Source organism: Stylophora pistillata, chromosome 3 (genome assembly GCF_964205215.1).
Source record: "Stylophora pistillata chromosome 3, jaStyPist1.2, whole genome shotgun sequence".
Lineage (NCBI taxonomy): Eukaryota > Metazoa > Cnidaria > Anthozoa > Scleractinia > Pocilloporidae > Stylophora > Stylophora pistillata.
The window spans coordinates 21,980,113-22,102,907 of record NC_142521.1 but is presented as its reverse complement, the minus strand read 5'-3'; the positions used below and the strand labels follow the sequence as shown (position 1 = coordinate 22,102,907).

The 122,795-nt window shown below is 37.6% G+C and overlaps 7 protein-coding genes and 1 long non-coding RNA gene across 16 annotated transcripts in view; 3 read left to right on the top strand and 5 right to left on the bottom strand.

Annotated features, from left to right (window-relative positions):
* Positions 1-2,500: 2,500 nt before the first annotated feature.
* Positions 2,501-19,092, bottom strand: LOC111340827 (uncharacterized). Of its 4 annotated transcripts, XM_088751594.1 has the most exons (4): positions 12,978-15,861; positions 12,348-12,548; positions 4,843-4,928; positions 2,501-2,975 (listed from the first exon to the last, which is right to left on the bottom strand). In XM_088751594.1, the coding sequence occupies exons 2-4, from the start codon at positions 12,515-12,517 to the stop codon at positions 2,878-2,880; spliced, it is 354 nt and encodes a 117-aa protein (XP_088607720.1). In that variant the 5' UTR covers positions 12,518-12,548; positions 12,978-15,861; the 3' UTR covers positions 2,501-2,877. The 4 variants fall into 4 exon arrangements, 1 of the variants encoding a protein (XP_088607720.1); XR_015998267.1 differs by lacking the exon at positions 12,348-12,548; XR_015998269.1 differs by lacking the exons at positions 4,843-4,928; positions 12,348-12,548; positions 12,978-15,861 and adding an exon at positions 15,868-19,092.
* On the top strand, positions 4,159-42,535 carry LOC111340825 (C-Maf-inducing protein). 2 transcript variants are annotated; one of them, XM_022947739.2, is made up of 23 exons: positions 4,159-4,251; positions 19,088-19,354; positions 27,862-27,990; positions 28,592-28,642; positions 29,156-29,227; positions 29,885-29,974; positions 30,182-30,226; positions 30,877-30,939; positions 31,376-31,456; positions 33,195-33,295; positions 33,794-33,898; positions 34,298-34,363; positions 35,179-35,244; positions 35,401-35,427; positions 35,959-36,007; positions 36,479-36,586; positions 37,002-37,118; positions 37,337-37,455; positions 37,908-37,929; positions 38,047-38,091; positions 38,273-38,419; positions 38,907-39,083; positions 39,886-42,535. In XM_022947739.2, the coding sequence occupies exons 1-23, from the start codon at positions 4,174-4,176 to the stop codon at positions 39,931-39,933; spliced, it is 2,073 nt and encodes a 690-aa protein (XP_022803474.2). In that variant the 5' UTR covers positions 4,159-4,173; the 3' UTR covers positions 39,934-42,535. The 2 variants fall into 2 exon arrangements, with proteins under 2 accessions (XP_022803474.2, XP_088607717.1); XM_088751591.1 differs by having other exon boundaries at positions 38,044-38,091.
* Positions 42,536-44,512: 1,977 nt separating this feature from the next.
* On the top strand, positions 44,513-49,305 carry LOC111340828 (cytochrome b5). 2 transcript variants are annotated; one of them, XM_022947742.2, is made up of 7 exons: positions 44,513-44,678; positions 45,658-45,694; positions 47,222-47,313; positions 47,872-47,892; positions 48,275-48,321; positions 48,682-48,726; positions 48,917-49,305. In XM_022947742.2, exons 1-6 carry the CDS (start codon positions 44,553-44,555, stop codon positions 48,692-48,694), a joined length of 336 nt encoding a protein of 111 aa, XP_022803477.1. In that variant the 5' UTR covers positions 44,513-44,552; the 3' UTR covers positions 48,695-48,726; positions 48,917-49,305. The 2 variants fall into 2 exon arrangements, with proteins under 2 accessions (XP_022803477.1, XP_022803476.1); XM_022947741.2 differs by lacking the exon at positions 48,682-48,726 and having other exon boundaries at positions 44,514-44,678.
* A 3,909-nt stretch (positions 49,306-53,214) lies between these two features.
* On the top strand, positions 53,215-65,865 carry LOC111340817 (tyrosine aminotransferase). Of its 3 annotated transcripts, XM_022947729.2 has the most exons (14): positions 53,215-53,360; positions 56,726-56,866; positions 57,136-57,240; positions 57,475-57,542; positions 57,734-57,892; positions 58,107-58,245; positions 58,387-58,439; positions 61,165-61,247; positions 61,503-61,572; positions 62,039-62,167; positions 62,583-62,666; positions 63,649-63,747; positions 64,104-64,266; positions 65,005-65,865. In XM_022947729.2, the coding sequence occupies exons 1-13, from the start codon at positions 53,255-53,257 to the stop codon at positions 64,236-64,238; spliced, it is 1,371 nt and encodes a 456-aa protein (XP_022803464.2). In that variant the 5' UTR covers positions 53,215-53,254; the 3' UTR covers positions 64,239-64,266; positions 65,005-65,865. The 3 variants fall into 3 exon arrangements, with proteins under 3 accessions (XP_022803464.2, XP_088607718.1, XP_088607719.1); XM_088751592.1 differs by having other exon boundaries at positions 64,104-65,865; XM_088751593.1 differs by lacking the exon at positions 53,215-53,360 and adding an exon at positions 55,294-55,447 and having other exon boundaries at positions 64,104-65,865.
* On the bottom strand, positions 57,989-68,117 carry LOC148735059 (uncharacterized). The gene is made up of 5 exons (XR_015998270.1): positions 67,823-68,117; positions 61,497-67,361; positions 60,372-60,630; positions 59,755-59,937; positions 57,989-58,238 (listed from the first exon to the last, which is right to left on the bottom strand). It is a non-coding gene; the product is annotated as an uncharacterized LOC148735059 (long non-coding RNA).
* A 6,178-nt stretch (positions 68,118-74,295) lies between these two features.
* On the bottom strand, positions 74,296-95,015 carry LOC111340811 (twisted gastrulation protein homolog 1-A-like). 2 transcript variants are annotated; one of them, XM_022947721.2, is made up of 4 exons: positions 94,903-95,015; positions 85,229-85,303; positions 77,168-77,603; positions 74,296-74,896 (listed from the first exon to the last, which is right to left on the bottom strand). In XM_022947721.2, the coding sequence occupies exons 3-4, from the start codon at positions 77,592-77,594 to the stop codon at positions 74,706-74,708; spliced, it is 618 nt and encodes a 205-aa protein (XP_022803456.2). In that variant the 5' UTR covers positions 77,595-77,603; positions 85,229-85,303; positions 94,903-95,015; the 3' UTR covers positions 74,296-74,705. The 2 variants fall into 2 exon arrangements, with proteins under 2 accessions (XP_022803456.2, XP_088610612.1); XM_088754486.1 differs by lacking the exons at positions 85,229-85,303; positions 94,903-95,015 and adding an exon at positions 84,144-84,295.
* A 3,565-nt stretch (positions 95,016-98,580) lies between these two features.
* Positions 98,581-107,905, bottom strand: LOC111340815 (XK-related protein 8-like). Its single transcript, XM_088754485.1, has one exon. It carries the CDS (start codon positions 105,543-105,545, stop codon positions 104,490-104,492), a length of 1,056 nt encoding a protein of 351 aa, XP_088610611.1. The 5' UTR covers positions 105,546-107,905; the 3' UTR covers positions 98,581-104,489.
* A 959-nt stretch (positions 107,906-108,864) lies between these two features.
* LOC111340813 (maestro heat-like repeat-containing protein family member 1) overlaps positions 108,865-122,795 on the bottom strand; it is a 28,810-nt gene continuing 14,879 nt past the window's right edge. Inside the window, exons 22-42 of the mRNA XM_022947724.2 lie at positions 122,091-122,157; positions 121,770-121,895; positions 121,544-121,623; positions 120,930-121,062; positions 120,479-120,589; positions 120,248-120,364; positions 119,792-119,927; positions 119,441-119,553; positions 118,780-118,932; positions 118,022-118,176; positions 117,307-117,472; positions 116,948-117,132; positions 115,911-116,048; positions 115,054-115,168; positions 114,329-114,475; positions 113,608-113,796; positions 113,002-113,154; positions 111,225-111,359; positions 110,637-110,739; positions 110,117-110,182; positions 108,865-109,799 (exon numbers count right to left, since the gene is read on the bottom strand). Coding sequence (XP_022803459.2) covers positions 109,717-109,799; positions 110,117-110,182; positions 110,637-110,739; positions 111,225-111,359; positions 113,002-113,154; positions 113,608-113,796; positions 114,329-114,475; positions 115,054-115,168; positions 115,911-116,048; positions 116,948-117,132; positions 117,307-117,472; positions 118,022-118,176; positions 118,780-118,932; positions 119,441-119,553; positions 119,792-119,927; positions 120,248-120,364; positions 120,479-120,589; positions 120,930-121,062; positions 121,544-121,623; positions 121,770-121,895; positions 122,091-122,157 — 2,671 coding nt within the window. The 3' untranslated portion in view covers positions 108,865-109,716. The remainder of the gene's footprint in view (positions 109,800-110,116; positions 110,183-110,636; positions 110,740-111,224; positions 111,360-113,001; positions 113,155-113,607; positions 113,797-114,328; positions 114,476-115,053; positions 115,169-115,910; positions 116,049-116,947; positions 117,133-117,306; positions 117,473-118,021; positions 118,177-118,779; positions 118,933-119,440; positions 119,554-119,791; positions 119,928-120,247; positions 120,365-120,478; positions 120,590-120,929; positions 121,063-121,543; positions 121,624-121,769; positions 121,896-122,090; positions 122,158-122,795) is intronic.

Genomic DNA, 122,795 nt, shown 5'->3' with positions numbered 1-122,795 from the left:
ATCCTTAATACCCTCCGTTTATAGAAGCCAATAGGTTCCTAACAGATCTGGACAATTCATCATTGAAGTAAAAGTCCGCAAAAACACGTTGGTCGGCTGTCTTGTGTTTATGGGCAGGACTGCCGGTTCCACTTTCACTTATTTCCCTCTGCCGAAGTGTATAGCTGGTTGCCTGAGAAACAACGAGGGAGGGGAGGTACCTTAACGCTTGATAAAAGACACCAGGATAAATTGTCTCGCCTTGACGTCGACTGCTGTTGATTGCGTTCAAACCCATCGATTTCAGATTTTTTGCTGTCAACGATGAACTCGTGTGAACTTTGCACCAACTGTAATATATTCGTTAGTTTCTTGAGAGGCTTATCGTTGCAGGATGCCAACGGTTAGAAATATAAACGGCAATTAGTTTTAGATATCCTCAACGAGATTAAGGAAGACGCTCTTTATCCATTTTTGTTTTTAAATTTTGGAATTGACCTTTCACTCGGATCACACCGATAAAGTCATAAAAATCATCGGTACATGTTATACGGTTTCAAAATGAACGCAGTTCCAGAATTTAGTTGACTATCTTTTCACTATTTTGATGAAAGGATCTTATGGAACTAACGCTGGAACGGGAAAATAAATTTATATAAAAAAGGTTTTCCCTAAGAATACCAGCCATTTAGCTGACTATTTGAATTCGATCAGAGTCTTTCAAATTCCCATTAATAACTAAGCCTTGCACTGTCAAGATATTGCGGGTGTTTTCATATAAAATGAAAAAAAAAATGCCCGAAGCTGAAAAATGAAAATGAAGACAGTGCACGTGCGAGAAGCATCTGAATAGAATACTAGTTGTCTCTGCAAGACTACCGTCATTCAGTCAGTGCCGCAGGAACGATAATCTTGTTTGTGTTATCGGCAGTCTACACTTGTCAAGATTCTCTCTTGACAGCGGACTGTTTGTGGTAATCATTTTTTGAGTAGCGTAGGAGACGTTTCGGTCTTCTTTCAACCATAAGGGTTTTGCGCCGCGTTAAAGGGCGAACACGTTGCTGAAAGGGAGGGAAGGCTTCCTTTTCTGCACGGCTGAGAGGAAAAACTAAGGGAACACTTGATTGCTTCACAGTGTCATAATGTCTATATATTCCTCTTCGTAAAGGATCTAATTTTTGTGCCAAAATGAATGTATTTTGAATGATTTAATTTATAAGCGAAAAGGAAATGTTAAAGTGTTCTTTTCGCAGCAGCACAGCCGCGAGCATTACAAGACTTTGATGATTAATCTAGCGAACAAAGTTTTATAAATGCCGCGTCTGATAAATAATGAGCATAAAGTAAAAGAAATGTATGTAATACAAATGCGTTTACAGAGGTGGGCTGAGAAGCTGGAACAGGGATGTTTGGCAAAGAAGTTTATTTCTGCGTTTATTTCTGCGTTTATTTCTGCATCCATGGCTCGAATGTCCTGCACAAATATGGTCAGAATGCCAGTTGACACCACAGGTTTACCATCTTAAATATCTGTGGTTTCGGGTTTCTATGATTTTGGGTTCCTGTGGCAATTACATAGCCGTTATCAATGTAGTTCAAATATATTGCCTCTAGAATCTGTCCCTAGTGGTCAGTCTTCAAAAAACATCAGGTCCGAATAAAGATTAATAGTTCATTACTTGTTTGGAAGTGTTTTTTCTGCCAGAAAGCCTCAAAATCGCTCGTTTGGGGCTCTCAAAGTTCGGCGGTTAATTCGGCTGGCTCTCGCTAGTGAAGAAATGCGACCTTGTCGAATTAACCGCCGAACTTTGAAAGCCCCAAACGAGCGATTTTGAGGCTTTCTGGCAGAAAAAACACTTCCAAACAAGTAATGAACTATTAATCTTTATTCGGACCTGATTTTTTTTTGAAGACTGACTACTAGGGACAGATTCTAGAGGTAATATATTTGAACTACACTGATAACGGCTATGTAAATGCCAAAGGAACCCAAAACCATAGAAACCCGAAACCACAGATATTTAAGATGGTAAGCCTGTGTTGACACTAGACGTCCGATGAATTCTGGTGTAAGCAGCGTAGTATTTCAGGGTCTCGGGGTAAACGATTAAACTTGACTGGTTCCCCGTTTGCGTCGCGCATTCGAAAGCTATTTGCACAGAAGGCTAAGCAGACTAACCACTTGATCATGGTGATCATGGCTTTTCAATGCTACTTTGTTTACATGACCGCCATGTTTGTTCCCTTCAAGGCGTGAGCTAGAACCCAGACCTCCCGGCAATGTCCCTTCTTCTCTCACCTTAATTCAGATTTTAAACGAAGACTTGTCGTATTGGAAATAATGTTAAAAAAAATGGGGAATATCACCTGGGTTAAATCCTCGGATATTTCCCAGTTTTAGCTGGGGCATGTTTGGTCACGTGATGCGTTTAGACCGATCGCACTTTAGCACAAGTGTTCGATGGATTATAAGAGACAATTTACGGTTTTTAACTAACCAAGAATTACTTTGGTCGTCAAACTTTGGGATACTTTTGCTTCCCACGTCTTTTTGTGGCATTTAATTGTATCGCCTTATTTAAAGATAGTTTGCTGGCATAATTTTTCCACTGTCCACATCGCCGCGTTTATTTCGATTGACCACTGCAAAAAGTTCATCTTGAAGACAAAAGAGATTTAGGTCTTGTTTAAGAGGAAGAGAACGTGAGCCTCCCAGTCCATTGTTAGTTGACAGCAAACCTCGGTTGCCTTTCATCTTGATATTTGAAATCTCCAGGATAAGTGACTTCATCTGCGCGCAGTCCATTGGTTTTCGTTATCAAGTCGGATTGCAAGTTAACATGTTAAAAAAATCTCTGTAGAGTATCTATAAATATGGGTACTATTCTCCAACTAACTTCAGTTTATTTTTAAAAAATCTGGTAACCCTTTCCTTTTTATTTTAATAAAGTTCCCTCGTGGCTTGAAAAGTGAGTTGAATCTCCGCCCTGTGCAAACTGAAAAATAACAATACCGCAATTACATGTATTACAATGGCAACAAAACAACGGATTTACGTAATGATTCATTGTCTGATAGCATTTGGATTTTGGAAGAAACGTGATCAATTCTCTTTCCGTTTGTACATATCCAGATCCTCGATTTGTTTTTGGCCAGATTCAGGGAAAATCAGTTAAACAGTGTCCAATTTTTTTATTCAAGTTTTTCTCTGCGATGGCAATTAAAAAAACTTGTATTCTCGAGGGGAATGTTTAGCCTTTTTGTTGAAGTTACCAAACCAGAAATGTTATAAAAACTGATTTTCTACCATTCTCGAGCATCTTAAAATCATCTGAAAATTTCTCAGACTACTGACAAGGATGGACACTTTTACATGTATGTTCTAAGGCAAGTTTTGGTAATAGATCGCTCGATTGCTTTTTCAAGTATGCTGCTGCAATCTTTTTATGTACATCATGATTTTTGAGCATTTATAGATACGTATATCCAGCTGCATCTGGAGTCTACATTTTGTTCCCAGCCTGCAAAGACAAGGCTTTTCTACATTTCTGAATCACGACTGCGCCATTTTTTCTTTTAAAACTTTCAGTAACAGCGGCAGTGCCGCGTATCATCTCCATCAGAGGAGAATCAAAATGCTAAGTAACGAGTCAAGCTATCTAAATTTTATCATATCACTTTTCTCAACTCGGGTTGCTCGAATGTGCAAGTCTCACAACATCACATCAAAAAAATTTGCTCACACTCGCCTTTTCAAATGAAGTCACTCTATCATATCACAGACTTCTTCGACACTAAAATGAGAAACTAGGAGATTTTGAGACCCAAGATTGCTTTTTCTTTAATTCATTTGGGAAATTTATTACCTAGCATTTCTTTATTTCGTTTCTTTTTTTTTTTCCGGTTATATTGAGGTGACTGAATTTCTTTGTAGCAGAAGGGAAATCATTCTATCGAATGAACCCTTCATATGCCCGGAGTTATTTTACTAATTGTCTCCGTCTTACGTAAACTGCTTTTGTTTACCTTACACTTTTTATTGGCCAGGCATTTGAAAGGTCTGTTGTGACGACAGTGGAGAGTAACCAGAACGTAAAAGACATTTACCTCCACTTTGCCGGCGGTGCGAAAAAGCACAGCTTTCTCTGTATGCTGAAACATCGACGTTTCATTTATAATAACTTTATTGTCAAGATGAAGTTCAAACGTTTAAAATCCTTTTTCTCGCGACCCCTTTGTTTTGGCAGGCGACACAAGAAAGAGCAGATTGAGGTAGGTGGAAACTTTTCCACTCACCGAGTTTTGAATTGCAAGCTGTTCTTTTTCTTCGATACGGAGCGATCGTGTTATAGCGTTCGTTATCGAAACGAAATTGACCAACAATATCACATAATCCACTCTGATACTGCGTCCAAAGGTTTGAAATAGTAACGATGAACATAAGCTTATCTGAACAACTCTGTTTGAACAGTCATCGATTAAGAATATCAACAATGTCTCTCTCATCCTAACCGCGGCTAGCACTCCGTCTACAATATGTCTTATAGCATTAACTCATCCATCGGTTGCTAATTGACAGTCCCAAGCAGATTTTAATTCAACTATTAGGCTCTCGGGTCGTTGAATATTTCATTCTCACCGAGGTCTAAATTTTTCACGAACATGACAATCTCTTCAGTGCATTTAACCTGGTAATATTTCAATATTGTTTTTGTTTTTTTTTTTTCGATTCTATTTCGCGAATAAATATATGGACGTTCTGTGTTTCAAATCCGATAGACAAATCAAGAGTTTATTTTCAATTCAAAAGGTGCATTAATTGTTAGATATTTGTGAACATCAAATTGAGAGTTACTCCCTGACTTTTAGTCGCATCTTTTGTGCTTGATACGCTTTTCCTACGGGCCGTGTAGCCAATAACTCTGACATCGACAAGAAATGCAGCAAACCTGGAAACGAAAGAAACAACAGCTGTTTTAAAAATTGTTTTTACATATCGTACCGAAAGGAAATTTCGACTAAGGCACACGGACTGTGTGTGGCGTTTACCGTGCAGGAATGATCGAAACACGTTTAAATCTGGCATCACACGAAATACATAACATGAGCCAGTTGTGCCATTGGATGCGAGTAAATTATATTATTTGCTAACGTTGCCACTCTTACCGTAACTGCAAACTCGGGCGAAAAAAACCTCATCAAATTTCTTCTTTTGTGCATGCAGTTTCGCCTTTGTTTTAGAAGCACTTTTCGTTCAGAGTGCAAATGTGCGACATGGTCCTTCAATATAGTTTTCATTTATAATGATTCTTCCTTTAAAATTCTCAGGTGTGTTCTCCTAATTTTGGGGCGAGAAATTTTCTAAAAGTTGCCATAGAGTAGAAAATGAGGAAAGTATTTCGACGAGTTGGTTATTGTAACTTCAAATAAAAAGATCGCTCATCCGGCTTGAAAACTTGAAGAGAAAATTGTAATGCGAAAAGAAAATATATCTTTCGTCCTATTTTATTTCCACTAGACGGCTGTCATCCAATTTCCTCAACAACGAATGTATGTTGTTCATCGCAAACTCTCAACAATAAAGCAATAAACGGGAAAAGACTTGTTTTAAACCAACCAGATTGCAAGCAATTGTTTCTACTGAAGGAAGTTTTCCAGCCTCCAAAGTTTAATTTACGTTTTGAATGCCGAACAAAGAGAGTTCCTGTTAAAATTTCAGTAACATCCTAAAAGTATGTTTCTAATGGTACCTTCAGCACAGCATGCAGATATATCAGCGAAGGAAAGGAATTGTTAGCTAAATGTTTCAGTTCCGCACGTTTGAGTTAATTCTGTTCATGCCAAAGGGCAACGAAAGGCTGTACTCGTGTAAAACCACTTACACATCGGCAAGAAACAGGTTACCATACTGTCATATTGTGATTTAACGATTTATAAAAAGGAACATACACTTTTTTTTTTTTTTTGTAAAAACGATTAATTTTGACGCTGAGGTTAAACGTTCTCATTTTTTTCGCGATTTGAGCCTGAAAACGTTCTTAACATTATCTTAGTCTACAGTTTTGTAGTATCAATTTGGACGTGACCAGATAAGTTCGACTACAAACTGAGTTTTTCTTCAGTGTTTTGAGCAATAACCGCAATTTTAATATCAAAAAGTGTCCTCAAGTATTTGAGTTAATTTTCCTGTTAGACCACAGTTTTATATTTCTCTTACTTTATTTATACTTCTAGCTGAAAAAAAAAAATGAGCCGTTCTTAAACGGCTGTCAGCGTTGGTATGTTCTTGGTATACTCATTAAATTAAGGATAATCTCAACGTTAGCCTGAACGTTCGCATGAAAAAGATTTTTTGAAATAAAAAAGGGTAATAAATAGATTTAGCCAAGCCTAAAAGCGGAGCTCCCAAGTTCGTAATATTAATGATAACATAAAAGATGTGCATTTGCCAAGACTCGCCTGAGACAGTGCTTCCTTCGTTTTGATAGTCCCCCCTACCCTACCCGTGCAATCTCAAGGCACGTGCGTACGTACGCTCGGTCAGTCACGTGACAACCAAACGAAAAGATGATATTCCATGGGTATGCGGCAGAGCTATAAACAAAGAATGATCAATGGAAGAAATTGCATCGCCAAATTTCCTAAAATTGGTTTGGACACGCCGTGTTATTAATAGAGTTCACTCACCTTTTTACTGTACGTTTCGCGCTCTGTTATCGAATTAGCTGTCGGTTACTAGGTAACCAAACTTTTGAAGGAATAAAGGCTGATAGTTTCTAAAGAAACTGTTTGGCGCTGCGTCGGTGGGGGTAACGAAATAATTTGAATATGTCAACAAAGTTGAAATGGTAAATTGGCCACCGTTATGGTTATAAAAGCTGATGTTTCGAGCGTTAGCCCTTCGTCGGAGCGAATAGAGGAATTGTGGGTTGTGTGTGCTTTTAAAGGCAGAAAATGGAGCTACGTGATTGGTGGGAACATGGCAACGAGAAAAACACGAATAAATTAGTGGAATGAAAAGCGTTCGTTGATACCTGTGGGATTTAGACTGCCGGTTTTTGAAGGAATAGGTTAATCTGTCAGAGAAAGTTCCTGCTATTTAAGATGAACAAAGGCTCTGACTTTTTAAACAAGGTAACCAGGCCTTGAATCGATGAATCTGTACACAGCTAATCAACTTGTGTGTGGCGCGCAGCCACTGCATTCTCGAACAGGCCTCTCACCTCCCCCTCCCCCTCCCCTACCCCAGCCTCGCTTACATAGTACAGACTTGGAGATTACTTTAAAGTATTCCAAAAACACTGGAGTAAAAATAACACGCAAATGAAAACAATAAGAAAGTGGCAAAGATTTGTAATTGACGTCATCTTGCAGAAGAGCTATTGTGATATTTGATTACCATTGACTTGTTGAGCCATCATTTTTCATGTTTCTTGATGAATTTCTGGAAGTTTTCATTTCATGACCTTATTCTGTAACTAATATCATTATCATAATTATTACTATTATCATCAGTCTATATTACACACGTTACAATATTTTTATCAGCAATTTCAATTTCAATACATTATGCGTGGAGTAAATTTGCATGAACGCCAGTGCATTTTGTGATTCATTGGTATGAGTGCTGTTGAAAATGTTTTTAACTGCGCAAGCCGTTTCCGAATGCAAATCGAAAACCCTTCACGAGTAATCATAACTTACAAATTAACAAGTATTTCACGCCATTTTCTTTTTCTAAAATTCTCAAATAAATCACGTTTAACGCGACTTTGTACATCCTCGGTCTTATTACTCGAAACAATGATTGGAAAAATATCCCTACGTACTGTCTTTACAAAGTAACTGAGATATATACTGGGAGCTTCCTGATTGGTCAAAAACCTATTGTTTACTGCACTGTATTTTTAATTGGGTGGGGAAGGTAATTCGGGATAGCGCTCGATCTGTGATTGGTCCAGAAACATACGCCTAAATCAGATACAATGAATATATGAAGTTCATATATTTTGAACTGCGGTTGTAGATAGGTATGATGCACGATCCTCGCAGTAGAGAGCGCTATTTATGCAATAGCGAAAATCAGACCTGAAAAAAATCAGGCCTGTATGGGATTCCAACCACTGACCTCTACGATACTAATGCAGCGCTCTACCAATAGAGCTAACAAGCCACCTGGGAGCAGGCCGACAAGTTGATTCGTAATAAACCAGTGATGATAAATCAGATACAATGAATATATGAAGTTCATATATTTTGAACTGCGGTTGTAGATACGTATGATGCACGATCCTCGCAGTAGAGAGCGCTATTTATGCAATACCAGTTGGCTTGTTAGCTCAATTGGCAGAGTGCTGCACTAGTATCGCAGAGGTCAGTGGTTCGAATCCCGTACAGGCCTGATTTTTTTCAGGTCTGATTTTCGCTATTGCATAAATAGCGCTCTCTACTGCTAGGATCGTGCATCATACGTATACGCCTTTTTCTCATGCAACCGATCAGATGCAAAACTAAAAACGACTTGGTTTTCCGCGTCAAGTTCCTGCGCTTTAGGCAGTTTGGTTGTTTTTACTTTGAGCTGTCGATGGATCTTGAAGGTAATTTCTTTTCTTTTTACTGGCCATTGTGTTCATTTTGGTTTTTGTTTAACCGCACTCAAATGAAAGGCAAGATAATTTGGTTTTATCAACCGAGTTATTAATGTAAATTAGCCGCCGTAAAGGGTTTCTGAGCGTTAGCCCTTCGTTAATCGCTCTGTCTAATGGTTAACGCTCGAAACAAAACTGATCTGATAACGGTAGCCAGTTTATAATACCAACTCAGTTCATATGCATGTACGAAAGTTCAAATGACAAGATTGCGTGATTTCAGGTCGTCAGGGCCACGATGTCCTACAAGACGTAAAAACAACTACACAGGTCACAAACTTTTGAAGCCTTTGGACGTTTTCGATAAAAATTAAAAAAAAGAAAAGATACAACGGCGATCAACGGGATACCCGAAATCTAATAAATTTCCTGTTCGAGAAGTCTCAAGTTTTCCTTTTCTCTCCTTCGGCCAAATTTGATCTCCTTGGACATCTCTGACGTTTTTACTGCTGTCGTCCCATTAGCGCCCGTCCCGCTCCGGTATTCTTTTCTCCTCTTTCGCCCCATGCCCTCGCGCAACTCCCTCGTGGCTCACACTTCACTTGTTTGGTTAAAAGGTAGGCTCTCTGGGTGGTAGCTCAGAGATCGGAAGTGACCGCCAAACGACTACAAAACAGGTCTTAAAATAGAGGCACTCGGTATATGAATCGATTTGCCATTCTGACATGATAGCTTCCGTGATACAATATTACGTATTTTCGTTTTCCAACGGCCTTACTTTCACTACATTAAAAGCGCACTTCGTGTAACATATTATTAGTATAATTTGCTGATTTCGTCATGCAATACCTTATGACAAAATTAATAGCATTAAATTCAGATCTACGCACGCTGGGTAAGTGAAAAGTCACCACGAGATTATATTTGAATGACCTGGCTGCACGCAAAATATAGAACAGCACTCATCCGTAAATATGCTTTTTATTGAGGTTGCTTTAAGACTTTAAAAATTAAATTTGATCTGCTGAAATCCTTAGCCTTCCTCAAGGAGCGTTTTCGTAGTTTTTTTTTTCCAATTTCTTCACGAAACGCACACTGGGAATTTCATATATCTTCAAGAATTAAGTTGTATGCGGTGGCCATTTCTCAACGGAAGAGCTAATGTGACGTCAAGAATAACTTGATGATCATGATGGCCAAAGCAAAACAAGGAAGTTGCTATCATGTCACGCGCATGTCTACAGATGTTCGTTTTTCGAGTAGAAAATTCTGAAAGGAGTGTGGCCGGTGGTAAATTTATTGATGTAAAATATGTCTCTCCACTGGTTCATTCTACGGTATAAGTGAGCTAAATATCGAAGTGACTGCGAAGTAAAAGTGGTGAGTCATGGTCTAGTTCTAGGTGTATTTAGTTAGAAAACCATCCACAATCACGTCGCTCGAACGAAAACTTGCAAAAGGGTTCGACAATTTTTCTCAGTCGACATGTTCGTTACATTCATGTCCAGAACTGATTCAAGAAAAGCAAAACCTCGTTTCGTGCGAGCGCCTGAAAAGCTTTAGTGGTTTACCATTATCCAAACAGGCTTTTGTTCTTCTTACGCAATCTTACATAAAAGTAGATCGAGCAACAACGGCTAGGAAATAAATTAAATCAACCGAAGCACATCGAGCTAAAAATTTACACGGGGTCATCTCGAATTGATATTCATATCGATGAGGAAGATTGTAGTTCAGTATTACCTTAACCAAGCGAGGACGATTTGGTAAATGCTCAAATAATGCGTTTTGTTCGAATGATTTCACTCATCTTCTCCAGCGGTCTTATTTCCGAACATCCTGCACGACGATTATGTCTAATTTAATTCTACTTTGAATGAAAACTGTTATCTCCTGAGTACACCACAACCGTTATTTTGTATGATGAATGTCACTATTGAAAGCAATTCTTTATTTGTCTGGTTTTTCTAAGCGTTGCTGCTGATAATTATAAAAAAGGTTATAGTCAATGTTTAGAAATATTATGCAAGATTCAAAGATTGCCTAAATTGTCGTCCTCAGTTCAGACGATGTGACGCAAAAATTTTTCCTGTCTGGCTGACGATGCACCTGGGTTTGCCTCGGTAGGTTGATAGTTTTCAGTTTCTGTCGGATAATTTGTTAGTGTATCTTACTCTGCCAATTCAGATCAATCGCTAAATTGATGGTTATATGAATTTACAATAGCTTACGGTTTTTAGAACTGACTGTCGTGAAACTGACGATTCGCTATCCAGGAATGATTATGTTGTCGAGTTTGCTGGGTACCGGTGTTTCCGCCTCTCAGTGTTATGATTGTCAGCCTAGAGGGTTATTTGAGCGCTCTTTTAATATTGTTTAAACAACTTGAGTGGTGCGTGGTCTAGGTTAGATCGAGTACTCGTTACATATTGATTTGCCAAGGTTAAAATAGGAGTCCTGTGGCAAAATCCAATGACATTTCTTTTCGTGTTTGAGCGTAGTTATGTTTTTTTTTTTTTCAGCTGCAATTTATACTTTCGTAATGTGTGCTTTATAAGTTTCTTTTTCGAGAACGTCGGGAATCCTCTATCATGGAGCCAACATCGTTTCTGGCTCGCTGATCTTGAAAGGGTATCGTCGCGGTCGACAAACCAGGAATACGAGCTTTTTTCCTTTTGTAAAATATTGCCACAATCAAGTATCTATGGTTAATAATAAGTACACAAATTGCTTTTGTAGCCCAAGAGGTTTACATTCTTAAACAAATGCAACTAGGAGAGCACGTCGATGTACGTGACTTTTTGGGTCTTTTCAAATGAAACAGAAACTCGATCATTCTCGTGTTCCTGGTTTTCTATTTTTGACCCGCAGTCAGGGTAAATAATTTTTGCTTACTTGGTCATCAAACTACGCATTTCCTGTTTATCGAAGTAAAAAATAACGTAAGTTTACACCCACCTACCACTCCATTCCTTCATTCCCTTTTCCAAAATTCCCTTTTCCAATATTTTTCCATTGTACTAATTCCAATTCAAGCTTAAAATTATCGTTAAAAGACGACCTCATCAATCATCTCTAATGGATCCTCCGTATAATTATCAATAAACTGCAATCATGCTTGCTTGAATAAATTCCGGCGAGGCATGATTTAAAAAAAATCAGGCTCTTTCACCGCAAAAGACCGGAAGAGGTCAAGAAACATTGGAGTGAAGCCAAACGAATACGTGAATTCTTGCCTAAATAAGAACTCCCAGTGCGCGGCGTGATCGGAATTGTCAGTCTTCTTTTAGATCATTAAACACAACTTGTACAGTGCCTGAAACAAAGACGGCTTTCTGAACAAAACTCGCTGAAAGTATTACAGAAACTTGAGCAACATTGTTATGTAAAGATTTTAAAACTGCAGCGGTGATTCGTCTCCAAGCAAGTGGTAAGCTACTTGATTAGTTTAAAGGTTCTTTCTCTTTTACGGCATGTGGCACTAGTTTGTAATAACTTCAGAGATTCTTGGAAGTTGTTTTCTATCGCCGAGACACAGTTATTGTCTATGGGAGTGCAGGCCATGATGATTGCGCAATGCCACATGTTTCGGTCAATTGAAGTTAAGTCAAGTAATCTTCAAACCAATTAAGCATTTTTGTGTTGGAAAGTTTAGCTTTATCGTCAGCTATTAGCTTTCATAAGATATTTTCCAGGTCAATGAAGGCCATTTGGCTTTGGAGTTGAATTGCTCAAGCTTGTTACGGAATAGTGCTAAAGGTACTCTCAATTTTCACTTACTTCTTCTCCATTTTAACTTTGCTTTGTGTTTGATAAACTGAACATACTTTCCGGCGATTTTTTTTCCCGAAGAATTTGCGAGTGCAGTTCTTTATGGGAGAAATTCTAATGCCAATGGTCCGATGTTCTGTGAACTTAACTACAGCGAACTCGTGAGCGAGCTTAGCCATCCCGGTACTGGGTTCATCTACGACCAGCGACCTGCAAAAATGCTCCAATCACTAATGTCAAAAGCGCTAACTTGGAAGATAAATTAGCGCAGGCTAACTCTCGACGTCTGACGTCGGCGACTTGAGAATCAAGGCTACTCAACTATCACTTGGCCTTTCAAAATTGTAAATTCCGTAACCTACGCACTACTGAGTACCATGGTTTATTCTGCAAAGCCTTACGCTCACTCGAAGACTGGGAATACAATCTTTTTCTTTCTCCTCGATGATAAATTTACGATATTTACGCTACAGCGGAAATCAGGCTTATGCGCGTTTCTTACTTTACACCACTGGGTGTAAGCGTGGCCTATGAATACTCTGCCAGCTTTATTTTTTGCCGGTTTTTTCGTCAATGCTGACGAATAATTCTGATAATTCAGTTTTTAGATGGGTGGCTAATTACACTGAGTTTTCTTACCTGCCTCGAAAGGCCGAGCACTTGCCTGAAGTAGACACGGTACTCTCTTGCTTGTACAATACTCGGAGAAAGTGACTCTTACTTACTAGCACGTTTTTTGAGCCAAGAGGAAGTGTCTTCTTTAATTACCAAATATTCACTTCATAACAAACACGGACGGAGCCAAATATGGTAATTGTAAACTAATACAGTAGTGTGAGCCTCGTCGTTGTAGTTAATCAAGAAAGATAACGTGCAGTTAACTGAAGGGATAGATCCTGGACCTTTCAGCAGACGATCGCTGACTCGCTGAAATATTTCGAAAGTTTAACTTCCTTGGATCGTTTATCTGATTGAAAGGACAATTGTTTTTCGTTTAAATTTCGGGACCGGCGAGGGCTTCAAGTGAGAAGAGATTGGAACGAGACTAGTTTTTATCGCATCCGCAGCCTCGACACTGCCCCTTCAATTCTCGCTCCAACGTTTCACACTCTCCTACTCTCTCGTCACTACAAATTGTCATCCAAAAGTAAACAAAACTCCGGTGATGAATCACGGCTGAAAGTGGTCGATCTTCATGAAACTACTACATATTCGTTCCTTGTTTAAATTTGAAGTGTAACTGATCAAATGTAGGCTTTCTATAAAACCAAGAGAGTTCAACCTTTTAAGTAATTTAAGTTTGGCAATACCTAATAAAATATGCCCACATCTGATTGGATCCCAGAACGCAATTGACAGGATTATAATCAGACAGCTGGAAAAGAATTGGCGGGTTTCCTTAAAAGAGATGAAGCTAAAAGCACCATGTGGGATCTTCATTGAAAGACGATATAAAAGATGGTGCACAAATATATGTCAAAAGTTCTCGATATACTCTACAAAAAAACACACTCTACAAAAGAAAAAAAACAAAACAAAACAAAAACACAACGAAACAAAACAAAAAAAGATAAAAACAAGAACAAATTTCCAACGTTCTTTTACTGATCATAAAATTTTGTGTAACATACACGCGAACTGAATGAAAGGATGATGATTGAAATGTAAATAGTTTATTTGATGTCATTAAGGTGACAAGAATTTTAGACTAAGGGCCATTCTAACAATTTAGGTTTTGGTTTTAGTGGGCCACATGACTCGTGTTTGACAAGTCAAGTGATTTTTGATATATTTTATTTAAAAGTGCTCCCGCATTTCCAATATTTTCATTCTCGGATTTTAATAATAAGACGTGACTAAAAATTGATCTCTTAAACATATTGGCTTTTAAATGGAATACCGCACCTCCTTTGGACAAAAAGCGCGACAGAACGCAAGAATGAAATTTCCAGAGTACCTTGTAGGATAAGAATATCCATGAAGTTTTATTAAGCGGATGGTGGATCTTTTGTGTATGCGGGATTAAATTCTTGTTCTTCAAGATGACCAAAAGTTTCCTCGAGAATAAATTTTTGCGATTTTTTGATCACACAGAAAACATAAGGAAAAGAAGGTAATTTTTGGAACCATTAATAGCTAATGAACTCCGATAAACTATCTATATCACAGAAATTCCACCGAAATTTACGAAGACAGTACCGTAGTTCTCAAAAGGATTGACACGTCAACGAAATCAGATTGAAAGCATTTACTTCCCCTGCCCACTCCATTGGTGTCTGCGGCTTTCTTTTGTTTTGTGGTTATAACTGGTTTTTTTTTTTTTTTTTTAATCTATTTCTCTTTCTTTCTCGTGGGAATCTTTTTCTGTAGGAACTTATAATGGCTTAGCAAGGACTTTATGCAAGGTGCGAAAAATTTGATACCCATAAATTAAGTTCTAATACAATGCAGTAGTTACACTGAACTCCACCATGGAATGCTTTTCTTGCAGAACTAATTGAAATACAGTTGTGTCTTAAGAAGCCACTCATTGGGAATAAAGATAACGTGAGTTAGAACGCCGTCTAGACGAGTGGAGGAATAAAGAAAAGTAATAAGGTTGAGTTCAAAGCTAATTGTTGGCAGAGAGGCAGTAATTTTGACCAATGAGAACTTACCCAAGACAAGTGTCTTTTCATTTATTTTAGTACTTTGCTAATTCGCCGTTTCAGCCTCCCGAATTATTGCCGATAATAGCATTATTAGCACTGTTATATTTCTCTCATACAGTGTTCGTCCCCTGAAATTCAGCTTTTTTTTCTATAGTACCCATCGATAAGAACTCTTCATTTTGTTGGGCTTAAGAAGCCCTATTTGATCGCCTGCTATGCTTTTGATAATTGCCATTGAATTAATTCGATCCTCTTTTGGTCACTTATGTGCGATCATTAATTTTTTCTCATCGGTAAGTACATCATTAATCGACACATGATTCAATTTTTTGAACCACTCAATTTACCTAAGATGATGAGTGGTGATACATTTTGACCACTCACCGGCCTGTATGTTGCCCACCGGCCTGTATGTTGCCCACCGGCCTGTATGCTGCCCACCGGCCTGTATGTTGCCCACCGGCCTGTATGTTGCCCACCGGCCTGTATGTTGCCCACCGGCCTGTGTGTTGCCCACCGGCCTGTGTGCTGCCCACCGGCCTGTGTGTTGCCCACCGGCCTGTCTGCTGCCCACCGGCCTGTATGTTGCCCACCGGCCTGTGTGTTGCCCACCGGCCTGTGTGTTGCCCACCGGCCTGTGTGTTGCCCACCGGCCTGTGTGTTGCCCACCGGCCTGTGTGCTGCCCACCGGCCTGTGTGTTGCCCACCGGCCTGTCTGCTGCCCACCGGCCTGTATGTTGCCCACCGGCCTGTATGTTGCCCACCGGCCTGTGTGTTGCCCACCGGCCTGTGTGTTGCCCGCCGGCCTGTGTGTTGCCCACCGGCCTGTGTGTTGCCCACCGGCCTGTGTGTTGCCCGCCGGCCTGTCTGCTGCCCACCGGCCTGTATGTTGCCCACCGGCCTGTATGTTGCCCACCGGCCTGTATGTTGCCCACCGGCCTGTATGTTGCCCACCGGCCTGTATGTTGCCCACCGGCCTGTATGTTGCCCACCGGCCTGTATGTTGCCCACCGGCAAATTTATCGAAATTTACTAATAAGTTACTACCACTGCCTGTGAAATTGACAGTTTCTGTCCGCCGTAGACTTTTCAGTAATGAAAACGTTCTGGATTATTTGCCAGCAAGAGATGGTGAAGAGAGATTCTTAGGGAAGTCCATCTTTAACCTTTAATCTCGAAGGTTTAGTCTTCAGAGCTAAGAATGTCGTGTTGAATCGATTAAATTCCGCAGATGGAGGTTAATCATGACAGACGCCATCTTCGAAAAGAGGCCACACCGAACCAGGAGAATGCGTCGTGTATTCGCGGAATGTATATCCTGGCACTGACCAGAAAAACATCGATTTCAAATCTGCGAAATGATTCCAGCATCTTGTCTTTATCTAAAGTAAAATCCTAAAAGAATTTAACACTGATGCACGCTTTTATAGAAGATAAACAAGAGGAAAATCGAAGTACCATGTCATTATAACTTTCTAAACTCTGAATTAAGGCAAAACTTGTTTCAAACAAATGGCCTCTGATATTTTGAATTGGTATCCGACTTATGGGCCTTAATTTTGCTTCACAGAATCGTTACAAAAAGCATTGTACAACCTGAATTGACCCACAGCTAACCACGTCGATATGTCGGTTGACTTGCGCATCTGTTCATAGCACTGTGAAGGCCAGCGCTTTCAAAACACCGTCTGTTCCTCTCTTAGTCGAATTTACTGTCAGCTTGATGCCTATGAATGGTATCCCAGGTAGCACCGCAGGTTCTTGCGTTGAAGTACGAGCAATTAAATTTCTAGCGCTCACTTCAAACGGCGTGAAAAAAAATTATTTTTCGTAGTTTTGAATAACAGGGAAAATAAGTTACGAGTTTAGTTGATTTGTAATGACAATGCTTTTTAACTATCTCTCCCTTCAAAGATGAGTCACGGCGAGCTGGAAAAAACTCAAATTTTTAAGATAGGGATCCGCCGCAAACAGCAACTTACATAAACTACGTTTGTGAAAAACTGTTGCGTGACAAAAGTCGTGTTCAAATTCATTTGTTAAACTTTGCTTCTTGGATCGTTAATCAGTCGCTGAAGTATTGGCATATAACCTGAGTTTGAGAATAGGCGACATCTTGTCGTGGGCGTTTAAAGAATGATCATACCTCGAGGGCATGTTCTTTTTCATTTTCACGATGTTAATTTCAGAATTAACCTCACAGGCTCACAAGTGCGATAATTAAAAACACCACGTTTAGGCGCTTTTGTGTGCCAAAACCAAGTATGCCTTAAAATATCAAGATAACTGTTTAGTCTAAATCTTTGAATGCTACTCTACTGAAGTTAATTTACTTCCTGGAATTTTTCTTCGAAAGCGTTTTGATCGTTACGATTTGTATCCTCCAGACAGCCCGCAAGCTAGAGCACGACTATAATTTCCCCGTCTGAAGCCAAAAAGTTAATCTATATACAAAGCTTTTGGGTGTTTGTTTTTCAAAGAGACAACGTTAGGTCTCCACGGTTAGATATATCTTTAAAATGAAAGATATCCTGACTGTAAGTCCTGGCTGGAATTGTACTTCATTAGATTGAAAATTGCGTATTCGGCATGCGTGCTGGGCAATATTAGACCAATGTTTTCTCCGAGGCGGATGCCTGATTAAGAAAGTTTCGGTTTGATCCAAAGTCGTCGTTCAAGTTGATCACAGGCCAGTTCGATGTAGTCGATCGAACTGAAATTTATCAGTTTAAAAGGATCAAAATGAAATGTGTATTGTTTTTAACGCGACTGCAGATTTTTATATGTTCTGTCACCTCGCAACTGGAACATGAAGCTGAATCGCACATTCTCTCAAATAACGTTGCATGACATCAACCTTGCGTTTCCTGATCTCAACAACAATAGCTTTCAAATTTGATCGCAAATGCAAAGAAACTGAAAGGGAAACAATATTATGTATTTAATATATTCAACTATAGCGTAATAATTTATCGGAAAACAAAATCAAAAGGTGACATCTGTTCTGCGAGGAACTTATATGCAAATTATAAAAGATAGAAAGGCATTTTAATGAGAGCTGCTTCTTGGCAGCTGTTTGTACTCCTCGTCAGATTCCTCTCTCACTTTCCTATGATTTCGATAGTATTGGTTCAGAAGGGTTTTATTTCTTGTTTGGTAACAACTCGCGTAAGCTGCAGTTAAAGGCTTGCGATTTCTTTAGAAACTTTTTTTATTCTATGTAACGCTTAACAGTTCCAGTTATCATTGTTTGTGCAAAGAAAGCTTGAAACGTTGTCTTGTGAAGAGAAAGTCGAAACGTTTTTCACAAATTCAGTAGTTCCAATTTTTTTTTATTTTATTTTCATGGCTTTTCTCATTTGGTACTTGACTTTTCCCCACTTTCTCGCATCGAGATAAGAAAGAAGAAAAGGCAGTTGAGTTTTAGTGCTGATACATCGGAGGTTACTTGAAGTCCCCATCACCGTAAGCTATTGACTGTTTTCTTCGCAACGTTTCCCCTAAACTCATCTCGTTTTATCGATTTTCTACTGTCGAATCGCAAAATAACAGACTAATAACACACATGTTCACTGCTTCTGTTTGTGTCATTTCGCTGCAAGACAAAAGCAATTTAAATTCACTTTTATTGCTATGAAAAGCCCGCGCAGCTCGTCTGCCAAATTCGTATGATCCGGCTTTGTCTTTCAATTGTCAAAGGAAACAAAATATTCAAATGAGTAAGTAGGCTTCGATGCGATCACACTTTTTCCTTTTTCCTTCCGAATGTTCAGGGAATATAAGAATAGCTTTTGTACTACCCTCTTGTTGCACGAAATCCCTGCAAAATTATTGCGTAGCTTTTCAGCTTACTCATGGTCTGGTTTTAACGAGAATTTTAGTCCAAGCTGGTTAGAAGAGTTCGGCTTAGAGATAATAAGTCGCCACAACTGCAAATTTCTTATTCGACGTCAATCATTCGTTGTGTGTGACGTCATTCGGGCTAAAAGGCCAGTTTCTTCGACTGCTTGCAAATTGGACTAGATATGTTTACACTCGATCCATGGACTAACAACTGTTCCTTTAGGTGAAATATTTTGGTGTTTTTATATCTTCCAGTCTGTGAGTTTACTGTCGGACGCCTTGGCAATCCACACAGCCATGGCTGTGGCGATAGCGAATGGAGGACAACAGCGACCGCAACGTCCTCAAAGATGTAGTACGGGAGCAGGACCAAAATTCAAACTGATCCACGAAGGAGACATTCAAGTTTGTCGCTTAAACCATAGCCGAACTTTAATCAGCAAAGTGTTAAGTTCCAAATTTCTAAGAAGATGGGAAGCACATCATGTTTATTTGGGAGACTTCCAAATGTATTCCGCCACGGTGAGTGAAATATAGCGGTAGGAGTTAGAAAGTTTTAAGCGAATGAAATATTTAATCCTAAGCAGCGGTTTGCGAGGTTGTCTAATCACTTGTCCGCCATTTTCTTATCTCAATATCGTTTCGAACGGTCAGAAGTGATCATCAAATGGTTTGCTATGCTAAGGATTATCGCAGAAGCGCTAGCAAATTGAACAAGAATGCTAGATATTGAAATGTTCTCTTCGCCTAGAACGTTACCGAGCTGGCGAACGTGAGCTTGAACTAAGAAGAAAGCTGTCGCTTTTAAGTCTCAAGAGAAAGCGAAGATTTTCTTCTCGGCTTTAGTGTCACTGTCGCCGTAATAACCTGGTAATTTTTACAGCAAATTGCACAAGGATATGAAGAACAAGGAAATAGAGCTTCTTCTTAGTGTTGACTTTTTCCGTTCAGCTCAGTAATTGTCGTCTTGATTCGCCTTGCGAAATACAGAACAGTTGGTACTTACTCTCAATGAATCAGAAAACTGTATTAGTTTCTTTTTTTTCTTCTAATGGAAAGATGTTAGACTGCCATTGAGGGTCACTTCTCGATCTAAATCATCACGAATATAGATTTCTAGTTAATTTCGCTTTTCCCTGACAAGCAGATATAGCATGTACAAAAGCACTGTGACCTCACCAGTACACAGATGTCTGTGGCTACAATGTGCTTCAAGTGGGCACCTTACCATTTTTATTTTATAAGTCTAGATCTTTTTTGTTAAGTGTTATGTCATGGGAATCATTGTTTCTGAATCACGGTGTACCTTGAGTGAACATTTTGTCTTCGCAAAGACAATCCTAAGTAATCAGTAAGGGCTTCAGCGATTCCTGTGTTTCTTGATGCCAAAAGTTTGTTTGGATTAATTCATTTCCTTTTAAATGAGCCTCACTGCACTCTATGTTCTTTCGTTTATTTCTGAACTAATGTTATGCGGAATTTAAGTCGTAAAATTTGGCTTTTCTTTGGAGTTAATGGTGATGTCTTGAAACTGGACAAATTGGTTCTATGATTTTCATGATTAAGTTATTGGCATGTCACTGACAGGAGAGGGAAAAAACTTATCAAATGTTGCATGTTGCAAGTTAAAGAGGTCTTCAGGAAATCCCTTTTCAGAATTGGAGAATTACTTCGGTTTTCAATTTCAAAAACATACACAAATACAATGGATTTGGTAAACAAATTAGATTTATTTTTCTTAGTAGTAATTTTACACCCCTCTTCCACTCAGCTTAAAAGAAATCTATAAACCAGAGACATGGAAAATGAACTCTTTTGTTGTACTAGAAACAGCAAATTTTGACTCACTGTGCCTGATGTGACTCAGGTCCTTTTTTCAAATATGTGTTGCCATTATTTTCAACAAAAATTTGATAGAAGTTTGTTTTAAGTAGCTTTCTCATCATTTTGAGTGTTCTAATCTGGAATTTATTGGTTAGGCTGGCAGCTTTAATTATTCTTTGGGCTCATCTTTGTCTGGAGTAGTGTATTGTGAATGAATAAAACCAAAATGTGCTGGCACCTGTCTCAGGGTTTTGTTTTGAAACAAGTTTTTCACTATTCAGTTTTCTTCAGATTTCAGCTTTAGATTTCTGTGAGAAACCTTAAACTTTGAAATTTTGCAATTAGGTGATAATCCTAAACTTTTACAGTTGACGTAAATATTAAATGGTGCCTTTGTTATCTCATTTCTTGGTCCACTGATTCTTTTTTAATTGTGACTTAATGTCATGATTTACTGTTTTTACCTCTGAACATTGGGCATTGTTGTGAGTTTCTTTGAGCAGGCTTACATCCAGATTGCATTTTATTTCACCCACAAAGTTGAGATGAAGAACATCTTATTATCTTTAAGAATTTTAAAAACTAATAGTATTTACATTTGATGGCAGAATAGGTTTGCAGTGTTCCTTTGTCAAACAACTTTACTATGAAACTAAGTTAAGTCTGTTTTCCTGAAATTTATTAATGTAGGCTAAAAGAAATTGAATTGCATTGGACTATGCGTGCTTATAATTTCCCTTTCATACTAAAAACTCCCAAACCAGTGTTGATATAGTGTCTGCATGAATTGTATTGACTTACAGCTGTGTGCGTACTAAAATTTGGACCTATTTGACAAGTTTGTTCAATAGGGAAGTTGAGAAATTAATGTGATTAAGATGTGGATGTCATTGAAAACTTTTAATTCTCCACACTTTCAGTTGCAATTTCTTTAGATCATGGACCAAAAATGTAAAAAATGTTCAAGGTACATGCATGTTGGGCATATTGGAGAAGTGTTTTTGATATCATCACTTTTGTGGTCTGTATCAAAAGCTTGGTAAGTCTTGTTTCTTTATGGGTAGCATAGCAACCACAACAAGCAGCCATTGATATTGGATATATTGGTGAAGAAAATCACTGCTCATTAAACACTGATGGCAATTAATGTTGCTTGACATTAATCATTGCATCCACAGAATGCTTCAGTTTCTCTTTGATTTTTTTCAAAAATTATCAATTTAGGTTGTTATGTAGAAGTATGCTGTTTAACATTTAGCTGTGGGAAATATTCTGCATTGAAATGCAGAAGGATGGGGTGGGTGGGGGTGTGTCAAGGTTCTCCTTTTCATTTGGTAATCTGCAGAATTTACTAACTTGAATACCTCTTATTACCACCTAAAATCACTTGGAATTCTCCAGAATTCACCAGGTAAAAGGATTGATATACTAATTTGAAATATCCTTGACCTGTTTAATGCTTAAGATACAAATGTAATGGGGGAACACTGAGAGTGTTACCTACTCTCTGTATTGTGCACAGTGAATCAGTGTGTTCCAGCGCAGTGGAGAATAATATCTACAGTGGGAATGTTATGATGGATAAAGTGAAGTGTATTATTCAAACCCATATCTGAAATGCATTGGCCCAAGGCCTTGTGTTAGCAGGTATTGTCAGGTTTCTAAGCTCAGCTTTCAACAAAGTTGCCCTTTGGCAACCTTAAATCGTAAAATGGTTGCCAGGAGTAAAATGTCACCAGGGAAAAAAGGGATTGGAAAAAGGCATTTTGTGTGATCTTGCTTGATTTACTTTATCCCTGACTACAGTATTTGACTTTGGAATAAGCAATGTCTCTAGCATTTAGCTCTGGGGGTTCTCACTTGCAAGTATGGTTGTTGCTAAATGCTAGCTGTTGGCAAAATTCACAAGTTGAAAAAGTGGTAATTGCAAGCTGTCTTTTTTTTTAACCGGCGATCACATGAAAAAGCGCTACTGGTAGTTCTGAGGTAATACACATTAATTTTACGATTGTCTGCCATTTTGCTTCACTTGACGTTTCAGCTGGCAGCCTAATTTCTTAGCTACAACTGGTCCTATGATATCAAGAGTTTATACTTGGGCAAGTAAGGAAAAATGGCAATTCTTTATAGAAGGAAACAAGGAAACATGAAAAATGTTCCAGGTTCCTCTTACATATCACCTTTAAGATTTTAGAAACAGGTCTAGCAAATTATTGTGTGGCTACCTTTCATGACAATCCAAGTAACCACTTACACTACAAATTCTGTGGCTAAAATGTCATCCTGGCTAAAATGTCATCCTAGCTGCCATGGCATGCATCAGCTGTCCTTACACAGTTAGATAAATGCAAAGTATCAAAATGATTATTGCTATGATATTAATTTGACCTAAAAAACTACGACGTGGCCGAGTGGTTAGGGTGCTGGACTTGTAATCTGGTGTCCCAGGTTCAAATCCTCCATCCTGCCACTTACTGGATTTGTTCTCGGTTGTCCCTAGTTCCACTCCTCGGCTACGCTCTGTAAATAGTCCACTAGTGTGCCTTCTGCTAGTGGGGATTTTTAAGCACTTAGTTAGTTTACATTGTGGCTGAAAAGCCCCTAAGGGGGAGTTTCAATTTATATAATTATTTATTTATTTATTTATTTACATGTATAGTGTATTTTGATTTCGTCTCAATTATGTTGATCCTTTGGCACTTGTATCTAGAGAGAATTCTTCAGCTTTTGTTGCTCAAGCAATGGATATCATGCCTTGAAACTATTATTACTGTGGTCTTTTATTCTCACAAAATTATTTTTATCATTATTACTACAATTTTTGTATTTTAATTATATCAGATGATGCTTTGTATTTTTCATAGAAATACATGTACCTTAACAAAATGTTGTTTTTGGGAGATTTGTGACTGCATTGCCAGAAATGATTTTTTTTTTTTTGGAGCTTAAGACACTCAGGTGCCAGAAAGTTTTCATGATGAAAGCTTTACTGATTATGTCTATGTTGTAGTTCAATTTTATCCTTGGTTTAAATTTTATTTCCCTTTTTTCTCGGTCATGTTAATGTATGATAATGAGTTTGAAACGAGGAAAATAAAATTTGAACCAGGGATAAAATTGAACTACAACATATACATGGCTGCATTTACAATTTTTACCTCCAATGCTGAAGAAATAGACAACAACATGAATTAAGTAAGCTACAATTTTGCCAGATGCCAACTACTCCATGATGTAAGAATTTTTAAACCATCGTGATTTGTATTTTTTTCTTGGTTTTGTTTTCATTGTCATAGCCTGAAACAAGATAAGTAAAAGTCAAACTGGTTTAGAGACTTTTATCTAAGGAGAAAGTTGAACCACAACTTAAAATACATGTATTACTGACAATGATCCAGCAAGAGTGTTCATTAACTGAGCAGCAATTGCGTGAGTTTTGAAAGTAGAGTGGAGATCCGTTGTGACACATCTAACTAATGAGTAACATTTGATGTGATTGTTAAAATTGGGCAAACTACAGAGGAGTAAAAAAAGCAAATGACTGGACTTTCATATTGTATAAGACCCCATTGAGAGGTTGGTAATATTCACATCATTCTACTTGTTTAGAACCTGTCTTTGGTTGTAACAAGAAAAAGGGGCAGCTCTTTCATTTTATTGAATAAGAAAAAGGGGCAGCTCTTTCATTTTATTTTCATAGTGTGATCATGGTAAGGTTCTGACAGGTGCTTGCATAATGCTTAATTCCAGTTTCCAAAATTCCTATAATTTTCTCTTATTCTGCACTGGAATCAGTCGACTCATTTAGGGATCTTAGGGATTTTAAGGGTCAGGCTCAAATAATACATTGTGTGGGAAACAAACTATTTCTGTTCCAAGGTTAAACATTTTACTCAACCAATGCTGTTTTTGAAACATCCATTGTGTTTTATTTTGGAGCAATAAAAATACAGTGCGGATGCTAATATTTTATTTTGTAATGATATTTAAGCTTAAATTGAAGGGTATTTCTCAGGAGTTGGCCATGGGCTGTTATTAATTAAAGAGAATGTTGTCAAGATGGCCCCAGCATGTTTATCATCCAGCAGGCATTTCTTTTTTGACAATATCATGGGTGCAAAGTAATTTGTTGTAAACTTGGTGTTTAAAAGTCTGCTGTACACAAAAGTGGTTCAAAATTTGTATAGCAATTTTTTCATTTCTTTGTCTCACTAGTGAGGAGTTACCATTTCGTCTGCTGTGGGGCCTTCCTCATTGATATTCTAGTCAATAAGTTAAAAACAATTTGCTGAATGCTGTTTCTAAATCATTATTTAAAAAGAAATTCACATTCTAAGCTAAAGTTGTTATCTGAGAAAGTGTAATTTATTTTAAAGAAAAGAGATTTTTGTTTTTTGTCAGACCCAATACACTAATTACAATGCTGCATTTGTATTTGTAGTTCAATAAAGCTCAGTAAATATTATAGGGTGATCAGGAAAAAAAAATAGTTGAAGCAATATAGAAGGTTCTAATTCAAACTAGTAATCAGTTGTTTTGAGTATGTATGTACATGAAATGTGGGGTTGCTTTGGCAACACATGATAGAAGAAATGGGATATTTTTTGTAGAAAGAAATAATGAAATTTGTCTTTTCCAGAACTAACTACTGTTGTTTATGAAAGAAATTAGGAATCCTTGTTTGGCACCAGATGAGGTTCACTAGATGATGACGTTTTAATGATAACATTGCATATTCTGCCTCCCACAAATCCACCATGCTGTTTACATTTGATATGCTAGCAGAGTTACATAGGGTAAAAAAACTGACTTTTGCTCTTCGAGTCAATTGTTCTTGGAAATCTTCATATGTTAATTGTACCTTTGTAGCCATTTAAAAATGAACATTAGAGTTGTGTGTTGCAGAACAAAGTAACAACTTCATTTAAATTTGAGTGAAAATAAGACAGACCTATTGGAGACACCAATTTTGCATCAGTACAGGCAGGTTACACCATTATTGAGTTTTGTCACCATGAATCCTATTCATAACAACTTGATAAGTGAAGTGAACAGAACAATCTAACTTTGCTAACTGGTCGAAACTGATGTGAATCTCAATGTTTATGAGCTTCTTCAGCCTCACAGTCAGTTAAATGTCACTACAAAACCGACCAATCAGTTTTCACTAATTTGGAGAGACTTGTATTATTTGATGGACAATTAAAGAACCCCTTACTTGACTCTGCTGATGACTTCTGCAGAGGTTGTCAAAAAGCTAGTCACCACTACAGGTTCCAAGTAGAGATATTTTCAAGATATTTGCCTGTACATGGCTCTACTATAAACTTCCCACATATGCCACACTTTTTTTTTTACAAAAAACCACCTTGAAAGTTTGCAGTGTGGCCTATATGTGGGTACAAGAGTTCAGAGCTCATTAATATGCAAAGTTTCTCAACACAGTAATCAACAAATTTCCTAACACAGTTTTATTCAGGAAATGCCAACAGAAAACTTGTCATCTTCATTAGACAGTTCCTGATCAGTTGACAAGATATCACTGATTGTGGGTTTCCAGGTGTTGCCATACACATGATATCCTGGTATTTCACTTTCCTTTTCATAGCTGCAAGTAGTTCCACCCATTTTGTAGTTACTTTTGGCCTGTGCAACAGCTGAATCCTTGAATCACAAACAGTGCGAGCAGTTTCCTTGATAACATTTGCTCTATTCTCTTTGCATAGAGAAGGGAGTTCATTTCTTTCATTACAACTAGCCCAGTATATAACCATGGTAAGCTGCATGTTGCATGTTGTCAAAGAATGAAATCAGGCAAGTTAAGCTAATTTTCCAAGAAATCATGAAACTGAAAGAATCAACAAGACCACAGAGATTGAAGAAAGCGAATATCAAGGTATTTTTGGAAACAGTAACAGTGAAAGTGACTTTGAGGGAGTCTAGTTTTTAGTTAGTGGAACAGTGATCCTTTGTAAATGTTTGTGATTTTCTGTGAATGTTTTGACTTACTCAAGAAGAAGGTTTTCTTTCTTAGAGGAGTTGTTTTGTTGTCAAATGTGAAATTAAAAAAGAAAGAGCTGTCTCAACTTTTTGGTTTGGTTGTGCTTTGTTATTGGAAAAACTTTTTTACCCTGAGATTGGGTTAGTAGTTCATAGTGCAGCCCATATGCGGGTGCAGGCTATACAGTAAATACAGTACACTTAGTATTAGCCAGTAAGAATTATTGACTTTTGTTGAGGGCTTTTTCTTATAGGGCTCAAAAACTTAACAAAAACAGGTGTTTTGTGTTGTAGACTTCACTGTACATACCCTTTGATATAGCAAAAGCATTAACAAACTAGGTAAGAGAAGTTTTGATTACAACTCTTAGCTTGATTCCTAAAAGTGTGGGATAAATAGTATGTCAACTGTAGCTGAGCCTTATTTCCTGGCACCAGTTGTTCAAAGAACAGATGTATTTGTTTAAGTGATAAGCCATCTGATGGATGAAAAAGCTGTCCTTTGAGTATTTATCCAGCACATAGAAATTGTTGCACAGCTGTGCAGAATATATGGTTTATAACTGTTCAGCAGTTTATCTAATTGATGTTTGTCCAGGACCATAGAAAATGCAAAGGGACAAATAATAATAATAATATGTTCAATAATTTCTTTGTGCACTGAGACTATTTTACATAGAAGAAATTTTTGTTTAAATTGCACCTATAATTTTTTCTTTTCCAACCTTTTTTATTATTACAGAACATTCGCTTAATAATATATAATGTATGCTATACTATATATTTTTTATACATTTTTAGCATTTTTAGGGTCAGATCCAACATTTTAAAGTTTTAATCATTAACACTGACTGCCCAAGCGGTATTTAGTAACTTACTATATAATGCTCATAAATGTTTAGGTTGATGTTTGCTCTTTTCCTGCTTAAAAAAATTCTTCAAATCAGTCAGATTTTAATTTTTTTATTTTATGAAGAAAATGAATACATGAAAAAGTAATTCAGTGTTGAGATAAACTGAGTATTTGGTATGAAAATTTTATTTAACTAATAGATAGGGAAAAAGTCATATTTGGCTAAAATCTGGATTAAACTATGGAAGGGCTACTTCCTTTTCCTATAAATTATTTGAAGTAAGTGCTGCATGGATTATTGGAGCATTGAGGGTCTGCATTGTTGAATATGTTTTTTCTTTGTGCATTTCAGTGTGCAGGTTTCATGGAATGTCCCCTGTCTTATCAAGAAATACTGGATGCATATACTGTGAACAGATGGGACACTGGCCAACATTTCTGCATTAGGGTCACAATTCCAGATGGTTCCGTATTACTTAAGGTAAAGTCAAAATACCTTGAATGAAAATAAGTTGATTAAGTTTGGATTTAAATAGGCCTTATGTATATTTGCGTCGGATTGCTAAATTTCAACCCCAAGCCTGACTTTCAAGGAAAGTATTCTCAAGAAAGTGATATAAATGGAATACTCACACGAAAACAGAAAGAAAATGGCAAAGAATTCATGAAAATGTGATTGCAAATGAGGCTGGGGGTGAGTTTTCAGTATATGACATTATTCTTGCATAAGATCTATTACAAAGTAGCTTCAAAGTACATCAGGGGTCTGGTAATGACACTGTTGATTTTGTCACTATAAAAAAGTTGAACTGAAAATGACACTTTGTTTTGTTCTTGATTTTGTTTATCGATAACTGATACATGTCAAAGTAACTAAGACCCATTATCCAAGTCTTTACTGATCATGAAACTCAAATTTGGCCAACACTGATTGGTTGAAATTAATTATTGATCCTCTACCTTGAAGAAAAATCTAGGCTTTCCTTAGTTCAATGCAGCTCTGCTAGCTATGTGATTTGCAACATTAAAACTTAGATTTGCCAGAAAGAGAGAGATTATTTAAATTCCTATTTGCTTTTTAGGCACCCAATGCATATCTGAGAGATCAATGGCTTCATTCATTGAAATGGAAGGTGAGGAAATTATTCTTATATGCCTTAGTCAAGAAATTTCGAAGTTGTGTAAACATGCTTAGATTGCCAACATTCAGTTCCTGGGGGGTGCAATTCTCTCAAATTCTACCTGTAGAAACCCACCAACTTGTACTCATTGATAAAATGATATGGATTAAATCAGCCATAAATTAAGTTAGCTAACAATATCTAAATATTACTAATAAAATAAATTGTACATAATTATAGAATTTAATGAAGTTATACGTGTCTTTGAAATTGGATTTAGTAAGGCCACTCTTGCTTTGTCTCTGCTTTGTTTGTGGAGTAAGATTTTACTGGGTATCTCCTAGTCAACTATGTGTATGTGATGCATCTGCTGATAACAATTTTAAAGTTTCTACTGAGGTCCTTATTTCCTGTTACCTTTGTATCTGTCTTGAAAGAGTACACATTTTTGTATTAGTTTCGTGCCACAGATACAGATGTATGCAATAGTTTAACCTTTTCACTAAAGCAGGCTGTTCTCTGTAGGTTAACCTGTTAAGATATAAAAGACTTATATCAAAATCCAGCGATCCTGAAGCATTAACAAAGGAGCTCACGGTATGTGATATACCATTTGGGGTAGGAAACAATTAATTTTATTGTTCATTACATCCACTTGTGTGATGAGATAGTAATATTGGTAACTGATCAAGTAAGAAAAATCATTACGAATAATATTAGTACCTCTTATCCTATAAGGGTAGGCCTGAATTTCACAAAGTTATTTTCATCGTATCTAGGCCCAAGAAATTAACAGTGTTAAAAAAACCCAATTGGCAGAAGGCTAAAAAAAAAGTGCAACAAAGGAGTTGAATTAGGGACAACTGAAAACAAATCCTTTGAGAAGCAGGGTGGATTATTAACAGGTTACAACACTAGTGCTCTAACCAACCAGCCACTGTGCTTCCACAACAGGGTAATAAATGACGAGAGTATTTTAGAATATCTGTCAAACTGCTGCGGTTTCTTTATCGAATGATACAGTGTCTGTGGCAACTCTCAAATTACTTTTGAATGGCTGGAAGGGGGGATGTCTAGAGGAAGGGTCAAATATTTTCAATTCATTGATCTACTGTGCTGTGTTTTTCATTTGTGGAGAGCTTAGTTGACTAATCAGTCAGTCTTAAAGTGTGTCACTGTAGTTAAGTTTTGAATAATTGTTTTTCAGATCTTCTTACACAATTATGAAAAGGTTTGTCTTATATTTCATTGTAGGAACTTGTACTTTTCTCACTAACCACACCAATACAAGATGACGTTATATTTACTGTTCCTTTGGAGATGGTTTCAGATATCCTTGCACATGTAAGATTCCACTTTTTTTATTAAATGTGATGAAATGTATATAAGAAAAACATGTAATATGAATAAAGTGTAAGAGGGGTTTGCTTGTCTTGACTGCTACAAGGACCTGTAGATCAAAGTGTAAGCATCTGACGTACAGCTACCACTCACTCACCATCTCCTGCATGTGAAAATTATAATTCTTAAGCTCATGTCTTTTTCCTGCAGCATTTCATCTCATTTTCTGATGAGGAACAAGAAAACTTAATAGTGGTGAGTAAACAGCATTAGACCATAATTTTATTTTGATGATTGAACATGTAGGGCTGATTATTTACACAAGGTCTGACCCAAACTGCAGTTTTACACAAGCAATGGGCCTTGCATATTCTCTACAAGAGGGTTGATTGGTTAGGTTCTATTGACACTCTTCATAAAAATGTTTAGATAAAAGAGTCAACTAAATTCAATAAAGTTTAGAATGCAGTTTTGTTAGACAACAGCTAACCTTTGTTTGAGTAGCAGGACCACTAAGGTTCTGCAGAAGTTCTTGAAGGTGAAAGGACCACTACCTTAGCAAGTGAATACTTAGCTTTTGAACCACTATAGATGTATCTCGGCTGGGTAGATACTAATGATGTATCTCTCTACCAAGGTGCATTTGTACAACTTGTAGTTTCAAAAAAAGGTTATAGTGAAGGCCATCAGTGGTTGGCTACTAAAAGTTGCATAACAAAATAATTACAGTAAAGGTAAAGAATTCATCCGATTGGACCAATGCATCGGCCAACAGTCGACTGACAGGTGGTCAACTTTTACAGTAAGCTTCTATTGTGTTTTGCTATGGTACTCACAAAATTAAATTGTACAGGTATTGCTTAATGTCCATTTTTGAGTGATGTCTCTTTCTCATTAATCTGAAGGCACTTGCACCTGTTCTGGAATATGTTCAGCCTTCCCCTGAAGTTTGTGCTTTCTTTAGTAAGGTAAAGATGTGACAATAGTATATTTACAAACACTGTATGTGGAAGTGTGTCCTTTCTTTAGTAAGGTAAAGATGAGACAATAGTATGTTTACAAACACTGTTTGTGGAAGTTTGTGCTTTTTTTAGTAAGGTAAAGATGTGACAATAGTATGTTTACAAACACTGTATGTGGGAGTTTTGTGTAACATTTCATACAGGATTTGATTCCAACATAAACAAGTTGTGATTGATTATTAGAAGATCTCAACCATAGAATCCGTCAGCATGAGAGTTAAAGAACAGACCATCAACTAGGTGTAAAAAAAAATTTGGAGAACTTTGTATAAGGTTATGTCCAAACTTACGTTCACAGTCCATGTAGGCATTAGAATATTTACAATGTTAAACCAGTCTTTTCCCTGAACTTTTACTGAAATTGTTGTTTTCCCTTTTGCAGCATTGCAAGGGCCAACTTTATAATAATGAAGTATTAGATGTCTTCCTCCCAGCTGTTCACAGAATTCTTAAACATAACATGGTGAGAATTACACTGTATTTTCCTAAACTGGACTTGCACAGAAAAGAACACCCAATCAGTGTGTAGACAAGGAACAGTGCATTTCAGTCTTTCTTAACCCAACTAATCAGGTGTTGTGTACAAAACCATGACATCTCAGCTTGTTCACTGGATTTGAAAAAGTCCAAATATAATGGTTCTTTACTATACACTTACATACATACATACATACATACATACATACATACATACATACATACATACATACATACATACATACTTTATTGGCTCGTCCCCAAGGGGCTTTTCAAAGTCAAATCTACATTACACAAATAAGATCTAAGTACATAAAAGGATTATTATTATTATTATTATTATTATTATTAAATTTAAATTTATACTGCGCAGTTTCTATAAAAATATTCAACTGCACCTTACAATAAATATTAAATCAAAAACAAAATAGAAGTTCAAAATTACAATTCTAAAATTCCATAAATAAATAAATAAAATAATTCATCAATAATGTAATTTAATTATAACAACTATAGTAGGATAAAAGATAAAAATTAACTAAAGAAGTCATTAAGTAGCTTTTGCCTGAGCAAGTGCTTGAAAGCCATCACAAATGGACTAAGTATGAGTGCAGGTGGCAGCTCGTTCCACAAAGCGGTTGCTCTATATTGAAAGGTCCTTTGGCCGCTAGCTGTGCAGAAGACTGGAATGTCCAAGAGTTGAGAATTTCTTGTATTCCTTGTCAATATGGCGGATCTTCTAACGAGCTTAGATGTCAAATACTCAGGAGCGCATCTCGTCATGCACTTAAAAACCACAATGGCAAAACGAAAGTAAAGTTGTTGTCTGATGACAAAATGTGACCAGCGATATTTTGTACTGCTTGGAGCTTGTCCAAATTAGATTGAGTAGTGTTGCTCCAAACAGAAAAGCAATAAAATAATTTACTAAACACTAGGGCATTTATTATAATAATTAAGGCACGTTTACCCTATATGGCACGTTTACCCTATATGGCACATTTACCCTATATGGCAGGGTAGTCCTAAGGGAAATCCTAGCATTCTGATTGGTTCTTGCCTGGTTGGTAATTTACAATACAGACCATTTCTAGGGAAACAGCATAAGTTGTGAGTTTTTTGTTTGTAAAAGCCAGCAAATTTGAAGGAAATGAGTTTGATCTGAGTGCCATTTAATAAATTACTTACTAACCTTGCTTGCTCGGCCATACTGGGGAATATTGGTCCTTGTTTGTTTTTGTATGGGCTGACCAGTAGTCCCCAGTATGCCCCTTGTGCTTGCTTAGTAAGAAGTTAATATTTAACAATTATTCGCCAAAGGCGAGGTGAATATCGTCGAATAATCCCCGAGACAAAGTCGAGGGGATTATTCGACAATATTCACCGAACCTGAGGCAAATAATTGTTTTAGTATAATTTCAGAGCTGAACAACAGAGAAATTCCTAAAATCATAAAATTTAAGTAACATTTATGAACATTTTATTTTAACATTTAATATAGACAGCGTCATATAAGGAACCACTCGACCAATCAGATTGCTAGAAACTCTTTGCTCAGCTCTGAAATTATACTAATAACTAATATTAACTAATAACATTCATTCTCAGAAAATGGGATAAAATTGTAATCCAATTGTTGTTCAGTTTTTGAATAATGATTATTTGAATGTGAGTGATAATCAGTCTGTGCTGTTTAATGATCATGATGTTTCATTCCTTTTCAGGATTTTGGAAAATATCCACATCTCAGAATGTTTGTACAAGATTATATTTATACATTGTTTTGCAAAGATTTTGCAGATGTTGTCAGAGAGTTTGTAGAGAGGTGAGGCACTGTTTCTCCACTTTGTTGTAAGGAAAATTCCGTGTCTCCCAGAAACACGGTACATTAGGATCTCTAGATCAATACATAGAGAATTTCTTAGAAAGATTCCTTTTCAATTCCCTGGAGATTTAGCTCAAACCAAGTGACTATAATAGGGGAATTAGAGCTCTGATATCTTATATTGAGTGTCAAAGGAAATGCATGATTACATTGGTTTTGCTTTGCTCAGCTTTAGGATGGAAACTTGGAGATTTGTACTACCTAATCAATCAATCATTCAAACGCGAGGCAATAAGAAACTTTGTCACTTTTTGGAACTTCGTCACTGTGATCTTTCTTACACCTCAGATTTTTCTCAAAAGCTTGCTTTAGTTTCTTTTGGCATTTTCTCCCCTGCCCCTATTGGCTATTGTGATGTCTTTAGTTAAGGTTTCTTTACTTCACCAAAATTGCTCTGTATCATGATGATCCTAATTTGTCAAATGAATTGGTCACCAGTGTTCACAGTCCAAGTGCCACGTGTCCACATCCACGTGTCCTTCCAAATCTAGTTGCAGTTGTCCTCTCTGCTGTTTATTCCACATTCGATCAAAGTGACAAGTTGTAAGTTTGATACCATAAAGTTGTAGGCTCTCTTATATGGCTAAGAAAAGTGAACTTGAGGTGAATCCTTGAAGAACCTCTGCTATAAGATTTTTTGTTTATTTTCATTCTTTCTTGTGTTATGATTTCTGATGATAGCTTTTCTCACTAGTTATTGAACTATCGATGTACATGGTAATTTAGGATTCTCTAATAAGACTTAATTAGATTTTCAAGTCTGGCCTACGTAGATTAACAGTAGTTATCTGTGGACTAGATAAGCGTTACCCTTTATGTTCAGAATGAAGATGTAGAGATTGGTGTTGCTTTTGTTGCTTGGTAAAATGAACTGTCGCAAGTGAACCTCATTGTCTGAGTGAGTGTGACTAATACTGTATTTTCTGTGTCATATGTTACTAGGCTTGTCAAGTATGAAGAAATCAACACAAAGTTCCTGCTCTGTTTCATGACAGTGATGGACACCATGTCAGTAAAAAGTTTATTTGTTCAGTCATTTGTACAATATATTTCACTGGATTATTCCCTAAAGTAATAAAGATATTAGTCCAGACCGTCCTAGATTTGCTTCAAGTGTATCACAGTTTTGTTTCAAGAACTGTACTAGTAAAACCTTGTGCCTTTGCCATGGGTCAAACAGTCTCTGTCTGTTATAACCAGAACGTACTAGAGCTTTTGCTTGTCTTACTAGGAAGGAGACTGAGGGTACATTTTGAACCTACCAGTATTTAACCCATAACTCATGATATGAGATAAGAAATTCTCATTTCTGCCTACCATACTGATACATGCAATGTACATATTATCTCATTTCTGCCTACCATACTGATACATGCAATGTACATATTATCTCATTTCTGCCTACCATACTGATACATGCAATGAACATATTATCTCATTTCTGCCTACCATACTGATACATGCAATGTACATATTATCTCATTTCTGCCTACCATACTTATACATGCAATGTACATATTATCTCATTTCTGCCTACCATACTGATACATGCAATGTACATATCCTAGAAATTAGTTAAGAGGCTGTGGTATTTTGTCAAGGTAAAACCTTCTAGTATATAACTTTATATATCTGTATCACCCCCAACACCTGTTTGATGGATGACGTAATGTAACAATACATGTGTACATGTATCTATCACTCGGGAGCTAGTACGTAAAAATGATGGAGTGTTTCCACATTGCTTTGGAGAAGTGGAAACCCAAATGTACGTGTTGCACAGACATATAGATGACTCATTGCCATCTGCTATTCAATTTTAGAGCACAGTTTGAAGACTGGAGGCCAAATCTCTCAACACTTCTACAGCCCATACCCTTCCCAAAAGAGTAAGTGTTCGCATTACAATACATATATGTTTCATTTTAAAAAAGGATGTTTCACTAAACATTTGCTTATGTACTATTATTACATGTCTTGAGTACAAATCCAAATTTGTGTAAATTGGTCCTCCCAGTGTACTTACTTAACCCGCTCTCTTACAGGGCTCTCAAGAACGAGACATTCGTACTGTAAGTTATCACTCGCTTTTATGTAAGGTCAGATGCCTTTATAATGTAAGGTACACGTTAGATGTCCCTTTTTTGCCATGTTATGTGTGGCAGTGAAAAACTTAAACGAGTGGTCAATCGTATCTTATGAATCAAACCAGGGTTTAATATTCTGATTATTGTCTCTCCTACTTGAATGAAAAAAAGAAAAGACTTTTCCGGTAAATGGTTTAAGTCGCCTGTAATTTAGTAGTCGTAGTGGATCACCAAGGCTTGTGAAGTTCAGAAAGTGTGGTACTTACCGTCTGAGAGACATGTAAAATTGTGCTCGTGTCATTCTTCCTTTATAACATATCATTCCTACTGTGGTAGTGAATTAAGAACTTTCAAGTGGGCAGCAGAAACTCTCGTAACTGTTAGCACACAAGCCATTTTAACAAAATAATCTTAGGAATGTTTGGAAGGATTTAAAAGTAGTCAAGTTCTCGAAAGTTTCGGGATTTCATTGAATAGTAACTCTTACAGTAATCAATGTTATTTTTCCTCTGACAGGTATATCAGTGCAGTGATAAAAGCGTTTGCAGAAGATCAGCGGTGTGAGGTACCCATACCACTTTTATGCTTACCGTAAACACCTTAACATGTTTCTCCTCTCTATAAAGCCCCCTTACCTGCCCCCGGCTAGAACTGCCTGTTGTTAATAAACCCCACTCCTACAGGGTTTTCAATGACTTTCTGCATAGGCGGCGGCTGATGGGGCTGTAAGCAGAAACCCAAACACAAGAGCCAGCTAACAGGTCTTCAAAGCGGCAGTAGACCGCGGGTAACCAGACTTTATTGAAACCCTATCCCACTCCCTAGCGGTAACACTCCAAGTCACTGCATGCCACACAAAAAGGGATAGATGCCGGCGGGCAGCCTTGCGATTCAGTCTCAGATGCAGGCTTAACCTTGATCTTACGCTGTAGTCAACTTTTGATAGTTTGTTACAGCACGCAACCAAGACTTCTTATTCTAAGGTGTCTTTTGTATTAAATTTAATAAATTATTATTTTTTTTTTTTTTGCTGTAGGTCCATCAGTCCATTCTTCCCGTCAGAAAAGGCAAAGATGGCTGGATTGACATCATCTGCCCAGGAGGAGTCTCCTGTTTTGATGAAGGACATTTTTTCTCTCACGTGGTTAGTTCCCTCTTAGTTTTTACGCTTTTCCTATCAAAACGTAACCCTTTGACCCCTAAGAGTAACTAGAAACAAATTTCTCCTTACAATGGCGCCCCTGAAACAATCATTATAGTTACGAGAATACAGGAAATGATCATCGAGTAAGGAAGCTTTTGATTGTTAAACAATGTCTCCTTGTCAGTGCCTTAGTAAATATAAGAAGGACAGCATGGAAAATATGCATACTGATGTTAAGGTGGAAAGGGGTTAAGGTTGGGATTCGTTTAAGAGATCTTACTCGCCGGCCAGGACACAGTTGGCTTAAAGTCTCTGTAACGTTGCACGTTCTGGACACGGTCTGTATCCCTCGTACTTGAGCGGCTGCCACACTGGTTACGCTGTCATCGACTAACACCTTGCTGGTTCCTTTCAGATGGGTCGCTTACTAAACTGTTGTGGGAGAAGAAAGAAGATTCTTTTAGATCTCAAGGAGTCCATGCTTGGCCCCTTCATGCTGCTTGCGTTGCGAGGTGACAGCAGCTTTATTCAGGTCAGTGGGACACTATTCTTGTAGCAGATAATGATCGTTGATGTTATTTGCACTGTGCACAGAAAACCACTCGTTAATTATTGAGTAATCATTTCAGGGCCTTGAAATTCCTGTACATAAATGGCCATCCTTTTAGCCAATCTCTCCAATGGCCCATTTTTTTATTAATGATTGTATCTTGTCGAGGGTTAATTCAATTCTGTTTCTGTTTGTGACAGACTTTGGCATTCATGTTAGAAGTTGAGGTTCTGCAAGACGAAAATGAAAAATTACAGATCATTTCTACACTAGAGAGCACCGAAGAGGGCAAACTATGTTACGAAGCTCTGTGTCAGAAGTAAGTTTTCTGTTCACCGAATGGCCAACCCAGCGGTAATTCGTTGGGCGTGCGCAAAGTGATCAATTTTGGCCAGCCTTGCGCGCAAAATTTAAGAATTACCTACAAAAACTGCTGTATGGAAAATTTACGACAGTTAATTTAAATGTTCGTAGAAAAATCTGCAAAAGGAAATAAAAGCATGGAAAAAGTAGAACGAGCGAAGAGGAAGTTTATCAAATCACAGGTGTTCTTTTGGTTTACCGATTTGTTTTGAGCTTTCTCAAAGAAATGTTTTACGCGATTGAAACTTCTTAACCGATCGGTTTGCGAGTTAGTTTAGCCTTAAAGCATTAGGCAGGGCTGTTTCGGTGCAATGTTCGCACATGCACAGACGTTAAACCGCTGGCCTATGGTGCTTCGCCGCTGAGTTCTTGTTATCAGTACTTATCCTCTTATCTTTACTTTTTCAGAAAAGCCAAGTTCAGACAAATGGTAGGAAAACTATTTGTTTTCTTTGAAAGCACTCTAAATGTGTTCTTCCGTGTTTGCTTGCCAGTTAAGCTAAAAAACATATTATGTTTCCGCTTAATTTGTTTTTTCTTTCAGCAGGAGAAGGGTGGACCAACGGTACTTACCCTTCCCACCAAATCAACGGTAAGTGTTGATAAATTAACGACATGCACAGGAGCAACCAAAGCTAATTCAGACAGAGGCTTAAAAAAGCTCTGTTTATTAGTTGAGGTGAAAAAACGTCAGTCCAATAAGGCAAGTCTCTGCATAGTAGTCAACAAGCTCTCGTTTATTTGTCAAGTAACAAATAACTTGTCTCGCACAGGATGATGACTTGGCCCGTCTTCTCAAGTCTGGTTCCTTTGGTAACCTTCAGAGCCTAAACCTTGCCTTCACGCATGTAACCAGTGCTTGTGCTGAGTATTTGGTTCAACTGCCAGCCCTGTTACATTTAAACCTTTGGTCCACACAGGTTTGTTGACTAATGGTCTTTTGTCCCTTTTGTTTCTGCGGATAGGAAGGCTTTGAAGATGATAGACTGTCTCTCGTGGTTGCCTTAATTATCTCCTGGGAAGCTTAACCATCCCCCTTTACTTATATTGTGAGTTGCGTACCCTTCCCTCCCCCCCTCCTATCGTGAGTAGTTTACCCTTCCCTCTCTACCTCCTTCCGTTTCAGACGTTGAAACAGTAGGCGCGTTCGCAGACTTGAGGAATTACTTTCCTCGTGTACAGTCGCTCTACTTAGACATTCATCAGAAAGCAGGACTCGGGCACCGACAGTAGGATACGTATGTGTCAGAACTCGCATGCGACATAGAGAAGGTCCCCGTCTCGTTTTATTTTTTTTGGCTGGGTTACTCTCAGAACGAGGCTGTAGCACTTGAAAAGATTATGAAACCTTGCAGTGTACTGTGACGCAAATGACAGTCTTCAATTATTTTAAACCGGGTTTTATAGTTTGGTGATAAAGGCTTGCACATGGTGGCAGAGCAGCTACACAACTTAGAGTCACTGAACCTGTGTGAGACGCCCGTGACGGATGACGGACTGTCATCCCTGGTGATCATGTCCAGCCTTCGAAATTTAAACCTGAACAGCACCAGACTCTCACCAACAACATACGAAAAACTCAAAGTAAGTGGTGCAATCGAGTCGAGTTAAATTTGTTCTAGAGTTGCAAATTTTTTCTGGTAATTTCCTGTGAAGTAAGATACTAAAATGTGAACACACGGGTAGTATTTCTAGCGGTCCCTGGGGTAGGATATTTCTAGTGTTCCAGAATAACATCCATTTCTTTTCACTTTTTGCCTACCATCGTTTGTGATACAACTTCATACTTGGTTGGAATTTTACGGTCCTTTCCCCTCTGAGTTCGATGATTTATTGTAACAATTTGAAACTAAAAAAAAAAGTAATAGACCCACAACATAATTATTTAAGGGCGGTTTTAAGTTCATGTGATCGTTCCTCGTCTAGTGCCAGGAGGGAGCGTGGCCAACTGAGTTGTCAGTGTGTTCAACTCGCAAACCGAATTATGTTAGGTCCCCGTTTGATTCCGCCCCAGGCCGTGGTTGAATGTCTCTCTCTACTCTGTCAACCTTTCTTGAATTTCCCGGCCGGAATTTTGTTTGATAGCCAACAAGTGTGCATGATTTGTACTTTTTGCTTTAGAAAAAAGAAAATCTACACGTGGTTGAAGTAGGTAGCATCCATCAAAATTATGAATAAAGGCTGATAGTTTCTAAAGAAACTGTTTGGGGCTGCGTCGGTGGGGGTAACGAAATAATTTGGAGATATCAACAAAGTTGAAATGGTAAATTGGCCACCGTAACGATTGCAAAAGCTGACGTTTCGAGCGTTAGCCCTTCGTCGGAGCGCAAAAAAAATCAAAAATATACCCACTAAGTCATAATTATGCTTTATATTTTTGGTGCAGAAATTACCAAGGCTGGAAGAGATCGATGTTCGGTACACGGATGTTTGACTTTTGGTGTACCTCTTGTTTGCACACAAAACAGTAAATGCATCCGTGACCTTGTCACGCAATCAGTTGTACTCTCCTCCCCTCAAGTTTCCAAAGCTCAGTGAGGCTGTGTTGACAGTTCGACCATAATTATCAGTGGAGGACTACACGCGTGTACTTTCTTAACAGATCACCGATCATGTAACATAGTTACCGTATTTAGCTTTGAAACTAGACAGTAGTCTCGAACTTGATTTTTTTTTATCACATTCAAGACTTGAGTAGATTACATTCTTAAATAAGTTGTTCACACATCGGCTACAGAAATTACTAATTTCAGAAACTAGATGTACAGAGATCAATTTATCTGTGATGGTGTGGTACTGTGTAGCTGTAAATTGCTGTTTGTCGCATGGGAATATTATGTTCCCACCAAAATTCGCAATTACCTTTTACATTTGCAATGCACGTGAATCCTCTCCTTTTCAAACTAATTTTGTTCCTTTTTGTTTGGTCTTAACATTTTGTGATATTTTATTTTCGTACTAAACTAACATGTTGCGGACCTATTCAAGAGAGAAGTGACGAGCGAATGAAAAAGTCAAGACTTTTGTGTTTTGAATTGGAAGAATGCATCATGCGTTGGCCCTCAGCTTTTTAAAAATCTTTATTAAATATGCGCTCGCTCGTAAGTAGTTATTTTAACTTGTTTTCGGTTTTCGTTAGAACCTTGACTTCATCTTGCAAAGGGAATTTGAAATTCGCATAATTTGGAAAGACACAGCTGTATTGAGACGAGTTAATTATCTTTCAGGACTTCTCCGATTTGTGGGAGAAGAGGGTGGGAGAGGGGGATCGGGGGGTTTAGGCAACAGACTGGGAGCCAATTTCGTTTTGTCTCCCACGTCCTGTTCTTTTGTGTAAATTTTGCGCCCGCGATAATGCCACCGTGGCGTTCAACGTGGAATTATTGTGATAAGTTCCGTGGCTCGAATTTAAGAGTAGTGTTTTAGCACGTAAATTATTATTGCCAATTTAAATTATATGAAGCTCGCCTAGTGGGACTCAATTGGGATAATGGAGATATATGAAAGGGGTGTACATTAATTAAGTTAACTAGAGCTTATAGAACCTATTGCTTAAAGGATACTGCATGTTTCTCTTGCAAATGTGTTTTTTTTTTTTTTTCTCGCATGGGGTAGGCAATTTAACTTAAATTAAGCGCTATCGTGGTGTTGATTTATTTTCAATTGATACATCGCCTGTTGTTTCCTGAGGCTGAATGAATGCAAAAGGTGCAAACGAAGAGTAGGTGTTGTTGGGTAGATATATTTTACCCTCAGCAGTACTGGGAATTGTATTACATTGACGTCCAAGACTCAAGATTAATCTTGGATGCTGTCTGCCCACGTTAAATGACATATCTCGCAAAATGTGTGCATTTTTAAAGCTGAAAATAGTTTTCTGGTTATTTAGTGGTGAGAGAAAGTTAGACGGATATATTCGTACACCTAGTAAGTCCGCCTTCAAAAGATATCGTTTTGAATGCGCTAAAAATGCCTTGCTACACAGGAAATAAAAAGAGCCATGAAGTTCTTAGGTTGCAGAATTAGACAAGTTATTCGGCTGTAAACCCTTGTGAACAGCAAACATTTAGGATAGCGGTAAAATTCATTTCTTTCTATGAAAGCCTTGTGTACAATACAGATAACAATGTAACTTTTTAGAGATAGGGTTACTTTCCACTTTCTGTGGTTTTTGTTTATATAAGGAGTAAGAGCATATCAGCGAAAAGAGCCACATTTCTTGGTTTTTCTACACCATCTTCACAGATAATGAGACCAAATGTGACGTTCTTTTCGTCGTGAAATGTAGCTTTTAAGGTGCACGGTTTGTTGTGGTAGTACGGACTTCTGAAGTCTTGCCGACGTTGTAATGAGAAGTTTGGATGTAAGATAGGCGCATGTACACTTATAAGTATTAGTGAATGTAAAGCACAACGTTCTATATTTAGGTGGTAGGGTGGTAATTTCGCTCCCAGAAGCCTCGTCACCCTGTTTGGCTAGCTGCTCTCGGTTTGCTGGGAATTACTCAAGGTCACCGTTTGACCACTTTCCTAGCTGTAGTGTTGTTAAAATTGATAAGTTAAACACCTTTATGCCATTAGCCAGTCAGAAGCTACCAACCTGTGTGGCGCCTCAGACATCAGACTATCAACATTATTAAGCACCCACGATGCTTTTCTCAATTCTTCCGGAGACTGAGAAACCTCCATTACAAATGAAACATTACTTTTTCAGAAACCACCACAATATCTAATCAACAGTTAATTATAACATAGAACGCAGGTGAAAGCTTAGTTTGTTTAAAAAAAGGCTATATATTGTTTTGTTCCAAGAGATGCGAACTTATATATAAATATCATAGAGAGTACCTTTGTTTTGTACATAAAATTTACTTCCCAAGGTTAATTAAGTTTCATCTATGTACAAAAGCGTAATGTGTAATGTTCTTTTTTTTGTTCATGGCCTGTAATTGTGTACGAGACACGAATTTAAGCGTAACTGGTATAAATTATAACTTCTGTTCCATGTGTTGTGAATTAAAAGTACTGTCTTGAGTATCTGTGGAATTTCTTTGAATCATTCCAGGGTGTTAGTATAATTCTAAGCTGTTAGATCTCAATTTTTATCCTAATCGTGGTTATTTGAAGTGATTGGATAGGTAAGCTGGCAAAAAGCCAAGGTGGCAACAGTAGTGAAAACAGCGGTGGTACAGGTTAGGTTGGGTGCCACTGCACAATCTCTATTTGTGCTTATATGACTGTGAAAATTGATGTGAATTATACGTTGGTCAGTCGCTTCAGCACGATTTGAATGGGTTTAAAGTTTGCATACAGCTCCTGGATACCAATTGATCTGTTGGATGGTGAACAACTAAACCCCAGACTGACTTTTACTGCTGTTAGGACGGATTTCAATTTTCTTATACATGGGGCGATTTAGAGTATGACCACTGTCCTCGTGAGGGATGCTGATGCAACGCTGCTTATCATATTCCTGAGTGGGAGCTACGCGCTCGACTTATGACCTAGCCTGGACCTGTGGACCAGAGCTAGGTAGTAGGGTAAAGTAAACTTGTCAATTTGAGTTATCCCTTTTATTGGCAGAATATTCTGTACTAATCCACAATTTTATTGGCAGAATATTCTGTACTAATCCACAATTTTATTGGCAGAATATTCTGTACTAATCCACAATTTTATTGGCAGAATATTCTGTACTAATCCACAATTAGCACCCGAACCGGAGTCCACCATATCGACCACCGAACCATCTTAGAGTGACGTCAAAAATTACTATATCCCTCAAAAAAGAAACGACAACTTTGAGTTTACATTTACAAGACATGTTTCGACATTCTCATGTCCTCTTCAGTTGCAAATGAGCTTTTAACGGTTGTACATTTGAATTTATATTGAGGTACGTTACAAATTACGTGTCAGGGCTTACGTTTCAATTTGAATAATAAATACGCGAAAAATGTAAATAGCGCGCGCTTGACTGGATCAAAAAAAAATAATAATAATGATAAAATAAGAGACCAAGGAACAAGGTAATTAAAAGGAAAGCAATAATTCGAGAAGCTTCAATTGCTTATTAAGAATGGGTTTTTCCCACTTGATATGCAATGCCTCTTTGATCTTAATTTGGTATTTTGAAGCGGCAGAATCTAAGATCGTGAAACATTCAGTATCACAAGAGTCAAGACAGGCCCTTGATGATTGCAGGTGCTTGTAAATATGCAAAGTTTTGTCCGACAAGAGGTGCTCACGAACTCGTGTACAAATGTATAAAGGCTGATAGTTTCGAAAGAAACTGTTTGGGGCTGCGTCGGTGGGAGTAACAAAATAATTTGGATATATCAACAAAGTTGAAATGGTAAATTGGCCACGTAACGTCGGAGCTAATTTACCATTTCAACTTTGTTGATATATCCAAATTATTTCGTGTACAAATGTGGCGAGTGGTCTCACCAACATAACTGACATTACAGCCAGCACACGAAAATTTATAAACGACACGCGAACGTAGACCTAGCGGTACTGAATCTTTCACACTGAACATGTTTCTGAGTTTAAACGTACTGAAGACTAACTGTAACCCATCTCTATAAGTCGAGAAAAGATTCCAGTCGGTGAGTTGCAATTAAAAAAATAATAAAACAATATCCTTTCCTGTAAAGATCATTTTTTTTAATTGTATTTTCTTCTTTACCCTCAGGTTAACAAATGATTTATTTTCTCTTAATTGTGATACTCATCTCTATCGAAGACAGTTTCCCAAAGTTGCGCATACCAAAGGGTGGTGTTTGTAATAAGCATCCTTGCATGAATGTAGAATTTTTGAGAATTTCAAAGAAATTCTACAGGTCCCTTTTGCCTCCAAAAAATCAGAGTCGTAATTTTCTCGATCTGGAGAATTTGTGTTGGCACTGGACAAGTACGCGAATAACACGTATAGCGCTCAGATGAACAGTGAGCAGTGGCTGCGCAGAGTATTGTACCTGGCAGTCTGGGACGAGTTTCACGCATGCGTATCTCATTCTGGAAGATTAGTTCCATCGAACCAAGAAGCAACATGGCGGAATCAACAGAGAGCGCAAAAACCATCTCTTTAGAAGAAGTTAAAAAGCATAATGCGGCGGGTTCGTCTTGGTTAATTATCCATAACAGAGTTTATGATATTACGAAATTCTTAGATGAGGTAATGATTTTTTTTTTCAACGAAAACTCGCGTGATTTGCGGTGTGATGCAATCCGCACCGGCTATAATATTGTACATTACATCGACAAATAACTTGATCATGTTTTTCTGGCTCCAGATCGCATCAAATTTAAAGGGAAAGAACAGTTTTCATTCTTCGTCAGCTCTAACCTGTTACAGGGGCTAATATGCACTTACAAGTTTCTTACAAGTGTTATTTGTCCACCAATGACTAACGACTTTTATTTATTCAATGATAAATGTTGACCTTTGCTCATTATGAGTTAACGTACATACTAGACGTGGTGCACCGATCTTCTCCTCTGATATATTTTATATTTGTATTTCCCCTTCATACACACACAATCTATGGAATAACTTAGTCTGATGTCACTTCCAAACATTTTCATTCCTCATACCACGTTCACTGGTAAACGCGAGCGACCTCCTATAATTTAAAAGCAGATTCCTGTATCACTCCTCTCCCGTAGCTATCATTTTGCCTCATGTGGCAGGAGATGAAACAGTCACCTCTCACATGAATCACTGCAACAATCCAGCACATTAAATTACATTATGTGCCAGTCACTGGGCAGAAAATATTTTCCCTTACCTTTTTCACTGCACTATTCATTGGACAGGTGCTTGCGACTTGCAACTTGGCAAATGGATTTGTATAATTTTTTAAATACCAATAACAATCATAGTAACACATAGTGCAATGACAAAAAAAAATTGAGTAACTTTCTCTGAAGTCTTAAAAAGCTGAAAGGAAAGAATTTACTTGATAAATTTTACACATCTGGTCTGATGTATGCCTTCATAAGAGTTTTTCAAGGTAAGAACCACTTTCTAAGATGGGTGAAAAAATGAAAACATTTTGCCATTCTTTAAGTTGCTATTTTCTTCATTATTGTTTTATTGCTGTCATTAATAACACCAAAAAGTGTAATTTTATGTTTCTTTTTTCACATTTTAGCATCCTGGTGGAGAGGAAGTACTACTTGAACAAGCTGGTTAGTGTTATTTTTATAAGTGTTATTTTTATGTGTTATTTTTATAAGTGTTATTTTTATAAGTGTTATTTTTATAAGTGTTATTTTAATAAATTGTGGTTTTAGATGACATTTATACAGTTGCTTCACTTGCATCCTTGCAACTATTTGTTTTGGCTTTGAAAATTCCATAGGGGTTCATGCCATATGTTGCAAAGAATTGGATGCAACAAAAATTGTCTGTTTACATGTATAAGAGTAGGTGTTCTAGTACTTGGAACAGTGATGTCTTCTCTTTCTGAAAAGAAAAGATCTCCAGTTGGTCCTGAAAGATACCAAAAATTAATAGAGTGATTGAAAATTTGGGGAGGTGATGAAATTCACTTAGGATTCTTTATGCTTCAAGGGTCTGATGATGACTGTTATTATCATTATTATAAATGACAGAGCAATGTTTAATTAATAGAGTGATTGAAAATTTGGAGAGGTGATGAAATTCACTTAGAATTCTGTATGCTTCAAGGGTCTGATGATGACTGTTATTATCATTATTATAAATGACAGAGCAATGCTGAATTGTATGTGGATACCAGTTAGAACTTGCTCGTGCTACAAGCTATAGGTGTAGCTGACACCACACAAACTTGTTGTAATTTAGATTTCTTGTGTTTTAGTGTATTTTAGCTATAGGGCGTTGCTTTTCATGGGACACCAGTCCCGTTCGCACCTGCCCTTTTGGGTTAGAATTACATTTGTTCCTGTTTTCATTTATTTTTGTCTCTATATACTGTTTTTGTTTTTTTCTAGTTAGTACTGTCATAAACCCAATAAAGTTGTTAAAAAAAAGGGTACATTGCAGTTTCAGGAAAGGAATATGACCACAGTGTCCTTTACAGAGAACAAGGAACCCTCTTCAAATTGCCTCACTCTTAATGTGTGGCTTGGGAGCTCAGTTACTAGAGCAGTCCAGAAGTATCTGGGGATAAAACCTGAATTTGTTCAGGTTTATCCTAAGCAATTTTCTTAACTGCGGGTTGCCTGTGAAGATCATTTGTCATTTGTAATCACCCATAGGTCTACATAGGATTTATTTCATTACTTATGATTATTACTACATATTGTTATACTATTTTTAAATTATTTGAATATATCAACAAAGTTGAAATGGTAAATTGGCCACCGTTGCAGTTATAAAAGCTGACGTTTCGAGCGTTAGCCCTTCGTCGGAGCGAAGGGCTAACGTTCGAAACGTCAGCTTTTATAACCGTAACTGTGGCCTATCTACCATTTCAACTTTGTTGATATATTCAAATTATTTCATTAACCCCACCAATGCAGCGCCAAACAGTTTCTTTAGAAACTATCAGCCTTTCATTTGTATTTTAAATTAGTATCATTATTTTTATTGATATTAGCTTTAGTTTTTAATAAAATGTTTGTGACTTTGTGGTATCATTTCTGATACATAAAGAGTGAATGAAGTTTAGTTCTAGCTGCACTTGTAACTTTCATACTAAATTAATGATTTGGGGTTCTGCAATAATAAAGGTGGAGATGCCACAGAAAACTTTGAAGATGTAGGGCATTCTTCTGATGCTAGGGAACTGATGGAGCAGTACTTTGTTGGGGAGCTTACTGAGGTGAAATTTCTGATAGATTTTTTTTATGTATGTGGCCAAAATTTCAAAAGTCTAAAAAGTTTTTCTGTAACACACATTTCAGCTGTAGAGTAGGAATTTGAGTGTGGGTGATGGAAAATCATGGAAACCAGTGCTCCCGTCTGTGACCATTTTGGTTGCAGTAGGAAATAGAAACAATTTTAGGGACTAAGTTTGCAGGGGTAGTTGCCAATTCGGTGACATTTGTTTGGAGGTCATGGAATCTTTTAACTACTGGGTACCTAGTTTTAGGTTGTAAATGTATGTATAATATATACATGCATAACGCATGTATGCTCTGGGTGTTATTTTTCTGGGGACTCTTTATTTCCATTTCTGGCAAACACTTATAATTTTAGGTTGCTAAATGATAAATTAGCTTGAGCCCTTTTCTTGAACCAAAAAAAATTGAATCACAGAAAGAAGTGGTCATACTGATTCTTATGTATATTTTTGAAAAGGCATTTAAAACAAAGTACTGTACAGTATCAGAATGTATCAGTCAATAAACTATTTATATGAATATTTTTTTTATTTCAGGAAGATCAGATTCCAGAGAAGGTATGTACTGCACTAATAGTCCAACTCCTACACAACTACTGACAGTGTCAGGTTCTTCTTCAATTCATATCAAACAAAAAAAAAGTAGAGAAAAGTAGCTGGAAACAATTCTCCTGTGGGCAAATGATTTTGTTACTCCTCAAAGGAATCTATTCTGTTACTTTGAGGAAGTCTCGCTTAGTTAAAAGATCAATTTTTAGGGGTATCACAAACCAAAAAGAGAAGTTGTGCTATACACTTCTATTTAGTGGAAGGAAGCCACCGTTCAGTCCTTGTTAATGTTGTTATTTAGTGGAAGGAAGCCACCGTTCAGTCCATGTTAATGTTGTTTGATTATGACTGGAACAGTATATTCAAATTTCTTCTTTTTTCTCTCCATAAGTCTAAAGAGAAGAAAACTATTCAACATGATGAAGGCAAACCTAACTGGTAAGTTTTCAGAACATGCACAGCATATGCCATATTTCAAAATGGTAATAATAATACTGATATTGAGGATCAATAATTATTAGTTGTCAGATATCTGGAATTCATGGTCATCAAGTTCATTCATCGTACTACACAAATAAGTTTGCAATATGAAAGAAGGGATCAAAATGAGAAAATTAATAAATGTAATTTTTGATTGTAAATCTTGTAATTTAAATATTCATTTTTTAGACACTGATTAGAATAATTTAGGAAAGAGTGAAAAGGGGAGCATTTATAATAAAAGAAGATAAACCAGTATTCTCTAATGACTCAATAACAAGGAAAGCTAATGTATATCTTTGTCAATTGAAATTACAGCTGTGTTCAGTAACAAGTGAACAGAAATTTGACAGAGACAACTAGGTGGGGAACCTTACTGGCGTTGTGAATTGAAATCTTTGACAAAATGTGTCTTGAATTTTTCAAACCACTAACTTGATGCAAGAAAAAGACACTTTTAACAACATGTACACAGGCATGCTACTGATTATGTTCGATGTAGCTCTCAGGTAGCATCATACAATTGATGGGTTTTCCATTTGTCTTTTCACAGGATAAATAACATTCTTTTGCCAGCGGGAGCTGCAGCTGTTGTAATTGCCATTGCTGTTTACAAGTATTTCCACTCTTAGGAAAAATCTGTTTTGAACCAGAAACAAAAGAACTTGTAATCATTCTGAAATAATACCAAGGAAAACCGTTAGAAAGTTGATCGAAACATCCCTATCACAGGAGGTGTCTTTCTCAATGAAAAGAAACTGAATTAAAAAAATTATCTTTTTCCCCTACAAACTTTCTCTGTTTCTCTTCAGCTTTTAATGGTAACTCTTCTTTCTACTAAGAAAGACTTTTTATCAAATAGTTTAGTATGTTAAGGGCAGCTTTGGAAAGAACTGTCCATGCTGGAGTGTGGCTAAATAGTAAATGAACATTAGTTATTCTGTTTGTACTCTATTTCTGTGGTTGCTTACCTGTCAGTCTTATTCCCAGAGCCTTGGATGCTTTGTCTTGCCTAATGTACTTCTGAGGTGCTGGTCAAAATATTGGAAAGGGAGCAACAAAACTTTGCTTTCTGTGATAGCTCACTTTTCTTTTTAAAAATTAGGAATAGCCACCTGTGATAGACCCTGTGGAGAATACCTTGCAAACTCTACTGTCAATTGAATAATTCAACCACAGTTGACCTCTGAAGACCAAACTGTAGCTTGTTTTCTACCGGACAAATATGGTTCATTTCTTAGTTTCGGAGGGTGCAAATTCCTTTACAGGGGACAACAAACCCAAAACCACCAGGATTTGTCTGATCTTGCCACACGTGGATCGGTGTAAATCAGTGGCTAGAAGCAGCCATGCAGCATCTGGAAACACCGGGCAAACCCCACCCTTCGGCATAGCTTACGAGGTAAACGTCAATGCCTTTTTTACAAAAAAAAAAAAATGCGTGTTCTAGCCGAGCGGAGACAAATGCGAGGCGCGCTATTTTTAACTCGTCATGTTTTTGCGAGAACGAGTAGAACGTTAAGGGAAATTTTTGAGCGAGAGGAATTAGAAGAAAGCAGGGAAAATGGGCATCATTTTTTTCGCAGGTTCAAGATGGGTGACGCCTCACGCATTAGTGGCACGGCGCCAAAAATAGCATCTGTTTTGTTTTGTTTTGTTTTGTTTTGTTTTGTTTTGTTTTTTTATTCAACCTTCCCACAGAATTTTCTAAGTTCTATGAGTACCGCTTCTGGTGAAAAGTGAACATAACACAAAAGAAATGTATTAATGATAAATGCGTCCACAGAGGTAAAAATTAGTGACTCCTGGCGTGTAACTTTAATTTGTCCCAATGCACATTTGAAGAAGTGACCAAATCGCCTTGTTAAGGTTATTTCCCACCTTCAAGAGGCCAAAAAAATCGCTTTTTCTTTTATTGGACCAGATTGAAATTTGACATTTTACCTAACGTTTACAAAAAGAAAAATTTAAAAATCTCATAAAGCGTCCGACTTATTAGGAAAACGTATTTTCAAATTAACAAATGGTAAACACCACAGCGTACACTATTGAGTTTACCATTTGTTTTATAACATTACATTGATACATTGTAGCTAAAGAGTTCCCTTTTATTTAACAAATCTTACGCGACCAGAAAAAACAAGCGCGCGCGGAAAAATAGTCTTTGCATTTGCTCACGTCAGCAGCGTACACCCATGGGCAAATGGGGGACGCTAAATTGACCAATCAGAGCGCGCGCTTTACTTTGGTTATGTTATAATGAAAGTTAATAAATCAGGAAGTTGTCATTATCTCGTCATTATCTCAGTTGCAGCCGTGGTTACACTTACCTCCTTCCCGAGGTAACCCTGTGGGTAATAACCTTGGTTGGGATGGGTTTGGGTTTCTGGTCAGGTTTAATCCTCCGGTTACATAATTACGAGGTCAACTTTTGACCTAGCAGTGTTTGGCGGGAAATTAATTCATCATGGAAATCGCAAACCGCAAACTTACGGTTTTTATTGGAGTATTCAGAGCAAAGACGAGTAAAATATACTTAATGTGAACCTCGAAAGTTGGCTATGTTTTATGCCGCGTGTCTTGAATTTGGTGTTTGTGAGGATATTTGCCGCCATTTCAGCGCAACACCACAAAAATGCCCAGCATGTGCAGCGGTTTCCGCATTTACTATTATCTTCCATCCGACTGGTTGAACTACTCTTGTGGTCAGATGAACCACTGCTAAACCCTACGACTTGGTTCGGGAAACGTCATGGGCAATTCTTTTGTTCTTTTTTATGTATCCATAGCGATTTCCCATGGGCAGTTTCACTGTGGGAATAGAGGTCACACAAAACGCAGACTTCCCGTGGGTAAGGTCTCACTTTCCCGTGGGCAAAAGGTCTAGTGTAACCATTATCTCGTAAATTCCCCTTGGGGGTTGGTCGCGGCAATTTCATGTTATTTGCATGTTTTTTTTACCTTGCAAACTTGATAACATTCCTACGCGGAAGTTCTCTGCTAGTGGAAAGTCTTTTCACATGGATAAAAAACATAATTCAAAATTAGAGGGAGTCATTGGACAAAGAAAAAAAAAAAAAACAGGCCCAAAGAAGAGAAATGGCACCATTTTGTCAGGAAAATAAAAAAACAATCTTGGCACTCCTCTCCACGCTGGCATCCAAATTGCGAACAAAGAAGTCGCCATCAAATCTACATTTGTCGTTCAAAAGGTTACAAACGAAGTTTCCTTTCAATAAGCAAGTAACGACCTTGATACAAAACCATAGGCAATCGCCTCGAATCGCATGAAATCATGAATAAACCTACCCGAGGGAACTCATTCAGCGAGGAGGGTATTCCTTAAGCTGTCTGTCGATTCACTGTTTTGCTTTTCAGCAGTTTTCCCAGCTTTACTTTTTTGCTGTGGGTTTTTCCTTTGTCAGCTTTGCCCATTACTCAACGTTAAACAGAGCGAGATAAAAAAACGTGAGTGCCATGCGATACTTTTCCCGGGAAAATCTTGATCCATTGATACTGACGCCAGGACGTCCCGATCCCGTCTTCCCATTGGTTCGCGGTTTCAGGAGGCGAGATCATCTCCTGGGCCCAGTTGTTCAAAGAGCGGATAACACTATCCAACGGATAAATCGCTATCCAGCGGTTAAGCGTTAACAAAACGTACTGCGCTATCCACTGGATAGAGATTTTATCCAGTGAATAGCATTATCCATCCTTCGAACAACCGGAGCCTGGTGTGGCGCTAGGAGTTTACAAACCTTTAGAAGCTAAAATCTCGCATTTGATTTTGGGAGATATACATCCACTTTGGGCGAATTTATAGGCTATTTAAAGTTGATCGATTTTCGTGAAATTTCGCCGAAACATTCCAGGGATAATGGCGAACGAAACTGTGTCAGGAAATTCTGATATTTGAAATATTTTTTACGACCAATCAGAATATCGGAAAAGCCAAGGACCCTCGGTCGTCTCACGCCTTACGGACTCCTTACAACCCCAAATGAAAATGTCGCCTAAATTATATTTTTATCGCAAACTGCGTTTATTGAAGCTTTCCTTTGATGCATAGTTTGTTAGGGTTTTCTTGAAACTAGCGCGCGTACGAATTTTTTCCCGAAGGACAGTCGCATTCAATGTTATTTATTATTCAATGTTAGCAGCCGGCAGTAATGAAATCAACATATCTTTCATGCTGGTGATCATGCATTCTCACGTTTCCGTTTGTGGTTTAACCAATGTTCCATGTCGAATAAATATATCTTTTAACCAAGCGCGAGGGCCGTACTGGGAGAATATCGGACAGAGGTCTTGACAGAGGTCTTGACAAAAAGTGCCCGGTCCAATACTTAGAGAATGTTGACCGGCAATAGAGCATTTTGATTGGTTGATTTTAGTTATTGGCCCTCTGACAGCCCGAGTCGTGTAATAATTAAGAATATAACTTCGCACTTTGCTCTAATACAGATGATGTTAGAAAAACCGTCGAAACGTATCTTTCAGAATAAAAATTTGTTTTTTTCTTTCAGTCGTGTTTTTATTTTTGTCCACAATTTCAAAATATCAAAAATATGGGGAAGAATTTAAGTGACCAGCCATACAGACATGACTGGTGCACAGCCAAGTGTCAGGCGTTGAGTTTACCGTAAAGCCGGTAAAATATTTTTTCTCACGGTAAGGATATGAAATAAGAATCGACTTGGTACTTCAGGGCAGAATATTTTTGAACTTCGTGATCGTTGTAGGAGCTCCAGGAAGTTCAATGGAAGTACTTTGATTTGATTGGCTGATCTGATTGGCGGTAAAAAAGACAGAGAGGGAGCGCGAGGGGTGTGCTGGAGGTGTGACAGGTGACTGACCAATCACGTCAATACAATTACTATATTAAATTTACATGTGGAAGATAGAGAATACTGTCGGTGAAAGCCAGAGTCACTCTTCAATTTCACTCCTTTTTTGGAACATTTCGGGATCAAAATCACTCAGAAAACAACATAAAGGTAATATTTCAATGTGTAAGACATGAAATGTTGATTTTATGAGTGTAGTGCCACGTTGTATGATTTCTGCCCGAAGATTCGTAAACGACGTCGTCGCGCCGAATTGAAGATGAAAATTTACAAAGCCGCATTTGCACCTGATTTGGAAGTTATTATTCGTGAACTCACCACATCGTACACTTTAAATTCCATTCAGTTGTCTTATTCACACACTGTACTCTGTTTTGCTGTTATGAATTTACAAGCACGTCGCAGTCGGTCATGAAAAGAATTCACGAGTCTTTCACTCAGTAATAATTTGGATATATCAACAAAGTTGAAATGGTGAATTGGCCTCCGTAACGATTACAAAAGCTGACGTTTCGAGCGTTAGCCGCTTCATCGGAGCGAATGGGCTTTGTCTGAATTCTCTGAGGTTTTGCCGGTGAGGTTTTTATCTCCGCGACCGATAACAGAATTATATCAAGACAGACTTAACTACTTTCTTTAGTTCAGACAAAAATTAATGTGTAAGATATTAAACTGTTTAACCTCCTGTGCATCATGCGTCGCCCTCTGCATTTTGGCGCCTCAGGATGTTCGAAACGGATGTTTGTGTGTTTGAAGTTGACTTCGTGCCTCTTCTTATTTTTCTCGAATTTCTGTCAGTAACTGAATTTTGAACTTTTAGACTTCGAATTCGTACTTATAAGCTATTTTCAGGGGGCTGATTACAAACTTGTGTTGTTCTTTCAAGAAAAATTAGCGTCTTGTGACGATGGCCGACTGTGGTTGTTGGGTTGATTGACTTTTCGTCGGAACCTGCGAGCCGTGTTGACGCTTAAGTCCTTAACAACACGAAATCTCTTCTCGCCAGTAAGATAAAAAACTAAACTTAACTAAACCAAACTAGACCCAAAGGAGAAGAGAAAAACATTCTGCCTTGATCTCACCAAACACAGGAGCTGTAGTTTGTATATAGTGACTCGCCTTGCGTGTCTTGCCTAACGCTTTCCATATGACCACTCGCGTAAAAAGCTGTCAAGTTCGAGTTATGCGGTGATATGTGCTACGTTCATAGTATTTGAAATTTAAAGAAAGAACCTTTCTTTATGACTTGCAGAGAAAAATGAAGTTTACACGCATATAGTAAAGTACAATTTCAATGCAGTGTCTAGGCGACGACAGAGTTATCGAAAAATACGTAAAATGTGCATTAGATATGGCAACCTTTACTACGAGATATTGGAGGGAGATAATGTCTATCCTTTAAAGAACTTTGAGACTCGAGGCTCAAAGCTCAATTGTTCTTTAAAAGACTTTGTCCCTGAAACGTAATATTCGTCTTTTTGCGCACATGTTGGACAATGCCCTTATTCATGCCCGTCTCGATGAAAACTGAACGTGCTGAACCTTGCCGAGGTCTGTTCATTTGTTTAAGACTGTATTGAGTTATTATCCCTTGGTAAGATCGGACTTTGAGGAAGCTTTAACGGGAGACCTGAATAGTTTATTTCTTTACAGGTGACAATGAAAATTTGAGTTGTACACGAGCCTTCATTGTGTAATTTATGCACATACCCTGTTACAAGCAAAACTTAGCCGAGTTTGACTAATGGTCGTGGGTCGTGGGTACAAGTCGTGGGTCGTGGGTGTGGGTGTGGGTGTGGGTAAAAGTCGTGGGTGTGGTTAATACTTAATAATAAAAATAACCATTTAAAATATTAAATATAATAATACATAAATTTTATACAACCCTGTCATTCATTAATTTAACTGTACTTTCTTCTTGTTATTTTATTTTGTTTATTCAATTTACCCTACTTAACGTCTATTTTTATCTGTTATCTCACTGTCAATGAAATTATTAGTTTCAGTTTCGAGACAGGAAGAGAGATAAATCTTGTAATTACATTAAATTAGTCTCACAACACGATAATTCCGGATCTGTCACCAGCGCGATCGCCGACGAGCGTCCATTGGTCGGCTACTCTGGGATTTGATTTTTCCCTTTTTCTGCTTTCTAGGGTAGTTGTCAAGGGAAATCCACAGGACATTCTTTTGTTCTCTTGCGGTTTTCAAGCCTCAGACGATAAAACTTTCCCGAGGTAATTTTCTTAGGGAAAAATCGGTCACACTTGCAAATTTGAGTTTCCCTAGGGAAACTGTCAACAAGTTAAGTTTCCCTAGGACAAAACCCTGTAGTGTGACCACAGCTAATATCGCGTTTACGATCCTCCACTGTCGAGTTACCAGTCTGGCAGAGGTTATGTGTGTGTCTTTTGAGTCAGTCGACTTGTGTACAATCAGTTTTTCTTTGTGTATACAGTGTGTAATTACCAGATTTATCTATCATTCTTTTGTCATTGATGTTGCCAGACGAGATCTCGGAATTTCTGTTCCTTGGCCCCTGACTTTAGCCGCAAATATAGAATTCACGAGCGCTGTCGCAATTTTAACGTTATAGTACTACTATATGAAATCATTTTTGGTACAATCGTACAAAGCAACTCGGGTGTCTCGTTAACACAGACCTCGAAAACGCAGAACGCAGACCGCAGACCGCACAGCTCGAAAAACGTGTACACAGTGTGTAATTACAAGATTTAACTCTCTTCCCTTTGTTATCAAACGAGATCTCGGAATGCGTCGCAAAACTGAAATTAATTTCATTGACAGTGAGATAACAGATAAAAATAGACGTAAAGTAGGGTAAATTGAATAAACAAAATAAAATAACTAGAAGAAAGAACAGTTAAATTAATGAATGACAGGGTTGTATAAAATTTATGTATTATTATATTTAATATTTTAAATGGTTATTTTTATTATTAAGTATTAACCACACCCACGACTTTTACCCACACCCACACCCACACCCACGACCCACGACTTGTACCCACGACCCACGACCCACGACCATTAGTCAAACTCAACTTAGCCAGCGAATGATTACATAATAATGCCTGGGGAAAAGATCAATCATCAGATAACCCTTTGGAATTATTCACTATTACTACAAGTTAACTATGTGTGAGCGCATAGTTTGTTTAACTGTAGACACGTTTTTTTCCTTTTTTTTTTTTTAAATAAAAGACACTATTATGATGTTTACTTGTGATATTATCATGAAACAGTATCAAAACGATGTGATATTTGACAAAGAAAACTTATACGATCACATTGCCTGTTTATCCAGCTGTTGAGTTAGAGGTATTAAGATCCACTGGCATAATCTGTAGTTTTTATCTACCTTTTCCATGTGGGAAGGATTAATTATCTAGTCAGTCTTCTGCTGACAGGTGCACATAGCTTTCAGGAGATGGTTTTGTAATGATTTAAGGTCCCAGAACATTTAGGCATGATTCGTTTGTTTCTTTTTCAAGGAATGTCAACTGCAAAGAGAAGACGATGGCATGTTCCTGCATCAGTTACAGCAAAAACTACATTTAATCCCATTAGATCTATTGTGGACAGAATGAAGATAACACCAAATCCCACAAAGAAAATGATTGCTCTGTCAATAGGTAAGTTACTGTGAGGAAGTGTTGCCAGACACATGACCTGGGTCTCTGTGAGAGGAAAACAGGTGAGACACCAGTGAATGGAATTGAAACAGACTTTGCAGACCAAGCTAAGGTGGAATAAGAAAATCTTTAAAATTAGGAAATATCACAACCAACGTACGAGAGGTGTAGGAGGGTACTGTGTCATGTTAGGAAACAAAATGGCAACAATTGGTTATATCTTTTACTTGGCTTAGTGCAATATTAATTTAATTGTCTTTATTGTTTAGGGGACCCATCAGTGTTTGGGAATTTGGAGCCTTGCCAGGAGATGTTGGATGCTGTTGTGAAGTGCCTGAAGCAATCAAAACATAATGGATATGCTCCTTCAACAGGTCATTAGTACAGACAACTTTGTTTCTGGATCTTGCTGTGTATCTTGAGGCATCTCAGAAAGAAAAGTAGGGTTTTTAGTAAAGTTTTTTTAAGAGAGTAATTGAAGAAAAATAGACTGAACTATACACCGGTTACATTGGTGACTTAAGGGGGCTTGGCTCAATACAGGATTTACTATAATTCCTAATTAACATAACTCATGCCCATCATGGATGAACACTTTGATATTGCAGGTTACGTCAAGGCTCGAGAGGCTATTGCTGCAGAACATTCCCATCCATTATCTCCAATAACTTACAAGGTAAATGGTTTTAATTAATCAACCAGTAAAAATACTTTTGAGAAGAGTGTCAATTTCAGCAGAAATTCTCAGTTCTCTGACATTTTCGATAAAAGTTTGTGGGAGGTGAACAATCTTGTCTCACTCTTGACAACCTTTGAATATTTTCTATCCAGTAATAATTATTATAACTGTGTGTGCATGTTTTTCAGGATGTTGTCCTGGCATGTGGTTGTTCTGGAGCTTTGGAATTAGCTTTAGATGTTCTCCTAAACCCTGGAGATAATGTTCTTCTGCCCAAACCAGGCTTCTCTATTTACCAAACATTGAGCATATCCCGAGGCCATGAAGTCAGACATTACAATCTTTTGGTAAGGTTCTCAACTAGAGGTATGGAAAACTTTAGTGTACAACCCAGGGCCTATTTTTTTGCTACTGCCTTAGTTATTATCTATAATTCTACTAACAACAAGGAAAAGTTAAATTTATTTCAATTTTCAACTGGTATCTTTTCATGAATATTACTTGTACAGTACACTGTTGAAAATGAAAATAAGATGTTTGTAAATGACTTGTCTTGTTTAGCCTGAGAGATCTTGGGAGATTGACCTTGATCACCTCGAGTCGCTGATCGATGACAGAACCAGAGCAATACTTGTTAACAATCCCTCCAATCCTTGTGGGTCAGTTTATTCAAAAGAACACTTGGAAGCTATTCTGGAAGGTAAATACACACCATCTTAAGTCATCTAAAAGAAAAAACTTTGCCAAAAAAAGTAACTTAGTACATGACACTGTCATCTTAAAAAGCTTGATAACACCTATTAATCAAACATTCTCGACTAAACATCATTATTCTTTTCAGTTGCTGAAAGATACATGCTTCCTATCATTGCAGATGAAGTGTATGAATATGCTGTAAGTACTCTATGAACACTACATGAGACAAAATAATACATAAAACAAAATGAATCAAAGAAAACTAAAAGAAGCAACAAATTGTGGCAATTTTTCCCCCCACTTAGGGACCGGTCATTATTTACTGGAGGGGGGGGAGGGCCACTAAACTTTCTTTACTTCAGTCTTTATTGAATATACAGGTAAAAATACATACCAATATTTACATGTTTAAATTATTAATTAAAAAGTTAAAAAGCAGAAGCATATTTAAAATACAGTCTATTAATATAACTAGCTTTAAAACTTTCTGTGTTGACACAAGGTAGTGGGCTTGTTTGAGTTCCCAAACATTTGGAAGATTCTTTAACTTTGGGCAACAATTGTACAGTGGATGAGTAGGCAGGCAGCTGAGAAAAAGTTTGGCCAAGAAGTTGTGGCCTTCCCCCACAAAGGATTTAAAAAAGATTGACCCTCCAAAAACTCAAATAAAAAAAATTGTGACCCTCCCCAACGGCAAAAACTGTAAAACAGTGGTTTATAAATAACTCTCAGCTTTTCACATAGTCAGATATCCACCTTCTTTAGAACAGAATCAATAATAAAGATATCGTCCTTTCCATGTCCTTTCTGTTCTACCAGATTTAGTAGTACACAGAATGTCACTTATTTGCACTTCTTCAATCGCTAACGCCACCACTGCTGTCATCATTGTCGTTATCTCTGTCATCGTCATCATCATAATCACTGTTATCGTCACCCTCGCTGTTATCTTCATCATTTTCACTTTGTTGTGCAGTCTCTGTTGTTTCATCTTCATCACTTTTGCCACCGATTTCCTCCAGAACTACATCAACTGATTCTTCTTCATCAACAACTGTTAACTATTGATCTCGCAATATGGGCAGCAAAAATGTCTACTTTGTCCTGTTTCAATGTGTTCCTTGTACAGCTAATACCATGTTTGTCCAGGTAAAGAACAAGAGAGGAGACTTTCAGCTTTCTAAGCTGCCCTTCCCTTTTCATAAGTGTCCAATCGAAATCACCATATGTTTTGCTTCTTTCTTCTCTTTGAAGCCTTTTCCTTGATTCTTCACGTTTTTTTTTTTTTGAACTTCAGATCTTCAAGATGGCAGACATAATTCTTGACAAGATGATCTTTTACTATGTATTCTCTGCTTAATCTCTGAAAAGCACTTAGTTCATTTAGTAATCCTTTCAAGAGAAATACATGCATAGTTGGTAAAGTAGGTTTCTGTGAATATTATAACACTTTTGATGTTAAAAGAAGAAGTATATTTTATGTTATTGTCCTGTTTGTCGCTATCCATGTTACCTTCATTAAGCAATTTCGGCAGCTGAGCCCTTGGTTGAAAATCTTCCAAAGTTCTGTCGTTTGCTGGAGTGTCATTCACATGGCAGTAATGGAATCCTTCCCTGTTCCTGTCCAGATAGGGACGCCTCACAGGGTCTAGCTTTCGTCTTGACATTTTGTGGCAGAAATCACACTCATTACCATCTATAAAGAATGTAAATATGCACATACTCTTAATTAAAGGAATAACATGAGGTGTTTATTCAAGAAAAACTTCAGTAATACAGGTAGACAAGAGTCTATCTCTCAGCTATTTTTGAGAAGGACATGTTTAATAAAAGTTGTTTACTTCTGAAAAAAAGAATAATGTACGATAAAAGGGCAAAGAAAATTAGAAATAACTTGAGTCTACAGTTATTGTGTGTGTCATTTAAAATCTGGATTAGACGAAGACTCTCGCTGTGAAAAAAGTCATATAGTAAGAGCTTGTTTTCAAATTGAACAAAAGAGAGAAGAAATGGTTGGAGTTACTGGTATGCCAACATGATACAACTCGGCTTAGCAGTGACGCAAGGGACTATCTTTTGAGCCTACTAGGCAAATATGAAGGCAATGCGGCAACCAGTAACAGTAGTTACCATGGCGATGACAATGAAGATGATGATGATCTGAATGATGATGATGATGGTGACGACGACGGATATGATGATGACGATGACTGCAGTGTTTTTGAAGCGGCAAGCCGAATCAGTCCAGTGCAGGAGGATACTTCAGATGACCATTATGGCCCATACTGGGATAATTCCCCAACTTGCACACCATACCTGGTCATGTGTCAGACTAACTGTCAGAAGTTTTCTATATTACTTTTATTCTCGAAGAAAATACTGCCAGTTTCTGTTAAAAAAGTAGAGCATATTATTAGTTATCATTAGTTATATAATCAATGTGTGGTAGCTTCAACTGATCATGACATCTTCTCTTGAGTTGTATTTTTAAATTTGTACAACATTCATACAACAAATGAATCATGCAACAAACCGACACAAATATAAAGTGTTTCATTGAACAGTTGTGCCTTTAATAAAGACCTTTTACATTAATAACACATGTACTTTTCATGCACAGAACTCTGAGTTCAAAGACTCGTGGTGAATACTTATAATCTCAAAAAATTGTAGCCCTCCCCTCAATGGAATTTTTTTTTAAATGGCCCTTCCCAAAATGGAGCTCAAAAAATTGTGACCCTCCCCCCCCCCCCCAATAAATAATGACTGGTCCCTTAGTGTATATTTATTTTGGAATTCATTTACTTGTACTAATGGTGATCAACTCTTGATAGATGAACAACCAGTCAGTCCATTGAAATGTCATTCTGATCAATTTGCTTCAGTTAATAAAATGTTTTATTTCTATTATCATTTTCTGAAGGTTTTCCCTGGATATAAGTTTTATCCACTAGCCCAGTTATCAGACAATGTTCCCATCTTAACTTGTGGTGCAATTTCAAAAAGGTATGGAAATAAGGATTTGCCTTACACAAATCTGCTTCCATGTAACTTCAACTATTGCAAACAGCAATGTGACAAACTGTTTGTTTGTTTTTTTGTTTTTCAGTCTTCTTTTCCTCATTTCAATTTTTTCTGCTATTATTGTTTATTATTATCTATTTGTTTGGTTCGGACACTGATAAGATTTCCTTCCCTGTACAATAATGGTAATTCCAAATTAAGTTTACTCACTCTAAATCTGACCATACTTACTGCTAGGTTTCTTGTGCCTGGCTGGAGATTGGGATGGGTCCTAATCTATGACAAAAATGAAGCATTTGAAAGTGAGGTAAGCTACACTAAACTAAACCATCATCATCAACTTGCAAATATGTAAATAAAATAGCCTTATTAAGACACTAAAATATTAGTAACTCATCCTGGGCCCAGTTGTTCAAAGTCCAATTGACATTATCCCAGGGTTATTTTCTTTATTACCTTGTTCAAAAGCCTTTTTCAGATAATTTCCTCTATTCTTTTCAGGGCATCCATTCATCAAATTGTAGACAAAAGAAATGATACTGAATTTTCTTTTAAAGTTTTCAAATCTGAAACCAGATTTCGCAGTAACCTTGGGTTATCTTAACCCAGCTCTGATCTAAATGATGTCAAGACCAATTGAATTTAACCATAACTGTGCATATCCTAGCTTGTTACTCTACTATCCTTTGCTTACCTGCAAAAATGAAAGGATCACAATGACCAACAGAAATGATAATTATTATATATTAATTTAGTATTTGTTTAATAAACAGGTCAGAACAGGACTGATAGCACTTTCCCAGCAAATCCTGGGCCCAAACACTCTCATTCAAGGTGCCCTACCAGAAATACTGACTAATACACCACAAAGCTTTTTCGATAACACAATGAGGGCCGTCCAGGTAAGGAGAAATGTTGTAGCTCTATTATCCTCACTTGGAGATCAGGATAGCAAACTTAGAAGCAAAATTACACTTGGTTTCATAATCTTTAAAAGATTAATTCTCAAACAAGTGCCAGGAGTAACATGGGATTACTATGGGTTTTCTATTACCACACCAAGATAAATAGCACCTCTTGCTTCACCAAAACAGACACAAAACTTGTGGTGACCAGCTCAGTTCACTGTCATTTTCCCTGGCTCAAGGTATTTTGCTTGGTTATACTTTAAGTCCTCATTGGCTCTTTATAATAATCAGTGTGCCTTGATTGGTACTTCATCTTGCTACTCTGCTTTCAGTCTAAGACCACCCATTAGAGAAGAGACATTCCAAAGTAACTAAAAGAAGCAAAGTTCACTTTTCCTTCCTTTGATAGAAAAATGCTGAAATACTTTACGAGGCACTATTAAGAATTCCAGAACTGGAGCCCATTATGCCATGTGGGGCGATGTACATGATGGTGAGTACTCCCAAGAGAAGTGGAAATTAAACATCAGAAATATCACTGAAAACATATGCCCTAAAAATTAACAGTTTAACTGCAAATTATTAAGCCTTGAAATTTTGCAGAATTTTTTCCCTGATATCCATGGTCACAATGTACCTTGGGATCAAACAGCAAGCACTCTTATTTGGACTTTGACTTGCCCCACTGTGCACAAGACATTTCTTTCAGCTGTTGCCCTGAGTTACCTAAAGATTTCAGTGGCTGGAAATTGAATAATTTGTAGTCAGGTAGAGAGGTTTGATATTTTCCCAGAGTGCATTGCACAATCTAGTAACAAGTCACATTTGCTTTATAAAAAATGGGTGTAGATACAAAAGAGGAAGTTCTTCCTGCGGCTAAAAGTTTTCTTCTGAACAAGGATTTGATAAAAAGCCCACACTGGTACACACTAGTGTAATACAAACCTACTTTTGACTTGGTCTTTGATTACTATAATAATAATAATAACTTTTATTTATATAGCACTCATATCCTGAGCTAATGGCACTTTACAACACTGTGCAGGGGACTTTACCAGACTGCTAAGCAGTTTACAATCAAATAAAGGCGAATCTAACAGATGCCCCCTCCTCCCCAATTCCCTGTAAACAGGACAGACCACATCACAGTAATCTCGTGAGTGGGTTCTTTAACGTCCCCTGCCTAACCAAATTAACTAATTAATAGATGCAGGAGACGGGACCTCCGGTTTATTCGTCCTTATCCGAGAAGACTAGAATTTCTATCCATTTCTTGATGTTATAGAAAGGTAGCACATTCTCCTCAGTTATTTTAAGACCCCGAGTGTTGGTCTGGCTGGGGCTTGAACCCTTGACCTCCTGCACAACAGTCCGGCGCTCAACCAATTGAGCTAACCGGGAGTCAGTTACACATGAATTACACATTCCACATGAATGAAAGAACTAGAAGCTGAATGAATCTTGTTTTTTTTAAGGTTGGAATTGACATATCCAAGTTAGATGGCATTGTGGATGACTTAGACTTCACTGAAAAACTGATTTCAGAACAATCAGTGTTTTGTTTACCAGGAAAGGTAGATAACTGTAACAATACCAATTTTCCTTTTGCAGTATTTAACTGCAAGCAGCATTGTGGCCACTCAGTGTTATAGGAGAGGAAATCAAATAAATGCTATCTAAATTAAAAAAAAGAATTGGACCCCAATTAATTGGATTGGAACTTTTAACAAAGTTTCAGCCATTCTTAAATTACCAGTTTATCTCAAATTCCACATGACTGTGGCTTGACATGGTAATTTTGTCAAGTATTTGCTAAGTTTAAATTGCTCTAACTTTCCTTACAATTACATTGCCCTTCTAAGGGCACTCCTCACAGTATTATTTTGTGCATGAGGAGGCAACTTATTTAACAATCAGTTCTTCATTTCAGTGCTTTCAGTATCCAAATTACTTCCGCATTGTTCTGACTGTACCAGAGGAATTGACTCAGTTGGCATGCAAGAGAATCAACGAGTTTTGCAAAACTCACAGAAGAGTGATCATTGAAAAACCTCTGCCTGAATAGGAACAGGAGCATGATAACATCATAATAGGTACATGTGGTAATTAAAAAGACAAAAGTTGGTAAATTCTTCCTCAGTAGTTGGCTGACTCAGACTTAGATTGCATCTTAATAACAAGTAAATTATAAGAAGAAAACCAGCAACAATAATAGGTGATCAAGATGGTTTTCACAGATTTCACTACTTTCAGAGAGATTTCACAGTGTACAAGATAGCAAATATTTCAAGTTTTCTAATTTAATGTAGGATATTCATGGTTGCTACAGTCATGGTTGTGGCTGACCTTGGCTAAAAATATAGACCACTTTCATAAATGGCTGCCGGATTAATATTCTTTTGTTTAAATTTAAATTAGCCCTTCTGGCCTTGTTCTCCAGTACAAAATTCAAAAGAATACATTATCTCAAGCGAGACCGGAAGGGCTAATTTCAATTTAAACAAAAGAATATAAATCCGGCAGCCATTTATGAAAGTGATCTATTCCTCTCTCTAACCAAACTAAAAATTGCAATTTTTTACATTTTTTATGACAATGCACAAGAAATTGTTAAGATACTTTAATTAACTGGAAAATAATTTTACCTGAAATTTAACAACTGACATAGCAAAGTTGCAGTCAAAAGTAACTTAAATACAACCAAATATTTGATATACCTGTTGAAAATTGTAAAACATTGCAACTGGGAAGATGTTTATGTAACTTAGACAAACAACTTACATTGCTTGGCTAAAACTGTGATCCAAGTCAAATTTTTGTTTGAATTGCAGGCCCTTCGTCTTCACCCATGTTTTAGTGAACAGTGTATATAATTTTCAGCAGATATGCTGGATTCTAAGGTTCTGTTTGAAACAGTTGTCTTTATTGAGATGTGTACCATTTCTTAAGGCTCAAGGACATTTCTTAAATAACAGGCAGACCTATTTTTTAAACCTATGAGGAAGAACTTGGGGTTAAAAAGTTTATTCACCCTTTGTTTCAAACCAAATTTGTCCAAAAAGTTAAATTGTGGAATTTTCAAACTTAAAACAACTGAATATATTCTATCTTTGTACTGTGAAAGACTATTTTCATACTTCAATAGTTGACAACTTTTCTAGTAAAATATTTCTAGAATATTTGCTACATGTACATTTTTTCAATATGTTGGTGGTCTGTCAGAGTATAGCTGAGAACCATGTTTTCGTTATTTAAGCAGACTAAGCCAGTTTGAAAATAATATTTTGGGATTAAATGCTTTATGCGATATTACTATCCTCAGTCATAGGGTAAAAAGTTTATGTCTAGGTAATTGCTTTTACATAATGGAGCCCAGTTGGTGCTCTAACAGATCAGAAATAAGTTTGATTTGTGTGACAGTCAAGGGAAATATAATCACACTGTTTTATTTACAAATTTATTTACAAAATGTTACACATTTTCACAGTTAAATTAGAGGGATACCATCCCATTTGTCAGTGCTGAAATTGTAAGGTATATATTGGAAAAACATATTTATTTAAAAGTTATTTAGAAGACAAAGTTGTTGTATATTCACATTGTTGGTAAAGTAATGACATCGTATAACAAGTGTAATGATTGTTGTGGGAGAGAAATGAAAATTGTATTAAAGAGTTTAGAGTTCATGATAACCACTGAAAGAAAAGTCTTTCTTCTTCTCATTGGACACTAAAAGAGTGAATGAGGTGATGTAGCCCTAATTCATCATAAGTTTACTTGATAACCCTTGAACTCCTAACATCTAATTTCTCCTTGCAATGTCACCCCTGAATCACAGATTAAGTCCAGACTAAAGGAAATGATCATCAAGTGAACTACCCTTTATGTATCATGCCATAACTGCTTTACTCAAAGATAAAAAATGTCCCCAAGTATTTGACTTAATTTTCCTGTTAAACCACAGTTTTACATTTCTTTTAGCTTCACTTACTCTTCTTGCCAAAAGTAACCAGTTGACACCTGGGTGGGTGCAATTTACTCACAAGTAAAAAGAAAAGAAGATAGTCCTCTCTACCAAACACTTTTTGACTCTATAACACCAAATATCTGATTGTCACAGTAACTCTCCCTGCTAGCTGCTACACATTTCCGAAGGCTCCAGTGTACATGTAAGTTGAAGGGAATGTTGGTTTCATAAAGGTTGGTCAGGAAACAAAAAGTTGTCATATGATGTGTGACTGGGTAAAAGCAAGTTTTTAACTCTTGCTTTTTGTTTTTGCACTTGCGTAGATCGTTGTCATTGGTTAATGAAACCACAGTAAGCAAGTACATTTAACTGACTTAGAAAAAGGCATGCCACTCATGGAAATTAACAAGGTCCCCAAAAATATTGCTATTTACAATATATATGTTGAAAGATTTCCTTTAAGATTTGCTTATAGAGCACTAATCACTTCAGTCTTTATTTTCTTGTATTTATTTCATATCAAACCAGAAGCTATTATTCGAAAAAACTTAATACATTTGGTCTAGCATAATTTCAAATTCTTGTGCCATCATGCATTGGTTTCTGTTATGCAGTTGCAGTACCAAATTATATGTTAAATTGGATGCACAAATGAAAAGAGTACCCCTAACAGAACACCAGGAAATCTACTTTGTTTAATTTGGTATGCTGCATTCAACACTCGATGATCTGTTAACTTGCAAAACAGCTAATTCACACTGGCAAGGTGTTCATTAGGCATCAGACATCAGAGAACTCTCCCTCAACAACCCATATTCTTCAACTAACTTTCAATAACCTGAGCTACAGCATTTTCTATTCAAACTTAGAAAAAAATTTAGTATTCCTGTTGTTTAAAACTGCTCTACTGATAATATATTATTTTCTCTATGAAAACCCCGAGTATGTAGTAGATAGCAGATTGTAGATGAGTATTTGTATTTAATGGAATGAAGCTCTGCCTGAGACTCACTGATTTATAGTCTTTAATTCTGGAAACAGGAAATTACGATTTTAGTTACACGAAACTGTTCTGATGGAACATGACTCACAACGGATTTATCATTTCACACAATGAACCCTGATAACGATTCGGCTACCTTGCTCTTGAACTTTCAGAGGAGTTCTGTTGATCTTCCACTAGTCTTTTAAAAGAAAACGAGGACCACTTTTCCATTTATCCTGCAGTGGATCGATAAGCGTCATGTAAATCTGTACTCTTTATTGACCAGCAAAGTCCTCACCAAATTTCATTCGAAAACTGTCATTCCTCAAACCCCCCGCCCCTTTCCTCTACCCAAATTCACCACAAATACAATTCGGCAGTTTACTCAGGAAATTTTTCTGCAAAAGCTATAATAGATCATGTCATTAATAATTCTACACCACAACGTTCTTTGAAGGAAAAATAGGAGTGGGTACAAAAGTGAGACAAGATTCTAACCAAAAAGAATGTGCGAATTGACATGTTCCAATTACTTTCACATGTGTTTGAAAGCAGGCTTGCACGACAATTCGGTAGTTTACTGTTCACTGGTTTTGGATATGACAGCATGTTAACAACCGCCTTCAAACCACCCAAGAAAGAGCAAAGAAAAGGGAGACAGAGCAAACCCTTGAACACAGAGAGTGAAATTACTCACGGCTGTATTCCCCTCAATCTCCGCGTCATTTCCAGCCTCAAAAGCGGTTATTATTCCCAGTGTTGGATCCCGCACTCGCCCGCCATTCTTCAAAGGTTTCTTGTTAGGTACCTCGTGTCGTGTGTGAAAGAAACCCCAAAAACACACTCGACAGCTAAGTGCAACGAGGCTTAGGCTTAGTCAATGCTTAGAGGCTGAGCATGAACCAAACTGAAACCTGGGTTAGGGTTAGATTGCTGATTGAATACAGCACCTTTCACATGAAGAACGCGAACGAGCCACATACTGCTATTATTATTTCGCAAACTGCCGCCATTTTATTCCACCCCATTGACCAATCACAAGACTAGTTCCAGGAAAACCTCTACCAAGATTTAAGGCTTGTCTCGACTTGCCCGATTATTTTTATCTTGTCAACCCATAATTAGAGGACAAAACAAGAACAAAGGGAAAACCAAAACATTGTGACAATCATAAAAAAAAAAAACAGACGAATAAACAAACAAGCAAACAGGGTAGGCCTGTCCCGATTGAGCTGCATAAAATGCTGGAAAGTTCCCAACTGAAATGCTAAAAAGTTGCCAAAAACATTGCCTCAAATCCGAAAAGTTGCTACCTAAATTTGTTGATGTTTTTATATAAACGTTGATTAAAAGCCTAATTTTCCGATCTTCACGTTAATTGCTAATAAAATTGGTCAAGAAAAATAGCTTGAAACCTATATTAGCTTTAAGAGTTAATGGCAAATGTGGGCGAAATTTACGGAACAAAACACATGGTTCATTTGACGTCTTGCCGAAAGTCATTTTAACCGATTATCTGTCGTAATCTTGGATAAGGATCGCAGTAGGTCTGCGAAACGCTGTCATGTGACAAGTTATGTGTCCAAAAGGTTGATGAACATTCATGAAATTGTCGGGATGAATTGAAGTTTACAATAAAATCGTTTACCTTTTCGTGCTTGATATGTGCTCTAACCTACATTTTGCTCAAAAATTGCTCAGAAAGGCAAAAATTGCTCAAGGTTGCTAGAACCGCAAAAATTTGCTTCAGACACCAATCTGTCCGATCACAATCGGGACAGGCCTATTTTAGGGCTTGGAGAAACCAAAAGGGTTATCAACTTTAAACAAAGCTAGGTCAGTTGATCAGAACTCAACATATGCATTCCGATTTTTAAAATTACCAAATTATTACTCTAGATAATTATAACATTGCCTTCTGCTAAAATTATTATTCTGCCCCTGCTCATAGTTTTACATCGCGATAACTGTGTTCCGATAATATACTCGATTCATTTGCATTTGCCTTACCAGACCGCCAAACTTACTGAGTTCGGAGTTAGATTCAAAATTTGCAAAAAAATATTTTCCAGTCTCTTCCCAGAGAAATTTAAAAATTTGCTCTCGATCCTTTCGACAAAACACATCTGTTTTTCAATATTGTCGGCTGGTTTGTAAAGAAGATGGGAAAGTTTGGACGCTTCCGTAGCTTGGTTACGTAGATGCTTCTACTGTAAAAAAACAGATACAATGCTTACCAGGTGTCTATAGACGTTTGGCATCAGGTCAACTTTAAATCCATATTTTTTCCATATCATAAAAGCACTGATAAAAGCAAATTTTCCTTTCATGAAAGCGGCACTTTCCTTCAGTTTTGACTCAGAATTACACATGATCGAAAGCCTCAGGCAGTATTCGACTGGCATGTCCAAAATGGCCTGGGTGCATATTCCTTTTCTGGAAAATGTAGAGAGCGGGAAAATCTTGTCACCGGGTTCCTTCTTGAGACTAATCTGCGAGCATTTATTTCCATTTTTACGGTGCAAGGGAGGAAAGAAAGAAGTTTAGTGCACAATTTCTTTTAAATTTAAGTGGTTTAGAACAGCTCAAACGTGCGTTTTAGTGTCGAGTAAGATAATAAGTCTAAGAAGTCGGCCCAAAGTGTAATTTTTTAGTGGAGACTAAACGAACCTGCAAATCACATCGCGACTCTATTAAAAAAAGCGCTCACGACGCAAGTTGAAGACGGTGACAATCTCAGTGAAAAAGTGTCTCATAAGGGGTAGGAGGTAGGTAAATTCCAATCAGTTTTTTCCTCCTCAGAGCTTTGCTTCTGTGCACTCAATGGCATAGAGAAATCTGCCGTTTAGGGCTTGATTTGCCATCACTGTTATAATAGGAATAACAGTAGTGGCAAAGCAAGCCCACAACGGCAGAAATCGCTAAAAACCACAATGGAAACACAGGGAGTGAGTACGTTTTATAAATCTTATGTGAAATGTTCGTAATTCGAAATATTTGGTGTTGTAAATGGACCATATTTCGCTCTCCGTACTATTCCCTAAGACGCGTTCAACGGTTCCTCGCATAACTTAACACCGCGTCGCACATCGCTTTCATGAATTTTACCTTTTGCTTTAAGACGCCTGTGGTCGATGCGGTCATCCCGCTAACCAATGAAAAGCAACATTTTAAAGTTGCCTGGGGAAAGGTCATCTCTTCTACATCGCAACCATATCAATTTTCGCTTAATAAAAAGTGGCGAGATAGAAGATAGAACAGTGCTCAACCGTTTCGATATGTCTTTGTGCCTCAGTATACTATTGCTTCATTTCAAACTAAGATACTTTTCAGAAAATAGTTCGGACGGTTTGTCACCAAACAGGCGTAGGAATCATGACCTCGACTGTCCAGCTGAAGTTAGAAAAAGGTTAATCTCTTAAGGTTACCTAAATGCCACAATCAGTACAATCAGCTCTCTCTTACCCACCATTCTCCTGGGCCATTCTCCTTTTTTAAGAACTGATTTACCTGTCTAAAGTAATTGGCACGCGCAAACAAATAAACTGAAAAGTTTCAATCAGCAGTTGATGATGAACTGTGTAAGGGTGTGAGCTATTCCTATTGGCTACCGAGAAAATCTACCTTGAACTCGACAAATGACACACGATATTTTCCGATCTCAGTTTTTCACACAAGAAGATTTGAAAGGAAAAGTAATTGGAATATCAAAAGAGGCTCACACGTTTTGGCGCGTTAATAACCAATGAATATTTTGGCCTAGTTTCGTAAAAATTAGCAAACTCTACACACCCTTTTAGGTCGCTCAAAGTTAGGGAATCCCACAAAAATAAAGCCTGAGTTTTTTACTCAACTCATCAAAGCAGTTGTCAACGCGATCATGCCACCGACCAATGAAATACGAGGCTCCAATTAACAAATAGTTTCCGTAACCGTACCGTCTGTGATGACTTCAAAATGCGGCGAGAACAAAAAAAAAAAAAAAAGCCACTGATGTTCTTAACATATTTCGACGTCTAAGGGATCAATTACTCTACAGATCCACGGCACCAAGGAATCTATTTGTACAAGAGAATATCAACTGTTCATATTCTCTTGATTTGTTTTATACGATGAAAATGCAAAATGTTGTTAATGGCAACATCCATACGTCTGTTCTCTCGGAGAATATAAACAGCTTTTAATCTCTTTGTAAGAACCAATCAAAATGCTTGTACGGCTCGGTTTATCAAATAAAAAATGATCCTTTATATTATATATCATTCTATAGTCAAGTCGCACATCTCAATGGGGGAAAGTGAGGTCCACGAGAATATATCCTGAAAGTAGAATGGCAGAAAAAAAAAAAGAAAAAGGAAAAAAAAAGGCACTACTAGCGAAAGAGCGGAAAAGTAAATGAAACCAACTGCGAAACTAGAGGCCAGAATCGATCTACCGACGATCTCCGAAAAAACAAAACTTGGCCATAAATTAGCATACTCGGTACTGTAACTATTTTGTTACCGTCTTCTTAATTTTTAATGAACTCATATCATTTGTTTACGGACTTTTGCTCGAAAATTAACCGATGCTGGTGGCCTAACCGTTGCGAAACAGCAAATCCCTTGACAAAACAAGACTCTAGGACAAAAGTAGATCTTTCAAATCGGCCCTCTTTATCCTCAAGGCAGCAACAAACGCTTTTCATCCAACTTATCTATTGTTTTGTTTTCACGTTTCCATGTTCCAACCAATAGCGAAGCCCCATTTTTCTGTAGATAACCATACATCCCGCAATTCCTTTATTCGCTCTGACGAAGGGCTAATGCACGAAACATCTGCTTTAGAAACTCTCTACGATGGAAAATTTACATTGTTAAATCATTTTATAAACCAAGTTATCTAAAACATTTTTACACTTTGACGACTAGGTTGGGCTTGAATTGATCGCTGGGTACATGAATCAGTTGCAGTTCCAAACGAAAATGGTTAGATATGAGCTCACCGAGCACAAGACTAAAAGCAATACATGCTAATGATGACGCGATTTTTTCCCTATATTTAACAATTATTCCATAAGCGCGCGTTGGATATGAGATGATAGATAGCCAACGAGGCGCTTAGCGCCGTGTTGGCTATAATCATCTCATATCCAACAAGCGCGAGTGGAACACTTGTTTTATTAAAAACATTAGATTAAATTATTAAATTTTATTAAATTTTTTAGCTTCTTTCAATTTTAAGCTGATGCGTATGCTTACCATATTTGTAGATTATGGTATATTGGCTCATATACCATAAAGGCTAAGCCAATAAAAAGCCTTGAATTGCATTATCCAATGATCAAGTTTTTAATAAAGCAAGTTATTCCGTGGCCACTGTATTCACGCGGATCGTCCATCGCCTTCAAAAGTTACTCGTTCTTTAAAACAGCAGGCTCTTCAAACCCTAAGGTATGCTTTGATCGTTTATTGTCTTTTATTTATTGACCTTTTTGTGCTCTTTAATGGAGCTATATTGTGTCAAATTTGCCACGTACAACTTGAGGAACACTTCAAACTATAACTAAGGTTAATTGGATAGATAAGCAGAAGAGGTTGGGTAAGACTGAAGAAAAGGCCGACTATGGAGAAACTTCAAACGTTTTTCAAATGAAAAGCTATAAAAATATGGGATACATTTTTTATATGAAGGCACAAATAATGACGTAGATACCTCGACCATCCTTAAGTTAGATAATTTAAGCCTTGTTAAAGTGCACCTACACCCAAAAAATTTTTTTCGCTTAACGAAGTAAGCTTATTTTTTTGAGTATTTCTGCGCAAAAATTTTTTTATTTGCTCAAATCTTCAATTTTCTATGCCCAGTCAAAATACGGAAAATCGGCCGCCATCTTGCCCCACGACCGAGTTTAAAGAGGAATGGCTCTAGTGGGTAATGTGACGTCAAATCGAGAACACGAAAGTCTGCTTTTCACACATTTTCACTTGTTTGGGAAGGTTGTAGTCGATAATTGTCCGAAAATATGCCGACTAAGTGTGTTGTAGAAGGATGTAGCAACGTGCGAAATTTGCAAGAGGGTATCGCGCTCCATACAATCTTCATACAACACACCTAGTCGGCATATTTCGGACGATATCGACGACAATCTTCCCAAACAAGTGAAAATGTGTGAGATGCAGACTTTCGTGTTCTCGATTTGACGTCACATTACCCGCTAGAGCCATTCTTCTTTAAACTCGGTCGTGGGGCAAGATGGCGGCCGATTTTCCATATTTTGACTGGGCATAGAAAATTGAAGATTTGAGCAAATAAAAAAATTTTTGCGCAGAAATACTCAAAAAAATAAGCTTACTTCGTTAAGCGAAAAAAATTTTTTGGGTGTAGGTGCACTTTAAGCAAATGGCTATAAAAATAGTGTCGAGTTCAGTTGCTTCCTTTCGCAAGCAGAGGTGACCTTTTTGCTCTAATACCTATGTCCCTTTGCTTGTGAAATAAATCGATGTTTCTTCATCGTAACTAACTATTGTAAAACACGTACCGCACAGTTAAGAAAAATTATGATTAAGTTTCTGGGAACTAAATACATTTTAAGTAGTGTATTTCTTATTCGACGGACATCTTGGAGAATAGGACTGAAGAGCAAAATTTAAATTCTGAAAACTTTATGTATCAGATAGATGGGGCTGTCTTGACATCTATTGTAAATTCTCATTCGATTCTTGGATTACATCTAGGCCATGGTATAGAAAATGATTACTAACCAAGATGACTTAGTTCCAAGTTCTTATTTCATAACAATTATTTTAAGAATCATCCGAGTTAGTTCGTCTTCTCAACCTTATGTAACTGAGAAGCGACGATGTCAGTATAACAACCGAGAGAAGAAAGGTATTGAATTGACAAGTATGGATGTCCCCATTGCCAGAATTCTTCTTTAGTTCTTTTGTATTTACTACCTTTTTAACTAGACGGAGAATTAACAAATGGTAAACACCACAGCGTACACTATTGAGTTATGGATGCACGCGGGAGGTTGCTAAGCACGAAAGAAGCGTAAGAGTCGCTCGAGGCGATAGCCGAGAGCGACTCTAGCTTCTTAAGTGCTTAGCAAACCTCCCAAGTGCATCCATAACTCAATAGTGTACGCTGTGGTGTTTACTATTTGTTTTATAACATAACATTGATACATTGCAGCTAAAGAGTTCCCTTTTATTTAACAAATCTTACGCGACCAGAAAAAACAAGCGCGCGCGGAAAAATAGCCTTTGCATTTGCTCACGTCAGCAGCGTACACCCATGGGCAAATGGGGGATGTTAAATTGACCAATCAGAGTGTGCGCTTTACTTTGGTTATGTTATAGTACAAATTGATATCCGTGAACAAATGTTCCTAAGTTTACCTATCCATACTGCATATTAAAATGGATTACCGAGTAGCAAATGGTACCACCGGAAGTTTTGCTATGTGGCGATGTTGTGACTAAGATTCTTGATTAAAATTTTATAATCCTTTGCAAACTATTTTCCCCTTCATTAGCGACACAATGTCTCTTTTAAGAGATGCAAACTCTGTTTCATTTGACACCGTATGCAAAGCTTTAATTGACCCCACAACTCTTGCAGAGAGGTTGAAGTTTCCCGTAGTCTCCACAACGGTGACCCACGCACTGACAACAGCCGTTCCGAAACCAGCGGTATCTATGTGATCCCATGTTCCCGCAGGACACAACGCAAACTTCTTTCGCAATGCATTTATTGAAGAAAGCTACTTTGCAATGGTTTGAAGAACCTGCAATGGAGTGAGGGAAAAACGATGTTGAATGCATGGCAGAAAACTCTTAGAATTGCGAAACTAGTTTTTATTTTTTTTCTAAAAATATCTTCGAAAATGTGTCTATTTAGTCATTGTGTCAGTATTTGAGACAATTAGATATTTGGCAAACTTGACAATCTTAAAGTCACTTCTTTCACCCTTCCATAATTGAAATTGCTCGATCCAAAAAAAGAAAGTGATACTAAAATAGGGTTTAGATATTATTTTTTTTGAGTATATTTAACAATTATTCTACGAGCGCGCGTTGGATACGAGATGATAGATAGCCAACGAGGCGCTTAGCGCCGAGTTGGCTATAACCATCTCATATCCAACAAACGCGCGTGGAATAATTGTTTTACTAAAAAAAAAACGCCCCCAAGATATTAGACAAATCTTCTCGACTTTATTTTGTAAGAAGAAACGGGATGTTACAAGGTACAAATGTTAGATTATGGTATATTGGCCCATATACCATAATGGCTAAGCCAATAAAAAGTCTTGAATTGCATTGTCCAATGATCCAGTTTTTAATAATAGTTGGTATTTGGCCGAGTGTGAGTCTATACAATTTTCGAGTGCTATTTAAGGACTGTGGTTTACGGAGCGATGATCGTATGAAAGATTACATGAAAACATGGTCAGATGAATACATAGAGTATGTCCACAGTAGACAAAAATTGTCAGTAAATGCGAGGTTTCTAGCTTACATAGTACACTCACGTTGGATCAACGGATTTACCTACTCAGCTCCTCATATAGTTCCGTAGAGACCAGAAATCGCTTTCGCGTTGTTTGCAGTTCATTTTGTTACAGTTTTGATCATATCCACTAACTGTAACGCTGTTGTTTTACTTTTTTGCGTGCCCAGCCGCTCCCACCTTTACATTCCCATTGATTTTACGGGAAAGAAATGTGGATGTATTGACCGCGGTACCTTAATTTAGCACAGACCAACCCGATTCAGTAACCACTTGAGACCACAAAATTAAGCAAAAATAAACTCTTTGATGAGTTAAGTTGCCGACACACTTTTTTCGCGATACGAAAGTTATTACATGTACCTTTAGTTGGAACCCCCAGTGGTGGAGACCGTTACCGCAAAGTGTCAGAGAACTCACAAAAATTGAAAGTAAACGCAGAGGAAATCGTAGTCCCAACTTATTTTTCTAAATAAACCAAAGTTAGTTTGGAGAATATATTGATGGAGAAAACAAGCATTTCTTATTGTACTTTACTGGGTGAAATTTTCGAGCTTTGAGACAGCTGTGCTACAGGATGCTTGTAAAATTACAAGCTGGTACGAGCCTACCAAAATCGATCGACGCGTAGTTTTACGTCCCTTATCGTCTAACATTTTTAAGAGATTATTCTCGGGCTAACGAATAACAAATAAAATGAATCACGTAGATCAATACAAACGCCACAATATTTGATTCGCTTTTAATCAGTTCATTTCATATTCCTTTAAATGTTGCCTTCCGCAGTTTTTCACCATGTTTGAATAGGCTTTTAAGATCGGTTCAAAAGAATTTGTACTGTTTCAAACGCGTACACGCGTGTACGCAATCCTTTTGTTGTGCTTCATGGTTCGTTTTGAAAGACGATCTCTACTATTTTAAATGTTTTTAAATGGAGAGTTGGTGGTTTTCGAACACTCGTAAAGCCCGGATCAACGGTTTGTGTTTGGCCTCGAAATTTTACTATGATCGCAGGTTAGTTCCAATTCTTAAAGATTAGGGGCATCCAGATCACATCGCTACAACACCGCTTAACGATGAGGCAAAAATTTGTGCAGAGGTTTCACGCGGGTCAACTTCCAATATCTTTGTATTAAAATCCGGGGTATCCAACATGTGTGGCACTGTTTATGGCTGATTCTGCGTTTAGACGTCATTGCCCCCTTTTTCGAGGAGCCAATAAAAGTTGATAAGTCAAATTGGAACGCGTCGAAACATCACGGTAAACTTTTACAAAAGGAATGCTTTTTTCTCGTTCCATTGGTGCCCATAATTTTCTATAAATACCTTCATCATTTGTACCTGGAGCAACAATCTCATCTAAAAAAGAAAGATCAATTTGACTATGAATATTTGAAAAGATATCCATCAAGCCAATATGAAAAGCTTCGATTGATTCATTTGGCGCGGGTGAAATTAAGTTGGTAGCTAACTTCTGATGAGTGCTGGTACTGCTTTCGAAAAATCGCTCTCAAACTTAAGACCTCTTGATATACAAAGTACCTACCTTTTTTGCCTCGTGTCATGAATACAACAGGAAATTGATCTCCTTGACTGAAAATTTCAAACATAGTTGGTATAGACCTGTTCAAATCACCGTAACTGCTCGGTATATGCTGCGTGCTGTTCGTATCATTGCGGGGAGTATGAGTACAGAGACCAACACAAGGACAACATTTTTTCCAGAGTTTTTGACCAAGGCATCTGAAGCAGTCCTCACAACATGTACAGTTTTGTCCAGCTATAGGCCTGCACTTTGCGCAATCTTTATTTAAGATACATAAGGACACTCGAGCAACACAAGGTGTACTTTTGCATCTACTGTAGGCGTCTATTTCGCGTTGAGTGAGCTGGCCGCCATTTTGAGGCCGTGTTTCACGAGTAAGTAACATCAGAGTGACCAATAAGATAAGGGCTCTGGCCAGATCTCTCATCCTGAGCTGCTAAAAAGAAACGAATGAAATCGATTAGACGTCAGCACCATCAGAAATTTGTCATACTTCTACAAGTAGCCCAACTGGTGAGCGCGTTCAAATCTTAGATTATAGAAAGTGAAAATGGATATAAATATAAAATCTCAGGGCCCTTTAATTTTCCAGAGGTCAGCGCGCTGCAAGCACGCCCGCACAATTTTTAAGTTTACGGGACTTGGGCAAGAAAAAATGTTTAAAGATGACTATAGATCGACAATGAATGATGGTTGATCCTGTAGTATGTGTTTGTACACATCCAATCAAACAAACCTCAAAAGTGAAAATAAATGAGAGTCTCTGATATGAAGTTAAAATAATCTTCCTTCTTGCGGAGAAATCCTGGCGTAAAAAGGTAGTCGATGACTAGACAATGCCCTACAGTCAACACAAGGCTATTAACTCGCTTTTTAAGCCTCAAAGAAGCCAATATTCTGGCAAATTAATGGTCTGTATATCCTCCCGTCCCCCTGGAGTTAGAAAACTTTTAAAAATGAAATTCCGGGTGGTGATCAGGATTATGGGAAAAAACCTAACAAATCATAATGAACAGTGACAAATTTGTTGCAGGTAGGATTAAAAGAACAATTTGAATATGATGAGGGTATCTTAGCGTATATCACAATTATTTTCAGCCTCTGAAATCTCTTTTCGCGGCCTTCGATAAACTTTAAGTCCACCCCCAGGTAATCTCCGAGGGAAGTTTTCATATCTACAATCTTTCCTTTTCGTCATCAGCAGTCTGTAATTAACATGGTCCTGGAGACAACTATAAACTGAAATAGCTATATCGTGTTTAAACTTGAAGCTATGTTTCGACTGCTTGCACGTAAAATCCGCCTTGAAAAAGGGGATAGGATAAATGTTTCTTTGGCCTGATGTTGTTTCCCAAGTAGTGTGATCAACTGAATTGAGATGAAGTACACGGCATGTGTGTGTTTTTAGTCTTTTATTGAAAAACAGCGCAAGTTGAATCGCCGGTAACCATCTGTATGCATGCGACGGATATCACTCCGTCACTTGGGAGTTGAATAATTAAGCTTGTTAAAAAAAGAAATGAATAAGAATGTTTTTCTAAGTAATGAGAATATTCGCCATTTCAAACACTTTTCTGTTATTAATAAATGAGCTATATAGTTCTCGACAACGTGGAAAATGCTTTCAGTTTTAAGGATCCACTTCACAATATTCGCTTTTTAACGAATATTGTGAAGAAACTTGAGATAATTGATTATAAGAGTGGACTAATATCAAAGATCAAACTTACAAGAGAAAGCCACAGCGAAAGGAGAGAAAAATGTTGAAGTTTTATGAAGATCGAAAAGATATCTGACTGACAAAGGTTCAAAATGACAAAATTGAACAACGGAAGTAACATTTGATAATAAAAATTAACGGTAAAAAACTACGACGTTTCGAAGTCTGCATGACCTCATTATCAAGTAAAATGTTAAAACTGATATAAAATTGTAGCTCATTTTACCGTTAATTTTTATTATCAAATGTATTTCTAAACATTCTCTGATTGGAAGTAACATTGTTACAGAAATAAAGAAACTTTGGCAGAGCTGTTCTCTTTAGTGCTGAACTTTCTCTTCTATCCTCTTATGGTGAACATTGTTACAGAAATAAAGAAACTTTGACAGAGCTGTCCTCTTTAGTGCTGAACTTTCTCTTCTATCCTCTTATGGTGAACATTGTTACAGAAATAAAGAAACTTTGACAGAGCTGTTCTCTTTACAGGTGAACTTTCTCTTCTATCCTCTTATGGTGAACATTGTTACAGAAATAAAAAAACTTTGACAGAGCTGTTCTCTTTAGCGGTGAACTTTCTCTTCTATCCTCTTATGGTGAACATTCTTTATCTTCTAATTGGAGGATAAGGCAAACGAAAAAATTGAATTTTTGGGTTGATATATATGCTCTCTTATAAAAGAGACATTGTCTCGATAGTTTCTACCTCTCTTTTTGATGTTGCTGCTGTTTTTTGTCGCGGTCAACCTTATCTCAAGACTTTCGGTTTAATGTCTTGGAAAGTACTTGGTTTTTTTTGCAGGAATTCTTACTCATACTTATTTAAAAAGCGTGAAAAAGGAGGATGACAAAAAAATAAAATCTAGTGATCAATTCAATTACTCAAAAAGAGCATTATGAACCAAAACATTTTCTTTATTTTTCATCGCTCAAAATGAGAAATCGAATTCTGAACAGAGACCACAAAACCACCCTCCAATAAGCTAAGTTTTAATCCTTATCACCGTTCGTCTCAAACTTTGGTTATGGTAAGCAACAGTTGTATTGGATGATCGCTAGATATAGCAGAAACTCTCAGATAATGGCTCAAGTACTAAGTATTTGCAGTTTAGTGTAACATCCGTTTAAAAATGATACTTTGTTGTAATTGTGTTTTGATATAAAGGTCGTAGAATCATTTCATATACCATGTAAAAGGGGCCACAGAATTCTCAGCAGGAGTGACTCTTGTTGGGTGCTCACTAAACTCAGTTTTTCGTTTTTTGTTTTCTTTTGGCTTTGAGCCAATTGTATAAAGCAAGAAAGCTTTAAATAAACTTTTTACTCATGGTTTTTTTTAGCAATCAGATGTATAAATAAAGTCAGAAGCAGATAAAGCATATTGACCACATATTGAACAAATGCAACAGAGAGCAGACTGCTTCTGCTCCCCCCACCATGGGAGAGATAGAGAAATTCGTTCAAAAGTTCAAAGTGTCAAATAATAACTAATTACCCACGACTTCATATCAACCGAAAAAAAATAGTCCGATCCCTGAGTGACACAGTTTTGGTTTCAAAACCTTCAGAAGTAAAATATTGTTTTGAGCCTGACACAATCAATGGTCTGAATGTGTCGCAAGATCCAAGTAACTGACAAATTGTTCCAAGGCGACGCACTCAATTTGCAATGGAGTAGTACAGAGACAAAGCTCTATAAAGTGTGCTTTTCCTCGACGAAAGAACACAAACAAATCGACCTAAGAATTTTTAATTTTTCGAGATTCGGCAATGGGCAAGTCGTTGAACTGATAGATCCTAACTTCTCAGTGGATTAAGATTTCCTACGTCTGCGTTGTAAGGGTATAGAGCAGAGTGGAGCTCTCAACATCATCTGTTCTTTCGAAGCTTGTATGCTCATTATTTAAATTCAACTGAAATTTGCCTGCCGAGAAATGTTATCACCCGGATTTATTCATTGAAGTGCCGTACCCTTGAGGTACTGTGGGCGTGTTCAGAAAAATCCACCTTTGAGGGTGAATTGAAGATAATATCCAATGATGGTAACTAGGGACCTTAAGCCGACCATGACGGCGACGGCAACGGGACGTGGAAAAATAAAAGATCTTATTGGCAGAACAACAGCTCAGCGCGTGTATTTTAAAACTTAGTACATTTCATAGCCATCCTTTGCAAAACAATAAAGTGAAATTACAAAAATTTGCGTCGTTTACGAACCGGAACCGCGACGGCAAATTATTGTAATTTCCATTTGGAACTCAACGCTACTTTTATACGTTATTTTGAGGTTTAGTTGTGGTGCCGTATGAGATGGTAAACACATGCAGCCATTTTCGAAATTCTAATTAAAAGTAGAAATTCATTTTTTAATCGACGTCTTCCTTAGCGTTGCCGTCCTGACGGCACAAGTAAAGCAATCTCGGCCCTTAGTTGGGCCTATGGATATAGGCAGATTCATGCTGACGTCATTGTTTACTTTTTTTGCTCATTTGCACACGGCTTTGCGTAAAGAAGGAAGCATGTTAGATACAAATTGACTTCAGGCAGCTAAAGAGCAAGAAAACCTTAGTACATGGTGAAATTTTTAGCTCTTTGGGTGTAATATTCAAGGAGAAATAGTCCATCAAAAACTGCAACATTTCTGGGTGGCAAAAGCGCTAATGAGCTCATACATTCTATGTAAAATTTTGAGTTTTTAAACCCGTGTTGCACAAAAAGTATTCAATGCATCAGGCTCGTATTCATTGGCCGAGTTAATCGTACTTTGACCTTTCGATATTCAGAACTGATTTATTTTTAGCTCCATCAGAAACTGAATTGCTTATGCTAATGAGGCAAATATTGTAAACAAGGATTCCCCTATTGACCCAAATAACAGAGGTCAAGCACACAAAAAAAGCAAGTAAATTTCAAATTATGACAAATGCCATTTTCTAATCTCTAATCGGACTATGCTAATTATCATATTGTTTTGTAAGTTCGCTGCTAACTGAATCGCTTGATAATCTTCCTAAAGAGAAGTGTGAATGCATGAGAGACGGTAATCAGAAACTTTGCTGAAAACGATTAGCCCTCATTCCCCAAGTTCAGACTAATAGCAGTATGTCTACATATCGCTGCATTGTTTAAACTATCTGCTTTTGCCGTTTTTTGCTTTTTGGCTTTAGAAGTGATAGAAATAATGAACTTAAAATAACGAAAAAATGTTCAAAGAAACTATGTTCATGATTCATGAGGTGCTAAGATCTTAGATTTAGTGATTGGAAATTTGAAAAGCTTGCATTGCTGGTGACAAATTTTTTTCTTTTCAGTCTTTCCATCACTTGGTTTAACCTCTACGCTGGAAACTTGTATTAAACCTTAATTATTATAGACGGAGTAATATCGCAGCACTTATGGCAGGATGCAATGAACGTAACCTCACCCCAATTTAGACTGGCACTGAATATTGATGCATTCAAAGAAAACTATTTCCTTACACCAGAGAAATCGTTTTTTCCCCGTTTTAAGAGGGGCTTTTTGGCACTATCAATAACCCTGCGTCCACAAGTAGACATATCGCATCCTGTCCCTCAAGTAAATAAATAAATGAATGTTGGAATCGAAAATTAAAAATTTTGAACTTGGAGAGTTCAAAACTTAAGCGTTTCAAATTTACCCCTATGATCTGTACTTAAACTCAGCTTGTGAAGACGTTTTCCATTTTTACAAAAAAAATATAGCTCGTGCCTTCATAAAGATTATTTTTCCTGTTGAAAAATTCGAAGGTACTGTCAGTAGTAATGTTCGTAAATTAAGACAATTTCTTCATTTAAAACAGCAACGCCATGAAGATATCATACGTCGATCAATTCGAAGCTTCAACATCCCTCCTCCCTTGCATGGCATTTGAACTTGTGAAGATCGATTTTTTTAAAATACCTCCTCCCGGGCCAAACGTTGTGTTCAAATGCCCCACCCAATTTTTCAAAGGCAAAATCAACACCGTGACTTTCTACATATTGACCAAGTTTTAAAACCTTGTCGACCTCTTCTTCTGAGCCATTCGCTCGCGAAACATAGCTTTTTTACCTTAAACACTTCCATATTTAAAGGTTTATTACTTGTATTCGCTGGAAAAACTTGACACTTTCGGTTCAAAATCCTCACCCCAGCCACCCCCAAGGCACAGACTGTCAAATGCCCCTGGGTTGCTCAGGGAGTGGGGGGGGGGGGAGGGGAGGGTTGATCGACGCATTAATTGAAAACTATGGAATGAAAATATTTGCCATGTATTTGTAAATATCAAATAAAATAACTTGGCCAGACGTCAGCTTAGTAGAATGTTGAGGAATTCTGACGTTATCTTTTGGCTAAGCTATGGATGAATCCTCTGTTATTCACTTTTTTCGATCTAAAGGTGATGAAATATCAGGTTCGCCCTTTTTTCGCTTTTCATGGACCTTACTTTGTATCATGCCATGCAACGTACGAACGACCAACATCCAGTCGATTTGGCCACACGGCAGATCAGTAAGCATATTTATTATCTAACTACACTCCGTAGCGTACAAATAACGCCCAAGATGAGTACAAATATCACGCGGTATTTGTGGAATGGCTGGCAAATTTTGACCCAAATTTAGTAGATAAATCGAACGAAAAAAAGCAGTTAGACGACAATGAAATTTCATCATTTAGAAATAGTAACACGACAACGTCCCCAATTCCGTTCCGCTTCGCATACGTCTGTCACGCACTCCCTGTAAATAAATATCTGCGAAAATCGCCGCACTGAAATAACAATTTAGCGTGTTGGATAATAAATAACTTATTAGAAGTTTTGGTATGTCGTATCGCTGAGTATTTTTACTCGTTATTTCTATTTTGACTCGCCCTGTACGGGTTCGTCAAAATACGGCACAACTGGTAAAAATACTCAGCGATACTACACAACAAAAAGTCTAACAAGATATATGTATTCAAGTTGTAAATTGAGGACCGTTATGTTTTCTTTAAAAAGCAATACAAAGTGTCAAAAAAAGGTTGTGGATTTAATTATTTTTTCTTAGGTCGAACGATTTTTGATCATTTTGTGTGGAGTTTAATGAGTTAAGTGAGAACCTTTACGGTGCTCGTCAACCAACATGCATATTCCTTGTGGTCATAATTGACGTGCAACTAAAAGTATATGACATTTCATGTATCTTTTTTGGCAGAAATATGGACTTTTAAGTGACGTTACGTTGATTCTGTTATAGGAACAAACTTAAGTCTTACCTGCTTTTTAAAGCACAATGGCTCCGTTCGTTTCGAATACCAAAAGGCCTCGCTTACTGTGCTATTCTTAACATGTGTTCACGAAATGTATAGTCTTAGCGTTCTAGCGATTTTTTATTGGATTTGGCTTTTTACCGCGTTCTATTGTATCATCAGCCCTGGCAACATGTCAAAAACCTACCGAGACAGAAATACAAAAATGATCCGGCTGCAACTTATGGACTTGCTTTGTTTCAATTACTAAGGAATTAGCCTTAGTCATGCCTTCAAGCACAACTTTAGCTATGCCCTTGAAATTAAACTTTTAAGACGCTATGGCCTTCACCTTATCTTTCACTTTGATTTTCAAGCATATTTAGCCTCCATCACCTCCACCGCATTTTTGAAAAATAATAGTAATACAACGAATTATCACCGAAAAGACGCTTTAGAAAGAAGCCTTGATTATTAAAAGAAGACGCTCTTTGCGTTGCTGACCATTGGAACAAGAAGATACTTTGCGCATGCGACATTACAGAAGAAAAATCTCAATAATGATAACTAACTAGTATGATAACTACAATGAGGATAATGATAATGTTAACGATGATGATTATAGTAACAATAATATGAGAGACAATAACAGAAACAAGGAGTGTGATGAGGATGATATTGATAACTAATAATAATGAAATATTGAGTTGAAGGCATTAAAAACATTTGCAGTGCGGCCTGGCTAAGAAAGAAATATGAAGTAAGCTAAATAAGCGAAGTACATGTAAACACCGAACTTATGACTCTTATGAAGAAATGTCTACGATCCAATTGCTTAAAAATGTTGGTAGGAACTGAGCCACATAAGTCAAGTTTTGAGGCTGCCCATGCGAGAGCGACGTCTTGTCAACGAATACAACAACAACTTGGACTGTCTCATTTCAGCTTTTGTTGTTGTAATTAGCCTGCCCACTATCATTCTCGGTGGGCAGTAAGGTAATCGTTCAACGTGAGCATAATAAGATAATAGGGGGTTCACCACATGCACGTAGCAATACAAAACAGAAAGCGGGTTTATAAAGTTGAAAGAAGTTACTCTTCGAGATACTTACCAACTCACAAAAGCAGGACTATCGTTATTCGATATGACGATACGACAAGAAAATTTCCCAACTGCCATGGAAACTCTGAAAAAGAATGTACATGCACATTCAATATCACCTGCATTTCTTTTGACACATTTCTCTCATTTACATTTCATAACCAGAAGAATATATATTACTAGATAAAACAGGGGTTACCCCGCGGCATACTGACCAGAGTTACACTCAAATGATTGTTAAATACTTTGCGTAGAGCTTCCACTTTGCAGCATTTATCAAGGTTAAGAAACTACGCAAATCTGTACTTAATATCAAATTACAGCGTTGCAGTAGGTAGAATCCCTTCCGAATAGTTTTAAGATTATTTTCATTCCTTTTATTGTTTTACAACCACAAGGCAGAATGTTCACAGTCGTAATCATTTGGTTCAGATCTGTTTGTTTCCTTTTTCCCCCTAGCGGTTAATTTTGGAAAATAATGCATTTTTCTATTTCAAATTTTGATAGACGTTTTTCTCAAAATAATGTTGTTGGTACTTTTTAGTGCATTTTGACTTTCGTGCAGAAACATTGCTCAAATAGCTTGAGCGCGCCAAGAGCACTTCTATTTCAGTCTTGGCTTCTGACAGTCTTAGCTTCTGTGTGTCTTCTATGTAAGCAGTGCTCGCAATGATCGGAAGGATGGCATCCTGATCCACTTACCTGTGGAAAAGCAACGTTGCAACTATTAATAGCAGCGCTGTACGGACCAAAAGTTATTTTAGTTCAGCTTAGGGCTTGTCAATGAATTTTGCAATAATCAAAAAGACGCTTGCAGTGTCCAAAGACGGGCGGGGATGTTTTCCCTTCGTGGGGTCAATTGGCGTTTGAATTCATATGACAAGATCAAGAGGTTGTGCCATAAACAACAGAAAGGGAAAGTATGGATTGATAATCTTAGGCCTAGGGAAATTAAGAACCATTTGCTTAAATTTTAATGCCCTAAGATTTCCCTCAGAGTTAACCAGTGCAGCGATAAGGGAAACTTTGACTCTTCCTCGATATTTAAACCTCTAAGACTCATCAATAGCCTTGAAAAAGAAACAAGAAAAAAAACGAGCAAGAAAAACCAATGAACAGAAATAAGTGTAGGGACAATTACACCCGAACAAATGTATGATTAGTGACAATTGCTGCAATGCGACGAAGTGGAATCTGTCGTTCCAGATCCGGAACAAATCACGGCCGGAATATCTTTATCGTACGTTGCAGCACTTCAATGGAAGCTTTTATCTTCCTTGGCTACCGAAAGGAAGCAGATATTCAAGCACGTGTCATTTAATCCACTTTTACTGGCAATAAATAGGTTTCTAAAGTATGAAAACAAGATAAACGGTCTGAATTAAGAACACTAATTTTATCATAGACTAACTGAGATACTACGCGCGCCATGATTGGTCAAAAACCTGTCGTTTATTGCTCTAGTTATTTCTTATATATATAAAAATAAAAAAAGCAATAAACCGCACTTTCTCGGCGTAATAAACCACTTGGGATGTCGGGAGAACACCTGAAAAGTTCGGCTTTGGTTCGTGATTTACGAACTTTTGTCGTGCTCTCCCAACATCCTGCGTGGGTTATTACGCCGGTAAACCGATACAAGTTGCGGTCTGTTGCTTAAATATTTTTCCTACCGTTCACGGAAGGAAGTAGTGAGTCGGTTTCGGTTTAATAACAAGTTTATTCTTTTCATGCAACTTCTAACTATCAGCCCAAGGATACATCGCTTCCAATATTTTATTTCCTGTGCTCTCTTAATCGCATTATCCCGCAGGGGTAAATTTTCAGTCATATTTGTTGCTGCCTCTCGTGATCTTCCTATAAATTTCACGGGGATCTTGTTCAGTACTATTAACAGGGAAGGTAATCCGCATCCGGTGGTCGGATGTTGTTTTTATTAGCGTCTTTGTGAGATTTTTTTCTGTAGCGCCCGATTGGAATTAAAGGGCTCTTCACTTGATTGGTGAAGCTCAAAGAATGCCAAAAGAAGTTGTAATTGGCTTTCGGTGGCCATTCGCGGCTAAGAAATACCTTTGTACTTTCAAAATGAACAGGGTGGTTTGCTCGAATTTTCCTTACATCTTTAACTGGAATTTTAAAATTCAACATACATTCTTTTTTTTTTTTTAGTAATTTCCTTTGCAGTCCATTCACTAAGATCGTAAATCAAAACCAGCAAAAGTAACTATAAATTATTTGAATACCACGCCACAAACATGTAACCCTTTTTGGTCATCCACCCCACTCAACTTAGCCTCCGTTTTCAATTCACCCTCGAGTTAACTGCTTTAGAAAGCGGCCGTGGTGACTTCTCTTTATTTCTCACTGGCTCATTGGTCGAGAGTTCTTGTCAGTAAGAGTGCAGAAAATGCAAATGAGTACCCTAGTGTTTGTTCAAAATTGCATCAGCTTCTGTCGATCGTTAAATGGAACTGAGGTTCTTCCCTTCTTAGCAAATACGCATTTAGGTCATGATGGAAAAGATTTGTAATAAGGCGATCTGTCGAATGGAAATTTCTATCGGTTTACTGGCGTGATAAACTACCCGGGATGTTGGGAGAACTCATGGGCTAGTGATTTACAACCTTTTCGAAAACTGTTACTTACATCTGCTTACTTACTTACTGTTACTTACATCTGCATCAATATCACTATTAATAGCACTATCATTATTATTTATCTTCGTTCTATTATTGCTTTTTATCGTGTCAGGTTTTACAGGTTTAAATTCCCCTGAAATTTTTATGCTCACACATTGTTTTTTTTAGTGAGATACACCGTTCTTTTGAGTTTGCCATTATGAGAAAAAAACATTTATCGCAGTTATGTATCATCTACGTACCGATTGATCAAAGACATGACGTCAAAATTTTCACAATTTCCATGATAAACTAGAGTATATATGATTGAAAAGTGTTACAATCTGTTATCTTAACGCTAAATTCATACGACAGACCCTACAATCCTCCACACTTCATCCTATTCAATTTTAATCCTTTCTGTTAAAAGGCCAAATCAGATGGAGATTTGCTGGGCTATCCTCCCAGTATATCAAACTTGCTTGTCCAAATCTTCCGGGCCAACAGAAAAATACTTGTTACGCGATTTTCTGCCCTGTTTTTGACAACTAAACGACACATTTTCTCCACGGTTAGTATTTCTGTAAAAGAGTGTTTGACCCCCAATAACACACATATACATGATAACCTGGTTGAAAAATGATAAAAACCGGCAGGAAATGGAAGATATGCTTAATATGAAGGTTGATGTGAAAAGAGTGCGTCGATTAGTACACACTTACTTCTTTGAAATTTCAGTGTTAAGTGTAGGTCTTATCATATATCCTGAAAACTACTAGACTGGTTAACCTTAAGCGCGAAGTTTTCTAATGATGGTTCCAGGTTCGGAGAAAAGATAGACTTTAAACTTAGCAATCAAGTTAATGAAGTATTTTTTCTTTTCCAAAAGTATATTGGTCCGCCCGATATAATTATACATCAGTTTCGAATTAAGGAATGTGTGCCAATAGGCAGATGTTTCAGCTAAATTACAAGGTAAAAAGAAACATTTCTCTGGTCTATGATTTTTATGTCCAAATAACGCAGGGTAAACAAATTCAATTTAGCTATAGTTGTATGTATCCTTCATAATATCATATGTAGCAACGTTTTCAGAGAAGAGACCAAGAAAATTAGGCCGGACCGCCGCGTATGCATATTGGAGATCGAAGTAAGTTGAACATTATTATTCTTCTCCAAATGACACCCCTATTAGACTTAACCTTCTTATCAAGATCGAAAAACTCCAAGTTTGAGTAATAGACAGTCTTTTAAAAATCCTTATCCCTTTGATTGAGTTAATGTACACGATTTGCGAAAAGCACACGGCACATCTCCCCAAACCCAAGCCAAACAGTTCTGCCATAGGTCGACATCTTATATTGGCCATGTGATCATGTCATTAGAGAATATTGATTTAAAAGTGCATATTCCCACTGGAAGGTGAGTTTCGCATGCAATAGCGGACTTAACGTTCTTCCAAATTTCTCCCTGTCGTGGGCGTAGTCCTGCTATGTGCTTAGGCTAAAACCGGTTGGGACCTTGGCCAAGCGATTTGCATTTCCGTTTCATTACTTGTAAGATTAAAGAGAAACATATATGATCGTTACAGATTGTCTCAGTAGGGGGTTTTGCGAGTTAGTTCTTAATGGATATGCATGTACGGTATTATCAAGCAAAGCCAATGTTTTCAGAATTTTAATCTTCAAATTACTTAAATCTCCTGAACTTCTTATGTGTGCCATTTTACTTCTGTCCATTTCTAGCCAAACTGGATCTTGTTATCTTAGAAAGAACGAAGAATATCTCCTTGCAAGACTGGGGATGGCTTTCAAATTTTTCTTTTTCTTTAATCAATTTTAAGTCCTCGATACATCACATTCGTCGCCCAGTTCGTGCCTGCTCAGGTTCCCTACCAAACTATTACACAGAACAAAATAATTTGGATATATCAACAAAGTTGAAATGGTAAATTGTCCACCGTAACGATTACAAAAGCTGACGTTTCGAGCGTTAGCCTTTTCGAGCGTTAGCCCATTCGCTCCGACGAAGGGCTAACGCTCAAAACGTCAGCTTTTGTGATCATTACGGTGGCCAATTTACCATTTCAACTTTGTTGATATATCCAAATTATTTCGTTACTCCCACCGACGCAGCACCAAACAATTTCTTTAGAAACTATCAGCCTTTATTACACAGAACATTACAGAGAGTTCTTTCAGAACAGCACGGAGAGGGGCACTGCCTTAGAGGTTTCTTTTCATTTTTATTCAAAGCGTGCTGATTTAAGAGCCTATCAGTCAGCGCACATAGCTGCACTTTCAACGTTTCGAGGTGTGCTGTTCGATTACCTTTAACCCTAGGTGAAGTTTACCCAATTGAATGTTATTTCCTGGCTGTTAGCCATGATTCTTTGTTAATTTGCACATGTCGTATTTGTTTGTTCTTACCTTAAGTACCCTCCGTCCCTAGTCCATTGCTGGCAGGGGTCCCTGGCAGGGAAGAGTCACGCTATATGCTTTCACCTCCTGAGGCGTGTGTGATATCGCAACATGAACAAGAATTTATGATTTTTTTTTTAGTTACTGCGCATAATATCCATGATATTGAGCCCTTCATGTGATCGCTCGATTTTTCGCATTAGCAGCTGAGACGCCGATGAACTGCGGCCGGAAAAAGATTACAAAGTATCATTCTTAAACAACTGGAGAAGGATATTTTTACAACTCGGATAATACCAATCCATACCATTGTCATAGACCTAAGGTCTTTTTTTAGTTAAACTAATGTTCCAGCACTCCATTGATCTCAGTTGCACAGATACATATCCACACATCCACCACTATTCTACTCCTGATAAAAATTTGACTACCATAAACACTTCTAAGCGGAAAGTCAGTATTATAATAATCATGAAGAATCTTTTGAATAAATATGGAATTTATTTTTCAATAAAAAATTGAAAGAAAAAAATGCAATTAAAAATGCAAAAAAATGCAATTGAAAGAAAAAATGCAATTGTACTTGTCTTCAAGTTTCGGTCGAACAATGCTGGCTCGAAGCCATCGTAATTGGTTATCTAAATATGGGAGCATTCAAATTGCCTTCAGAGCTGGCCTGTATATAAAGATTGCATGATTTCGAGCCTGTTCATGTGAGAGCAACTGGCAAATTTAGAATGGGTAAGGCTCATATCCGCATGCGTAACTTCGGATTATACCAAAGTAAGGGCTCCTCAAAGGTGAAATAAATATGGATGTTTATTGTATCACCTAGGGTTACACCAGAGTGGTTTAGATGGTTTAGGTCATCAATGTACAAAATATTACTGAATATCAACATTTTCCTAGCAGAAAGTATAATTTTTGGTGCGGGTTCATTTGAAAGGCCGTACATCTTACCTGCCTTTTTATTCTGAAATCCTTTGGTGTTGTAACTGGTAATTATAATCGAATGAGGGCTTAGTCTTTCTGCTGATGGATTTCCTTAGCTGATGATGGTATAGTTTGAGTTAGAGGAATTCACGCCGACAAGATAATTGATAAGAATGTTCAACCGGAACTCCAAAATAAATTTGTTTGTGAAGTACACAGAGAGACACTCTAAATCTACTTATGACAATTCATTCTCGTTCTTTTTTCACTGTTTCTTTAATGGTTTTCATTTCTGACCGTTCACAACATAAAAGCAACTTAATAGTGCTATGGTTATTGTTCGGTGAACTTGTTGACGTCGGTTATGATTTTGAGCTTTTCTACGGCTGAGAAAGGAATCAAATGCTTTGATTTTGCAATACGAATAATTAAGGATGATAGATATGAAATAAAAAAGAAAAATAAATAAACTGGAACAACGGTGATATTTGACAGGTTCCCCCTCACAACTTAGGACTGTCTTGATCTTTTCACCGTAAAAGGAAATCTAAAAGCACTTTTAATCTTACTTTAATCTACTCTTTTAATCTTATCACCACGGTATTGCATTTTCCCGCAGCATAACTGCATTTAAAGCAATGCCTAGCCGTATTTAGTGAACTGCTGCACTCAGCTTGTTTGATTTATTGGGTTGTCGGTTACATTACTATTCTAATCGGGACTCTTTGGAGATTATATGGAGATTATATGCATAAAAAGAAAGTCCGCCCGGACAGTTGTTGCATGGTTTAGTGCTGAGTTTCATGTACAATATCATGATAATTGCAATTTCATTCTTTTTCATTTCAGATCAAATTGGCTTCATGAGTGGGAAAGTAAACAAATGGCCAGAAGGTAGGTGAATTCAGATAGGCTACCGCAAAGACCGATCAAAGAACGAGACATGGTTTGGCTACATGAAGAGCAATCACAAAACTTAATAATGAAATCATGAAGACTGAATATGGCAACTAATTCATTACTTTTATTAATGCCTACCCGGGCTCAAGGTTACCAGCTTTATGGATAATGTGAGCTTTACGTGTTTTCCTGAGCAAAACCACGCTCATTTCAAAAGTTATTCGCTGAAAATCAATAACATGATCAACAACGGGCTGGATATCGAGGAAATGACCTATTCTATTGTGACACTGCCATTCTACTTTTGTAGTCCAATTCAAACAATTGCAATCTTTGTGGTAATATGACAAAATTAAATTACTGAGATCATTCGCTTCAAGGTGATCACGATCTTTCTTGATCCCATATACAGAAAGACTGGTTTTCAGCCCTAACATGGCATGGGTTAAATTGTAATTCAGTAATTTTCATACTGAGGTTTCCGTCGTGCGTTATATAATTTCTTAACCTCTCGATCACTCGGTGTTCTCTGGATTATGGAACCAAGACGAACCGGCTCGTCCTGAGGAAACAGGATAAGCAACTATTCGAGATTTCCGTTTCTGAACTTCATCTCACAAGGGATGAGAAGCAAAACATTCTGGGATTTATCTTTTTCCTTTCAATACCCACTACCTTTTTTTCACTGCAAAGTGTTTAATTTTCTTGAGAATTTTTACGGTTCTATTAAAGAAATCAGTTTTCAGTTAACGACAACAAGTTAAACCTTTAACAAGCTCACATCATGACTCCATGTGAAAAGACGGGCACCAATGCAAAGGTTAAAATAGATCCGTGCATTTCCACTATATTAGGCACTCATAGGCAATCGATAATAGATCACCAGCCAATTTTGACTGAAAGGTACTGCCGAGTTCATGGCTATAATTTGAGATACAGTCCTGAGATGCAATCGTGGCAGTTTTATTGGTCACGGTTTTCAAGGAAACATGGATGCGAATCAGTAGCAGGTTTAATTTCTGAAAGGTGGTAATTACCGCAACTCATAGTTTGAGCAATGATATGCTGCGGGATCCCTTGATGATGAAAAAGTTTACGTTTTAAATCAGCCTAACGATCCGAATTAATGGAAAAATCAAGTAAAGTCAGTTCAATGTCATCGCGAAATATGCTTCTTTTTAATCCAATAAATTTTAACGTTTCCTTCTCAAATGGGGTGGGATGGACCTAGGATTATAGAAAGAGGTTATGAATTAAACAATTTCTTTTGATTATTGCTGCTGAAAAATGCAATTTAGATCTGTCTAGTACACAATCAGTTCTTCAACATTAAATTCTGGCTGTTTTCTAACACGTTTTCAGTAGGTTATTTCGTATTTTCAAACAAAGAACAACGTGTAACACGACTAACGAACGGCTTCTTTTGAATTCTGTACTGTTTTTGTGAGATGAGTAGAAAGACAAAATGTGAAATCCAGCTGAAAGTGGACCGTACGATAGACTCTGTTTCTTAAGGCTAACCTTATTTGGTGTTACAAACAAAATAACTCGTACGTGACAAACTGCAATTTAATCTTAAAGCCATAAATTGAGGGAAACTTATGAGAATTTGGCTGGTAGAATCGAAGCGTCAGGGACCACTGATTTAGGGGACACATTTCGAGTTGTACGCAAACCTCGACAAGAGTTTCGTTTGCAGTTTCGTTATATACTGTCTCCACTGCAAACACTCCTAAAACGGTACATACTCTTTCTTAAAATAAAAGATACGCTCTTGCATGGCTTACAGACAGGAATAGCGGCACAGACTCAAGGAATGACACAAAGAACCTTTGCAATCAACTTCGCGGAACGATCAACTGGAATACTGCGTGGAAGCTATCGAGGAGAGCGAAAATATAAAGAACATCCGAAGGGGACTTTGGTACTTGGAGTTTACCGTGTGGTCAAATCAGTAAAATGCTACTTTGCTTAATTTTGGTGAACTTCTTGCGGTATACGTTGCATTGAAGGTTTTAAATCTTGCAAAGCAAAATTATTCGCGTTGTAGCCAAAGGTTTCTTGATAAGCCCTAATTCAGAATACTCTGACTCTTCGTCCTATTTGAAACTTACTGTATCTGAAAGATGCAGATGGCAACCCCGTGGTTAAAATTACTTTATATGCGAGTTCTATCGCAGCCTTAACATTGCAAATAAATATATCATAACAAAAACAACCATTGGACTTAGACCTCAGAACCATTGTTAATGCAATTAACTTTGACGGATCGACATACAACTATGAGGTATCATTTGAAATGATCATCTACGAAAAACAGGTTTAAAGTCATGTAGTTCCAGTTTTTGGAACGGTGATCACGTCTTTATGGATATATTGTATATTGTACCCTTCGATGTTCTCCTCATCACTATTGTTCTGTCTTCAAGTCACATTTCCAAAACTTCATTTCGATTTGTCTTTACAACCATAACTGACTTTTTCACTTGTATTCTTTTTTCTAGAATGGGATGTAGGCTGGAACAATTTACTAAGAGCAAAAATCTTGGCTAAAAATTTCGCAAATGTAATGGCTGTCTGAAAAATAGTGTTCTCACGGTTTAAGCAAAACAAATCAAGCCTTCCCTAACAGCCGTGAAAACGTAATACAATTCATTTCCCAACCCGTGAAAACGCGTCTTTTCAAAATTCGAAAAGCCTGGCGTTAGCATGTTGTAGGTGTTCGGAAACTAAATTAAGCTCAGTCCGGAAACGATATAATGAAACAGAATGCAAAACAAATATAAATATAAACAAATATTCTCGCAACTTACTGTAGATTGACAGATAGATCATGCCTCATGCTCCGTCTCCACAAAATCTTTTAATTAGCGATGCTTTCAAAACAGGTCATTTCCACAGAGGGAGTTGCAGAGTAACACTGGGATATAATTCAAAATGCAATTAAAATCATTTCTATTTGAGATAACATTACCTTGAGCTGTTTACGAGCGTGCAGGTAGCCTAATCTTGACTCTTGAATTCGTATCAACTATTAAGAGCACTTGACCAGAGTTATATATTATTTCCGGTGTACATTTTATGCCGCTATGTAACAATAAGGGAATGATACAGGGAACTTAGCGTTACGACTTCCTGAAAAAAAGGTTGACCTTCTATAATGATACGTTTGACACCCTGTCTGGTGATGTTAAATTTCTTCCCCTTCTTTTCCATGAGAAATCGCCGTTAAATTCAACACGTAAGCTAAATCTCCGAAAAAGCACTCAAAATATCTCGAAATAACTCCTTTAATCGCGTAACAAATATGGATGATAGGCCACCAGGATCATAGGCCACCATGATGATTCATCATTGGTTTTGAGAATATGTGCAGTTCATGAATCAAACTAAAAAAATGGCATGATGGCCATTGATTTTTAATTTGCATCTATCTGTATCAGTATTAGTTTACCTACTTTCACCATTTTAAAATCGTGTTTAGCGTGCGTTTTGACATTGTTGTATTTTATCTTTGCTTTTTTCATGAGTGTGTACGTTTGTGTTCGAATCCTTTTTTAACTGATTCGTTTATAAATTTAGAAGTATTATAATAGCCACTTTTAATGAATGTTTATGGAACACTTATTATCGCTATTGTTATTCGGAATCGCTTCACCTTTTAGCGCGATTTGTTAATCAATATCATTGCTGAGATGGAAAGAAGAAGTAAAGTCCATTTCTCAACTAATTCATGAAACTTTGAAACCGATTTTGTACAGGAAAGTTACTTTAGTTTAACCGTCTTTATGAGCAAAAACGTGTCTTGACTTATTTTGACGGGAAAACAAGAAAAAAATTGAGTCAGTAGACTGAATGACACCGTTCGGGCGTGAGGCGTGTGTTTTCCGCATTCTGTTTCTATAGTCGAGTTGACTTTGGTCATGAAAATCACGACGCATAATTCATGCCGACCACTTGTTAAACCGCAGTTGTTTCAATCTCTAAGTATCTTTTCACACTCTGTCCAAGCTATTCGCTGTTCACTGATCAATATACAATCGAAGCACTCCATTTGAGGAATGGAGTGCCCCACCGATAAACGCCTCCTTTGTATTGCTTTACCAGCGAGAATGATTCATAAAACATTCATCCTAACCTTAATATTTGCTGAACACAAATAGGATAAGTTCATGAGATGCGAAGGCATAGAATAGGCCATATTCCAAAATGTACCTCTTAAAACTGTTTTTCTGATACTTTGACTTATATTAGTGTATGGACATTCAATTATAAAGAAAACAACATATGAAACATATTAATGGAGAATATAATCTTGATTTGCTTTCCAGCAATCTACCGTTAGAAAGACTTTTACCACCTCTGCCGGCTGCAGAGGAGAAGAGAGAAATGATAAATCCTTGCACAACGCGTTTGAATTACTTTTCCCTTTGTACACTAGCCACGTAGGTTAAAACCTCATCCAAAATGGAAGAATTATCAACACAGTAAAATATACTTCGCCCACCAACCAGACTATTGTCTAGATATGTAAGTGTCTAATCTACTCAGAACGTTAATGATATCCTTTGTCATTCGAGTTAAAGAACTTTTAGCTTAGATGGCGTCTACCATCGCCTCCTTCTCGACCCCACCCGCCCTAGTTTTCTTATCTTTTCCAATGATAGAAAAACAGGTTCCACATGAGAGTAACAAGTACTGACCGTTCTCTTCACTTTCATTAAATTGACACCCATAGGTATCGGTTGTCTATTAACGTTTTTTTCAAAATGAAAAGGTAGTCGATGATGAAATTGGGGTTATGACGCCAATTTCAGCATAGAGTGAGCTTCATTCGTTAGATTTCTGTCTATTGCTTGCTATACCAGCGAGTAATTGTTAGTTGAATGTCAGTGAATTAACTGTTGCTTCGTAAGGAGTTTATGAATTCCCCAAGTTTCATACTGATCATATTTTGGGTTACAAATCATCACGGACATCCAGCACATTTGCCCCATTTTCCGGTATGCTAACAGGGCGTAAACACAAAAAAACAGTCGTCTTTTAATCCTCAAAAACTAAGATCCTCCTACGTCTTAAATTGATCTGTGTTTGGTACAAGACAAATTTTTCTTCTTGGCAACAGGAATCAATAGTACTGTTTACTTCAACTGGATTTTAAGTTTCGGGCCAGGTTCTTTTCGATGCATCTTGAAAGATACACAAAGGGGTTTGGGTATTCAGCCGTCTTTAACAGAGCCATGACAAAGCTCGTACATCTTAGAAAAAGTTCAGCTGAATCTTGCGTTTGTTACGTTAATCTTCTCTATCCTCAACCATGTCCATATTTCTTGATTTCTAAATTACCTATGCTACGTTACTCTTTTGCACTCCTTATTAGCTGGTGTTACTTTATTAGCTGGTGTTACTCGATGAAATTGCCACAACGTAGCTCCTATAAATAAAAAATATCTGTTCATTGTACTTATTTAAACTTGGAACTGAGCCTAGGGGTACAAAGGTTACTAACTGCGGTTTGGGAGAGAGAACAATTTGGCAAGGGCTCTACTAGAATTTCAGAAAAAAACGAGAAAGGAAAATAAAAGAAACCAGAACACGTGCACGAAATTTTCTTTTCTCTGAAGAACTAAAAAGAAAAACACAGGTCACTTCAAATGATGACATTGCGATTTTCAAAGAAAAAATTCGAGTAAGTGCCTACCGCCTTGACATATTATGAAGGTTTCCTTCATGTTCTGAAACTTTTATTAAACAGTTGCTATTGACGTCTGAGTGAACTTTAACTGAGTCTTCACATACCCATTGTCTGGTCCTCTATTGTACCAAAAAAATTCTCGAATCTTTTTCAAGGGAAATACACAAATTAAATAAACTCATAAATAGGAAATTTTGATAATACTTCTATCTCGCAGGTTTACTGTGAGCTAAGTGAGTAATAGCAGATGAGCATAACACAAGTTCGAGCGGACAGATTTTGCTAGTATTATTTATTAAATTAATACAGGTCATCGAAGCTGGCTGATCATTTGGCTGATAATGACATCGATACGGCATCATTTTAATAACTTATCGCAGTAACACTCCTTTGCAATTTCTTTAAAAGAGAAAACGCGTTGAAGGAATCAATCGAAGTTCAGAAGTTGCCAAATTAACTATCTAGCCTCTTCTCTCGAAGAAAGCACAACATCTCTCATTTAAACATTATTACTTTTGCGTCAAACATTTCAAGTAGTAGCATATATGTAGTGGTGCTTTTAAAATGTCTGTACCAAGTCAAGTGAAACTGCTTGAAACAAATTTGGAGTAGAAGGCCACGTAGAAAATTTCTGGTTGAGGCCGGCATGAATAGGCAAACCACACACACTCCGAGGCTTAGTCCAGAGGACAATTATGACGAAAACACGACAAGGCCATATTTGTGGCTATTGAAATAATAGAAATCTCTTCACAAATCAGTTGTCCTCACGAAGACATTCAACAACAACAACAACAACAACAACAACAAGGTTTATTTGAACTGTACATTACCTTAACTACAAGTTAAACAAGAAATAAATTAAAATACATATAGTTGCTGGTCGCCCAAAATAACTAAAGAGCTAAACTAGTTGGGTGACCACAATATATTAATTAAATATAAATGTAAGGTCAGAAAAGAGGCATTATACATTCTACATTAATTTTAAACTCTTATCAAGTAAATAGAACACAGAACAAATAATTCTTAAACATGTATACAATAAAAAAGAAAATGAAATAAATAACTAAATAACAGAAACGCCAAAACGTAGCAATTAGCAGTAAAACTCAACATAAATTGATGAAATGCATAGATAATTCTCTTTTGAATAAACAAGGTGATAGAATCTTAAATCTCTCATCAATTTCATTCCATAATCTAGGTCTATTAAAGCGAATATTAAATTTACCATAGTTTGTTTGAATTTTTGAAACATAAAAAGTAGTCATAGTTGCAAAGTGAGTGTTGACATTATGCTTATTTGAGGTTTTAATATAAAATGAGTCAAATATCTTTGGTAATTTGCCGATAAAAAATTGATGCACGAAGGAAAGAGTTTGAAGTTTAATGTAATCCTGTAGTTTTAGAAGTTTAAGTTGAAAAAACAAAGGACTTGTATGGGTATCAAAATCTGAAAAAGTAATTAGACGAATTACCTTCTTTTGCATTTTTGGAGTGGTTTAATATTATGATCATAGGTGTTACCCCAGACTATACAACAGTATGAAAAAAAAAAAAAAAAAGGAAGAATGATGGCATCATATAATTGAACTAAAATTTTGATATTAAAATATTGCCTAATTCCGTTGGATTTCGTTAAGAAAACATTTCCCTTACAAGTGAATAACAAACATAATACTAGTAACAACATTTTCACAAACAACGACGATACAGGGAGTCTGAATACAGGTAGAATAGCTCTGCCTATTATAGTTGCCTTTCAAATTTGATCATAATGTTGAAAGAGCGTTTAGTAATATTCGGTGACAAAAAATTGAATTGGTGCATTCGTTGATAACAAGCAAAACCATCAAGCCAGCGTCAACTTAGGGGAACATACCTATCAAATAGTATCCATTCAAATATCTGCCCAGGGAGAACTTTTGTTCGGAAAAATACAAACAGTAATCTATTCCCCTTCGCTAGATGTGAATAATAGCTTTAAATATTTATTTCGAAAGACATGAATCGAAACGATCGATACCTTACATTCAAAAGCTTGAAATACTCCTTGTCTTAGAACTCTCCATGTGCATGGGGCCGGGTAATCAAATGGAAGTTGGAGGAATACTATGAGCAGCAAAAGAATACTCATACGTTGTAATATTTCCCTTTCAGAATTTATATAAAATGGACTTGCTTTGAAGCTTAGACCAAGAAGGTTCTCATTCTACTCACGGAGACAAGGAATTTACCATTTATTTTCTGTACAAGTGGGGTCGACAAATTATCTGATCTTGCTCAGAGATGAAGGAGTAACAATTCTACAGAAAAAGGAGGAACCAAACGAAAAAAAATGGTAATCATAATTCGGTGCAAACTGTTAAAATATGTTTTTGTTTCATCGTAATTACTTCTATCGAGTATTCATTCTTCTCAGTTCTTTTGGCTTAAATACATGAACAATGACGAAAATATTTCACTTACTTTTTTTTAGCAAATCAGAGCAGACTTTTAGTGCCCTTTACATTTCATGTTGTAAAACAAACCTTCAAAAATATCTTGCTCAGAGGGTGTCTCGATATAATTTCAATAGGGTTTCTTTATCTAAAGCTTGAGAACGTGAACTACAACAGTTTACAGCTATTGTACAGCTCCCTTCCAGTTCAATCATGCAAATACACTCTTAAAGCCATAACCTTGGATAAAGTTATAGAGAACACGTCATGATGTTTAAAAAATATAATAAAAATAATAATAATAATAATAATAATAATAATATGCAGTATTTATAGAGCGCTAATTCCCAATGGTCCAAAAGCGCTTTACATGATAGAAATAACAGAAGAATTATCCCACAAAATAAACCTACAACTACAAATATACATCATCATCCTATAAAAACATAATCATTCTATACAATAACATCATAACAAACTTTAAAAAGCCAAGACTTCAGCTTAGATTGAAAAGAAGAAAGGGAATTACAAGATCTAAGTTCTAATGGAAGTGCATTCCAAACAGAGGGCGCAGCAATAGTAAAAGACCAGCCACCATAAGTTTTAAGATTTAATTTAGGTGTAGAAAGTAAAAATTGATTCGAGGACCTAAGAAGTCTACCAGAACTACGACAGCCATACTGCAAACACAAACTGAAACTGTGATTTGGTCTATCAAAGTATATTCAGTTCAATTTTGGCTTCCAAGTTTAAACTAAACAACAAGAACTTTCAATGTCGTGCTACGTCTGAGCATGAAAAGGACATATTTTGTCTAATAATCAAAAGTATGAGACTTGCTCTACAATACATTCCGATAGAAAACACAAGAAAAAGAATCCTAAGCCAGGCTGTTAAGAAACCGAAACCTAGTCAATATGTATATCTCAATTCTTCTCGACTTCTTATCGCGAAAAAAGCTGAACTAGGTCATTAGTCGATCATTCATGGTTTTAGCTGAACTTTAAACTTATACTTAACTCATGCGTTAGACTGATTTTTAGTCTTTGTACCTAACCGAATGACATTTACAGATCGCAAGGCTACTCAAAAATCATCTTCAGTAAACTAAAGGTACAATCATGTGTTCATTATGATCTAAGCATAGCTTGAAGTCAGTAGCAAGCTAAGTCAACACGAACAGATCCTTTAACGTGTCAACTACAGAACTATTAAATATAAACCTATATGGCCATAAATACCTAGGATGGATATTTCTGAAATGGAAGTACATATTTATCTTCCACCCGCCGCTGATTAGTCATGAAAGATCCTGTCCTCGGAGCAATCCCAATATCACTTTGGAACCAAGCCTACGCACAGGTCACACGTAGGAAGGATTAATGAGACAATTTGCCAAACTCGTGAAACATTCTCTTCCAGTCATGCTTATCAAACTTGACAGGTAGTCTTCTTCGTTTCGTGATTACCCGTGCATTTGACTTAAACCTCGGTTAGTTCAATCTTTTAAACGTATTTGAATTTCATTATTTAAAAAGTTTACAGAGAAGCACAGCATTCGTCCCTTTCTTTGTGATCAATATTACCAGCATACAGGGGGTGTATTTACATTTGATAACATAAAATATTAAAAGCCTTTCTTCTTAATTTCTCAAATATAAGTTCAATAACTGATACACAACAAAGACGAAGTAATTCAAAGCTACAGGCATTTTCTGAAATGAGCAAAGGAATATTGATCTTTATTATAATCAAATTGTGTCGAGAGAGTTGAACATCCAAATTGTGTCAATATCTTGCTCCGAAAACTGATATATATATATATATATAGTGCTTTTAGGCTAATAGAGTCACTCTATCATCACAATTGCAAAGAAGCTTCTTGAATCTTGTATGAAAATCAGTTGCTGAAGTTCCGCAGGGATAGATCTCTTCCGTGTCGACGGAGAGGTTGGAGTTGGTTGAGTTACTAACTGAAGTTAAGTGATGTGTACGTGTGACGTTCATTGTCGTTCAAGGTCACTCTACGGCCATCTTAAATAATTTTATCACGTTCTCCTCCACTGAAAATTAGTGGAAGCCGATTTAAGATGGTATGCTGGTATATTCTAAGTCATACATACCACACAGTAAAACAACCTGTGAAATGATCTTAGGTGCGACTGAAATATTTAATTAGGAAGCAGAAACCACTCAAAAGAGGTATAAAGATGGCGTAAAAATCATCCAGGATTTGAAATACAGATACGGGAAAGAAAGAAGGCGAATAATTTTTTATTTAAAAGGCACATTTCGTAAATTGGTGATTTATTTGTACTTCTGTAGCAGATTGACCTAATCTTGACGTAACAAGCCTTCTCACTTGAACGGAGAAATACCATCTGAAGTAAACTTTATATTTATTTACCTTTAGTTGGGACAGCAATGATAACCCAAAGAGTTATCAAGGAAAGGCTTCACCGAGTTTTAATAGCCTAATAAAGTAAAGATCGCAACGTATAACCTTCAGGGATATCTAAATCTATCTGTACCCCAGAGAAGTATATATAATGTACTTATTGACTGAGTGGGAGGGCCGGACGGGAAAATAGTTTGCTCGAGGTCATGACGTATGTGCTTCATGAACGAGAGCTAAATATTTTCCCGTCCAGCCCGACCAAACTCAGTCAATTAGCATTTTATCATATGAACACTGAGTGTTGAAAATTTCAACCAATATGGGATCCGATAGAAGGGCTCACGCAGCCACACGAGCACAAGAATATCTGCAACGATAACTTTTCCTTTATATTTTCAAGTCAGAACAAGACACTCCCAATTCCTTGAAAAACCCAACTATTTTTGTCATCTTTTTTTCCCTTTAAGTTTTTGCAACAAAGAGAAGTGAGAGCAGCAGGGCCGGACATCTTTTTCAGACCGGCTCACGTCAACCCGTCTGGCCCAGCACACGTCAACTTTTATTATGATTTTCTATGGGATTACGGGAGCGGGTCCGCACGGGTCATATGATAATACCAGATATAGACTAAAGTCGCAGCGTTGTACTGCAACAAAGTAATGGAATACAGTAGTTTATTATACACGTGCCGTGGCTGGCTAAAATGACTTTTAAAGAAGCTCCAGAAAGATAATTTCATATTCAGAGACTGGCAGCCACAGTTTTCACTAAAGTGTAAATGCATCTTAGAAATTTTAAAGGTTTTAAATTAAAATCGAATCTTTTGTTTTGATTAGTTGCTTTGATAATTGTACGTTTCTCATATTTTTTCTCCTGGAGTACCAGTAAACTAGTGAAAGCTAAACGTTGCTGAAAATCTAGGTGATTTTCAAAATAGTAAAGGCTGACTGCAATTAGACCAATTTAAGGTGAGACTGGCACTAGGAACACCAACGTGTAACCTACTGGAAGCAAACAGAGAGGAACTGACTACAAACTAGCTGTTATGAAAGATGCAACCTCTGCCTCAGAGAAAAATATCTGCCTCACTGACTTGTCATCACTCAAGAAACATAACGAACTTGTTTCCTCGTGCCGCCACAGAAACATAGCGTTCTGCGTAACAACTCATGAGAAGGCGTTTAAATTTAAATTTACCGCCACGCCTATTATACAAATGTTATAGTTTAGAAACGATGGTTACGAATATTTTTATCATTAAAATCCCCTGAAGAGTGAGTAATCACGTAAAAGGCTTGTAGGGACCAAAGTGTAGTCTTGTTATTTCCCTAACTCATCAAATATCCCGCTCTACTTTTATGTATCGAGCACTGTACTACGAAAAACTCGAAGGACAGACTTCCTAGATATATATATGTTGCTGTTTTCTACTGCATTTCACAACATGATAGAAAAGTTAAATAAACCGTGGCTTGAATGTATGTCCTGTTTTGTTTTTGTTTGCGTTTTTTACGTTTTACTCCATTTCTCAAACTTTTGTCCGTTGTACATCGCACATAATCCCTTGAATAGTTTGTTAATGCTGATTTAGATTTTCCGATCATTTTGAAATATTCTATCTCAATTTTCTAAACGTCATAACATCAGGTAAATGTGGTACAATTTCCGTAAGTTGTTGCTTCAGACAGGGAAGTGGAATCCACGGAGTCTGTCTATAGGTTAGGGTTGGTAGACCTCTGCATGAGTAACAAGATGCTCTATAGATTGTCTCCCAAGACTTCAGCTGATAAACTGATAAAGGTGTCATCCAGCTTTAGAGCTAATGTCAAGTTAGTAGCCATGATAGAAACCGATAGAGTTGTTTCATGAATTGTTATTACGATCTGTATTATCGCTATTCAAAGTTTCTGGGTTGACAGCATTTTCTTTAAGTAGAGAGCGAAACACAATAACTCTCAAAATTGCACCAAGCACGCTGAACAAGCACACCACGACGATTGCAGGCAACGAGAACCAGGTGTTGGAGTGGTTTTTGCGATAGTGAAAAAAGATCATCACGAAGTTTTCTATCACATACAGAACATTAGAGACTAGTATTATTGCTTTCATGTGTGACCTATGTCGTAACTCATACAGCTCCTCGTGTCTTGAAACATCGTCTCTTAACCAGTGGGTGCAAAACTTGAAAAGCGTTAAGATTGCTTTTCCGAATTCGAAGGTGCAGTTGCATTTCTGCCCCAACCAGGTAACAGAAACTGCCTCTATCGCCAAAGCATGAGATATAAGGAAAGCCATAACCCACCACTTGAATTTGACGGTAAAAATACAGACGGCTAGCAAGCGACTACTCAAGTGGAGCACATTTACTACAAAAAGTCCTGCTCTATGTTTTGCTCTTAGGGTGGCAATAACGGACCCGTGCAACATTTTGTCAGCGCTTGTGAACGTCCAAGCTAGGCTTAGAAAAGAGACTAGAAGAGAAATTATTTGAATACTCGCGACTGGCTCGTCTTGAACGCTAATGGCGTACAGCTGGATCGTACACTGGGGTGCGGATTCAAGAACTGCTTCGTAGAAAGTAACGGATTCGATATCGTTAAGTATTTGATCAGAGTCATCACTGTTGGGCTTCATAAACAGGAGAAAGCCTCGTAGTCTAGCAAAGGCGGCACCAAATGGATGTAAGCCGCAGATTATTGCCTGTCCACAATTTCCTCGAGAATACATTATCAGGAAGGCGAAAGCGAAACATGGCAAAATAAAAAACAATAGACCTACACCAAACCAAACCTTATGTCCTACCCTGTAGAATTCGAGTAGCGTGAGAATGTCGGTGATTGGATCAGCAAAGCTCAAGATACTTCCAACTAAAAACAGAAAGTAATCGTACCATCTCAAGTTTACTTGCGGAGAGGACATTGTGCCAAAAATATTCCCTAACTCTGGTTTGAAAATCAAAAATTTAAATCGGGTCGTCTCAGCCGGGAATTCATAATATTGAGGTTATGTAGTTAAAACATCCGCAAGAAAAAAAAAAAAAAGAAAAAAGAAAGCCATAGAAATATCAGCTGAGGGAAAACATAACCCACATGATGTCTGATTTTATATGCGTAGTCTAAATATTGTTAAAAAACCCTTCAGGACTCCGAAAACCTTTTCTTTTAGCATTGTGGTATCACAGAAGGGATTTTACAATCTTTTTTCAATTTCCTTCAAATTTAATATCTAGTGAAAAAAATAAAGAACTATCAACTCCTGAAAATGATTTTATTTTGTATCTTTTTTACTTCAGTAGATATAAAGCAAAAAGTAATTTGAGAGTAGAACGAAAGGCGCGAGAATGATGTCAACTTCTTCCTGTTACCTAATTAACGATTTCAAAACCACAATTGATTTTCAATACACACTGTACAGTTTTGTACAGTACCGAAGTCATTGCACAGTTTTGTACAGTTCCGAAATTACACATTCGTTATCAAGTCTACTTACATTAGTTCTTTCCGAAAGCTAGAGAGATTGTTTTTAGAATTCAAATTTTTTTTTTCTTTTAAGCATCGGAGCGGAAGTATTGTTCACTCATGATAGTGATGGGGTTCCTACTAGACTTCAATGATTCAGTGGCTAGAGTCGAAGTTGCCGTGGGCGCTAGTTCGCGAAAAATATCGCCGACAGCCCATCATCATTAGCATAGTGTACAGTATTCATGGTCAAGTGACAACTCTCGTTGCTCTAATACAATACTCCCAATTAGTTATTGTACTTTTACTTAGGAGAGTAGATTTACGACACTATTTGGTAGCAGTAAGTTCCATACACCGATGACACCATGTGACGCCATTAAACGGAATACGCCACACCTTTCCCGGGCTAAGTTCTTAGACTACTCTTGAAATCATAATTAATAATTTGTTAAACATTGTTAATCATTAAATAGTCTACAAAGTTTTCATGGTCCTTCGTGATCTTAGCTGCGCTTCCGGACCGGGTTGTTACACTCGTTTCATTCTGAGTGGTGATTAATTGCTTCGTCAAATAAATTTATTTTGCAAAACGTCTCGGCGTGAAAGAATAAGCTCCCATTTTGTGCATTGGCAAAAATGATGAAATTGAATAAAATAGCCAAAATCAGTGTTTATGAAGCTTTAAGAAAATGTACACTATTAGAGGGATAGCGCGCACAATTTTCACGCCATCTCATTTTGAATGAAAACTGCTTCCAGGGGTCCATCACTCATGGGCTCCTTCTGCTACCAAGCAACATTCATGAACAACGAACTGATCTAGTTATAGTCATGGTGACCTTTTTAACTTAGTAATCAAGGTGGTGGTGCCGGAAGAGGTCAGGGAGGATCTGCGTGACTAAAATGCAATAGGGGGCGAAGCTTTCTTACGCTTTTGTGAAAGAAAAAATCCAGACAGGCGAGGAAACGACACGTCCTCACAAGCTGCCTCGAGGGAACTATTAATATATGAGGTCTCCATCTAACGGAAAGTATGGCTAAATTGTGGTCATGCACTTGAGAAGCCCGCGTGGATAACTTCAGGCCGAAGATAACAGATCATTACGAGCTGTTTTAAAAATCCAGTCAAAGCGATGAGATCCACATAGTTTTCAGCGGGTAACAAGTCCCACTCCAAGGCAGGGTTGCTCAGATCCTGTGTATTGCAGGATAACAAATTAAATTCAACCCACACGGGAAAGGTGCCCATTAAAAGACTTGGGGGACAATGAAGACTACGTTCCCATCAGCACCTGATACTGATATTCAGTTCGCGAAGTGCATCCGGCTATATGCAAGGTAGATGCTCAAATATCAAATGTAAATGCATTCAAGCATATCCCAACTGCATTGGCCCATGAAACTGTTCAGAAATTGGAGACTTTTCTGAGAGTAAATGAAGAGAAAGCGACAATTTTGTTTTATGAGAAGAAGAAAAAGAGAAAGCTGTATATGACAGCAATAATAGAATTACGTATGCTGCACGATCTCGCAGTAGAGAGCGCTATTTATGCAATAGCGAAAATCAGACCTGAAAAAAATCCGTACGGGATTCGAACCACTGACCTCTGCGATACTAGTGCAGCGCTCTACCAATTGAGCTAACAAGCCAACTGGGAGCAGGCCGTTAAGTTGATTCGTAATAAACCCGTGATGATAAATCAGATACAATGAATATATGAAGTTCATATATTTTGAACTGCGGTTATAGATACGTATGATGCACGATCCTCGCAGTAGAGAGCGCTATTTATGCAATAGCGAAAATCAGACCTGAAAAAAATCAGGTCCCACTTCTTTTCAGGTCCCATTTTTTTCAGGTCTGATTTTCGCTATTGCATAAATAGCGCTCTCTACTGCGAGGATCGTGCATCATACGTATCTATAACCGCAGTTCAAAATATATGAACTTCATATATTCATTGTATCTAATAATAGAATTAGTTAGCGTGGTTGTGACGTTGAGATTTGAATCATTTAATTAAGGGAATTCGTACCATATGTGTCTATGAATCAAAGTTTTCTTTTCGTCTTTGAATGATAATGAGACAGATTTGTGGCTTTCGGGTCATAACCGTCAACCAGTTATCACAGAAAAGCCCTCGGCGCGATTTCCAAAAGTGCCAACGAACGAATCATGTTCAGAACCATGTTTACCCGGAATTTCTGAAGAAAATCAGTTCTCGGAATTCCACGACTAGACCCAATAGTCTGATAAGGCACTAGAGAAAGGCTACGATGGCAAACAAAGCAATGTTTTCTCCTCCGTAGATGGCAGTTTTGTGGAAGCTCAAGAGTTCGCGAAAGGAATGGACTCCTCCAATAGCTTCTCCGCTATCTTCATTTTGATCGTGCGCTGACAAAACCACCTGCTCCGCATAGGAGCATACTTGTTAGAGTGAGGTCAAACTACCCTCCCCGTGGGTAACAATTAACATTTATTCACCGAAGTGCAGGTCAACAGTAGCTCCGTCAATATCTACAACTTTCACCGACACTGAGGTGAATAATTATCTTGGTATATACTGGACAGATACCAAGAAATTAGATCACTTCTTTCAATATACCGAAAAATGGTCGGAAATTTAACTCGTGACGCGCGATTTTGTCTCATCGGATGCCTGGAGGTACCTAGTATGTGCTATTCACTTCCCATCAGCGCGAGCGAAAAGCACTTCTCACTTGTAGTATACACTAAATTTCTTTACTGTTTTGAATACAAAAGTAACTTAAACAGATCGAATTCACCGTATTTATTACTAAGTTAAATTGGAACTTCATCAAAATCTTGTCCTAACTACAATATGAGTGGCTAGAAGTCCTTCCAGTGAAGAAAACAAAACAAACAACTATCAAGCTTGTTTTAATACATAATTTCGTGTAATTGACACGGGCACCTCGAAAATTTTCACACCTGCAAAAAATCTATTTTGTATATTTTAAACCACGTTGGCTCAAACTACTTTTAATTCTGTCCAAGAAAAAGTTTCAATAATTTGTCAAATTTCTAAATTTTTGCGATGAAGAAGTACCTCGATGTGGTAAATTTCTATCTAATGCAGTCAAAAATTATAAAGGTATTCCCTTCGCGGATTTGCATTATTAGAATCTGGAAGACTGTTAGGTATTTCTGCAATCTTCATCATGCTCTTAGCCCAGCAGCGAAACTCTGAAATTACCTCATTTATTAATTGCTAGGGTTTCTTTAGTCACGTAAACCTAAACGGGTAAAGCGACATTTTCTAGGATGAAACTGCCCCAGCCGTCACTAACCGTCACTAGTATGCGACCCTGTTTACGTGTACAAAAATTCTCAGATGGGAACATTGCAGAAAATAGCTACGACCGCTCACGTTATTGAAAAGTACTAACGAACATAAAATGTAAAGAAAAAGACAGTGGTCTCGCAAGGTCACATTTTGGCACCAAATCTTATTAAAGTAATTAATCTCGCATTTGTTTTCATTTCTTTACCAGTTGGCGCAAAATATTCGGACAATCTTGTAAAGTAAACAACCTTAATTTCAATAAATTTGTTTTTCTTTGAAATTATCTATTTTATCTTTTAAGCTATAATTGGGAGTTTTTTTCTAGTAGTCATAGAGCAAGCTCATTGCTTCGGCAGCTTTACATCTCACTTGACCCGATGGATCTTTCAGCAAAAGAATCAGAGCTGTTACGAAATAAAATCAATAAACAAAAATTAGATTGGTTTCACGGATTAATGTCAGTATCTAAGCAACTGCTCACCTACCCCTCCCCTAACTAAACATAAAATTTACCTTGTTATCAGTTGACTGTTGTTGGTTTAGGGGAGGGGTGGGAGCGCAGTTGCTGATCCAATTTTACTATAACATCAATTCTTCCCTGTAAATCAAATTCTCGCATCTTTGCAATACCAAGTGGTTTGTTCTTCATACAAAATTGAAAGCAATCGTTTATTGTTTTTACTACGAGCTGCCTCGCGATACTTGAGGGGACGAAACTTACCCCCACACACATGATCTTTGGATATCTCATCTCTTCTTTCTTGAGGAAGGTTGCCGAGAATAAAACCTGAAATTCATGATAAAGGGGAAAAGCCGTTCTATATAAAACTTGATCTATACTCGAAAGGTTCTCTCTCTTCCCGTCCCAATAACAAGACAATAACAACAACACCACGAAGTTAAGGATGACAGTGATATGGCTGGGTAGGGCTGGGAACTAAGCTGGCTATTCAAATAGCGTTGTTCTCCAATATCGTCTTAATGGAATTTGGGGCCATGCCACATTGTTTCATCGTTTAAAAATCATAACCTTCGTTGATGAAGACGGGGTAGAAGGGGGTCGTAGATACCCTTGAAGCCCCTCACGTCCAAACACTTCCGTAAAGGAGTTGTTTCGTAAAAGTTTGGTAATCTACATAGGATGATTTTGTCTTTCACGATGCCCGAGATTTTTAACAAAAAAAATAAATTGATAAAGAGACTTCTACATCGGTATCCCCAAAATACGGAAGTTCACTCACCAGTGAGCAACGCTGCGTTCGCTTTGATGTCATCTCGAGAACTTTTAAAGAATGAAACGCAGCCCATCACGTAAAAATTGATCTTATCAGGAAAATCAACAATCTAAAAGGGTAGAGAAGAGTATTAGGTATTTCTGACTAGCGTGGGACGGGTGACTACCCGTGAGGATTGATCTACATGGTAACAGAAGATTCTTAAACCTGCTGTACAACGAAGGTAGATGCGGTTGATGACACAGGTAAGACGTTGAACGCATTACGGAGCATCATTCAGGAAACACATCCCCGGCGATCGATCCAGCGTTAGATTCCGGCGATCTCCTAACGAAACATTCTCGAGCAAAATTGTAAAACAATTTTGCGATGGTTTGACACAATCTATGGTTTAAACATGCAGACTGCTCCATGAAAGCTCCATGAAAGCTCCATGAAGTCATCAACCTTGTGAATCAACAGTAGGAGGTCTTAAGGTGAGGAACTTATTGGATACTGACGAACGCCATTTGACGGTGTTACTGATGCAGTTTGGAGACCGTTTACTTCCATCTAGCTAAGGAAATTGGAGATAAATTAGAAGACAGTACTTACAAGAAGTCTAGAGAGATCGTTCATGAACTCGCCATAATGAAGATGTCCTTCTTCTAATAAATGTTTTTGAAACATTTCGTTAACAGACTCGGAACCCATAAGAGGAGCGATGGACCGTAGACAGCCTTTACACGCCTAGGAAACGGACAAGGTGTAAAATAATATGTACGTAGTTAAATTACGTGTTTCAAAACCAAAAAAGTTCTACCGGCCAAACAAAGTAAAGGTCAACATTACAACCAGCCAATGAGAACTAAAAGCAAATACACATAAATGGCCTTTTAAGGAAATAGTAGTTGCCGAGGCTAGGAATGCGTTTGAATAACTTGAACTACTTGCAGAATAAGACATCACGTCACGAGTATCACATTCGATTCGATTCGTAAAGAAACTGTAAAAACTGTATAGAAACTACATATGATGCACAATCCTCGCAGTAGATAGCGCTATTTAAGCAATAGCGAAAATCAGACCTGAAAAAAATCAGGCCTGTACGGGACTCGAACCACTGACCTCTGCGATACTAGTGCAGCGCTCTACCAATTGAGCTAACAAGCCAACTGGGAGCAGGCCGTTAAGTTGATTCGTAATAAACCCGTGAAAGTGATAAGTCAGATACAATGAAATATATGAAGTTCATATACTTTGAACTGCGGTATTAGATACGTATGATGCACGATCCTCGCAGTAGATAGCGCTATTTAAGCAATAGCGAAAATCAGACCTGAAAAAAATCAGGCCTGTACGGGACTCGAACCACTGACCTCTGCGATACTAGTGCAGCGCTCTACCAATTGAGCTAACAAGCCAACTGGGAGCAGGTCGTTAAGTTGATTCGTAATAAACCCGTGAAAGTGATAAGTCAGATACAATGACTTTCGCTATTGCTTAAATAGCGCTATCTACTGCGAGGATCGTGCATCATACGTATCTAATACCGCAGTTCAAAATATATGAACTTCATATATTTCATTGTATCTGACTTATCACTTTCACAGGTTTAATACGAATCAACTTAACGGCCTGCTCCCAGTTGGCTTGTTAGCTCAATTGGTAGAGCGCTGCACTAGTCTCGCAGAGGTCAGTGGTTCGAGTCCCGTACAGGCCTGATTTTTTTTCAGGTCTGATTTTCGCTATTGCTTAAATAGCGCTATCTACTGCGAGGATCGTGCATCATACGTATCTAATACCGCAGTTCAAAATATATGAACTTCATATATTTCATTGTATCTGTATAGAAACTGTAAAGTGAATGTTAGCGAATGTTGGCGAATGTGATACTCGAGAGGTGATGTCTTATTCTGTAAGTAGTTCAAGACATCACTTCCCGAGTATCACATTCGACGCACGTATAGAAACTGTAAAAACTGTATAGAAACTGTAAAGTGAATGTTAGGGAATGTGATACTCGAGACGTGATGTCTTATTCTGCAAGTAGTTCAAGACATAAATGGCCACAAGCCCGAAAAAACGCTAAATTTTCTGGAGTTGTAAAGTGGATTATAATTGTTCTGTTTACTCTGTATTTCTTTGTTTGAAATTGATTCGAAGGAGGTCATAGATCTTCAACCGTTCGACTACTAACTGTCCGTCAAAAGCGGAGGAGTTTTAGGTGTTTTTACTACAGCAAACAGTTGTGCAAAGAGCGATTACAAAGCTGCCTTTGGAAAGGACTTTTGTCGATCGCATCAAGGCCAGTAAAAGATGGTGCAGCAACCGGAGTTTATCTCGAGAGCACTATTCTATAAAAGGTAATAACGTGAATCATATTCTCTACCTTGACGACTTCCACCTCTTCATTCAAGTGTAACATAACACTAATAAAGTTCGTATGAATTTGCTCCAAGAACGGGGTTTTTGAGGGCCCGTCACTAAAACGAGACAGTTTACCAAATAAGGTAAAGGCAGCAGCTCGAACAGCATCTTTTTCCTTAAAAATAAAAAGAAGATCAGTAAATAATAAATAAGAAATAGATAAATAATTTCAATATAATTATAAATGAATATAGAACAAATTAATAATTCGTGGATGTCTTAAATATACGTCCTCATGTTTAGTGAAGAATTCTGCCATCGACAAGCTTGTGTAACTGGAGCAATTATAATCGCTTGCTGACAAAATACTTCAATTTTGACTATTAATCGATTAGAGAGAGCTTAGTTAAACAGTCTGTTTCGGCGACAAAACAATTATAAGATTTTAAAGAACTCGCAAAACCTCCCCTTATGGCCAGCGTGAATTGGTTGCTTGAACAGAAAACCCGAAACTTAATTTTGAAAGAGATATTTCAGATATTTCTCCTAAATTGTCAAAGTAAAGGCAAAAGAATCTTATGAAACCAAATTAAGCATTTGAATGACACAGCTTGATTTTGGAACCCACCTTTTCAAAGCAAGGTCTGATTCTAAGACAAATGTTGATGAGTATTTGCCGCACGTTATTTTCGTCCAGTTTGGCCAGGATCTTAGCAAGTCCTGACATCGACTCCAGAGTTATTTCGTCTTCTAAATCATCTTTGTCATCCATACCCGCCATCATTGCAGATAGGATTGTGGTAGAATATTTTTCAAGCTGAAGAATTACAAGAGCTATTATTTTCAGGCGTAGTCTAGTTTCTTTTCTCATAATCACGAAACACAATCGAGAAAAGCGGAAAATTTTTCTACGAAAATCTCGAAAGCTCTCGAAGCTCCACATTCCCTCTTATCAGAAGTAAATTTCCTACTGGATTTTGGTTTACGTTTCATTTTCTAGCTAACGTTTGTTACAGACTTTTTCAACATGTCTCCTCACGTGATAGACGTTTCTGTCTAATATTCTTATGTTTCCGACTTTGCAGTGTAATCTAATATGGTGGTGTTATTTCTGAACACTCCATTAATTTTAGATCAGATTCTCAGAGAAGCACCTTCCATGCACACCAAGAATTACTTGATACATTCATTACCGCACGAAAGTTTACGTCCAGGAATTTTCAACGATATAATTACACTTCTCTCAAAAGCGGTGTCTACTTAGACTCCCCTTGCCGACCAGTGGCCATGGACAAGGACTCCGTGGAACAACACTTTTAATATCAAACCAAATAATGCGCACGCATTACCTGAGAGTCTTCCACACTTGAAATGTTACCCAGTCCTCTGATACAGAACTTACGAACCACCTGCGATGTATCCACCAACCGGCTTAGCAGACTATTCATCAGGACTTCTACTACTTCCACTTTACCGCCACATTTCTGGTCAATTAACTGCACGTCACACAAGAACAAAGAGAAACGAAAAAAGGCAATAAAATTCGCTGCCGCCCCAATACCACGTTTCTACGACGTCAAGTATTTGTTTTGTTTGTTTGTTTGCTTTTTTTAATGTTTTTATCAGCTTTGGCGAGGTTGTTTCCAGAATCAATTTTAATTTCAACCACGAGAGAAACCAACCCATACCAGTCCGCTTACACAGGAAATAAATGAAATAGTTTTAAATAGACCAAGTCGGGCGAACGACAAATAAAAGAAACCTTAGCTACCCTTCTTGTTGGCTGACGATTAAAATCCACGTTTTTGCCAAATGAAAGTAAATTATTAGGCATTGGAAAGTTGACGGTTGACCCCGTTAAGACCTGCCTTTGGTAGTTTCTTAATATTTTTCTTACGGTTTTGAAGTATTCTAAGCTTCATCTTACTTGCCAAACTTTCTCGTTAGAAAAGGCCTTTGTTGAAGAAGCATACAAAAATCCTTATGTCTCGACGAGCTCGATGGCATATAATCTGACCGAGTGGTTCGAAGGGCTAGCTACCAGAATTTTGCCTTTGACAACCATTTAGCATACCTCAGCAAAAAACGCTGCTGCCACGATTCTCTGTGCATCGTAGACAGTTGACAATATAGGGTTCAGGTGATCAACCACTTTAGGGACCAACTGAGGGACCGCTTTACAGAGGGCCCTAAAACATGGGACAGAGTTACGAACATCCAGTCAGTGACTTACTACACGAGAAAGTCGCCGCCAGCATTAAGAATTCTGGATATGCCATGATAATGCCAACGCCAAAAATAAGGGTAGATGAAATACCGAGGACATCGCAAATTCAGCCCGGCACGAGCGCAGGAACCTAACCCTTCTTGCCTATTTGCCATTCCCCAGTAGGAACAACCATTGAATATTTTTACTTATTTAAACATAAAAGCAGCGAGTTTGAACAAAAACTGGATAAAATACAGCGAATAATTATCAGCGAATAGGACATAATACAATTAAAAATGATCGCATGAGCATCTTTTACACGTCTTAAAGTTTTGCAAAGGTTAATTGGCGAGATTTTCCATTCACCAGTTGACTGCAGATTTATGGAGTACAAATTTATTTTTGAAGGCTGTATGATGTGTAGTGTCGTAAATTCTGCTATCTGAGGTCAAAATATTTAAAAATGTGTTCAAAGAATAATCTAGGTGTTAACAATGTGTTAAAAGTATTGCTTAAATTACAAGCTGTGCTCCTTAGTAAAATATCGTTTTTATTCCCTCAATAATGACTTCGAATCTTCGCGCTGTCGCGCAACAATTTATCGTTTGTTTGATTATCAAATCCAGAGTTTGAAAATATAAAAAGAGAAAACAGCTTAAATCCGAATAAAAAGACAGCCTTCGCTACAAATTCTAATGAAGTAGACATGCTCCACTACTTACCTTGCGATGGCACAGACACCATCAGGGAATGTTTTTTTATCCCCAAACAACGTCCATCCATCTTCGTCGTCGATAGATTGCATCAGAGTGTCATAGTTGCATTTGGTGATGAGTTCTTTTATGCATTCGAGGGCAGTGCTATAAAAAAAAAAAAAAAAGGGAAAACAAATTACTTTTAGAGCGCGTCTACTGCATGAAGGATAGACCGACAGACCATATAACTTGAAAGGACCACTTTAATACGCCGCAATTGAAACCCTGCACGCACTCTTCCAACAAATTTTCGCTCAGCCTTTGCTTTTATTTATTTCAGTGTCCTAAGATTCCGCCATCGACCCCATAATGACTGAATTTACATTAATTCCTCTACATCGTGCTCCTAAAATCTGCAAGTATACGCGAGTACCCTAAGGCCCCATTTATATGGTCTCGGGTACCCGAGAAAATCCTACCCCCGAGAAAACTTGAAGGAGCGTTTATATGAAATTTGACATCTGCTAACCCTCGCTCGGCCAATCCAGATTGCATATTTGACAAAGAGGCGGACGACAGGGAAAGAATAGCTGTAAAACGCACGGGCTCTGGTTATAGCGTATGCGCGCATTTTCTGTTCGAGTTGTCTTGTCTCGGGCAGGCGAGACAAGGTGTTTATATGAGAAAAAGTTGTCCCGCCTGCCGAGATGAGACAACTCCACGCCCCCCTCCACACAAGTTGTCTCGCCTACCCGAGACGAGACGAGTTTACAACCTCATGTAAACTGTCGACTGATTTTTCCTAAGAAATAAGTGAAAAGTTAGCTCGCCCAGGGTAACTCAGAGGGGGGGGGGGGGGGGAGGGTTCTCTCGGGTACCCGAGAGCATACGAATGGGGCCTAAGACTTGCAGCTTACACCTTAAAGAATATCATCGAGTCGACGGGGTTAAGAACTGCACTTACAGTTGATACTGGATCTGTTTGATAGTAGTGTTTTATCAAATCACCACAAACAAGTGTTTGCGATTGTAACTTTATAATACAACGTGAGAGGAGGTCTTACGCAAGAGGGTCCACTTTTGGTCCCTTCTGCTTGTCCTTTCCTGAAGACTGAGGCGGCTCAGGAGGAAGCAGGTCCACTGAGGTACCAAGACGTACCAGGGCCATGGAGAATAGCCGAGGAAAATACTCCAAGACCACCTCACCACTCTCTTCCGAGCGCAACATCTCAGTCAAACCACACGTGATCTGTCGGAGAGAAGGTCACTCAGCGTCAACGAGTACTCGACTCTAAAGTCACTCTTGGGAAACGATTGTCATTACTCTCGTTACCTTGGATAACGGTAAAAAATAACGTAATAAAATAATCGCGCCCAGAAGTGTGCGCCTGGCTTTTTAGATCAGGTTTGTATCTTAGCTCACCGCAGCAGGCTGTCCTGTCGCTATTCTGATAGTTTCTTTCTTGTTTTTTGGGTTTGGTTTCTCTTGGTAAGGCAGAGACCTTATAGATAAATCCAGAATGTAGTCGAAAATACTAAGGGATAGGTTCGCCTCGCCGGCCATTGTTTTCCAGATATCCAGCACGTGCCTAAAACAACAGAGAACCCTTAAAATACAGCAGGTCTAAATACTTTCTTGGCGTACATACCTCGAAAAGGAATTGGGAGAGGTGAGAAGGGAAATATAAATTCTACACCAGTACGTTTTTCTTGACAAGTGTCCGCGACATACTTTTCTTACTGTAGTCTGATCGTGGAGTTAAAAGATATGTTGTCAGTAACAGCGACTGACGTTTTAAAAACGTGAGTGAAAGTCACCATCAGAGTTAATTTTTCCGTGATGTCTGAGTTTTTTAAGGGAAATTTACTCGTGCATATGTAGCTTTAGTACCTCTAGTTTACGTCAACTTGTCCTTGAAACAACAGAATTATGACAAGTCGGCACAAGAATCTAGCTTGATTCTTTTCGACTCCACGGTCACGTTTACAACTTACAAAAATCGTAGCTTTCTCGTCAGTATCCAAATAAGATCCTTCCCACCCTAAATTATGAGTTATTCACATGTCAACATATAGACATCGACATTTTAGCGAGACATTCTTGAGTTAAAATGAAAAATATCAACTCTTAGGCTTACTGGTCATAAGGCAATGGAAACTCTAGAAGTCCCGTGAGAACGGGAACTAGATGATGTGACGCAAGCGTCCTAAATACGCGAAGGGTTCCCGTCCTGGTCTGCGCATGTGTGATGTTCCCAAGACTGGTATGGAGTTCCTTCACCAGATTAGCAGCCTGCGAATAAGAATTCTGTTGAGTTACGTCATTGATTAAAGTCATAAGAATAAACATGAAATGATGCAAAGAATGTAATAATATGCTCATTTCAGACAAGTAGTACGGTAAAAACTCCAAGCCTAATATGGGAACTTTCTAGCCAAAGTGAATTTTTCACATGTTGATTTTCTTCCAAAATTACAAACTCACTGTTAACATAGTCTTGGCAAGCCCACATGATTTTTGAAAACACTTGAACAACACTTTTTACATCAAATCTAGAGGTAAAAATAAGGCGACAAACCTCTTCAAGTTCTGCTATTTTCTTTATGCGGTCGAATCTTACCTCTACTGACAATGACACGAAAGTAAAAATGCTTCAACGACTATGACGACCATTGCAGCTTATATGAACACATTTTGTTGTTCATCTTAACCATTATCAAGAAAATAAGACATTTCATCTTTGAGTTCTTTGCCTTCTGTGAAAGATTCTATAAGATTAGCTGTTCGAGCAGTATCGCTTTTCACAGCTCTGTCGACTCTGCTCATCATTCCTCCCGGGGCGTAGGTGCATTTCCCGATCAGTGGATGGTTTTGATCTATTCCGTTAATGCTTACATCTTTCTTTATTTCTTGTCCTCTTATCCTGATGATGCTGTTGAGTACGACACATGAACCACTAGAACTGTGAGATTGACTGTCTGTTAAACCTTCCAACAAAGTGAGGACGAATGACGACATAAGCTCGCTCTGAAGCTTTTTGGCGACAACCTAGGACGAAAAAGTGACACAATAATGTAAACTACATGGAATGCTCGATAAAATTCTAGGTATCACTTTTGCGATGTCAGATGTTCTGAATAAGGCAAGTCGATAAAATGAAGCACCTTGGAAGTATAAACACCTTTAAGTTTAATAGCTCAAGGTCTCAAGCTTTGTGTAATTTCAGTGTTGTTAGATGTTGCAAACATCTGACAACACTGAATTTACAAAACGCTCAAGTGACACATTTCGTAAATTTCTTCGGTAGATTATTCTCCACACAGAATATTTTTCGGGTACGTTTTTCTACTCTCTCGCCTATTGGTATCGCTGGAAAACCACTGGAAATATTGTGCAGCGGCCCATAATCGTAAGCGCAACGTGCTCTATCGATACAAATTTTTCCGTCATTTGAGACTACTGGTAGTTTACGGGCGCGTCAGGACTGCAATAGTTGACGAAGGATAATGAAGGAAAAATAAACGAACTTTGCAACGATGGGTACAGGGAGATTTACCTTGGACAAGTCACTTGCTACGCTAAACAGAATATTGGGATCATCTTCTGCTGCTCTTTTTTTGAGAGTCGGTAACGCATCGACAAGTTCATCCTTACTTTCCAGAGAATAACCTTGAATCATCAAGCATAACATCAGATTCATTCTAGTGAAGGAACGCACGATTCTATTGGCAGTTAAACAGTTAGAATGGAGATACATTGGCATTTATTAGTTTTGTTAGTTAAGATAACTTCTTCACTACCATCGTTAATCGACTACTTAAATGAGAAACGAATTAGTGTTTAGAAATTCTTCAAGGCGGCCTACCTGTTCAGGAAAGAAACAAAGTTACGAAAACGTTGCGAATACCTTCAAAACGCGCAGCTATTTTCAGCACACACTGTACACAGTCCACCGCTGTTTGTCGGATGATCATTACCGGGTCTGTACAACGGGGAATGAGGCGAGCCAACAAGGGACCAGCCATGCTGAACGAAGTAGTTTTCTGTGGAAAAAACAAGTTTACATTTGTTAGGGTGAGACTGAGAACGAGAGAACAAGGGAACACTCCGCAATAAAACAAAATCAGAAATCAGAAAAAGCATGCTTTTTCGACGCAGCTTTCTACATTTTTTAATTTGTGAAACTTTTGCGACTTAAAGGCAAAATATTGAGGATTGCTGAATGAGGTCGGATTTCTTTCATGCGGTAGTATTCACATTTTTTATTATCCTTGACCAAGTTCCTGCTCCACATTCCCTATCAGGTGATATCGACTACTGACCTACACGCCTGCTAGCCAAGCTACTGCAACTGAGTACTCACCCCTCCCACAGTCAGTAACATGTTGTCGCGGAATGTCTGCAGCAGTGCGAGTATCGTCTCCACTGCCCGCTCACGTTCAACAGCAGCTGATGACACTAACCAGGGCTCATGAATGTGCTACGATCAAACAGGATTACAACACATTCCAATTTATTAAAAGCTTTTAAAACATAGTACAAATCCTGTATTTACACTAAATGGTTTTCGCATTATTAGCAAAATTGAACCTACCTTAAAAATGTTCTCAAGTGTAGGTGGGACTGGATCTTGAAGAAGTAGTCCTTTCAACAGCTTTTGTAAACTCTCTAGCGCTTGTTTCAGTAACACATTGGGATCTTTCTCCTGGGAAGGAAAACAATTTATCAAAACACCAAGGAACAACAAAACGTAGAATATAAACGTCTGTCTTACGTTAGTAATGGAAACAGCTGACAACTCTTTGATTCAATCAGAGTCAACATTTGTTAACGAGTGCGAGCAAAGAAATGAAATTGGGTCTTTTCTTAATTTTGAAGTGAAACACTTGTCAGTTGGAGAGATTTCAAAGAAAATACCAAATCAATCTTAGCAACAAAAGCACCTTCAAATGAAAATCCTTCCTTCTCTCCCTCAAATCAGGATGGAAGAGTCTCGGGTAAAAATGATTCCATTAAGAAGTAGAGCCTTGAAGTAAAGTGCTTACCGGGTCGATTTCAACTTTGTGATGTTTTCCTGCAGATGTAGGTCGGTCTCCACTGTGTACTGCAAACACACACTCCGTGCTTGTTTTAACAATATCAAAAACCTCAGCATCTGTGAATCTGGGATTAAGTTTCCTAATATTCAGTTAAGAAAATGGAAGTCACAGAGAGCCAAAAGCTGAGTTTTCAGTGAGCTCGAACAATTAGTTTTTAGCCTGTGAACTCACTTTGTGAACTCAATTTGTGTCACCACACATGGCTGTCGCAAACGGTAAGAAGGAACTTAAAATAAATCAAATTATAGTGCCTCTCTCCATCAGGAAGTATAAATGGGTAGAAGCGAATTGTCAGGGAAGCCTAGTGAAATCCTGGAAGGTGACTTTGCGACGGACTGGGCATCCCATTCAGTGGGGGGGGGGGGGGGGGGGGGAGTGGTAACACTCTTAGTTCCTTCATGCTCTGGAAATCGGAATAAGTTCTGGCTTGATGAGCCACTTGGCCCGAGTACAGACTTTACCTAAATTAAGTCTCATGGCAAGCTTTTGACACGATTAAAGATTTGACGTGATCTCGAGAATAAAAATTCAAAAAGTTCCAGCAAAACGTCAAAGGATACGTTAAACTCGAGCATGCATCCATCGCCAGGGCTCGAGTCTCTGTTCTGACCATGGACGCCGGTTCTGCCTTCATATATGCCTAAGCGAAAGAGGTGCGGTCAAAATTTGGCCCTTAAAATCTACTGTTCTAAAACAATTCAGTACTAATTCTCCTAATTCTGATAAAATGTTTGATTCTGTTTGCTACTGATTTGTTACTGATTTGCAATCTTCTCCGGCACCCACCAGCATGTGATTGATAAGTTCCTTTCTTTTCGTGAAGGTAAAATCCGGTTGTTGAAGTCGACCAGGTTCCAGTGCTTTGCCAATAAGCTCAGTTGCTCGGATGAGGTTTTGTTTGACGTGCATATCCTGGAGAAAATCGAAAAAAAAGAGGTGAAAGATGCAAATCAAATATAAAAGAATTTATACACATTATTGAAAACAGATGTAAGATCAGTGAGGATGCAAAAATGTGTCAAATGAGCAATCAATTTCGTAATCAATGTTGGTTGGAAACAACACACATCATGAAGATTCGAAAAAAAATTAACCAGTCCTCTTTACCTTCACGTTTCCGTAATGGCGACTAATGACTCGAAAAACACTGGTCTCTAGTCTGGACGTTATCAAACTGAAGAGAGATTAAACAGGACTTAGGGTCTTTCTGTAGTGCTGCCATGCGAATCCTTACTGCGCATGATACTACAGACTACCAGCGCGTGTTATGATAATTATTACGTTATAGGAGTCACTTGTTGCCGAGCGCAGGAACTACCTTTGGTTTTGTAGCAATGCGATGGTAAAAAATACAGAGGTAATGAGAAGTAAGATGGAACAAGGATGTTTAAGGTCTCCCCACATGCAGGGCTCGACACTAACTTTTTAACTTACTAGCCAAGTGGCTAGTAACATCTTAGGTGTTTTTAGATGTTACGACAATTTTAGTCTGTTTACTAGCCAAACTGGCTAGTGGAAATTGAAAACCACTTGCCAAAACTGAATTTCTACTGGTCTGTGGCTAGTGGGCTACCGTTAGTGTCGAGCCCTGCACATGATGGAGAAATAAAAAGGATTGGAAATACAGAAACTGTTCAAAACATTAGCAAAGTCAGTATTCACATCAAAATACTTTAAACATCCCTCAATGATTCGATTTAGCACTAGGGGAACTTATTCGTCAATCGTACCACTAGCTACGGTGCTTATTTGAAACAGGGCACTTATTAGGGACGGGGCGCCTATTTTTTCTTCTTTTTGAATAAGTTGCAG

Coding starts and splice junctions, on each gene's coding strand:
- LOC111340825 (XM_088751591.1), top strand. CDS start 4,174: ATGAAGTTCAAACGTTTAAAATCCTTTTTCTCGCGACCCCTTTGTTTT. Junction 30,227..30,876: donor AACAAGAAAACTTAATAGTG/GTGAGTAAACAG, acceptor ATTAATCTGAAG/GCACTTGCACCTGTTCTGGA. Junction 30,940..31,375: donor TTTGTGCTTTCTTTAGTAAG/GTAAAGATGTGA, acceptor TCCCTTTTGCAG/CATTGCAAGGGCCAACTTTA.
- LOC111340827 (XM_088751594.1), bottom strand. CDS start 12,517: ATGGCTAAGCTCGCTCACGAGTTCGCTGTAGTTAAGTTCACAGAACAT. Junction 4,929..12,347: donor AAAGTTAAAATGGAGAAGAA/GTAAGTGAAAAT, acceptor TTTCGTTTCCAG/GTTTGCTGCATTTCTTGTCG. Junction 2,976..4,842: donor CACAAAAGATGCGACTAAAA/GTCAGGGAGTAA, acceptor GTTATTTTTCAG/TTTGCACAGGGCGGAGATTC.
- LOC111340828 (XM_022947741.2), top strand. CDS start 44,553: ATGGCGGAATCAACAGAGAGCGCAAAAACCATCTCTTTAGAAGAAGTT. Junction 45,695..47,221: donor AGTACTACTTGAACAAGCTG/GTTAGTGTTATT, acceptor GCAATAATAAAG/GTGGAGATGCCACAGAAAAC. Junction 47,893..48,274: donor AAGATCAGATTCCAGAGAAG/GTATGTACTGCA, acceptor TCTCTCCATAAG/TCTAAAGAGAAGAAAACTAT.
- LOC111340817 (XM_022947729.2), top strand. CDS start 53,255: ATGTGGAAGATAGAGAATACTGTCGGTGAAAGCCAGAGTCACTCTTCA. Junction 58,246..58,386: donor CTTGGAAGCTATTCTGGAAG/GTAAATACACAC, acceptor TATTCTTTTCAG/TTGCTGAAAGATACATGCTT. Junction 62,168..62,582: donor ACACAATGAGGGCCGTCCAG/GTAAGGAGAAAT, acceptor TTCCTTTGATAG/AAAAATGCTGAAATACTTTA.
- LOC111340811 (XM_022947721.2), bottom strand. CDS start 77,594: ATGAGAGATCTGGCCAGAGCCCTTATCTTATTGGTCACTCTGATGTTA. Junction 74,897..77,167: donor CATGACACGAGGCAAAAAAG/GTAGGTACTTTG, acceptor ACTCCATTGCAG/GTTCTTCAAACCATTGCAAA.
- LOC111340815 (XM_088754485.1), bottom strand. CDS start 105,545: ATGTCCTCTCCGCAAGTAAACTTGAGATGGTACGATTACTTTCTGTTT.